This window comes from Ascaphus truei, chromosome 2 (assembly GCF_040206685.1).
Source record: "Ascaphus truei isolate aAscTru1 chromosome 2, aAscTru1.hap1, whole genome shotgun sequence".
Lineage (NCBI taxonomy): Eukaryota > Metazoa > Chordata > Amphibia > Anura > Ascaphidae > Ascaphus > Ascaphus truei.
In genome coordinates this window covers 468048761-468192939 of record NC_134484.1, presented here as the reverse complement: position 1 = coordinate 468192939, position 144179 = coordinate 468048761, and the positions used below count along the sequence as shown (strand labels likewise).

At 43.4% G+C, this 144179-nt stretch overlaps 1 protein-coding gene across 2 annotated transcripts; it reads left to right on the top strand.

Moving 5' to 3' along the window:
* The first annotated feature begins 60815 nt into the window (after nucleotides 1–60815).
* LOC142487971 (uncharacterized) lies at nucleotides 60816–120838 on the top strand. Of its 2 annotated transcripts, none has more exons than XM_075588201.1 (5): nucleotides 60816–61065; nucleotides 100309–100429; nucleotides 112600–112725; nucleotides 113472–113963; nucleotides 116855–120838. In XM_075588201.1, the coding sequence occupies exons 1-5, from the start codon at nucleotides 61045–61047 to the stop codon at nucleotides 119734–119736; spliced, it is 3642 nt and encodes a 1213-aa protein (XP_075444316.1). In that variant the 5' UTR covers nucleotides 60816–61044; the 3' UTR covers nucleotides 119737–120838. The 2 variants fall into 2 exon arrangements, with proteins under 2 accessions (XP_075444316.1, XP_075444315.1); XM_075588200.1 differs by lacking the exon at nucleotides 60816–61065 and adding an exon at nucleotides 98193–98364.
* Nucleotides 120839–144179: the final 23341 nt, after the last annotated feature.

Below are 144179 nucleotides of genomic sequence, written 5' to 3'. Positions count from 1 at the left end.
GGGATACGGCTAGGCGCTCCGCCGAGTCCCCTGGCGCACTGTGGATCAGCCGTGCGAGTCCCGGAGAAAGGGGACTGGAGTCGACCAAGTCGGCTGGGTCAGCAGCAACGAGACGGTGGGGTCACTCCCCGACCACGCAGAGAAAAGACTTTCGCCACGCTCGGTGACCCCGAGATCAGGGAAGGGAGATTACTCCGACGAGGATCTCCGCGAGCTAACGGTGGCGAAATCGGGACCAAAGAAGGAACAAGGACGGACGACACCCCGTGGGGTGAGTGGCAGTCTGGAGAACAGGGCGTCCCCCGCAGATCGGCGAGCCGAGAGACGGAGTCCCGCCATCCCAGGACCTGGCGGCGACGGGAGAGAGACGCCTACGCCCCTGCGGACTGGTAAGAGAAGCAGCCCCATCACTTACCTTGTCCCGGCAGACAGCGCAGCGGAGGAAGGGCCATGCCAGGCCCAAGGCGCACGTGGGGAGACGGCATCACTTCCGGTAAAGGCGGCGGTGGAGCTTCCAGATGTCGTCATCAAGGAAGAGATCCCGCATGGGGGTCCAACCCAAGATGGCGACGCTTCCGGTTCCGGGGAGGACATCACTTCCGGTGGCGACGGCGGAACCACTGGAGGGGAAGCAGCGATGCTCCGGCGATCGGGGGAAGGTCCCCGATCACCTCAAGGGCCCAAGAGCTGGATGGGTGATCCGAGGACTGAGGAGGGTGAGATATCCTCATTGGACCAGTCTACGGACAGCCGAGAACGGGTCGTAACCCCGTGGGGTCCAATCGCTTGCCCTTATGTCCCCTTCCACGCCCTAGATAAAACCCCTGCCCCTGTCACCTGTTCCACGGGATCCCCGCCTAGCTTAGAATCGGTGGACATACCCTCGGAAGAGGAGGTGAAACGGACTGGGGAGAGACAGCGCAGTTGTGCTATGGAAGGCATTTCTCGGGGAGGGGGAGAGTTGGGTAAGGCCGCGGTAGGCCGGTGGCTGCCCCCTGTGGCTCCCGCCCCAGTGAAAAAGGCGGTCTGTACCGCGATCGGCACGGACATCGGGGGTATTTTCCCAGGGGGATGAAAGCGATTCAGGGGAGTCACACAAGTTCAAAGAGCACCGTTGGTGGGCCCCACTCTTTGAAGGGTATTCTGCATGGATGGACCGTACTCGGTTTCTCATCCGGAGGGAGGATGTGGTAGACTACTGGTGGGCAGTAGGAGAGTTCACCCCTGAGCAGAGGGACAGAGAGCTGCAGGATCAGTGGATTCAAATTGAGCATAGGGAGATAGAACCCATGGGTCCTGACATACTGTCAGATCCTGTGGATCCTGACGAGCCCCTGTCATGGGTGTTACCTGGGAGGGCAGGTAGAGCTGAACTGACCAGGATCAGCAGAGCGGAACGGGCGATAATAGCTCGTTACAAATCATCCCACGGGTTGGAGTACCCTTACGTCCCTGAGCCTCTCATGGATGAAATAGAGGAGAACAGAGGGAGGTGGCTCAGGGAGACCATTGAGATGTACTTGGTCAGTAAGGGAAGTGCAGTGACAGGAAAGAAGGCTGAGGATCGGATAGAACATTTGGTACGCATATGGGGCATAGGAAGGAACATCTACAAGCATAAGGTGACCTATAGGCCCGAGAGGGGACTGCCGAGACATTACTATGTTACGGTCCTGGATATGGGTGGTAGGGAGGTAAGAAAACCTGACCCCAGTCACTACTTTTAGGAGGTACTATGCATTACGCGGGCTCGTGGCTGCTGGTCGGGGCGGGCTTGGCAGAGTGTACTGTAGACATTTTTTTTGTGTGCATTATGAAAATTTGTAAGATGTTCTAATTATGTTTTGTGTTACAGTGCTTCCTGAAAAAGGGTATACAAATTTAGGTCCCAGCGAGGCCGATGGGATTCACCAGGGGGAGAATGTAGCGGTCATGTAAAATGGCTACAGTCATCTCTCCTGCTGAAAGTAAGGCCTTGTGAGTTGTGGGCATGCCAGCAGTAATCATGGAGGTTTGCCCTCACACCCTGGTGATGTGCCCTGTGTAAGGATGGGAGTGGTCACAGACTCTGACTCCCTGGTTGGTGATGTCAGAGTTGTGTCAGCCCCCAGAGTACATAAGGCACAGCACTGTGACTAAAAGTTAGTTCTGGCAGGAGTTCTGTCAAGTTCAAGTTCAAGTAGTTAAGACAGTTATGTTCTAATAGCTGCAGTAAGAGTCTGTGTCCAGGGACCTGGCGCAGAATAAAGATATCCCGGCTGGGATAGGGAATCCCTGATCAAGGCGAAATACCTTTTAAAGGGAAGTACGGGCACAATGACGGGCTAGAGATACCCCATTGTGGAGGGCAGCTAGCCCACCGTATCAATAAAAATGAAGCTGATCACAGAAACCCTCGTGTGTAAGAGTCAAGTGATTGCACAGGGGGCCGCACCACCGAGGAGTTCCTCACCAGGACCATCCCCAAGTGACCGAAGGGACCCTGATGAGGTGGAGGCGCTGCACTGGAACTAGGTAGGACTCAGCACACTACCTCAGCTGCCTGTCTGGACGGGTCCTCCCCACACACCATCATGCGGGAGACTCAGGAGTCCTGTAGCCAACAGGTGCACCACCAGACACAATCACACTGTAATGGGGACTGGTTAGACCACAGGGGCCAATATGAGATTGGGGGGGTCAGACCGGTTCAGAAATACCGTTACATATATATATATAACAAACAGAAAAAGAAAGCAGCGCCTCTGCTTATGGTTATTCCAGTGTGTATGTATGAACTGACTGAAAATCGTATTAATCTACACAATATAAACTAATAATAGTGAATAACTAAAATAATCAAATCTAGCACAAATCTATATAAAACCTGTAAACCATAAAGGAATAATGCGTTGAATAAATGACAACATATATAAAGAAAAGCAAAAAAGTGTGATAACCAGTCCTCAAAGATAAGTCCAATGATAATATGGGTGCTGGTGTAGAGGGTCTCCGGCTGCTCTCAATATGGACAAACCACATCCACAGGGAATCTAAAAGGAAAAAAGGAGGAGAGAGCGCACGCCCATAGCGTAAAAGTGTAAATTTAATGAGGGGAAGGGGAGGAGGGGGTAAAAAATGCACTTACAAAAGTACAATAAAATCAAGCATTGCGTGATTATAATCACCACCATCCGGTTAGTATTGCAACATCTTGGGGCAATCCCAGTCTTGCAGTATAAAGGATCGACGGCCCAGCAGGTATCCAGGGCAGGTGATGCTGTACAATGCTGTGTTAGAGTCCTGGAAAGTGGCTCCGTATGATTCAAGCCTCTGCAGCACTCGCGCATGGATCAATCTGCTCCAGCGCTCGGTGATGACGTCAGTGTCAATGCGTCCGACGTGATGACGCTCCCTGACGCGTTTCGGCACTCACGGGTAACTTTTTCAAAGGGAAGTGTGGAGAAGGGGAAGGTCCGGTATTTAAATGCACAACCTAATGATCTTAATTGGTTGGAACGTCCCCCCTCTCAGCTGAAAGGTGCTTTGTGCTAATAGAATATATCACCAATGCATTTAAAGTACATATTAAAACCTATAAGAATTGGAGGAGATAGAGTATAGGAGGTAAAGTAAAGCAGATAAAACCGCAGATGGTGAATCTAAGGGGAACATACATATCACATAATATCACATTCATTAAACAAATAGATATTAAACTCATCATGAAACCATAATAAAATTCTAAAAACAAATTAAGCAGCTATTTAGTTATCTAGAAATATATGGGTCAGTGAAAAAACCCTTTTGTGGTATACAATCATAATAACACAGTTCCCAAATATATCAGAGCTATAAGAATATGTGAAACATACATGTATAGCAAATAAGTATATTTTCCATATACAATAGACTTTAAATACTCGCAAGAGCAGTCAAAACCGTAAATTACCAGATAGTTAACCCTTTATGATGGATAGTTTCCATGCTAGCCTATGTCCTGCGAATATACAGACATAATAGGATAATTAAAGAACATTAATGTTAGGAGTCTATAAGCCACGAACAAAGCAAGGTATCAGGAAGGAAATTAATACTAATGTGAATAAACATAATATGTGTAATAAATGAGTATTTATGAATCAGTGTACAGGTGCAAATAGGTGAACTCATACATATTATATTATTCTCAATTACTAGTGAAGATAATATTATTTTTATACTACCATTTATAAACATGTACATCATTGTGATGGAGCTAGCTCCAAGTGCTTGATGAGTGTGACTAAGGTGTGCTTAAATATGTGATTATTATTATATATAATATTAAATATTAAATATTCTAACCCAATAAACCCATATGAATGTCTAATACAAAATATATAAATTGAAATGTCTTTAAATTAAATATAACCCAAACTCCGGACTGGGAGGAGGGGTAGGGGGAAGGGGGGCGGGAGGGGGGGAAAAGGGGGGAGGGGGGGAGCGTACGACAAACCCCGAGGAGAGATCCAGACAAAAGATGGCAGAGGGCAGAGGAAGTTTAACAGGAAGAGACGTCCAAGGAACCATTATACAAATGTACTCACATCCAGGCATTCATTAAGTCCACCCGGGCTTAAAGTGCCCAATTGGTGGATCCAGAAAGTTTCCCGCCTGCACAGGGCCTTAAACCGGTCACCACCAAGAGTACATGGTGAGATGGTCTCAATTCCCATTATTTTCATGGTTTTAGGATCTTGTTGATGGAATGATTTAAAATGTCGAGATAAACTATGGTTGTTGAGACCTTTAATTGCATTTCTCCTGTGTTCCAGGAAACGCGTTCCAAGAGTCCTAGTGGTGCGTCCAACATATTTTATACTGCACCCACACTGGATTAAGTACACAACATACGTGCTAAGACAGTTGATGGAACTATTAATGGCATGTGTAGTACCTCTAATTGAAGAACAGACATGAGTCTGATTCAGGAGATGCCTGCAAGTAATGCATCGACTACGACCACATAGGTGATTGCCCAGTGGACCCTTGTGAAGCTTGGCATTAGTAGAAGTGGAGGAGGACTTGAGTCTAGTGGGAGCTAGCATACTCTTAATACTTCTAGCCTTCCTGTATACCACAGTAGCTCTATCGGGCAAAGTGGGTCCTACAGTAGATGAGGGTCACATTTGAGGACAGACCAATGATCATTTAGAATTTTGTTTATGGATTTAAATGACTGGTTATAGTTGGTTATAAACCTTAATGTGGATGCCTCCATCTCTGAGTGAACTGCTGGGGTATCATAACCTAAGCGGATCCCCTTATTTTGTTTATTTTTAGACTTATTCAGTAAGGCTGATCTGTCAAATGAGCTCACCTTGTCGAAAGAATCGGAAATCAAAACCGGATCATATCCTTTGGAAAGAAACTTTTTTCCAAGTATTGCATACTGGCTCTTGAAATCAACATCCCTTGTGCAGTTCCTACGTATTCTGTGGAACTGCCCCAAGGGAATATTGTTGAGCCATTGCTTGTGATGATTGCTGGATGCATGAACATAGCTATTCACAGACACAGACTTGAAATGTGTGGTGGTGATAATGTTCAGGTCTGTGTCTGTACTGAGAGCCAGATCCAGAAAGACAGTGGACAAATTGCTAATTTCAAATGTGAATCTAAGTCCTAACAGATTGTCATTGAAGGAACTCAAAATGCCAGATAACACCGACTCTTCTCCATCCCAAATCATAATGATATCATCTATGAAGCGGCCATAGTACACGAGACCCGCCCCAAGCAAGGTGTTCTGCCACACAAAGGACTCCTCCCAGTGCCCCATAAAGAGGTTGGCATAGCTTGGAGCGAATCGCGTGCCCATGGCCGTTCCACAGATTTGTAGGTGAAAATTCTCTTCAAATAAAAAATAATTATGCGTGAGGATAAAGTGAATGCATTGTAAAATAAAGTGCTTGTGCTTTTCCGGAAATAGTGGATCCCTGTCCAACCAATATTTAATTGATTCTAACCCCCTGGCATGTTCAATGCAGGTATAAAGTGATGTGACATCACATGTCGCCCATAGATAGGTGGGTTTCCACCTGTCAGAAATGGAGTCGATGACATGGAGCATATCCCTAACATGGGACCTGAGCGTGGCTACATAGGGATGGAGAAAATAATCAACATATTGGGATAGGCTCGATGTCATCGACTCCACGCCCGATACTATGGGTCTGCCAGGGGGATTGGACAGGGATTTGTGCACTTTGGGTAAGTGATAGAAGATAGGAGTGCGGGGATGTGAGGAATACAAAAATTTGAATTCAGACTTGGAAATTATCCCATCACCCAGTGCAGTGGTAAGGAGTTCCTTCAATAACAACTGATAGGAGTCCACTGGATCGGACTCTAACAAGGTATAGGAGGCCAAGTCACCCAGGAGTCTACGTGCCTCTAAGAGATACGCTGGTATGTCCTGGATGACTATGCCTCCCCCCTTGTCGGCCTGTCTAATGACTATATCATGGTTGGCCTTTAGCTTGTTCAATGCGTCCAGCTCACCTCTGAACAAATTATGGTTGAGTTTAGTTGGTTTCGCACACAATAGCTCAAAATCACGTAGGACCAGGTTATAGAACGTGTCCACAAATCCCCCCTTAGATTGGTAAGGGAAGAAGACTGACCTAGGTTTGAAAGGTGAATGTATAATATTACAATCCTCATCAAAGTCGACTTCCACAGACCTGGTAGGATGAATGGACCGTTCAAAATTGTCAATAAGTGCTGGTGATCCAGATAATGAGTCCGATTCTGTCAGCAACGAGGTGAGCGCATCAATACAGACTTTATCCTGTGTATCAAAAACAATTGTAGAATCATTACATTTGATATTCGTCTCCTGAATCTTAAAGTGTCTATTCAATGTCATTTTTCTAATAAAACTATTCAAATCAATGAACAGCTGAAATAAATTGGGGCCCGTGTTAGGGGCAAAAGAAAGACCCTTCTCTAATAATGACTATTCACAATCTGTCAATACAGTGGTTGAGAGGTTAAATATATTACTACTCTCTATAGCTGTAGCTACTCTTCTTCTGTTTTCCTTCTTCCTCTGGACGACTCTGCCTGCCCTAACTCCTCTGGTCCTCTTTTTCCCTGACCTGATGGCCTGTTTGGGGCCTCTCGGTCCCAAAGGGGATAGTGTTTGTCTGGATCTCTCCCTTTTGTCCTCCCCTCCTGCCTCGGAGTCCTGTCCAAAAAATGAGCTGACCTATGGGTTGTGGTGGGTTCCTTGGACCTGGCCCCTCTACCAGTATCAGCTGACACCCCATCCGCATCCCGCACACCAGGGCCACCAGACCTCCCCCCAGCGTCCCCAGGAAGAGGCTCGACCTCAAGGACCGTATAACCTCCACCAGTGTGGAACTGTGGGGGGCCACTGGAGAACCCCTGGGTACCCTGCTGAGCAGCATGACTAGAGGGGGCGTGGCTGGATGTGTCCCTGGATTGGTAGGAGCCACCTCTTCCAGACCTGGAACCTGACCTATACCTTCCTCCCTTCCTATAATTGTGATTCTGTGTCTGTTTCCAGACCCTCACTTTGTTCGTGGCATAATCCTCCTTATCACGATTGAGTTTAATATCTTTCCTATCAATAACCTCTTTTTCAAAGGTAATCACTCTCCTACTGGTTTTCTCATCATATTCCTTAAACTCTTCAGTATCACAGTGCGGTTTTAATATAACCTGAATTTTCTCAATCTCCAACTCCAACTCTTTAACTTTCGTGTCTCTAAAATCAATTAAAAGTTTCATTAATGAAAATGAACACCTGTCTAGTGTCTCATTCCATTCCCTGGTAAAATCTATATTTGTTTCAAATGTAGGGGATTTAGTCACCCTTAGACCTCTGGGGATGATCTTACGATCTATATAATCTTGTAAGGAACATGCGTCCCACCAGTGCCTCATCTCTTCCTTCATTAATGTTTCTAATGTAAAAAAGTTTCCTTTGATATCTATTTTATTTTCAATATCCATATTGGTCTCTGTAATTAATGAGGGAATTAATCCACTCCTTCTGGAGTACCTCTCCTTAGCTGATTGCATCATATTTGCAAAAAATGAAAAACTCTGAAATAGAGGCTGCTGCTTATAGGTTAAATACAGGACAAACAGAAAAAGAAAGCAGCGCCTCTGCTTATGGTTATTCCAGTGTGTATGTATGAACTGACTGAAAATCGTATTAATCTACACAATATAAACTAATAATAGTGAATAACTAAAATAATCAAATCTAGCACAAATCTATATAAAACCTGTAAACCATAAAGGAATAATGCATTGAATAAATGACAACATATATAAAGAAAAGCAAAAAAGTGTGATAACCAGTCCTCAAAGATAAGTCCAATGATAATGTGGGTTCTGGTGTAGAGGGTCTCCGGCTGCTCTCAATATGGACAAACCACGTCCACAGGGAATCTAAAAGGAAAAAAGGAGGAGAGAGCGCACGCCCATAGCGTAAAAGTGTAAATTTAATGAGGGGAAGGGGAGGAGGGGGTAAAAAATGCACTTACAAAAGTACAATAAAATCAAGCATTGCGTGATATAATCACCACCATACAGGCATACCCCGCATTAACGTACGCAATGGGACCGGAGCATGTATGTAAAGTGAAAATGTACTTAAAGTGAAGCACTCCCTTTTTCCCACTTATCGATGCATGTACTGTACTGCAATTGTCATATACGTGCATAACTGATGTAAATAACGCATGTGTAACAGGCTCTATAGTCTCCCTGTTTGTGCACAGCTTCGGTACAGGTAGGGAGCCAGTATTGCTGTTCAGGACGTGCTGACAGGCGCATGCGTGAGCTGCTGTTTGCCTATTGAGAAAAATGTACTTACTCGCGAGTGTACTTAAAGTGAGTGTCCTTAAAGCGGGGTATACCTGTACTTATTTGCTATACATGTATGTTTCACATATTGTTATAGCTCTGATATATTTGGGAACTGTGTTATCATGATTGTATACCACAAAGGGGTTTTGGAATATATATATATATATATATATATAGAGCGTGCGCTCTCTCCTCCTTTTTTCCTTATATATGTATATATATGTATATAAGGAAAAAAGGAGGAGAGAGCGCACGCTCTATATATATATATATATATATATATATATATATTCCAAAATCCCTTGCTGCAGTGGAAGTGCTGTGTGCTGGGGGACAATGGTGAAAGGCGGGGTTGCAGACCTGTCTAAGACATGCAAATGAGCATACAGTAATATAACACAATCATCTGCAAAAAGGGACATAAAAAAGGGGAAGAAAAAATGAAAAAACATGATTAAAATACAGCAAGATTAAAATTAGATTACTGTGATTACTATCTCATGAATGAGTAATTAACATATGACATATGTATTATATAATAGGAGAAAAACTCCAAAAGATATAAAATGGATTGTTGTATTGCTCAATGGACATATGTAGATGAAAATAAAAATATAAATAAAACTGAACCCTTCACTCGTGAGTATATAGTCATATTATATGGGACCCAAACTCCTAATAGAGAGCCCAAACGTCCAGGTCCTCATTTAACCCCTTAGGGGCCATGCAATCCAATTTATGGATCCAAAAGGATTCCTCAGCAGATAAAGTTTTAAGTCTATCCCCCCCTCTCCTATTAGTTGGTATGTGTTTAATGCCTATAAAGGTTAGGGAGGAGGGATCTTTCTTATGGTGAACCAAAAAATTTCTCGAAACACTATGCTTTTCATAGCCATTCTTAATATTTCGGACATGTTCCTGTATTCGGACCTTCAAATTGCGTCTAGTCCTCCCCACATAGTGCAGCCCACAGCCACACTCAAGTAGGTACACTATGTAGGTTGAATCACAAGTGATGAAATCATCCACCTGAAAAATCTCTTGCGTTTTCTTTGAAGTGAAGGTCTTACGATTAGAGTGCATATGTTTACAGGCGGAGTACCTAGCACAGTTAAAATTTCCCTTTGGTTTAGTCCCAAGCCAGTTTATGTTGTTATTCACACTTTTTGATTGACCGATATCACTAGGGGCTAATGTGTTTTTTTTAAATTTGAGGCCTTCCTGTAAATGAATCTCGTTTTTTTAGTCCGATGTTCACACAGAACCGGGTCATGACTAAGGATGTCCCAATGTTTTTTGAACACCTTCTCAATACTCCTGTGTGCTGAATTATAATTGGTTATAAACGCCACATCTGCTTTTTTTTACCTCCATATTACCTGTTTTTTTGGATTTTTTATGTTGCTGAACCAGCAGGTCATCACGATCTATAACTCTGACCCTTTCAAGTTCTCTTGCAAGATGTTCCGAATTGTATCCTCTCTCAATAAAACGACTATACAATTTCTCTGCTTGTGCGTTAAAGCTGTCATTACTGCTACAATTTCTTTTAAGTCTAGTGAATTGGCCCCCTGGGATATTTTTAATCCAGGTATCCTTGTGATTGCTTGTTGCCATTAAAATATTATGTGTGTCGACTTCCTTAAAGAATGTTTCAGTTGACACTATCCCTTCACATGTGCATGTCAGTTTAAGGTCTAGATAATTAGTCACCTTTTCATCGGTCTGATGAGTAAAGACCAGATTATAGTCATTTCTGTTGATAAAAGTCAGAAATTGATTAACTGACTCCAGGTCCCCATCCCATACCACCAGGACATCATCTATGTAGCATCGCCACATGATGATATTCCTGGTGAATGGGTTGTCAGTCCAAATGTAATGGTCTTCCCAGTCTCCTACATACAGGTTTGCGAAGCTAGGGGCAAAACGAGTACCCATAGCTGTACCGCAAACCTGTATGTAGAACTGAGTGAGAAACATAAAATAATTATGCTTCAGTATGAAATCTATCAGTTTCAGAATGAACTCCCTATTTAGGGGATGTAATAGAGGATCCTGTGTCATGCAAAATTCGATGGTCTCAAGACCTTTAGTGTGAGGAATATGGGTATACAAAGCCTTAATATCACAAGTCAGCCACCTATAGCTATCTTTCCACTCAAAAGATTGAAACAAGATTAGAACCGCAGTAGAATCTTTAATATAGGATGGTTATTTAGCTACATAGGACTGCAGAAAAAAGTCGACGTACTGGGACGCATTTGCGGTCAGAGACTGAATCCCGGAAACGATAGGTCTCCCTGGGGGATTAACAGTACACTTGTGAACCTTTGGTAAATGGTAAAATATGGGTATTCTCAGGAAGGCAGGGTAAAGAAAATAAAATTAAACATTGGAAATAACTGACTGTGTTAGGGCTTGATACAAGAAAGTTTTAAACAGAACCTGAAACTCTAAGGTAGGGTCTTTGTTCAATGTTAAATAGAAGGCAGTATCGCTTAGTAATCTAAGGGCTTCGCTTTCATAATCCTTGCGATTTTGCACAACTACCCCCCCCCCTCCCTTATCCGCTTGCCTGATAATGATTTCTTTATTATCCCTTAGCATTTTTAAGGCAAAGTTCTCTTTTGCATTAAGGTTCTGTCTAATTTTGCCCATATCGAACTCCTGTGTCAAAGTATGTAGTTCGTTATTCACCACTGTAAAGAATGTATCGATGTGGTGTCCCTTTGATTGTGCTGGGTAAAATTTAGACAGACTTTTGAAAGGCGTGTGTCTAATAACAGGAACTAAATTCTGGGTTTGCTGACTAGTTTGTATATTCTGTGCTGGTTCTATAGCAAGGGGACCGGACTCCATTTCACTCTTCAGAAAATGTCTTTTAAGTGTTAAATTCCGAGTGAACTTATGGAGGTCCTTGAATAGTTGGAATGAATTAGGACCACAAGTACGTGAAAAAGTCAATCCCCTGCTCAGCACTCTGATCTGATCTTGTGTCAGAATGCTGGTAGAGAGATTGAATATACCATTAACTACTGGGGGGAGCCTTCTTGATAGCTCTCTTTTCTTTTGGATGTTGGCACCTCCTCTAGTGCCTCGCCTGACAGGGATCTTTTTCTCTGTCTGGCTGGCGGAGGATCTAATACAATTTCTTTTTTCTTTGTTTCTTTCCCTAGTGGGGGTGCCAATCTTGTTTTCACCATTTCTAAAAAAGAGGGAGATGAATGACTCGGGGAACGTGAGTATATATTACGTTTGGGTATCACTTTAGGAGAGTGTGTATAGGACTCAGTCCTTGTTGGAATATACTCCTTATTACTCTTATGTTGATGTTGATAAGGGTTTGGTCTATAATTAGGTTTAAAATCTCTTATATAATTTTTACCCCTATAATTGGGGTTACGGACATGATTATCATATTGGTGATGGGGGTGTTCACTTGTAACATTATTACCACCTCCATTCCCATGAAAATTCCCACGTGATTGATCATGAGACCTATAATTCTGATCATGGGGATCTCTCTGTCTGGAGCGGGAGGAGTTGGACTTATCCCTTGTATTAGGTACATATGTTTGACCAACCACCCTTCCTCGCTCCTCTTTTTTAGCCCAATCTCTTTGTCTGTTGTTAATATAATCTCCTTTATCACGTAGGAATGTATCATGTTTCACCTTTAGGAGCTCCTCTTCCTCATTCTCAAGTTTACTCTTGAGATCATGTTCTAATTCCGAACAATCATTATCAATAACCAAAGGTTCAAGTATGGCTATGATCTCAAGAATATCCTTTTCAAGGTTTTTAATCGTACGGCTCCTTTCAAAAATAATCAGTCTCATTAAGTCCATTGAGCAGGCATCTAAAATACGGTTCCATTCTTGCATAAAATGTGCATTTTCTTTCCCAAAAGTTGTTTTTTTGAGGACTCGCAGACCTCTCGGAACCCTTTTGCAATCCATATAGCTTTGTATGGTCCTTTTTTCAAGCCATAACTTATTCTCTTCTAATAGCAATTTTTCTAAAGTTTTAAAATGATCTTAAACAGATGTTGAAACAATTGACTCAGATGACACATTAACAACCTCTTCAGAAAAGAGGAGATTGAAATGCTCCTCTCGTTTAGCTCTGCAATTGGCTAAACTCCACACCATATTGCAAGAGAGTAAACCGTGCTCAGCCCTAAAAGTAACTACAGTAAGTGAAATAAAGTGCAGCACAAATAAAGAGCAAGTGAACAGTTAAACAGAAGAAAAGTGCGCAACCCAAACGACACTTAATCGTTATAAAGACAATGTCTAAATCATACACCATATAATCAGGCCTTGGTAATAAATTTATCTAAATGCAAGGCTCAACCTCACTGTGGAAGTGACAAAAACTTATAGTAAATCCATACAAAACCGTTGGATGTGGCGTTTGCTGCTAAATTAAAGAGTGGCTCAAACACTCCCACGAACTATGAGATAAAAACACAAAAAAAGCGCAAGACGCAAATGGTGAAGTATATCAAAGTATTCAATATTAGTATTAAAAGGGTAAGTAATCTGCGTACATCAATGTTGTAAAATTAGCGCATTTACGTGTTAATAACACAAAATTACCACACGGCAAGCATCAGATGAAATGGTCTGGTGGATACAGCTCTGGTCAATCTGCTCCTGCAGTCTGGAACTGCTGCCTGCGTTTCCCACTGTCTCTCACAGTTACAACAACATGTGATTAGCAATCACTGTCACGCCCTCTAATTTGAGCGATTCTATCTGATTGGCCCTGGTCCAATTGTTTGACCAATTACCTACTAGCCATATGTATTTAAGCTCAGAGTCAGTGACAGTGAATTTATCCCTGATGAAGAAGCTTTTGTTCAGCTTCGAAACGCGTAGGATTATTTTTTGTAATGTTTGCGGTACCTTTTAAACCCCTCGCCATTATCTTGTGTATTTTTGAGCATTTTATTGTGCTAAACTTCTGCCCGCATTGATCTAACACGGCCGGTGTGCAGCTTCGTGCTGCGCGTGTGACGTCATCTCAGTGCGCGCCTACCGACGGGACTCCACCGTTGAATGCCAGCTGCTGAGACCGCAGTAGAGATATATCTGGACACTGTCACGATACCGGCTGAAGGAGACTCTCACTATATGTGTACAGTGCCTAATATGGGACAGATGACATGGTGATCGAGCGATCTTGCTGGATGCTGTGGATGCTAATCACATGTTGCTGTGACTGTGAGAGACCGTGGGAAACGCAGGCAGCAGTTCCAGACTGCAGGAGCAGATTGACCAGAGCTGTATCCACCAGACCATTCCATCTGATGCTTGCCGTGTGGTAATTTCTTATTATTAACACGTAAATGCGCTAATTTTCCAACATTGATGTACGCAGATTACTTACCCTTTTAATACTAATATTGAATACTTTGATATACTTCACCATTTGCGTCTTGCGCTATTTTTGTGTTTTTACTGTCTGAATACATAGCTTATTCATTGTCTGTTATCAAAAAAAAACTTGAATTTCTCTAGCAACTAAGTTATATGAAACTGCCTCTCTAAGAGAACCAGTCTATTGTTTATTAAAACAGCAGGAAGCTGACAACATAAAAAGTATCTTAGCAAGATCCTGAGCAGGGAGGAAATTGTAATTTTGGCATCAGCTGAATACATGAGAAATTATATTTCAGCAAAAGGCTGACTACAGAATCTTAACTGGTTATTACAGACAAAATGGATGGTTTACACAAGTGCAGATTCTGGCCTGACCGACTGGTCCTAACAATTCCCTCCTTTTTGTTCTCTAAAGAACAAATACCCTTACTTGGTACTCTTCTCTATGACTAGAGCCTTGTAGTGACCAATAGTGTCATATATATATATATTTATATATATATATATATTTTTCTAATCTGTAGAAATGTTTAATGTTATATATATATATATAACATTAAACATTTCTACAGATTAAAAAAATGGCTTACGTCTCAATAAGTCTCAATACGTCTCAATACGTCACATAATTTAAGCTATTTGTGAGAATTGGTGGGGGCTAATTTCTGCTAAGAGCGACTGCACAAGCATCCTTCTTGCACGCATCTTTCATACTGCATGTACTCAGAATGGCAAAACGGACAAAATGGCTGCTATAGTCAAAATGACTGACTTGTGATCCTTTCCTTGTGGTTGACTCATGGCCCTTGGTGACCTCCCACCTTCCTCATATCCTCATATCCAGTCTTCTCAGTCCCCCCATATCCTTAAGAGACAGTCTATTTAAAGAACAGAACAGTTAACCATTTCATAGTCCTGCTGACCAAGATGTCCAAGTTGTGCATAACTTCATTCCTTTCCTTTCCGGCCATTATATCAGCCCAGTTGATTTCTTCTTCGGTCTCTTCTTCTGGGGGACTGGCGACATCATCACCGCAAAGAGGCATAGCGTTGGTGGGGGTTGAAACGCACTTCTGGATCAGAGTTTTGCTGTACTTAACACATACATAGAGAGTAATGAGTAGGACAGATACACATACAAAAGCATTCGCTAGCTTCGCTCAAAGCAAATCAATCCAACCACCAAGACCCAATCGTTCCTGAATCCTGAATAAATACACAACATTGCGCTTTAACTGGGGCGCATACATACCCCTCCCTTTGAGGCTAAAATATAGTCTAGATCTTTTCCATTCTGTAGGGCCATTAGTCTAAACTAAACCTATTCTTGGTTAAATGAGTAAATGGTTGTGGTTGTATGATTGAGGATATCTAACCTGTCATACAGTAACCCAACTCCTACATTTGAGAATAAGTTCCCCAAAACTTGTTCTTCCCATAGACTACTTTTTTAGCACTTGTGTATTGGGTGTCTCTCTTCTGTTTCCAACTCTACCTGTGAGCAATTAACATAACCGTGTGTTTGACTGATAAAACATCCTCCCACTGGGATATCATTCTGCAGGGAGTTTTTATTCATCTATAAATCCAAACAAAATAAACAGAGTTAAACAAATAATACCTTAGACTATTTTTGTCATCCTTATGGGACGCCATTTACACAAACCCAATGGAGCATACATTGTAACTGAAAAATAATAAAAACCTGTAAAAATAAAAAGTTCAAAGTTCGTGTGTTGAGGCCTGGACTTTTGCCTGTGACCTTTCTCCCTTGATGATTAGTGGTCAGGGAGTATAATGCCCATCAAAACACTAATTTGCAGGTGCTTTGTCTTTGTCTTTATTAGTTGTTTGTGCCGAGGCTGGCACTATTTTGACGTGTATCCATGATGATAAGCAAACTTTTACTGCAATGCTAGTGATGGGTAGTTTTTAAATGGCCTTTTCATCAGGGATGAAGAGCGTGCTTGCGTAGAAAATGCTTGACCATTAACCCGTCTCGCGTAGGTGCACTTTCAACTTTGACCTGTGCCTAGAGAGACTCAAAAATATATTAGTTGCATGCAATACTTATTAATTGTTTTATTACCAATAACATGGTCCTTAATTAGTTCCTTTGAACTACTGATAGTCATAAGTCATCCCATAAGTGTCTCATAGGGAGATAATTTATACCTAGAAATAAATTATTGTGTTAATATGGTTACTACTGTATTAGCATCCGCAAAAACAGAGGTATCCCCTATTAACGCTCCTCAAATTTCAAACTAAGCAACCAATGTGGACTCGACTTCGCTACAATCCAAGTTCCTAAAACTTGGTACCTCAGCCTGTGCCAAACCAATTGCTTCCATAATCAACTCTATCCTGTATGCAGGCCATATCCCTAAGAAATGGAAAAATGCCAGAGTTGTCCCAATCTTCAAAAAATGGGGACAAAAACACTGTCTCAAACTACAGATCAATCTCTCTTCTCCCAATACACACTTGCTCTCATTCATACCTAACTGCCATCTGCTATCTCCTCTGATGCAAATGGTGTCAACCTTTTAGTCATTTAATACTAACTAACCTTAAAACTCACCCCACAAATCACACATCCCAACAGCCTGCACTCATGGCTATTGTCCCACACCCACAGTCACTCCTTGCTTTCACCTCAAACACTCCACTGTAACTATTCTGCTAAAAATGTGAAATGCCTTGTATATAATGTATAGCCTGCTCACTTATGCAACTGCACTTGAAACAATGCATCACCTGTCCTTTAACTCTATGTCCAGGACACACCCAAAAATGAATAAATGGTTACAAAATTATAAAGTTGGCAGATATGATATATCCCTCAACATAGGGACGGCTTGCTACCTGATTTGCTGTAACATCTGCAAAGGTATTTTCTTAATGACAGCCTGTCAGCCCTGTTAATATGGCAGCAACCTTTATTACTGCAAGAGCCCTTGGAGTTAACATTGCTTCAAATAAATTCCAAACCTGTTGTGCATTGTGTATTGTCAACAAACATATCAAGTTCTGGACCCTCTATAGGAATCTCAAAGAGTCCTTCAATAACCTATGTATCTTCCCTCCTTTGTTCATATATTATCTATATTCTATGTGAACAAAGATATAAACACTAATTTTTTGTAACTCTTTGCGAAGTGCCGAGCACACGGCCAGATTTTACTTTTAAAGACATTCCTTATTATTCATTTGACTTAAAAAAAAAGCTTTGAATTTTTTTTTTTATTCTCGGCAAACAGCCAGCTTGTTCCAGGCATTTCGCCAAAAACCTTGAGCAGTACAGATAACATACCAGCTTCTCCGTAAACTAATTATTAATCACTGGATTGGAATATTAATGTTGAGTTAAAAAAATAAATGGAGCTTACTTCACAGCCCTAAAAACTACATTTTGTATGGCCTTTCAAAAATAAAATAATGGAACTTTTATATAGACGAGGTTAGATGACTTTTAAACACCAAATCTATGCCAACAAGAGCATGCTACATTCTTCCACTCATTCCTCTGAATGCCTTCTGAAAGAAATCTCATACTCTTGCAAACTTCCTTCACTACAAATTTATGCTATGTTTCAACTCTGCCCTCTCTTAAACTAAACAAAATCTCTTCAAACATGCAACAGTTATACCATGACTCACAAACAGCAAGCTTGACCATACCTGTCTTGTATGGCTTCTACACTGCTTATTTAACGGAGACAATTCTCAATAAAATAACTGATGACCTCCATGCTGCTAAAGACAGATGTCATTACACTCTGCTCATATTATTCAACCTCTCTGCAGCATTTGCCACCATGGACCACCTTCCACACCACTGTCGGAAGCACCATCATTCACCCAGTAGCTCAAGCACGCTGCTTAGGGGTCACACTTGACTCCTCTCACATTAATGTTACTTTTATGTCTGGATCACTTATTCCATGACCTATTACCTTTACCATTTGCTACCTATATTATTTTGTGGATGAAATGTAATGTTAAAACTAACATTTTGTGGATGAAATGTAGCATCTCCCACTCTCAGGGGAACTTGCTTGCGTGCAGTATGATTGTGACAAATCTAATACAGAGTGCTTTTCCTGGTAATGTACAGGTTAATAAAAGCTTCAATCAGACTTAGAACTATGCAACAAATTTTGACAGATTTATTATAAATCATTCTTCCTGGTAATGCACAGGTTATTAAGAATTTATATTAGTGTTAGGGACCCTTGAGATGTGGTCTGCCGTGTAGTGGCTCAGGGGCTTACAACACTTTGGCCAAAATGTTAAACTAAAAGACCATTTTAATTAATAGATATCTATACATATATATCTAATCACTGTACCGTGTATAAGTTTCACTGGATGTGCACTGAGCTCTATCTGTGTTTCATGTTCTGTCTCTGGTTTTAAATATATATTGCCATGCTCAGTAGCACTCCTCTGTGACACTTATATGCTTATATATGTTGTGGTTATTTTGGGGGTTCAATATGAGCTGGTAGGTGTCCTGTATGTTTTACAAATCCTGTTCAGCTGGTCTTAGCTGATTGGAGGGTGGCTACCTCCTACCTAATTAAAGCTCACCCCCTCCCACATTTAAATGGTTAAAAGCTCACTCCATAGCATCTCCCACTCTCAGGGGAACTTGCTTGCGTGCAGTATGATTGTGACAAATCTAATACAGAGTGCTTTTCCTGGTAATGTACAGGTTAATAAAAGCTTCAATCAGACTTAGAACTATGCAACTAATTTTGACAGATTTATTATAAATCATTCTTCCTGGTAATGCACAGGTTATTAAGAATTTATATTAGTGTTAGGGACCCTTGAGATGTGGTCTGCCGTGTAGTAGCTCAGGGGCTTACAACACTTTGGCCAAAATGTTAAACTAAAAGGCCATTTTAATTAATAGATATCTATACATATATATTTAGGCACTGTACCGTGTATAAGTTTCACTGGATGTGCACTGAGCTCTATCTGTGTTTCATGTTCTGTCTCTGGTTTTAAATACCTATATGATTACCAAGTGCACCACTCCTGTGAAGCGCAATACACAGTAATGGTGATATATATATATATATATATATATATATATATATATATATATATATATATATTAATATATATATATATATATATATATATATATATATATATATATAATATATCATTCAAACAGTGCTTGTGAGCTTTTACCAGCATTTTTAAACAAAAACATTCCCAAACATATCCTAATCCTGTAGAAATAAAATTGAAATGTGTTATCTTACTGGTTACACACAATACAGGACACACAACACAATAACGTGTCTCATACACAGCCAACCAACTTTACAGAAATAACAAACAGACGAGAAAACAGTTCTACATTACCTTGTTCTCATAAATAAACTGCTTAAGCACAGAGCTAGTTAATTTTAATGTGAATGCTGCACATTCTTTAAACTGGAAGGGAGATGCTCTGCCCCTCCTTTCGTTAATATAGAAATATAGCAAACGGAAAGAATGTGTCAGGTTTAAAAAGTATTTGCCAGGCCAGGACGAATAAACCTTTCAAACTATCACCAGGGACAGAGCTGAATATACTCGTTCCTTTCCGCTGTGATGTATTTCTATAACTGGTGTATACCTTTTAAAATTTAGATTTCATCATGAGCAACTAATTAAATATCTGCAAATTCATATATGGCGACCTATACACATATGATAATCAGCATGACCCACAGTATCTTTCACAAAATAAATCATTCAGGAAAAATTCATCAGGGTTTCAAACAAACTCTTTTACATAAGGTAGCGTGTTTTTTTTTTTTTACAGAGACTTGCACTCTGAGCTCCCACGGGCAAAGCAGCAGTTCCCTGCTTCTGACTCTGATAGTGGCACTCTCTCTGCCAATGACCAGAATTACCACAGTTAAAACAGGCACCATTATTCTGGGCTCTTCTTCCTGATTCATTTCTGTGACCAGCATAAACCATTAGTAGCTTATCGAAAAAAACAGCTAAATTATGACAAATAATTGCAGATAAGTAATAATAGAATACTTATACTTACACAATATACAATGGTCGTTTACCCAGATAAGAGATGACAGTCCAGTCGTGCACAAGATTATCTGGACTTTAACCAGCAAAATCTTGTCAAGGGACTCAAACCCAATTTACAGTCACAATTTAGGTTACTGAATTCCCAGAAGGGGGTGGGACAATGTAAAAATCAATCACATTTACTCACTGCCTTTGTGAATTTCCACTTTTGGCACCAGATGTAAATATATAATTATTTTATGCCTGTCCGCGACTCAGACGTTCGGTCCGGGGGCATAACCAGTGATTTATTATCACTCACAACTAAATTTAGGGGTCTCGTTCTGGATCGGGTGACACTGGTAAGATAATACGGATAAAATGTATATCTCGTACTTACCCCAGTGATACCCGATCCCACTTCTTGACACCAGAACTGAAGGAAACTTTTTTTCTGCCAATGAGCTGGAGGCTTCTGTGACTGGATATACACACTTTGCACCCTGCAGCAGACTCCCCGGGAAGCTTTATCCCACACTAGCACTGTTATCTCCAATCTGATAAGCGTACGGGCCCGGGAAAATGAAAGAACCAACACACAGACAGTGTTTCAATCCTTCCGCCTCAGTTTATTAAGCATAGGGTAAAGATTTTTATACAGAAAAGAAAAAGGTTTGGTTAGAGGCGTAACGTAGGTGTAACCTGGGTGTGGCTTGAGTTAGAGGCGTGATTTAGGGGCAGGACATATTAGTGGCATAATTTTGGGAGGTAGTTCTCCCAATACAGGCACTGTCTAAATACATAGCTTATTCATTGTCTGTTATCAAAAAAAACCTTGAATTTCTCTAGCAACTAAGTTATATGAATCTGCAACATTCATATGACACAGCTATACTTAGGCATTGTTATTAAGGTACAGCAGACCTATACAATGAGTCTATTTGTATACTAGTAAAACAACGCATATTTTCATGCATCTATATACAATGTATTCTACTCACAAGTTATAGTGTTTCCGGCTGCACACCTTGGAGTTGTATCTGTTTGCATGACAGAGTCACACGCTGTGCTAGCGCGCTTTTTTATCTGTGTTCACGTTCATATCTTATATAATTAATAATAAAATGTATTTATTTTTCTATTAGTAGAGTTTAGTGTGCGTCCTCGTAGGGTTCTTTCTCTCTGTCGTGTAATCCATTACTATAAGGCAGCCCATCTTCGCCAATTGATTCAGTGGCACTCGTATCCGGGTCTCAAAAGATGGATCTCAATAGAAAACTAAGTAAGCCATCCAGTGGACTTAAATCGTCTAATCTGTCTCCCATGTTAAAACAGAGATAGATTTGATTATATTTTACCCACAATGCGTAACTTGCTAAAGATCTGGGACGCTACAAAATATAAATTCACTCTAACATCCAAGAACTCACTAATGACCCCTATTCTCAATCGTTATCCCTGGCCTAAAATATAATGATTTTACCCTGTGGTCCCAGGCAGGCATCTCAAGACTAAGGGATCTAGGCCCAGGTGGGAGTATCAAATCATTTGAACAAATTAGAGCAGCAAAGGATATTCCCAACTCGGATTTTTTTTTCGGTATCTTCAATTAAGGGCATTTTACAGCAAATCCCACCCTTCAGGCCCCTTAACAAAGTTTGAGAAACTACTGTATGTTAGGCAGACACAAGCACCCAAGGCCTTATATCCCAGATATACAAAGAATTAACTTTTATAGCAGAAGAAGATGCAAAAAAAAAAAAAAAGTTTATGATCCAGTGGGAAGAAGACGTGGGGGAGGTGTACGAGGAAGAAACATGGTATCAAATATTCCTGACAGCTGCTAAAAGCTCAATATGTATGACTCTAAAAGAGAATGCATATAAGGTACTTCCAAGATGGTTGTATAGAAAAAAAGTGAATGCGCTCCAAACTAATTGTATAACTAACCCCAAAAACCTCAGAATACTAGGGCTGTTTAGGGATTAATGGACAGAAAATGATGGCTCGCAGCATCAAGATAAAGTGCAAGAAATCAATTAGTGCTTCTCACATCTCATAGGTAAATTACTGAACAAACTTACTGTCAGCATCAGCTGTAGTTAAAACAGAGTGGATCTAGCATGATCCCACCTCCTTGAGAAACTAAACATTACATCATTATATAAAATCTTAAAATCCTAACTATACAATACTAAACTCAAACAATTATAATAGCTTGAGGCAGAAAGAAATTCCTCAAAAATAACATGAAAGCCAAAAGAAAATATAATTTCATACTATAGTCACAAAGTTCACTCAAAAAGTCTCTCCCTATTAACCCCTTAAATACATTGTCCTTAACGTCCCAAAAAGGGAAGATATAAAGGAGAAAGTTAAATGAATGAGATAATGTCCTCATTTAACCCCTTTTGGCGTCATAGTGTCAAGTTGGAAAATCCAATAACTCTCCTTTTTGGAGAGTGTTCTGACCCTATCTCCACCTCTCCTATCAATTGGTATATGTTGGATGCCCTTGTATCTCAAAGATACCGGATCTTGTGAATGATAATTTTTAAAGTGTCTGGAGACACTATGGGTCTCCAGACCAATTCTAATATTGTGAACATGTTCGAGTATGCGTCTCCTCAAATGCCTCTTAGTCCTACCTATATAAAGGAGACCACAGGGACATTCGAGGAGATACACTAGATGAGTTGTAGTACAAGTAATGCACTCCTTAATAGCATATTGTTTACTGGAATCAGAAGCCTTAAAAAAACTTCCTATCATGATGCATATACTTGCATGCCAGACATTTTCCGCATATAAAGTTTCCCAAAGGTCTGAGTGATAACCATGAATTAGTGCTACCCTGACTGTTCACTTTATTATCACTAGGTGCCAGTGAGTTTTTTTTATTAATTAGTTGATTTACAAAAGATTACATGTGGCTTTGTTGATAACCTAGATCCTAGGACTGGATCATTAACCAAAATATTCAAAATTTTCCAGATAATATGTTTAATAGCTGTACTTTTACAATTGTAAGTGGTCACAAAGGGAACAATTAGTTTAGCTACATCTGAATCTCCAAAATGGGTCATAGATTTATTTTTAACTAACAATAGCTGTTCTCTTGGTATTGAACGAGCACAATGTCGTGCTTTTTTATTTAGTTCATGATCATATCCTCAAATTTCTTACATAAATCACTGGCTTGTTTATCATAGTCTACATCTCTACTACAATTCCGTCTTAGTCTAGTGAACTGTCTCAGAGGTATATTCCTAATCCATTGCCTATGATGACCAAAAAACTATTTGTATCAACTTCATTAAAGTGTGTACTGGTTACAACTGACCCATCAACCATAGTCTCTAAATGTATATATAGAAAATCGATTTCAACAGGATGGTCAATAAAAGTAAAGACTAAATTCCTATCATTAGAGTTGATATAGAGAAGAAATGCTTTAAGGGTATCATCATCACCCCTCCACACCAAGAGCACATCATCAATAAAACGCTTCCAAATAATAATATTGTCTGAAAAAGGATTATTGTGCCAGATACAGCGATGTTCCCATGCCCCTGTATATAAATTAGCGTAACTAGGGTCAAAGCGTGTGCCCATCGCTGTACCGCAAACCTGTAAATAAAACTGATTGTTGAACGGAAAATAGTTATGTGATAAAATAAATTGAATACAATTAATAATGAATTTGATAGTTAAAAAATGGAGAGTACCATCCTGATTAAGGAATAGTTCCACCGATTCTGTGTCCTTGGTGTAGGGGATACTGGTGTAAAGCGACTGGACATCGCATGTTACCCAGCTATATCCAGATTCCCATTTGAAATCTTTGAAGATATTAAGTATCGAAGCAGAATTTTTATAAATGGGTGCAGGGTAGTCACATGTTTCTGCAAAAAATAGTCAACATATTGCGAAGTATTAGAAGTTAAAGAGCCAATCCCAGATATAATTGGGCATCCTGGCGGATTATCAAGTGACTTATGTATCTTCAGTAAATAATAAATAATCGGTATTCGTGGATTAGTCAAATAGAAAACCGAATTCCTTTCTAATCAAAACCCCATTGGTGACAGCCTCTTCTTGAAATTTTTTAAAGATGATAACATATTCCTTTGTAGGATCTTTAGTGAGAGTACAATATGAAACAGAATCTGAAAGTAACCGTAATGTTTCTTTTTCATAATCAGATCTGTTTAATATCACAACACTCCCCACCCCCCTTATCGGCTTCTCGTATTATTATTTCTTTATTATCTTGTAAAGATTTGAGAGCCTTGTTTTCAAGTTTGGATAGGTTACATTTTTTTTGGTTTATTATTATTTTTAACTAGATCCATAAAATCTTTATTCACCATATGAAAGAAGGTTTTTATAAAGTTACCCTTTGAATGAACTGGATAGAAATTAGAGGGTGGTTTAAATGGAGCGTGCTGTGTATTATTCAAAACTACACCCTGAGGTTCAATTACCAATGGTGTGTCTTGTATCTCTGTGTTACTAATAGCATCCAAGTCTACACCAAACCGATGAAGACTGATTTGACTGATTGGTCATGGATTCCAACTTGACAAAATGCCTTTTTAAAGTCAAATTTCGCATTATAGGGGCGTCCCTGGGCGGTGCGCTTGTGCATACGTTTGGACGTCATGACATCACTACATTTTTGGCCGTGAAATGGAGAGCTCAACTGTGAATCAAAAGGACTGCACGATGCAAGTGTTTTTTTACTCCTTGATAAAGTACTAAGGTACAAAACGCATAGGAGGCTTTCCTTCTATGCTATTGTCTATCCAATAAGTTGCATTATTGGACTTCTCTCCTCGTTATTTGGCTGGGGATACTTTTCATCTTATCTGTGGACTTCCACTCCGCAGTTGCAAGTCTTTTCCAGCTACAGGAAGTGGATTATATTCTATATTCCTTTCATCAAAGAGACTGTGAGTACCTATTGCTTTCTATTGATTTGGACACTCCCAATGAAACAGGGGGTTTGTAATTTTTTTCACTCATCCCTTTTTTCAGAGAATACTTGTCATTTTACATTTCATGGACATATACTCAACCCCTATATGGTTAAAGCCTTACCCACTGTTCCACAATACCTGGATTGTTTATCAGCATTGGCCCTGTATTAGAGCGCCCGTACCACTTTCCGCATCTACATTGAAATCTGGGTATGGCATGAGAAACAGGGGGGCGAAGGGAGAGTTCCTCCAAATATCTTCCTCTCTCCTGCTGCTGTGGGCCTATATGAAAATAGAGACCCATGCTGGCTCTCACCATTCCTGTTATGTCACTCGCCATTTAGGCCATGCACGCCTAAATCAGGTACATTTTTCCTTCCATTGTGACTGGTCTTTCCCGTCTCTGCTCCAAATGCGGTGTCAGGGCTCGATCAATGACAGGTCTGGTCACAGGTCTTCATGCGTCTTGTATAGGGGTTCATAATTGTACATTCAAATTCACTCCACATTTCCAAGCTGCATCTGAACAAGTCTCCAGTTGCAGCTAGGCTGGAACTCAGTACTTTGGTGAGGGTGGTCCAAGTTCCTCTGAGCTGTGTCCGAGTAGGGCTGAGGTAGGTCTGGGGAAAGGTGAGCAGGGTCAAAGTTGGACTAAGCTAGGTCTGAGGTGAGGTGAGCAGGGAACAATAAAGATTGGGGTACAGGTACCTGGTGCAGAAGCAGGTTTCTGGGTACACGAATAGCAAGGGTTCTGACCATCTTCTTTCTCACCATCGGGCCAGGATTCACCTTTGGAGTTTTGGGTGCTGCTTTGTTTTCTTTTCTCACTTTAGTCTTTGTTTTTGGGGGTCACAGGTAGACTTGGGTCTCCAAGCATCCTTCACTTTCCTTACTGGTACAGCAAGGTGAAGGAATAGGAGATAGAACTCCTATGCAATGCTCACAGGGAACATCCATGTATCAATGCAAACAGTAATGTTGTTCCATATACACACAGCTTTGTAGTTGAATAAGTATATCTATATCAATAATAACCTTTGAAGCCACTCTTTGTGGACTCCCACTAACCTCTGTAAGGGGTATATTTTGTATGGGTGTCACAGGCCATGGGTACAGTGAAAGAAGGAAAAAAAGAACTCACAAGTCTCTGGAAATCCAGGTGCTGTGGGGCGTGCTCCTACCGAAGTGGTATGCAATGCAGAAGATTCTTGGATGGCGGTGCAGCTGCCTTGGAAAAAAATTGTGGGACCAAACTTGCAAGGAACTGGGTACAACAAAGTTTTAATGGCACATAAAAACAGCAACAGACAAACTCTGACGCGTTTCAGCCGCATCGGGCCTTTGTTGTTCCCAGTTCCTTGCAAGTTTGGTCCCACTAATTTTTTCCAAGGCAGCTGCACCGCCATCCAAGAATCTTCTGCATTACTGGTACAGCAGTAAGCATATTCTGGAGTCCGTAGAAGATGAATTGATCCATCGGTCAAGCACAAAAGATCTGAGAGAACAAGAGTTAGTACAAGAGCTAGTTGTGATAGAGATCAGTGAGTGTGGCAATACAATTTCAGGGAGAATTTATGTCAGTACCATTGATGTCACACGGGGAGCATTCGGCACTAGGTGTTAATGGTGGGCGGGATTAAGTTGGTGATTGGCTCTCTACTGTTGCAAGATGTCAAAAGTAGAAGTGTACATGTACCTGTCCCTTTACCTGTACAATACAACAAAATAACGAAGCAATATACATTGAATACACATTCATTAGTAGTTCAGTACATTCTGAATACCAGCTATGACCAAAATAATTAACAAACAAACTAGCATTGCAATAATGCAGATGTACAAGAAGGGATTCACAACAAGGGACAGCCAATGGTGGCTACTGCAAGGGGGCATGTACAGTATGTGACACTACTCTATGTTCTGTACCATGCCCGAGGGAAGACAAAGATTTGTAGGATGGTATGCATAGCCAGAACAGAGTAAGTATAGTACTTTATACACTTTTGCCTCTAACGTTTTATTTATTTATTTAAATTGAACAGTAATGTATTGTTTTAATGTCTATGTGCCTACTTCGATTAATATAGTAAAATTACAGCTATCATTTTAAAATATATTTTGTTGCAGTTTTTCTTTAAGTGAAATTCTTAATTTAAACTTTTATTTAAATAAAACATTAATGCAGTGTTTCAATGTCTATTTTATATGTACAGTATAAAAGTATAATAATGTATTGTTTGGGGAGCAACAGACACGTTTTGAACACTGATGGGGTGTGGGGATATCTTGAGCATATTTGACCATTGGTTAACAAAAGGCTGGTTGATCAGTGAGATGATCATTCTGGCTTTTAACAATGTATGCAATCAGTGTTGAGCAGAAATTCTGTTGCCTATGTCACACCCAATTTAGCCCTATTCACAGACACTCGGGGTTAGGAGCACATGAATGATTCACGCATAATGTGAGGTATTAGGCAATTATTTTAATAATGTAGGCATTTAGTAAGGTATTGTATTAAGCAGAAATCCTGTTGCCTACGTTACACCCAGTTTAGCCCTAATCACAGACACTCAGGGGGAGGAGCGGATGAATGATTCATGCATAATGTGAGGTATTACGCAATTAGTTTAATAATATACGCATGAAATGAAACTGTCATAGTATAAAAGTATAATAATGTATATATCTATATGCCTATACTTGAATACTTGCATTTGGAATCTTAGCCACCGGTGTTTCACTCCAGGCATTTTTGTTTGATCATAGGAACAGTCATGGTCTAGACTTTAGAAGCAGGGAGTGGGGGAGGGAGGGTTCTGTGTGCAGGCTTTGTCTATGCAGTAGAGTGTAGGCAAGTTGTGTGCGTATTGTGGCCAAACCCCACATTACTAATGTCAGCAATCAATACATGTAAATATAACACAAGAAACAGCCCATTGCAGTTACAATGTTTTCATTTAGTTTTGTCTTTCACAGTGAAACGATTCCGTTAATGGATGAGATCAGCCTACAAAATGATGAGTGGTCTACTGCAGAGGTTCAGGATATTCTGAAGCAGAAGCATGACATTCCAGTGTCTGAGTCCAGCATCAGACTAATGAGATGTTATTTGGGCTGAAACTTTGGATGTGTGAGGTAAAGTGCTGTACTGTACATAAGTCTAAATCTGCATTGCCCCAAAGGCAGATGCCTGATGGGGTTCCCCAAGAGCTGCTCCCTTCTGCACAAAATCAGCGTGCTAAGGGTTAATCTCTGTGTTTGCTTACTGCTGTGTTTCGTCAGCCCCACCCTCTGGAATGCTAATGCTATGGAGGACAAAAGGAATCTGAAATCACAGCTGCAGTTAATCTGAACCCTATCAGTCAGCATCTGCATCGCCCCAAAGGCACACAGCCGAAGGGCAGCCAAAGGGTGTGAGCCATTTGCTGCCATTCACTGATGTTTGTTGGTATTAAAATTTCTGTATTTCAATCTGAAACTCACGAACCCTTTTATCCTCTGCACCCAATTTTCCAGATCTAACTGTCCATGAAATGTCTGGGAATTGACTGTATAACCCTGTTCATTTAATGTAACCATGTATTGTTATAACTCTGTGCCCAGGACATTCTTGAAATTAGAGGTAACTCTCAATGTATTACTTCCTGGTAAAACATTTTTATAAATAAATAAAGTACAAATAACGTTTAATGTCTGTTTACCTAAGCTTTAGCATGTTTATTATGTAGAAAAGTTTCAATATTACACTGCGGTACTATATGGCTTATTCCATTGAAGTACTGTACTGCAGTATAGGAGGTGGACAAGGGAGGATTGTCTGCAAAGGAATGTCTTTGTTTTCTTAAAACCACATTTCTGGGTTTTCTGTATTTGTCTATAGTAGCCAAATCCCCAAATAAATAATGTCAGCAGTCACTACATGTAAATACACCGCATGGAAAAAAAGTATAATTTATTAAACCCATTATTTTTTTATCATTGCAGTGTGTTTCCCCATAAAGGATGTTACATATTTACATAGTTATATAGTAGATGAGATTGAAAAAAGGCATGTTATATTTAGACAACAGATACTTACCTTATATTTGTATTTACAATATTTTGATAGAGGATGGCAAACAAAAAAATCCCCAGTGAAACATTATTCAATCATGTCTCATAAGGGGACCTATGACCTATGACGAAACACGTTGGAAGGCGCGTTCCAGTGTCACTCTGATTGTTATTCTCTATGGACATTGAAGTCTATGCAAGAGGCTGAAACCCCTCACGGACAGTATCCATCTAGTCCTTTTCCGGTCACATCTGCGACGGAACTCTGGTGACGTCATCAGTGGGCGGCTGTATACCGGAACTACACATCCAACGAGGAAGGGAGCGCTCTGAGACTGAAGCCAACACCTTACCTGCAGACCGCGACTTCCCACACTGGCTGAGAAGAAATCGTGTGAGAGAGAAGGATCCACTCCCTCGATCGATCGGATGGTCGTGTGCTGTTGTGGTAGCAGTTTGGTAACATGTCCATAACATGCCATGCTTATAAATCTTTGAATTGATGTACGTGAGATACTCACCTGCTGCTCAATAATATATACAAATATTTTTAATACTACACTATGAGGTTTTGCGCTGTTTCTTTTCTTTTTGTTTTCACAATATGATTGTCTGAAATAACATGTGACTGTGGCCATGTCATATTAAAGGGAAAGGAAGCACAGCCTTTCTGATTGTCTGGCTTCCCTCACTTTACATGACGTCACAGTCTAAAAAAAAATTGTAACATGGTTATCCCAGCCAATCAGATGGCATGGGAACCATTTGCCACTCAAATGTGACATCACACGCCGTATAAAAGCCTGTGCAGCCTCATTTGACACCAAGAAGCTGGAGAGTGAGGACCACCCCAATAGGATTACAATGGCATTACAGATGAAGATGGTTGAAGATGAAGATACAGAAGAAGAAGAAAGAAGACACCCAAATGGATTACAATTAACAGATGAAGATAAAGAAAGAAGAAAAGGACTTTGTACTTTACCTGAGGCCCACTGTTGTTTTGGATTATGGATTTGTTCAAGAGCTTGCTAAGACCCCGGGAATCGGAGGGTGAAGACATCTAAAGGTAAGAAAAAACATTGAATGTATGTTATTTTTCAGGTTTTTTCATTGTATTATTTTTGTTATTGTAATTTTTTTTATTGCCTCTGTATTTATGTATGCCCCCTTAGGGCTATATATACATACAGTGACAAACAATGCTTTTTTTTTTTTTTTTTTTTTACAAATGCTTGCTTGTATTTCTTTTAAATGAATTTTTGTTTTTTGCTTTAAAATATTTCTGCTATTTATTTTGTGTTTTGATTTTTAATGATGGGAATTTTTGTGGTGTTTTCAATTGTTTATTTCTGTTACTTTATTGTTGTTTGCTTTTTAATTGTGGTTTATTTTTAGTATTTTGCTTTTAATGATGGTGTTTATTTGGAGCTTCTTTTATTTATTTATTTATGGGTTTTGTTTTGGTGTTTTAATTGTTTATTCTGGCATTTATTTAATTTAGTATATGGACATGATGTACCCACTGTACCAATCAATAGGTTTATTGGCATATGTAATGAGTTTATTTTTCTATGTAATGTGTTTTATTTTGGCCCTGTTCTTTTTTTTTTTTTTTTTTTGCTTCACCATTTATTGCTAGAGTGGCAAATCATGCCCATGATGAGCATGATGTACCTACTGTACCAATGAATGGGTGGAGGCTGGGGGTAGTTGCCTGGGGAATGTGGTTAGGCTTCCTGGGTGTGTAGTGGGAGAGGGTGGGTTAACCCCTTGATTACTATAGCAGTTACTAACCACTAAGGTGATTAAGGGGTTAGAGGCCATTAGATTGTATTTTTTTATTGGATTGCTTCTGGCAACGGAGGACATGGATGGTGATGAAGATGAGGACGGCCTTCATCGTGGCAGGCTGGCAGGGGTGAGTGCAAGTTTTATTTACTTTATTTCTGCGGGTTAATGTTTTATTTTAAATGGGTAAATGCACTATTTTCCATATCTGGATAATAGTAATTTTGCCCATTACTGTACTGTATGTATTGGGTGGGAGGGTTTTTTTTATTTGAATGTATGCATATATTTTTTTTTTAGGCACAGGATTGATACCGTAGGCCAGCGTGGACCCCCGGACACCCGCATGGACCACCGAGGACCCCTGGGAACCACCCGAGGACCACCAGTGGGACCCCTGACATCGGTGGGGACCAACTTATGGCCCACGGAAACCTGTGGGGTCCACCCAAGGGCCCTCATTCATCCACAGGGTCAACTCGAGGGCCCCCAGACACCTGCAGGGACCACCCGAGGGTCCCTGCCTACCTCTGGTATAATTCCTGTGCATAAAAACAAGAAATTGCTTTAATGTGTGTTAGGGGGGTATAGGGGTTGTTGGGGGCACAGGGGGTGGGTGGGTTGTGTACTTTAACTCAAGAAGGGGTCCCAGAGGCTGAAATCAATTCGGTTCATCTCAGGAGACCCCCTGCTCCTGCACACTATTAATAAAATTGTTATTGAAGCCGCTTCATTACCATAACAGATAGCCGCCACGGTAATGCATTTTCGTTTATTGTTATTGGGGTTTTGATACTAGTGTGCGGGAGCAAGGGGTTTCCTGAAGTGAACTGCATTGGATTCAGCCTCAGGGACCCCCTACTTCTTGAGATACAGTCCCCGTTATGGGGTGCCGGTTTCCCCCTGCAGGATTTAAATCCCACGGTCACGTGACGCGGGAGATTTAAACGCACAGGGGATACAGGCACCCCATACCGGGGCCTGTATCTCGGGAAGTAGGGGGTCCCGAGGCTGAAACCAATGCGGTTCAGCTCAGGAGACCCCCTGCACATGTACACAATTATCAAAAGCAATATTTTTACTGCACGATTGCCTGTAAGAGCCGTGCATGGAGACGCAGCTTCTCCATGCAGCTCTTACAGGCTGCATTTTTTCTATCAGCTGTCATGCTATAGAATGATAGCACTGATACAAAAAACAGGTCGCACAATAGTGCATTTTTTTATCGGACTTTAAAAAATGGCCTTCACTTCTTAGTGAAATCCGCTTTTGGCTTCATGTCTTTTAGCATGATTTAAAAAATGCATTGTCGGACGCAAAAGAACTGATTTTATCACTGCTTTGTGAATAGGCCCCAAAGTCTGTACAGATGGATAGGTAATACGCGTACATCAAGGTAAAAGGTTATAAGCAGGACATGTTATGGACATGTTACCACGGCAAGGACTTCCGTCTCCACACCAGTCACTCAATCTGCAGGCTGCAGCAAAACCAACGTCCTAGACCTAATTAGGCAGATGGTTCCTAGCGTGGTGTGAGTCTGTCCTCGATGGAAGCGCTCCTGTATTGCTAAAGCGCTACTGCAGGGATCTGCACGCCGACCGCGGTTGCCGATTACACTTGCCTCACTCGGCAGCTGATGATGACATCACTGGCTGAGGTGCTCAGAGGCGCAACTTTGCTTTGTTGGACAATCAAAAAACTTGTATTACTGTGATTAGAAGTGGGCTGAAACAGCGTGTCAAGTATCCACACAAGTATAAAGAGCTTGCACTCTAATGTCTTTCCTACGCGTTTCATAGCATAACTACTTCTTCAGGGAATAATCAATTCACTGCAAAATACATATGTGTTATGCGGGAGAGAGGAGAGGGGAGGGAGAGGGGGGTGTATTTATTTCAAAATATTGGACCATTTTTGGGGGAGGGTACAGGATTAATATTGCAGGCCAGCAGGGACCACCGTACACCTGCAGGGACCACCCGAGGGCCCGCAGACACCAGTGGGGAGCACCTGGGTACCCCTGTGGGGCCCCTAGACACCCGTGGGGATATCCTGGAGGCCCCCGGACACCCACAGGGACCACCTGAGGACTGACAGGCACCTGTGGGGACCACCCGAGGGCCCCCAGACACCTGAGGGCCCCTGCCGGCCTCTAGTATCATTCCTCTGCATAAAAAACAAAAAATGCTTTTATGTATGTGTAGCAGTCATGTAAAATGGCTACAGTCATCTCTCCTGCTGACAGTAAGGCCTGGTAAGTTGTGGGCATGCCTGCAGTAATTATGGAGGTTTGCCCTCACACCCTGGTGAGGTGCCCTGTGTAAGGATGGGAGTGGTCACAGACTCTGACTCCCTGGTTGGTGATGTCAGAGTTGTGTCAGCCCCAGAGGTTACATAAGGCACAGCACTGTGTCTAAAAGTTAGTTCTGCTAAGTGGAGGAGGAGTTCTGCTAGTTCTGGTTCAAGTGCAAGTCTAGTAATCTGGTTATGTTATAGTAGCTGTAAGGAGACTGTGTCCAGGGACCTGGCACAGGGTAAAGATATCCCGGCTGGGATAGGGAATCCCTATTAAAGGAGAATTACACCTTTCAAAGGGAAGCACTGACTGAAGATGAGTGGCTAGAGAATCTACTGCGAGGGGCAGCTAGCCCACCTCAAACAATAAAGATGCTCTTATTCAAACACCCTCTTGTGTACATGTGTGGAGTGAATGTACAGAGGGGAGCACCACAGAGGAGTTCCTCGTCAGGACCATCCCCAAGTGACCGAAGGGACCCTGATGAGGTGGAGGCGCTGCACTGGAACTAGGTGAGACTCAAGCCACTACCTCAGCTGCCTGTCTGGACGGGTTCTCCCCACACACCATCATGCGGGAGACTCAGGAGTCCTGTTGCCAACAGGTGCACCACCAGACATCACTACCATGTAATGGGGACCGGTTAGACCACAGGGGCCAATGTGAGATTGGGTGGGTCAGGCCGGGCCAGAAATACCGTTACATTTGGAGGCGAGCTGCTGAAATCAGATCTGTCATCAGGACAGGCTCTAGCCAGGCACACTGGGAAACAGGGAGAGTGTCTGCTGCCACTCTGTGCTGCGAAGGGACGGACCTAGGGGTGGTCAGGGGCTGACAGGATATTGTCAGTTCGCAGGGACGACCTAGGGGCCTGAAAGGAGTGAGGGGTTTGGAGCCGGGCTATAGCTGACCGAGTCACTTTGAGGTAGTGCTAGTTGGTAGGACGCCAGAAGGGATAGCCTGTTAACGAGGTCAGGAATCCTGGAGAGGGTCTGCGCTAGGCTAACCAAGACCGGTAGATGCCCCAAGTACTGCATGGCAGAGCCAGAGTACCTAGCCCATTCCAAACACTTACCATAGGGAGCACAGACTGGGAGGAAGGAGTTACAACAGACACTGAGAGAGTGAGCCTAGCCTGAGGTAGTGCAACATGAGTCCAGCCTAGATCAGGTACACATGTGGTGGTGCATCTGAGCAACTCTTTATTGTACTGGTGTGGTGGCTGCCCCGCAGAGCGGAGCCCCATAATTGGTACGAGAACGTGGCAACCCAAGAAATGGAGGATCCGCGTGGTGCGGAGAGTCCAAAATGGCGATCAGAGGCTGATGGGGAAGGCACCCGTGGCGTGCGCCCCACTGGAGAGCAAACTGTCGCTGAGTTGTCGCTAACTGATCTGCTCTGGAGTGGAGCGAAGGCGGTGGCTGCCCCATTTTTGTCCTGTCTGGGACACCGAGGTACCCCCCTTGAGGAGTGTGAGGACATTGTAATAACTGGGGTGAAGCACAGTGAATGCTACCTCATCTGGAAAAGCTATCCAAAATGGCGGCTCCCGCTTGCTAGGGAGACCGCGTGGGCCAGTCACAGAGAATGTGGCTGATGCAGAACTTGCAAAGAGCTGGCCGGGAATGGCGCGAATAGCAGAGCCCCGCCCTGATGGGGGGCATGGCGCGAAAGCTATGGCTGCGCCTACATGGACAGTGACTCACTCGGCCCCTGTGCTGAGTCAACCGCTTAGTCTATGGGACCCTCCCCTGATTTCAACCAGGGGGAGTGACTTTCAACTATGGCCTGTGGGAATGCACCCACTGGGCCCAGGGACTGATATCCAGATGGCGCCACTACAAGAAGTAGTTCCGGCCGCGGAAGTGATTTGCAAGAAAGAGGGATATTTTGCACGCAAAGCAGCTGCAAGGAGAAGGCGGGAACTAGCCGCGGGAAAAGAATCCAACTCTGATGAGGAAACTGGCGCGAAAACACAGACCGCGCCCACCAGGACTGAGAAAGGAGCGGTCTTAATTAAGGGGCATGATATTCCCCTGTGGGACCCGCCCATTATTGCAACCCCTGGGGGCGGGTTCCAGCTATGTCAGCGGAGGGAGGAGCCGAAGCAGGGAGTGGCTGGTCCAGCAACTTCTATCAGTCAGTTGCGAGGAACCACTGACCTGGAGAGACCGGTACAGAGAGTGGTCCCTAGCAAAAGAATGGTCTGCTCCTCCACTGTGGGCACTATGGTCTCCACCCAGCCCTACTCGGTACCCGGCGGGCTACTGGTGGTCAGGGTGGCCAACACCGAGACGGTGGTCGGGCTCTGCCTTCAATGCGGGCTGCCCGGAGGCACTGTCAACTCGGCGGCACATTGCCCACAATGCGGGACACTATATCTATGGCCAATGCCAACGTTTATACCGATACAATCGGCTGACCCCCCGGGGGACCTGGCTAGGCGAGCCACCGAGTCCCCTGGCGCACTGTGGATAGGGCGTGCGAGTCCCGGAGAAAGGGGACTGGAGCCGATCAAATCGGCTGGGTCAGCAGCAACCGAGACGGACGGGTCACCCCCTGACCGCACAGAGAAGGGAGACTACTCAGACGAGGACCTCCGTGAGCTAGCGGTGGTAAAGTCGGGGCATAGGAGAGAACCGGGGAGGACGACACCCCGTGGCGTGAGTAGCTGTCAGGAGAACAGGACGTCCCTGGCAGATCGGCGAGCCGAGAGACGGAGTCCCTCCGCCCCAGAATATGGCGGCGACGGGCGAGAGACACCTGCACCCCTGCGGACTGGTAAGAGAAGTCCCCTCACTTACCCTGTCCCGGCAGATGGTGTAGCAGTAGAGAGGCCATGCCAGGCCCAAGACGCACGTGCGGAGACGGCATCACTTCCGGTACGGACGACGGAGGAGCTTCCGGATGTCGTCATCGAGGAAGAGATCCCGCATGGGGGTCCTACCCAAGATGGCGGCGTTTCCGGTTCCGGGGAGGACATCACTTCCGGTGGCGACGGCGGAACCGCTGAGAAGGACGCAGCGACGCTTCGGCGATCGGGGGAAGGTCCCCGATCACCTCAAGGGCCCAGGAGCTGGAAGGGCAATTCAAGGACTGAGGAGGGTGAGCTATCCTCATTGGACCAGTCTACGGACAGCCGGGAACGGGTCGTAACCTCGTGGGGTTCAATCGCTTGCCCCTACGCCCAATCCCATGCCCTAGATAAAACCCCTGCCCCAATCACACGGTCCCCGGGTTCCCTGCCTAGTCTGGAATCTGTGGACATACCATTGGGGGAGGAGGGGAAACGGACTGGGGAAAGACAGCGCAGTTGCGCTACGGAAGGCATCTCCCGGGGAGGGGGAGAGTTGGGTAAGGCCGCGGTAGGCCGGTGGTTGCCTCCTGCGATCAATGAACCTGAGAAAAAGACCCTGGGATCATCACGGTGGTCTGTACCACTGTCGGCACGGATATCGGGGGTGTTTTCTTGGGGAGACATGGGCAAAAGTGACTCAGGGGATTCACACAAATTTAAAGAGCACCGTTGGTGGGCTCCACTCTTTGAAGGATATGTGGCATGGATGGACCGTACTCGGTTTCTCATCCATAGGGAGGATGTAGTGGACTACTGGTGGGCTGTAGGAGAGTTCACCCCTGAACAGAGAGATAGGGCACTACAGGAGAGGTGGTTTCAGATAGAGCGTATGGAAATAGAGCCCATGGGTCCCGACACACTGTCAGATCCTGTGGATCCTGATGAACCCCTATCATGGGTGCTACCTGGGAGGGCAGGTAATGCTGATCTGACCAGGGTCAGTAGAGCAGAGAGGGCTATAATAGCCAAGTACAAGTCATCCCACGGGTTGGAGTACCCCTATGTCCCTGAACCCCTCATGGATGAAATAGAGGATAATAGGGACAGGTGGCTCAGGGAGACCATTGAGATGTACCTGGTCAATAGGGGGAGCGCAATTGTAGGAAAGAAGGCCGAGGATAGGATAGATCACCTGATGCGAGTGTGGAGCATAGGGAGGAACATACACAAACATAAGGTGACCTATAGGCCTGAGAGGGGACTGCCTAGACATTACCATGTCACGGTCCTGGATATGGGTAATAGGGAGGTTAGGAAACCTGACCCGAGTCACTATTTTTAGGAGGTACATATGCATTACGCGGGTTCGTGGCTGCTGGTCGGGGCGGGCTTGGCGGAATGTACTGTAGACATTTTGTTATTGATAGGAAAATTTGTGTATGATGTTAATAATTATGTTATGTGTTACAGTGCTTCCTGGAAGAAGGCGTACAAATTTAGGTCCCTGCGAGGACGATGGGATTCACCAGGGGGAGAATGTAGCGGCCATGTAAAATGGCTACAGTCATCTCTCCTGCTGACAGTAAGGCCTGGTAAGTTGTGGGCATGCCAGCAGTAATTATGGAGGTTTGCCCTCACACCCTGGTGAGGTGCCCTGTGTAAGGATGGGAGTGGTCACAGACTCTGACTCCCTGGTTGGTGATGTCAGAGTTGTGTCAGCCCCAGAGGTTACATAAGGCACAGCACTGTGTCTAAAAGTTAGTTCTGCTAAGTGGAGGAGGAGTTCTGCTAGTTCTGGTTCAAGTGCAAGTCTAGTAATCTGGTTATGTTATAGTAGCTGTAAGGAGACTGTGTCCAGGGACCTGGCACAGGGTAAAGATATCCCGGCTGGGATAGGGAATCCCTATTAAAGGAGAATTACACCTTTCAAAGGGAAGCACTGACTGAAGATGAGTGGCTAGAGAATCTACTGCGAGGGGCAGCTAGCCCACCTCAAACAATAAAGATGCTCTTATTCAAACACCCTCTCGTGTACATGTGTGGAGTGAATGTACAGAGGGGAGCACCACAGAGGAGTTCCTCGTCAGGACCATCCCCAAGTGACCGAAGGGACCCTGATGAGGTGGTGGCGCTGCACTGGAACTAGGTGAGACTCAAGCCACTACCTCAGCTGCCTGTCTGGACGGGTTCTCCCCACACACCATCATGCGGGAGACTCAGGAGTCCTGTTGCCAACAGGTGCACCACCAGACATCACTACCATGTAATGGGGACCGGTTAGACCACAGGGGCCAATGTGAGATTGGGTGGGTCAGGCCGGGCCAGAAATACTGTTACATATGTTAAGAGGATCTAGGTGTTGTTGGGGGCACAGGGGGTGGGTGAGTAGTACATATTGCAATGTTTATTGGAGGCAATTGCCCCCAATAAACCTGCTATTGGGCCTTAACCCCTTCATTACCTTAGTGGATAGCCGCTATGGTAATGAAGCTGCTTTAATGTATTTTTTTTTAAATAGTGTGCGAGAGCAGGGGGTTTTCTGAGCTGAAGCGCTTTGATTTCTGGCTCAGGGACCCCCTGCTTCCCGAGTTACAGGCCCTGGTATGGGGCATCGGGTGCCAGTATCACCGCCATTTTTAAATCGTCCACGTCACGTGACCGGGGGATTTAAATAATGAAGAAGATACCGGCACCCCATATCTGGGCCGGTAACTCGGGAAGCAGGGGGTCCCCGAGGCTGTAATCAATGCGGTTCATCTCCCGCACACTATTAATAAAAATTACATTAAAACAGCTTCATTACCATAGCGGATAGCCGCTACGGTAATTAATTATTTTGTATTGTTATTGGTGTTTTGATACTAGTGTACATGAGCAGGGGGTCTCCTGAGCTAAACCGCATTGGTTTCAGCCGCGGGGATCCCTTACTTGAGATGAGATACAGGCCCTGTTATGGGGTGCCGGTATCCCCCTGCAGCATTTAAATCCCATGGTCACGTGATGCGGGAGATTTAAAAGGACAGGGGAAACCGGCACCCCATAACGATAGCACTGATACAAAAAACAGCTCGCACGATAGTGCATTTTTTTATCGGCCTTTAAAAATGGCCTTCACTTCTTAGTGAATCCCGCTTTTGGCTTCATGTCTTACAGCGCGATAAAAAAAATGCATAGTCGCATGCAAAAGCACTGATTTTATCACTGCTTTGTGAATCGGCCCACAGTCTTAGGAAATATGTGAAGCTGGCAAACAAAGAAATTGAGAAGGGAATCCTATATATCTAAGTGAGTATCTAAGTGTCAAAAGTTACAATAATTACATAAATCATATAAATAATGTGTTAGCGGTTGTTTCTGAATGATTTGGAATGGCTATAGTTATGTGATTATAGTACAAAAATGAATTCTATATAAACAAAACAATTTTCCTTTATATGTTTTGGACTCTTCCGTACCAGCTGACAAGTATCAACCACTGATGCGGTGTGAACATCTTGATCATATTTGACAATTAGTTAACAGAAGGTGAGATAATCGTTCTCGCATTTAACAATCTATGCAATCACTGATGCATTAGTGTTGAGCAGAAATCCTGTTGACCGTATCACACCCACCTTAGACCTAATCACAGACACTCATAGGAAGGAGCACATGAATGTTTCATGCATAGCTTAGTGTATAGCTATGGATAGCAATAGCTAGCTTATTAGAGTATTAGTATTGAAACTATCATAGCAATTTGTATTTAACAATGTACTGTATGCAATTAGTGCATTGTTTAAATTAAACATGTAATGTATTGTTTTAATGTGTCTATGTACCTACTCCAATTAATATACTGTAGTAAAAAAGCGGTTTTATTATTTTATATATTTTATTGCAGTTTTTATTTAAGTGAAACTCTTAATTTTATACTGATTTAAAATAAATAGTAATGTATTGTTTCAATGTCTCTATTTTATATGTATAAAAGTATAATAATGTATTGTTTTAAGTTTTGGGAGCAGCAGACAAGTATCCACCACTGATGGTGCGCAAACATCTTGCTTATATTTGACCATTGGTTAACAAAAGTTCGGTTGATCAGTGAGATAATCATTCTCCCTTTTAACAATGTATGCAATCAGTGAGGCATTAGTGTTGAGTGGAAATCCTGTTGCCTACGTCACGGCTAGTTTATCCCTAATCACAGATACCCAAGGGGAGGAGCACATTCATGCATAAGATTCATGCATAATATGGAGGTATTAGGCAATTATAACTCGCCCTAAGTGTCTGTGATTAGGGCTAAACTGGGTGTGACATAGGCAATTATTTTAACAATGTAGGCATTTTGTGAGGCGTTAGTGTTCAGCAGAAATCCTGTTGCCTACGTCACGCCCAGTTTAGATGTAAACCCCATTGTAGTTACAAAGTTTTTACTTAAGTGAAACTTGTCATTATACTTTTATACTATGTATATGTATGTATATGTAGAAAAAAAGAAGAAAGCGCCCGATCCTAGTGCATTAAGTCTAAAAAAATACATTTAATAATTCCAAAGCTTCACAAATTCAAACTCACAAACAACAAAAGTAATAAAGCGTTGTATGAGATTAATACTCATGCCCCAGTCTTGTCACTAGAACTCTGCTCCTCCGCTCTGCTCATCCGGACTGTTCCCTCTGAGCAACCGTCCAGCAGGAACTCAGTGCAAAACAGCCATTGGAGAAGGCTGCCAGAAGTTCAGTGCATTCTACAAATTGGGAACCTTTACAAGTGGACTCAAAAAACATATGGTTTTACTGGACTTTTTATCATATCACCATGTATACCCACAGTTGAGAGTTATTGACTTTTTGGTGTTCACCCATCCAAATTTATACATATATATATATAAAGCAACTGTAAATATTACTGTATGTTCATTTGCATGTCTCAGACAGGTCTGCAACCCTGTCTTTCCCCATTATTGCCCTGCATACAGCGCTTCCACTGCAGCAAGGGATTCTGGGAAATGACATGCAAATGAGCACTCAGTGCCACCTTTTGTCTCAAGCTCGTATTACACATGGTACTGGATGGGTATCAATGGCGCTATACACATGAAATAAGGTGAATAATTAAAGTAAATAATTGAATATACAACCAGATGTGATGGAGAGAAGATCTCAGCCGGCGTGAATCAAACATGAAAAAAGAAAAAGAAATACATAGTGTGATACTGTTAAGACACTAATAAACAAACATATAAACAAACAAACAAACAAAAAATGGCAATGTTGCTGAACCACACACTAAACTAAAAAGGTATATTTAATATATTATAAAAACATACAGTACAATTATGCACAAATAGACAAAGTGTAGGGCCCAATCGATATCTAGCCGAATTGCCCGCTTACCGAAGCCAAGATGTAAAACCGCAGTGGATATATTAGAGAGTATCCCCTCTCACAGTGGCTGGCACAGCTCCCAGATGTATAACCGGTAGGCGCCGCGTGTAGATGTTTGTAATGGAGGACGCATTCATCCACGCTGTAGCAGGGGCAGGAAAACACTGTCTGATGTTGAAGCAGTACGGGCATGCGCAGAGGCGCCCGACACAGTGTAGATGGTGTCTCCAAATCCCCTGCTTCTTGCGGTCGCGTGTGCTCCAAAGGCGGCAAATTCAAAAGATGCTTTCGGTCACAAAGCCTCACGGCAGGGCTGGCAATGGGTAACGGCAGCTGATGGCAACGCAGGGATAACGGGGACCACCCAACGCGTTTCGGAAGCTGCTGCCTCCTTCCTCAGGGGTAAATTGAATAAAGAAGTCCCTGTGTGTCCGTTTTTTTATAGGAGAAATTTAAAGGTACAAGTACCATAATAGAGTCCCGGTCATGCGCAGTAGTACAAAATCAATACTGCCGCATATATCAGCAACATCACAAAAATTGTATAAAGACAATTGTATAAAAACAATTGGTTAGCAGACAAACAGTTAAACACATTAAAAACATATAAACATATAATCCAAGATCATTGTGATGATTCAATTTATCAATATGGATATTAACTTTAAAGGTTTAAAGATTTTAAGATTCTTAAGATAGACAGCATGCAATATGTGATGTTAATTAAACATTAACACTAGCCCAATTGATGGTCAGTGGTGAAACTAGGTGTTAGAGGCAACATGTATTGGATGAGATGCACTGTCTAGGTAATAAATATTATATCGTATTACACAAGCAAATCCTCAAGCCAATGCATGCTGTTTAAAACACCGCTTTTAGACAGAGGCTGGGATGAGATGCAAAGCCACTAAACCCACTCACAGAAAGGGGAAAGACAGGGTTGCAGACCTGTCTAAGACATGCAAATGAACATACAGTAATATTTACAGTTGCTTTATGCTTTACTGTGGAGGGTTTTTGTCACTTTTTTTACCCACCATAACCTTAATAATTGTGGTGATTTTATATATATATATATATATATATATATATATATATATATATATATATATATATAAATTAAAAAAAACATATTACCATCCTTGCATCAGGCAAAAAGAGGCAGCACTCACATCCAGGGAATAAAAATTGCGTATTCAGGCATATGTAGACAGACAACCAATCCCGACGTTTCGGTTCCGGAATGGAACCTTTCTCAAAGGGGGTTCCATTCCGGAACTGAAACGTCGGGATTGGTTGTCTGTCTACATATGCCTGAATACACAATTTTTATTCCCTGGATGTGAGTGCTGCCTCTTTTTGCCTGACGCAAGGATGGTAATATGTTTTGTTTATTTTTTATGGGACTAGCACCACCACTGTATTGCATTATATAGCGTGCCAGCTGCTTGTTTTTGTTTATATATATATATATATATATATATATATATATATATATATATATTATATATATATATATATATATATATATATATATATACATATATATATATATATATATATATATATATATATATATATATATATATATATATATATATATATATATATATCAATAGTTTTTAGTTTGGTATATTTAGAATTTATTTTTAGCATTTTTTTTAATGATAATGGGGGGAGGGTGTGTGTGTGTGTGTGTGTGTGTGTGTGTGTGTGTGTGTGTGTGTGTGTGTGTGTGTGTGTGTGTGTGTGTGTGTGTGTGTGTGTGTTTTTAAGTTATGGTGGGTAAAAATAAGTGACAAAACCCCTCCACAGCAAAGCTTATATGAAATGGAAATATTACTGTATGCTCATTTGCATGTCTTAGACAGGTCTGCAACCCCACCTTTCACCATTATCACCCAGCACACAGCACTTCCACTGCAGCTAGGGATTCTGGGAAATGACATGCAAATTAGCACACAGTGCCACCTTTTGCTTCAAAACCATTTAACATGGTTCCCCTATAGGCTTAAGCTTGCTGCATTTCCCAGCTTTGAGCACATCCAGGGTTAAGATGCAGAGCCAGTAAACACACCCACAGACAGCCTGTTTCAACCTTAATGGGTCTGTTCAGTGTGGGGTTGGTTATACTGGCTATGCAAAAAATGAAGCAAGGGATAGGTTTTATTCCAAATTGGTTCTGAGAAAATACTGCGCAATTGGTGTGTCCTCTTGTTTTTGTATTTTCTCAGAACTAATTTTGAGTCATTCCATAAGGACACCCTTACCTGTCTGGAACTTCCTTGATTCTCCATCTACCCATCCAGATATGTCTTTCATCTAAAGACTGTCAATTGGACTACGGTATCTTGGACATTTACTCACTAGCGCTGGGGACGCATATTTTGTATTCTTATTTTGTTTAACAGGTTTGGAACTATCTGTTTATGAAGTTCCCCTTGGCAGCTTTTTATTGATCACTTCACATTTGTGTATAGAATTATCACTTTCATTTGCACATCACTTCTATTGGTTTAGGTTAGCGCTTGTAGTGAGTTTAGTTAGATTGTTTGTTTGTTCAAGGGATAGGTTTTACCATACTAAGTTATGGTGGGTAAAAAAAAGTGACAAAACCCCTCCACAGCAAAGCCTATAGCAAATGGAAATATTACTGTATGCTCATTTGCATGTTGTATTTTTAATTTGGATTCTGATATTATATTTTACACTTCCGTTTTTTTGTATACTGTGATAAAGTGAATATAATGTGATGTATCTATAACTGTGTACAGTATACAAAAAAACGGAAGTGTAAAATATAATATCAGAATCCAAATTAGAAATACAAACGCTTCTCTTAAGCTTCTGGGGTGCTGCTTCAGCAAAGAGACCTTCCAAGTGGTCTTACAGGAATTTTTGAAGTGGAGTTAGAGTGCAACTCCCAGGAAGCATATGTAGGATAACAACACAGAAGACATATTGCAGTATTTAGCTGATACTTGAAAATATTACAGATTGGGTGAGTAATTATTACACTCACAAAGTGAATGCCTAAATCAGGCTCACTAAGGATCACTCAGCGCTTTCTCGGATTCGCCAACTACTACAGAAGGTTCATTAAAAACTTCTCCAAAGTGGTGGGTCCCATTATGGTTCTTACGAAACAGGGGGAGAATCCCAAGAAGTGGAACACCTGAAGCAGTACAGGCTTTCGAGAGACTGAAGTTTGCTTTCTCGTCCGCCCCGGTCCTGGTTCATCCCGATCCCTCTAAACCTTTCGAAGTGGAAGTGGATGCATTCGATGTGGAAGCCGGGGCCATCTTATCCCAACAGCAGAAGATGCAAGAGAGACTACACCCCTGCGCCTTCTTTTCTAAGAAGTTCCCTCCGCCGAAATTATGATGTTGGGAACCGGGAATTACTTGCCACAAGAATAGCTCTTCAAGAGTGGCGACATTTTCTGGAAGGTTCCACACAGCCCATCACTATATTAACGGATCACAAGAATTTGGCGTACATTGAAGGTGCAAAGAGACTCGAGACTCGACAGGCGAGGTTGGCTCTCTTTTTTTACACGCTTCAATTTCATTATCTCCTTTCGACCAAGATCCAAAAATGTGAAAGCAGATGCACAGTCTTGACAATTCTCTTCAGAAGACTCTGACGAGAGGGATCATGGGCTCATCATTTCACCGTCTCAGATTATTACGGCAGTTTCTTCCGCTCTACTACAACGGATTTCGCAAGCACAGGCTGAGGATCCCAGGCCTATGTCCTCGCGTAAATCCAAGTTTTTTGTACCCCCCAGTTTCGTAGTGAGGTGTTGCAGTTGGGTCATCAATCCAAGGTGGCTGGTCATCCGGGAGTTAGGAAGACCTCGTATTTCATAGAATGACTCTTCTGGTGGCCAGATATTCACAAAGACGTTAAAGACTTTGTAGCTGCTTGTTCTGTCTGCGCTCAAATAAAAGTACCACGGGCTCTGCCTTGTGGGTTGCTTCATTCTCTGCCGATGCCTACCAGACCATGGACGCCCCCTATCCATGGACTTTAACGTAGAGTTACCACCATCTAAGGATATGATGACCATTCTAGTAGTGGTCGATCGCATCACAAGACAGGCTCATTTTGTACCACTCAGGAAGTTATCCACTGCCTTCGAACTTTCTGAAATTTTCACCAAGGAGATATTTTGCTTTCATGGATTTCTGACTGAGATAGTCTCCAACCATGGCTCCCAGTTTATTGCCAAATTTTGGAGAGAATTCTGCAAATCAATGGGGATCTCATTCCACTTCTCGTCGCCATACCACCCTCAGTCCAATGGCATCACGGAGAGGACCAGTCAATCATTGGAGCAATTTCTACGTTGCTTCATCGCTGAAAGTCAGGATAAATGGGTAGATCTTCTTCCTTGTGCCGAATTTGCACGTAACTCGTTGAGACACGACTCTACACAAGAGTCCCCGTTTTTCTGTGCCTACGGGTACCATCCTTCTGCCCTCCCATTGTCTCTCTCCTGTTCTGGAGTTCCTGTGGCAATGTCCAGGATCTACAGTCTCTGTGGAAGCGTATCCATGCCAACCTAACAAAAGCCTCCCTTCAGGAGAAGGATCATGCGGATAAGCGTTGGCGGCCAGGTCTGCAGTTCCAGGTTGGAGACCACATCTGGCTATCTGCCAGGAACATCCATCTGAAGATTCCTTCCCTGAACCTCGGGCCAGGTTTATAGGTCCCTACAAGTTACGAAACAAGTAAATCCGGTCACGTTTAAATTGGAGCTATCGGGGACCTTCAGGATTCCTCTGCTGCTCCCACCCTTCCAGGACCAGGTCTGGTGGATGGTCAAGAGGAGTATGTAAGTCACCAGATTCTGGTTTCCTGTAAATCTCGAGGTAATCTCCAGTTCCTAGTATCTTGAAATCTTGGAAGGGATATGGTCCAGAGGAGACTACCTGGGTGAAGGGTCGTGATGTCCACGCATCCTCCTTGATCCAAGGTTTCCACCGGAGGTTCCCCGAAAAGCCCATCTAAATCGTCCGCCGATCAATTCGGGGGGGAAGTACTATGAGGTTTGGCAAAATGTAATTCGCCGGATTCTGGATTCCCGTAAATCTCGAGGTAATCTCCAGTACCTAGTATCTTGGAAGGGATACGGTCCAGAAGAGAATTCCTGGGTGAAGGCTGGTGATGTCCACGCTTCCTCCTTGATTCGAGGTTTCCACCGGAGGTTCCCCGACAGGCCTGTCTAAATGATCCGGAGATCGAATCTGGAGGGGCGGGGGTTCCTATGAGGTTTGGCAAAATCCTTTCTTGGTTTTCAGATTCCGGTTTGGGATTTTGCTCTTGCTTGCCTTCTGTGGACGAATCGTTCATCTTTGTCTCTGGCAAATTCCTTTAAAAGGACTGCCCTCTGAGCAGGAATTTGGCAAGCAAAGTTCCAGTTCCTGCTGAGTTCATGCAACGCGCTTTTATCTATTGTCTTCCACGTTACCAGACCCGGCTCACATACCTCGACTATCCTTGATTTCAGCCTGCCTTGACCTCTGCATCCACACCGACTGCGCAACTCTGCTACTAGCCCTGACCTTAGGCCTACGACGCACAACTCTATCAGGACTCTGTCCCAAGGCTCAGGTCGGTTCTTTCACCTTCCTACCTCAGCCCTGCAGGCCCGCTTCCTGCTTGAGACGAACATCATTTCAATGGGCGCATAAGTGTCTAGTAAATTAAAAATATAGAAGTGAAGATATACACCAAAAATATACATAATAAGTGCATAAACAGATATAAAATAAACACCAATAAACCAATCCCATAATGCCACATGTACAGTAGCTTGCTCTTCCTGGATGAAATCCCAGCAGGTGGAAGGGGTCACGGTTGCATCCAATGGGATGAACCACATCCGATAAGGAACCTAAAAGAAAAGAAAGCGCATGCCCCACAGCGTAAAAACGTACAACCCTTTAATAAAATTAAGGGGGAGGGAAACAAGAGCACTCACAAGGGAAGGGATTTTAAAATCAGTGTGTGAAATATCACCAGCCAGCGATCCCATCAGGTTAGAACCTCAGTCCTGCAATCCTCTCGTAAGAGATGTTTAGAGGAGGTCCGCCGGGGACTCGATCCGGCAAAAGTCCAGACTGAAAGGGGAGTCCTTGATGTTAGGGAGATTCAAAATCTCACGGCCAAAAGTACACGGAGCAGGACCCAGCCTCGTCAAACTCCTTCCGTGATGATGTAGTGCTGCGTTTCGTCACACAAGATAGCGTCTTTTTCAGAGGATTATGAACAGACGTTTTAAATAGCCTGTTGCTGCCTTGCAACTGGAATGTCAAGCCATATTATGGAGATATACCCGTAGAATGCTAAATTCCCAGCATTAATCTAGTCCAGAACAACTAACACCAAATAAAAAACACACGGCAAGATAACCCTAATGCACTGAACTACCAGGAATAGGTTGGCAGATCTAAAATAGCTATATGTATTGTTACATAGTCCCAGGATAGAAGCTTCCTGTCTGATAATGTTACGCTGTGCTCACCACGGACAAGGAGGGACCCCGAAACTGAGGTGAGATGGGTAACAACTGCACCCACAGCTACGGGGACACGCCTGGAAAGTGGAAAATATGCGTCTGGAACCGTCTGGGAGTATAAGATAAAGTAAGATACTCGCCAGACGAGAAGGGAGGTTCCAGAAAATAGCTGGTACCGAGAGCCTGGGGTTCAGAGCCGGGGGATTGATCCGAATCCGCAAGCCGAGGTAAAGGGTCGGAGAGTTCAGGAGGTCAGGGTATAAGCCAAGGGTCGAAGTCCAGAGCAGGTCCACAGCCAAGCCGGTTCGGTACACAAGGGATCACTAAGGAAGACAAAGAGACAAGGAACTGAGGCAGGCACGACCGTGGGTAACACAGGTCACACAAAGCTATGCTCAGCCAAAGAAGGAATGGCTGAGCAAGGTATAAAGAGGAGGAAGGACCAATAGGAAGAGGGGGAGTGACAAGAGAGCGGCCCCAGGTAAGATAGGAATTGGTGGGGAGATGATTGCCACAGCTGCGCTTGATGCGAGGCTTGTGAGTGGTGCATGCGCATCAGGCACGTGCGCCGCGCGGGAGAGATACTCGCGGCCTGAGCTGGGGGCGAGAACTCCTCCTGAGGGAGGACGTAAAAGTCCTCGATCGTGCGCGCGCATGCGCGCTTTCAGAAGCCACCGCGGGAAGTGGAGCGGAAGGAGGATCCTGCCCGCGGCGGTGAGGGAGCAGGACCGGAGCGTGGGTAGGTAAAGCCGCGGGGGGAACCCCCTTAGAGAGAGGTGTTCCCCCGGACCTTACAGATTTATAACAGAAAGTGCAGATATAGTGTGGATGTGATCCACCCCACAGATTCACAGTCACTAAGGCTGGTAGATAGGAAATCCATACCAGACTTTACAAGGGTTCTGGTTTCCCTCACCTGCTCTCCTTATTGAGGAACAGGAATATATTGCAGTTAGTTTGGCTGCTTCACTGTCTCTCTCTCTTAGAGCCTGGAGGCTGGGAGGAAACTGCTGCTCCCCAGTATCCAGTTCGGGGTAGACGGCCTCCCCCCACATGTTGCAGCATCTGAGGACCTATTGGGATGTTTTCCCCATCTGACAGTTAAGGACTCAATATTATCTCATTGCAGATAGGGATATGCATGTGACGTAGACTCCTGACAGGAGTAGATGTTTCCTTTTATGATTTCCTTTGTTTCTTAAAGTGATGGTGTTTAAAATGTTTAGTGTCACTAATGGAAAAATAAACAGCTGAAGGTTGAGGGTTGATTGCCCCTTGTGTGTATACACGTGTTTATCCCCTTTCTACAAATTAAACCTTAGAAGCCTGTTTCGACTATATATCAAAGTATCTGTTCTGATAAACAGGGAAAATGAACACTTAATTTAAAATTGTATTAAATATTCTGGTGTTATTTGTGCCAGTTTAGCAGTACAGGTAGTCTTCAAGATATGTACAGAAACCCCATAAAGGGATCTGGCTGGTAGGACTTTAGCCAATTTGGGAGATAAGAATATGTCAGGACATTTAAAAAACATGATTTTGTGCCCGGCAGCACTGCTCGCTGTTGTGAGCTCTCAGAGTCAGACGGCTGTGTTCTGGCTTTTGCTTCCTGGTCGTGCTTGCCTGCGAAAGCGTGAGCGACCAACAGCTGTCGGATGCTGCGGCACTGCAATACTGTGTGAGCGATGGGGACTGGGCCCCTACATTTCTCACTTTGAGCCTACAAAAACCTAATGCCGCCCCTGCCACTCTCCCGCCCGCTTCTTCGCTCAGCCACTCCCATTCCATCCCGCAATCAACTTCCCTACTCTCCCTCCCGCTCTTTCACACAACGTCCCCCCCCCTCTCCAACAAGCTCTTCTACTCAACCGCCCGCTCCCTCCTTCGCTCAACTGTACTATGCTTCCTTCCCTTCACTTAACGGTTGACATATCTGAAATACATGTAGGGCCCTAAGTGTGACGGGGGACTTTGAAAGGTACGGTCAACGTTGGAAAAACATCCGTGGCGGAGATGTATTTAATGGTGCCAAATCGGGGAACACTTTAAATAAAATGAGTCACACAATTATACGAGGCATATGAGGACACTTACTACTGTGATTGTGCTTTGTAATTATATTACATTATAATTAGGGTGGAGAACACCAGGCACGCAGTAACCTCCCTCCCTCAGAGTCTCGGCAATAAACAAAAACTTCCAAACGTATACATGTGCAGAACGTCTAGGGTTCCCATGTGTCTATATGTTAGTGTATGTCCGTGTTTCTGAATGTACAGTACTGTATGTATGTCTACATATACATGTGTGTATTTATATCTAGTGCATGTGTAGCAGTGTACCCTCCCTTGTCTTCTGCCTGGCAGTGGTGCACTGTGAACCAGCTACCCGAGGCTCCCCAAGCGCGGAGGCTCCGGCCTCTTGTAATCCGAACAGGTTAGCACCATAACCCCCGTATCAGCCAAATCTCCCGTTGGAGGAGGGAAGGGGTGTTACATGTTTTATTTTTGTCTCCTAGCAAATTGAAGGTTAAACCCAATGACCGTTATTGGGGACTGTAACGGCAGTGGCAGTATGGCGCCCACAATAAAGGTTAAGCCTGCATTCTGCCTCTGCCGCTCAACAGGACAAGCCTGATTCATGGGTTAACTTGCCACTCTGGGGTTGCAAAGTGGCCTAGCCCTGGTTAATGCATTACTTGTAAATCAGTGTGTTGGTGTAATTGTGTATGGGTTTCTGTATGACTCATTGTATGCCTGGGGCAGGGACAATGTATCACAAATACAGTGAGTCATGGGCTGGTTATTATGTGGGCAAACTGTCATAGTTCAGGGACAATGGGAGAGTGGGGTAGGAAACGCCCGTCTGTTGGGAGAGTACATACACCAAGCCCGGAGTATTGTTCTCTCTCCGACAGCATGGCGTTCAACCCTGTGGGGTGCCGGGAACTGCTCTCGGGAACAGGCATTAGGGTCCTAGCCCCGTCAGCATGGTTCCTATTGGTCAGTTTAAATTTATGCTCCCAGACCCCGCCCCCTGAGCCGTTCTTCAGCTCTCGGCTCCACCTCCTCAACAGATTGGCTCGCTACTGACGCGCCCCCTCGCTCGGAATTGGTTGGGCGGTTAAAGGGACACCGCTGATTGGTCGACCCCCGGTCCTCCGCGATTCTGAATGGAGGCCGGGATTCTTTACAAGCCGACGCCGGTCCGAGCTGCAGGAGTTTTGTAGGTTGGTCTCGGTGATTAGAGACCATCTTGTTTGCGGAATTACAGACCCCGGAGGGGCCCCCTCTTGTTACTTGTAACCCAGACACTATTGGAGGTAGGCAGTTGGCGGTCCTTCACACAGAGCCCTTAAGGTTAAGGACTTTATCTGCGGCATCCATTGTAAGCTCGCTTCAGCATCACTCTGACACTGAGGTAGGAGCCCTATAAGTCTTCCTGTATTGGGGGTGTTGTTGTTTTATATCCACTGTTAGCTTTGGTTAAATAAACGCACGTTTGTTAATCTGTGTTCTGCCTGGTAACGGCGATCCAAATACGGTCTGATCAACTCCATTCATAACATGGGCTATATATCAAAGTATCCGTTCTGATAAACTGGGGAAATTAACACTCGATTTAAAATTGTATTAGATATTGTGGTGCTGTTTGTGCTAGTTTAGCAGTACAGATAGTCTTCAAGATATATAACCCCACAAAGGGATCTGGTTGGTAGGACTTTTGCCAATTTGGGAGATGAAATATGTCAAGCCATTTAAAAACAATGATTTCGTGCCCTGGAGCACTGATCGCTGCTGTGAGCTCTCAGAGTCAGATGTCCGTGTTCCGGCTTTTGCCTCCTGGTCTTGCTCGCCTGCGAAAGCGTGAGCGACTGTCACGAATGACACCTAGCTAGCACGTGACCTGCATACGGGACAAGGGTTAATACTGACTCCCGCAAGCGCTACCACTTTTCACCTCCGCAAAGGTCCGTCAAATGGACAAGATCTCCTCTACAGGATCAAGGATCAATACACAACCCGCAAGCTGCCTCACTCCACCCCCACAAAAGGTCCCTCAAATGAGTTGTATCTCTCCTCAATCCGTCCCAATATACCACCGCCATGAACAGCACACAAGTGAGCACGTGACTTAGACATGCAACCAGGGTTAATACACACGGCTACTCTAGCCACCCCACCTTTCTCCTCCGCAAGGTACCAGTGAGTTAATATTGACCCCTACTCAATTGCAAATCATATCTATCCACTGCCACCACCTGCGGATATGCAAATATGATAAAAGATACAGTATCAGACTCATATTTGCCAGGGCCCTCAGATCCCTGTTTATTATAGAAAAAAACTATGCGCTTTAACACACCAAAATCATTGGTAGCGTAAATTACACTCTCCAGAGCGTGCACAAGTTCATTCAGAGCCCAAAGCATTACTTATTAAATGTTTTAATATATACATATAAAAATACAGTGCTTAGGTTACAGAAAAGGTATTACAAAAAATATGAAGTTACAATACAAGGCAGAACAGCTTCTTAAAATAATGTGATGAACATAAAAGAAAACCTATACTTTACCAAATGCCATAGATTTCCCCCCAGAGAGGTCACTGGTAAGAGACAATGAAATATCCTGTATCTGGTGCCAAATACTCCTCTGTGGACATCTGGTTTTCATAATACTTGCCCAGACTTAAATACAATTCTTTCCCATTGAACACAACCTAAACCCAGCCCCTGTCGTAAATCAGTGGTGAGATTGAGTAAAACACCTCCCCCCCCAAAGGACGTTTAAAACTCCTTTTCCATATCTAAATGTACTCATAACTTCACTTCTGTAATACAGGCATACCCCGGTTTAAGGACACTCACTTTAAGTACACTCGCGAGTAAGGACATATCGCCCAATAGGCAAACAGCAGCTCGCGCATGCGCCTGTCAGCAATACCGGCTCTCTACCTGTACCGAAGCTGTGCGCAAGCGGGGAGACTATAGAGCCTGTTACACATGCGTTATTTACATCAGTTATGCACGTATATGACGATTGCAGTACAGTACATGCATCGATAAGTGGGGAAAAGGTAGTGCTTCACTTTAAGTACATTTTCGCTTTACATGCATGCTCTGGACCCATTGCGTACGTTAATGCGGGGTATGCCTGTACTTACTCACACGTGAGCCACATCAATACATTCAGACACTCATGGCGGACACAATGAGACTAAATATGAACATTTAAATCTTAACTTTAAGAGAAATATTAATATCTGTCTCCTAGTACCTACTAGACCTAATGTGTCTGTAATCATTATCTGTGACTCGGTTCCACGGAAACACACATGTAATTTGTAGCATGTTCAGCAGAGGACGTCACATGATATTCTCATATTTAATAATAATTCACTTTTTGTTTGATTCCTTCTGTAGCCACGCCCCTGCCGAGAAATGCTTTGAAGCTCGGTCTCCTGTGTACAGACAGTTGTCACACGGGCTATATTTTACACCCAAGTCTCCAGACATTGCCCTTATCTGGACTCTACCAGCCATATACACTAGGCCTGCAAAAAGGTGTTAACATGCAATAAACCCACTCTTTGTACTTTTCACACCCAACTTCAATCAAGCCCTTTTGAAGCCTCAACAGATTTCTGAACAGACAGACCACAAATTTTGTATTTTAAACTCAAACTGTAGCTCATTAACCCCTTAAGCACCAGAGGGATTAAAATAACTAATACCTCGTGACATTGTCATGACAGCGACCAATAGCTGTCAGATGCTGCGACACTGCTCAGCGGGATGGTCTACAATACTGTGTGAGCGATGGGGACAGTGTCCCCCCAAAAACCTAAAGCCGGCTCTGCGCACTCTCCCTCCCGCTTCTTCGCTCAACCTCCCCCACTCTCTCCCGCTCACTCAATCAGCTACCCCACTCTCACTCCCGCCCATTCGCTCAACTGCCTCCCTCTCCCTCTTGCCCTTTCACTCAACCGCCCAGTTCCCTCCCCCTCCTTTGCTCATCCGCTCCACTCTCCCTTTCACTCCTTCGCTCAACTGTTCTGTGCTTCCTTCCCTTCGCTCAACGGATGGCATATCTGGAATACATATAGGGCCTAGGGTTGCCAGGTGCCTCCTACACGTGCTGACTCGTCCTCTTGGCCCCACCCCCAGGCTCCTGACACCTCCTGCTGATCAGCATTACCCAGCAGCAACCAATCAGGATGGTGGAAGCTGCCCATCCCCCTAGCAACAGCCCTGCTTGGAAGACTCATCAGCCCCAAGCCGGTCAGGTCACTATGTCCAGAGAGGTAATACCGGTATGCACATACACACCTAGAGAGGTAATACCGGTATTCACATACACCCCCAGAGAGGTAATACCGGTATACACATACACGCCCAGAGAGGTAATACCGTTATACACATACACGCACAGAGAGGTAATACCGGTATACACACACACCCAGAGAGGTAATACTGGTATACACACACGCCCAGAGAGGTATTACCGGTATACACGTGTAGCCCCGGACCCCCATTAACTCCGTTGCCAGGGGTGATGGCGAGTGCCGCTGGAGCCAAGCGGCAGACCCGCCAGCATGTCAGAAGGGTGGGGGCTAAGCAGGGAGCGCTCCGGTACTCTGCGCCGGCCCGACAGTGCAGGGCGTCGCCATCTTGAAGGGCTTGCACATGCACAGAGCGGCGGTGGCCATTAGATGTCGTGCATGCGCAGTTATAGCGCGCAAACCCCCCACCAATGAGAAGAGGCTATGGGCAGGGACCACATGTCCCATGAGCCTCAGGAGTGCCCCACATGACGCCAGGGAGCCAATAGGGCTGCAGCAATCCCCTGCTGCCAGGAATTTATACTTTTCGCGCTCTGAGACCACGCTAGGCAGTCAGGACCAGGAAGAGCTAGGGGTAGGAGGTGAGTGCAGGGGTCTGTGACCTACTGCATTAGGCCAGCAGCCCCTGAGGCCACAGTTAGGTCCTGAGCCATATATAGTTTGTTGTGCTTCAGGGACAGGCCCTAGATCAGGGACCCTGCCCCTTAGTAACATATATTGTCAGTGAGGGACAAAGCGGACGCTGCGCTTCCCGTGGAGAAGAGGCTTGGGATCAGGCCTACTCTACAGAGAGAGAGCAGGACTATATTCAGGGTGGCTTCGTCCCTGACGGACCACCGCGCTGACCAGAACGAGACCCGGGTGAGACCAGGACGTCGCGCAGGAGGTCAACGGATCCTTTTTGAAGATCTTTTAAAGCCCAGGTGGCGTTGCACTGGGCAGGTATCCTTATATAAGGGCACCAACAGAGTACACACACATAGTGGCAGCGCTGACCATGGGACAAGGGTTATACTGTGGACACGGTGTGGGGGTACGCGGCGGTGGGCACGGAATATATACTCCTAAGTGGGAGCGAATGACATTGGGGACTGTGGACACGGTGTGGGGTTATCATCCCTGGGAAGTAGTGTTACAGGGTGACACTGAGGTTGATGCATGTGTATTGTGTGATGTTATCTGCATATAGTAAACCTGTGTTATATATACCTTTGGTGTATGTGGTTAATATATGTGGGTCCTGCGTGGGGTACATTCTACACTCCTACCTACATAGGTGGAGGCGCTGACCGACGAGAGAATATTGCAGAGAAGCACCCCAGGTTCCCATCAGCGGAGGCTCCTGTGAACCTGCAGGTATACGCACCACACCGGTAACATATAGATTCCCCCTCACATGCACTCTCTCTGCGATTGGGTGGGGGAAAACCCGTTACACACATACACGCCCAGAGAGGTAATACCGGTATACACATACACACCCAGAGAGTTAATACTGGTATACACATACACGTCCAGAGAGGTAATACCGGTATACACATACACGCCCAGAGAGGTAATACCGGTATACACATACACGCCCAGAGAGGTAATACCGGTATACAGGTACACGTCCAGAGAGGTAATACCGGTATACACATACACGTCCAGAGAGGTAATACCGGTATACGCATACACGTCCAGAGAGGTAATACCGGTATACACATACACGTCCAGAGAGGTAATACCGGTATACACATACACGCCCAGAGAGGTAATACCGGTATACACATACACGTCCAGAGAGGTAATACCGGTATACACATACACGTCCAGAGAGGTAATACCGGTATACGCATACACGTCCAGAGAGGTAATACCGGTATACGCATACACGTCCAGAGAGGTAATACCGGTATACACATACACGCCCAGAGAGCTAATACCGCTATACACATGTCCAGTATTATCTCTAATGTATTACTGGACAGTATGTCCAAATACAGGACAGTCTGGTTCAATACTGGACACCTGGTAGCCCTAGACTAGGGCCCTATGTGTGACGGGGGACATTGAAAGGTACAGTCCACCTTGGACGAAAATCAGTGGCAGAGATGTATTTAATGGTGTCAAATCGGGTGACACTTTAAATGAAATGAGTCACACAATTATACGAGGCATATGAGGACACTTACTACTGTGATTATGCTTTGTAATTAGATTACATGATAATTAGGGTGGAGAACACCAGGCACACAGTAACCTCCCTCCCTCAGAGACTGTGCAATAAACAAAAACTTCCAAACGTATAAATGTGCAGAACGTCTAGGGTTCCCAGGTATCAAGGCCGAAGTGGTGCAATACTGGGGCAAAACAATTGCACCAGGTATGTCAAAGAAAAAATCCAATTGATGTCAATGGGATTTGCATTTTGTCTTGATACATTGGTCCAGATTTACTACATGGTGCTAAGCTTTAATGCGTCCTAACTTCAATTCAAACACATGGAATTTAAGGTCAAATTTGAGTGAATCTGGGACATAAACTCCTTTAACGTGTCTGATTTGTTTCAACCATCAATCAAATAATATTTAAAATCAGGGGTGGCCGACTCCAGTCCTCAAGGCACGCCAACAAGTCAGGCTTTCAGGATATCCATGCTTCAGCACAGGTGGCTCAGTCAAAGACTGCATCACCCTGTGCTGAAGCAGGGATATCCCTAATACCTGACCTGTTGGGAGCCCTTGAGCACTGGAGTTGGACACCCCTGATTTAAAGCATCAATTAGCTCGAAGTGGGGCTGCTTGATTCAAGCATTTTTTAAAAATTATTTATTGGATTGTGTCACCATTTACTTGAACGTTTCGCTCTAGCCCCAAATGGTATTATTAATAATAATAATCAGTGGTCAACGGATAACGGTAACAGGGCAGACCTGTCAACTGTCACCGATTCTCTGAATTGCATTGATTTGGGGACAGTCTCGCTGATGTTAAGCACCAGCTTCTCAAAGACTTGAGTGAGCAAATTACCTTTAGAATACCATTGTGTGGGCTCCAGACCAGATCGAGACATGCAAATGCACAAGTAGGGTTGCCAGGTGGACACAATGGTGAAAGGTGTGACGCACGCACACACACACCCTCTCACCTCTCCATGCTGTTTCCTCCTCTCCTTTGCCCCACCCCAGGCTCCTGATTCGCTGCATTACCCAGCCACTTAGGATGGAGAAAGCTGCCCAGCAACATACCAACAGCCCTGCTCCCTCCCTGCTCAGGGAAATCCCGCGGCCCCCTCAAGCCACTGTCCAAAGAGGTAATACCAGGCACATACATGTCCAGTATTAAGTCTAATTTTGTACTGGACAGAGTGTCCAAATATTGGTCTGTCCACACGTGGTTTTTATTTATTGTTTTGGGCGAAATCTTAATATTTTGGTTCTGGAAACCGGGATAAAACAACTTTTTTTTTTCTTCATGTTCACATCCAATCTTTTCATGGGGTGGTGGGAAAATAATTTCATCTTTAATAGCACTAACACTTATAGACACAATATTATTTTTTATAAACGTTTCATAGACGACCTTATCTTTATTTGGCACGGGAGCACAGATAGTTTATTAGCATTTTTTGATTATGTAAATAATAACACTTTAGACATTCACTTTACTATGAATTATCATGCACATCACATAAGCTACCTGGACATTCTGTTTTATATTGATCTTGAAAAAAATATACAAACAGATGTTTACAAAAAAATCAATTCAAGAAACTCATTTTTGAGGGCGGACAGCTGTCACCCCAGGTCTGTCATTAGGGGCATACCTAAGGGTCAGTACCTCAGACTGAGGAGGAATTGCTCCACAATGAGTGATTTCTTGACTCAGTCTGAGGCACTGACTAATAGATTTGTTGAAAGAGGTTATGACAGGGAGACCCTCCAATCAACTCTCCAAGAAGTAGTTGAGATTGAAAGAGAAACATTATTACCCCAAAACTCCAGGGTGAGGAATACCAGGAAAATAAAAAAGGATCTTCATGGGATTGAGAAAGTGTGTCCCATGTTCATATCACAATATAACAAATCTAGTAGTCAAGTCAAAAACATTATAAACAAACATTGGAACCTATTACAAATGGATCCTATTTTATGTGAATACACTAAGCAAGGTCCAAAGTGTGTATATAGGCGCGCCAAAACATTGGCTGCATTTATCTCACCAAGTGTTATTTCCACCCCATTGGGTAATCCTGACCGTTTCCCGACCAGAGGGTCTTTTAGGTGCAATCAGTGCAACATGTGCGAATTTATGAGACCATCCAGACATGTCTTTTCCCACAATCCACACAAGCAGTATAATATCAATAGCTTTATCAACTGTAACACGAATATGGTGGTCTATCTGATCAGCTGTGGTTGTGGGAAGAGATATGTCGGTCGGACCACAAGAGCCTTGAAGACAAGGATGCAGGAGTACTGCAGATTAATACGGAAGAAAGACCTAGAGCAAGCACCCTGTATCAAAGCACTTTACAGAATGTGATAAGGGGGGCATTAGAAACTTCTCGTTTTTGGGTATTGAGAAAATTACAAAAAAGGAGAGAGGGGGAGACATTGTGAACACTTTGAACTGTAGAGAGTCCTTTTGGATATTCACGCTGAGAACGAGATATCCCGATGTCGTTAACAAAAAAACTGATTATCTCGAAAAGCCGTTTTACGGCTTGAATAAAAAAAACAGTTTTTTTTTCTTTCTAAAACACTGTCCAAAGATCTGCTCTTCCAATTACAAAATGTAGATTATTTAGCATTATCATTAATACCACTACTTATCATAAACCAGGGCAGTTTCTAAAGCATTAGTCTATAGCAGTGTTTTTTAACCAGGGTTGCTAGGGCATCCTTAAAGGGTTCCCTGCAACATTCTGGTCATTTTAAAATTGTATCAAATACAGAAAAATGAACAATGCATCTGATCTCAGACGCGCTATTAGAGAGGGTTGGGGTTCCTTACAATGCATCTGATATCAGACATGCTATTAGAGAGGGTTGGGGTTCCTTACAATGCTTGTGATCACAGAGTTGCTATTAGAGAGGGTTGGGGTTCCTTACAATGCATCTGATCTCAGACGCGCTATTAGAGAGGGTTGGGGTTCCTTACAATGCATCTGATCTCAGACGCGCTATTAGAGAGGGTTGGGGTTCCTTACAATGCATCTGATCTCAGACGCGCTATTAGAGAGGGTTAGGGTTCCTTACAATGCATCTGATCTCGGGCGTGCTATTAGAGAGGGTTGGGGTTCCTTACAATGCATCTGATCTCAGACACGCTATTAGAGAGGGTTGGGGTTCCTTACAATGCTTCTGATCACAGACGCGCTATTAGAGAGGGTTGGGGTTCCTTACAATGCATCTGATCTCTGACAAGCTATTAGAGAGGGTTGGGGTTCCTTACAATGCATCTGATCTCTGACACGCTATTAAAGAGGGTTGGGGTTCCTTCCAATGCATCTGATCTCGGGCACGCTATTAGAGAGGGTTAGGGTTCCTTACATTGCATCTGATCTTGGGCGCGCTATTAGAGAGGGTTGGTGTTCCCTACAATGCATCTAATCTCAGACGTGTTATTAGAGAGGGTTGGGGTTCCTTACAATACATCTGATCTCAGACGCGCTATTAGAGAGGGTTGGTGTTCCTTACAATGTATCTGATCACAGACGTGTTATTAGAGAGGGTTGGGGTTCCTTACAATGCATCTGATCTCAGACGTGTTATTAGAGAGGGTTGGGGTTCCTTACAATGCATCTGATCTCAGACGTGTTATTAGAGAGGGTTGGGGTTCCTTACAATACATCTGATCTCAGACGCACTATAAGGCTGTGTCCCCGCTGGCGCTGACCGCGCTCATGCTTGCGAGCGGTGACGTCACCAACTCTCTAAGCATAAGCGCCGGGTGTCCTGTCTATTTTGCAAGCACGCGCGTGGGAGCATGTTGAGCGCGCTTCAAACACACTTTTCTTTCTTCGTCTCCTCAAGCGCCGGGCTTGGGAGAGCGTGCGTACCCGCGCGGGGACATCAACATAAAGAGTACAAGAAGTAAAAGCGTTGAGCGCACAGCATGGTCAGCGTCAGCGCGGGGGGGGACGCAGCCTTAGACATAATTGGGGGTTTCTCAGCATTTCCCTTAGGGTTCCTTAACAAGAAAAAAAAGAATGAAAAGCACGGGTCTGCAGTGACTTCTCTCTGTCATTGTGCTGTGAGTTTTCTCTCGGTGTAACTTCTCTTGCTGTGCCAGAGCACAGGCTCCTCCTCAGAGCATTTGGCATCAGCGAGTATGTTCCCTCCTCCTGCTGCTCCTCCTCCCTCTTCCCTTCTCTCATTCCCTTCTTCCAATCCTCAGCTCCAACATACACAGCAGCCACCCAGGGTGAAGGGAGCCAAGCTGGGTGCAACCTCAGAAGCAGGGAGACAAGCGAGGGGAGCAGATGCAAAGCAGCAGCGGCAGGAGGGGGGAGAGAGCTGTGTGTGCAAGAGAAGAGTGTGCAAGACCCAGCCAGGCCCTGTGCACACTCAGGACTCAAGATGTCTGAAGGGGATTGTCAGGTAGTAAAGTTGTTGATGGCATGCTTTGTGCCTGGCTGTGTTGCTTTGTGTGTGTTGCAGGCTGGGGTCAGGCTTCCTGTCTCTGGTTACAGAGGAAGGGGGAGGTTTTTTTTTTTTAGGAGGGTGGGCTAGCTTGCTCGTGTGTGTATAGATATCATGATTATATATATATATATTATACACCCACGATAGATATATATATCTATGTATGTATGTATGTGTGTGTCTGTGTGTGTGTGTATAGCTAGCTCTCGTGTGTATGTGTGTGTGTGTGTATATATCTCGTGTATATATATATATATATATATATATATATATATATATATATATATCTATCGGGGTTTGCTACCTTTTTCTTGTGTAATGATATATAATCTCACTACACGAGCAAGCTTGCAAACCCCCCATTTTTTTAATATAAAATATATATATATATATATATATATATATATATATATATATATATATATATAATGTTATATTTAAAAAAAATGGGGGATTTGCTAGCTTGCTCTTGTGTAGTGAGATTTAATAATAATAATAATAATAATTAATAATTATATATATATATATAAAAAAATTTTGGGGTGGCTTGGCTAGCTTGCTCTGGTGTAGTGAGATTTAATTATATATATATATATATATATATATATATATATATATATATTGGGTTGGCTTGGCTAGCTTGCTCTGGTGTAGTGATATAACAAATCACTACACAAGAGCAAGCCCCCCTCCCCCCAACAGAAATATTGTGTGTATATATATTTGCAGCTATCTTGCTTGTGTGTGCATGTGTTATATAATCAGTGGCTAGATTGCTCTTGTGGTGTTTTTTGCAGGTTAAATGTGCCAGATCTCTAATGCCTCTGATATCTAAACTACAATAAAAATAAGATGTGATAGCCAATGTGTTTATCTATTGCCACTTAACTCTGTCCTCCCACAAAAAGCCCTGCTCCTGTATATCTTATCTTGTATAGTGTGTGTGCTGTATGTATGAGTTCTCAACCAATGGATTCACTAATAAGAGAAATGTCATTTATTTTCAAGAGGCAGATCCCGCTGAGGTTTAGATGGGGTAAAAGCTACTGCAACAGGGAGATCCTTATGTCCAAAAAGGAGACCCAGTATAGGGGAGTTGTGTCGGGAATGAGGGATCCCTTCTCACAATGGGGGAGTAAGGGGCGTGTGATAAATGCATAACTAATCAGATCCCTGTCATGGGGAAAAAATAGTTTCTAGCTACACAGCATCCACGGATTGTTCTTATACGCTTCAGTGTCAGAATAAGCTGTTATTGCGCCATATATTCTTTATCCCCTGTACCCAATTTTCCAACTTTATCTGTCCATGAAATGTCTATGAATTACCTGTATAACCCTGTTCTTTTATCGTAACCATGTATTTTTTATAACTCTGTGCCCAGGACATACTTGAAAACGAGCGGTATCTCTCAATGTATTACTTCCTGGTAAAACATTTTTATAAATAAAATAAATAAATAAATATTCCTAGAAGCACTAATGCCTAAATAGTTTAATATAAGAGCATTGAACTAGTAAGTGCTAAAGAAACATAGAAACAGAGGCCTACGTACCAAACGTCGCCAATGGCATTTTTTTCTGGACGCATCAAAATCACAAATTATATTGCGCTTCTATGGGCCGGGGTGTGTGTGTGTGTGTGTGTGTGTGTGTGTGTGTGTGTGTGTGTGTATATATATATATATATATATATATATATATATATATATATATATATATATATATATATTTTTATTTTTTATAATGTGTGCCTTCCGCGTTTTTAGTGCGCTGAAATGGAAGGCGTTGGGCGCACAGATGTCAGTTGCATGTACTAAACAAATGGCATCTGTGCACCCAAAGAAATTGAATTGAAAAGTTGAATCTGCGTCAAAGCCGTCCACCATGTTCAACCTAGCGTCACCCCCAGAAATGTTTGTATTGCAGAATTAAGATGCTCTGTGTTTGACGCAGGCCTAGCACGGATGGTTAATAAGATGTGTTCTTTTCACCGCGTGGCTACTATAAATATTACACTAATTTTTATATTTGCTAACACTAGTAGTAAACAAACGTGCTCCTTATTCTGCTTTTAATATAAACAGAATGTTTTTAAATTGGTTTCTTTTACATTGTATGCGATGCATTAAAATTCATACATATGACTTATAGTTCTGCGTTTTTAAAAGGAAGTCAAAGACCCTTATGCGTACGACGCACGTTTTTACGAAGGTCTCTACAACTTTTTAGCACTAAAACTTTGAAACTAATTTTTTTTTTTAAATATAATTTTCGTACGGAATCCCAAGATTTTACGCTCTAAGGCTGAGTGCAAACAGAATGCGACGCTCACGTTTGCCACTCTTGCGCTTTGGTGGGTGTGAGCTTTCAAACAGAAAACGACTCGCGGCGGCGAAGTACAGCTTTGACGCCGCTGCAATTGAAGGAGACAACTGAAGTTGTTATTTCAAGCGGCAGCCGCGTCGTGTACTTCGCCAGCCAATCACAAACACACACTCTTTGTTTCTTTTTTAAATGTAATGGCTGAGTAGTCCCACCTCCAAGTCGGTTCATTCTGTCTGCTGGGGATGAGCACACATCGGCCGGCAGACAGAGGCGTGAACGTGTAGTAGCCTGTCTGAACTCGGCCTAAGGCCTCGGTGAGGGTGGCGCTGAGCGGGCGCGCTCACGCTGGCAGCGATGAACCACATTGCGGCAATGTGTGTGAGCAAGCGCCTGAGCATGCGCGGCGCTTACCTGCTTGCCAAGCAAGCAAATTTGAATTTGCCGCTCGCGCGTCACGTGAGCGGTTCGCCCATTGAGGGCGAACCAGCTCCGTGACATCTGGGCTGCGCCCCCAGAAACGCGCGCACCTAGCCAGCCACGAATCGCCCGGCAGAGCACCTGCTTCCTGCCTGTGCGTCCCCACTGCCGCTGAGCGCACTCATGCTTGAGAGCGGTGACGTCACCAGCTCTCCAAGCGTGAGCGATCGCTGTGCTGCATAATTTTGCAAGCGCGGGGAGTGGATCGTGTGTGTGTGTGTTTGTGTGTGTGGCGGCGCTGTGTGCATTAACTGCTGCTGAGCGCGCTTCAAAATCAGTTTGATCTGTATCACCAAGCGCCAAGCTTGGGAGAGCGTACGTACCTTTGAGCGTGTCCGTGCAGATTGACATTCACTGAAGTAAAAGCGCCCAGCGTCAGCATGGATGCAGCCTAAGGCTGAGTCCCCGCTGAGCTCGCTATGCGCTTAGCGCGCTTACCTCTGTGAATGGGAATCCTCCCGTTCTCTCTCATGCTGTGCTCGCGCGCTCATGCGCGTGCCCGCACGCTCTCCCAAGCTTTGTGCTTGAGGAGACACTGCAGAGATACTTTCAGGATCAGAGCAGGGTCACATGACACTGCTCTGACCAATAGGAAGAGAGAGGGCGTGTTCTAATGCCCTCTCTACTGCAAACACAAACATGGGATTTCTAGCCGAGAGGGGTGGGTGAGGGGCAAAACGGACTGCTGTGGGGTGGGTGAGGGGCAAAACAGACTGCTGTGGGGTGGGTGAGGGGCAAAACGGACTGCTGGGGTGTGTGGGGGGGGGTGTGTGTGGGGCAAAACGGACTGCTGTTGGGTGTGTGGGAGGGGGGAGAGGGATACACAGACAACCCCTATACAGCCAATAACACGCCCCCCACTCCTGCTCTAAAAATTTTGCAGGACAGCGAAGGCTCATGCTTGGTGAACTGGTGACATCACCACTCTCCAAGCATGAGCGAGCTCAGCGGCAGCGGGGCCGCAGCCTAAGGCCCGGGTCATAGAGGGATGAGGAGTTCCGAGCCGCGCTGACGCTGAGGCTCGCCTGCTGAAATCTGCGCGATTTCATGCCCATGCAGGCGAGCCAGCGGGCGCGATCGGAGGCGGGGGGAGACTGAGGGAGGCGGGGCAGTGACGTAGCTGGGCCAATCACCCGCGACGCACTGACGTCGACGTCACGGCGCCGACGTCACGGCGCCGTGACGTTGACGCAGCTCCGCGCACATTGGATGTTTTCAGCCGACAGCGCGCTGAAAAACAGCTTGGCGCTCGGCTGAAAACTCCAGCGCCTCCGCACGCCTGCGGACGCTCGCGTGAGCCCCCTCTAAAGACATCCTCATTGAGGATGCAGGGGCTCAGCGCGGAGCGTCCGCACGGCTCAGCACGGCCTGTCCTTCTATGGACTCGGCCTTAGGTTAAGGCCCCTCTCCCTCAGTCAGCACGGCAGACAGGCGTGGCGCTGACAGACACAGACCGCGATATGCGGTCTGTAGGGAGCCAGAGTGGGAGGGAGTGGGAGGGGGGCGGGATCTGATCGGTGGTGACACACACACACACATACACTTTAACCCGCAGCTCCTTCCCTGCTCCCGCCCAAGGCGCCTCCCATCTAGCTCCTTTCCTCCCCATTGGCTGACTCGCGTACCACGTGACAGGTCAGCGCCAAAAATCACTAGGATCTTGCAGCATCGGCCGGCTGACGCGTCACAGTACGTAGTCAGCCCTGTCGGAAGGAGGCAGCGGGGGCAGGGACCATTCGGGCCGTGCTGAGGACAGGCCGTGCTGAGCCGTGCGGACGCTCCGCGCTGAGCCCCTGCATCCTCAATGAGGATGCCTTGAGAGGGGGCTCACGCGAGCGTCCGCAGGCGTGCTGAGGCGCTGGATTTTTCAGCCGACAGCCAAGCTGTTTTTCAGCGCGCTGTCGGCTGAAAACATACAATCAGCGCGGAGCAGCGTCAACGTCACGAGGCCGTGACGTCGGCGACATGACGTTGACGTTGGTGCGTCGCGGGCGATTGGCCCAGCGACGTCACTGCCCCGCCTCACTCAGTCTCCCGCCTCCGATCGCGCACGCTGGCTCGCCTGCATGGGGATGAAATCGCGCAGATTTCAGAAGGCGAGCCTGAGCGTCAGCGCGCCTCAGCCCTGCTACCCCCTCTATGGCCCCAGCCTAAGGCTGCGCTTATAGTGGCTTGCGACGGTGACGCAACTTCGCTCCAAAACAAATCAATTGACTCTGTCGCCAGCGCTTTATAGTAAGCGCGACGTTGCGTCTGAAAATTTGGTAGTCGGGTCTATTTGATTTTTTTTAGAGACAGTCGCCACATGTCTCTAAGGCCTGGGACATAGTGAGTTTAAACGTTGCTGAACCGGGCTGAGCAGATGCACAAAGCCCCTGCATCTGTCATCAGCGCGGCTATAGTTTCCCCCTCCGCATGCGCGCTGATGTGTGCGGAGGCTGAGAAGCTTTGCCGAGACAGGCATGTTTGAAATTTGCCGCTCGGGGAAGCAGAGGAGCGGTCACGTGACCGTTCCCATCCAATGGGAGCGGGGGACTAGCCCCGCCTCCCGCTCCGCCTCCGCCCCCCGAGCGCGCTCACTGCCTCGCCTGCAAGGACAGGAAAAAGTTCAATTTTCAGCAGGCGAGGCAGAGCAGGAGCGCGCCTCAGCGAGCTTCAAGTCCACTATGTCCCAGGCCTTAACCAATCAGAGACCGCGGCCCGCCCCCTTTGGGGACATCGCTGGCGACAGTCGCTTCAAATCAAATTACATCTTTCGCTGGTGGTGACGTCGCCATCGCCACCACTAACGGTGTCGCGTCAAAACAATTGCATTGTCGCCGCACGCTTATAGTAAGCGTGGAGCGACAGCTTGGTCGCGATCGCTGAAAGTAATCTCAATTTAATTTTTAAAGTAACGGCAGCCTGACGTCACCGTCGCGTCGCCGTCGCTATAAGCGCGGCCTAAGGAGCATATTGGAAGACACGGATACGATAGTTTCATGTAAAAAAGCTTGGGTATAAAGTCTGGTCTCTCATGCATACAGTACTCTAAACAGCTACAGGACGTTGTATGGGAAGGGGTTAACGGACGTAAGGGAAGGGGTTAACGTACGTTGTATGGGAAGGGGTTAACGGGGATGGAATATAACACTTTGCAACATGCAATGGAAATATTCAAGGTGCGAGGGGAAAATAATGCAAGGCGTGTGCAAGTTACTGTTCCCAGGAACTTGCAATCTAGTGGGAGAATTTCTGCCCCATGATCAGGGGCTTTTTGGGTAAAAAAATAATTTTATATATGCACTGAGAACCAAGGGGAAAAAAAATAGCTAGCTTCCGACGTTACCATGGCAACCTTTTAGACTGCGCTGGCCTTTGTGGGGAAACTCAATTTTAAACTCCCGTACACATAATATTTCTAACTTTTATATTTGCCTGAACGGATCAGATTAAAATCCCGCGCTGGAAAGGACAAGAAGGAAAAAAAACGTGGTCTCTTGCCTTAATATCGGCTGTTTTATTTGGTGGATTTACATATCTGCTCTGGGACTATTCATGTGAGACACTATTACTCCTTTTCACAAGTGTTTTACTTTACTACACTAAGGCCGCGATTATACAGCGCGCTCGCCAGCCCGATGGCGCGATGGCCCGAGCTCGTTTTGAAAAGGCAATTTTTTTTTTTGTCTTTTTCAAGCGAAGGCCGAGTCACGTGGGCGGTTCAGCCGATCACTGCGAACCAGCCTCGTGCCGCATCCGCCCCTCCCCCCCCTCCTCCCTAATCGCTTCCCTCACAATCACACATGACTCGGGCGACAGGCTCTCGCGATGAGCGCGGCCTGTATAATCGCAGCCTAATAAGGGGATATGCATCACTTCCTGTGGGTGTTTGGGTGTAGCAGTGCGTTTGGACCACACTCCGTCCTGCAATGAGCAGCCACTTGACCTTTTTGTTCCAACATTGCCCCTTATTCCCTCTAGATCAGGTCTGGCCAACTCCAGTCCTCATGGGCCACCAACAGGTCAGGTTTTAAGGAGATGCCTGCTTCAGCACAGGTGGCTCAGTTGACGGCTGAGCCACACTGTCACCTGTCCTGAACCCTTGCTCTAGAGACTGTAACCTCCCACCAGCGGGACCCTCATTACCTCTTCGTATGCGCGTGTTTGCCCTTATTTGGTATGTCATTCTGTTTGTGTAATTTTCATATAACACTGTACCACGCTGGGGAATATGTTGGCGCTTGACATATAAATGATGATCATTACTAATTTGCGTGCATTACAGCCCGGCTTTTCTGGCCTGTTTGTGATGGCCGCACAGATTCATTGTATTACATTGGATGGGGACAGGCTGCCATGCTTTGTGTATGCTATCTTCATTGGATGCTTTGGTGACCTGCAGTATACCCGGATGTGCTTTTTATGTGACACGCAATATCAATAGGATGTTTCTTGCGTAATATAACTTTAACGTGACTGCTAATTAAATAATTTTAATGAGTTCTCTATGTAAACTTCCTTGGCTCACCATATATATCTATTGGCGTGTTGGGTGCACCTCTCTGGGTGTTTAATGTTAACTAAATGGCTCCTTTTTGATATATCTACATCGTTTGTAGAACAGGGGTGGCCAACTCCAGTCCTCAAGGGCCACCAACAGGTCATGTTTTAAGGCTATCCCAGCTTCAGCACAGGTGGTTCAGTCTTTGACTTGAGCCACTGATTGAGCCCGCTGTGCTGAAGCTGAGATGTCCTGAGAACCTGACCTATTTATTGGTGGCCGTTGAGGACTGGAGTTGGACTGCTCCTGGTGTAGAGCTTAGAACTTGCGGAATTTTAATTAGTAAATTACAGGTGTTCAGGGACCAATACCTCAGAGCTCATTAAAAAAATGTAAATAAAAACATTTTGGCAATGTAATTGGCTCTATTAAAGCTGCAGTTCAGGCTCCCGTTTTTTTTTTTTAACTTCACTAGTTTCATGTGGGCAATCTCTACTTACCTAAAAAGAACTGCATAGCTGCCGGTCAATTCGTTCTCCGTCTTTTGATCTGCAAAGTTTGGCGACATCTTTAAATATGGGGAATGTAAATCGTTGCTATAGGAACAAGCATGCTTGTTAAAATAGAATACAAGAAAATTGGTCTTTCAAAGTTGTTTTTTTTTTTAAAACAGAAAATGCTAAAAAGTATTTTTTCTTACTACAGAACTGATTTATTAAAAAAAACACACATGCAGGATATTGCCTGAACTGCAGCTTTAACTACATTTCTATATGCCTAAAGCAAATATTCATCTCTTTTTTTGGGGGTGAGGGGGAGACATTAGAGGGAAAGTGCAGTGGATCGATACCTCAGGCCAAAAATAAGATCTCGTCTTTATATTTTCTCTAGATGTCAGTGTGACATTTGTCAACTTCTGATAACGCCAGATTTCCCGGAGCGTCATGGCGAAAGTCGGTTTCATGTTTGCGTTTTTTTTAATGAGGTTGAATATCTTTGCATCCCCCTCACTTTTTATTTTTTTTCCCAGCAGTGAACGGCATTAATTCGCAGCGAACGCAAATGTGCACAAATATTTCACACGTCTTTAACCTTTGCCCTCCTTGTTCTTATCACATGGCCAATTAAAGGTGCCCGCCCAGGTGTGACGTTAGGGGCAGCCTGACATCGTACATTTAAAGGTTATGTCTTCTAGTTGCCCCTACCCATCAAGATGGTGATCAAATGTATTTATTTACAAAAATGTTTTACCAGAGAGTAATACATTGAGAGTTACCTCTCGTTTTCATGATTGGCCTGGGCCTCAGTAGCTATCTTAAGCCACAAGATGGATGCCGGCCTAAGTATAACGTGTAACCTGAGTTTAGCCACCTGTTGCTGTGTTACATTTGCCTTTGTAATTAGGTATATGTAAGTGGTGTGTATTTCTATGGGATTTAATTGTGTGCCGGGCCTGTCATTAGTTAAGCATGGCCAGCCCACATTGAAACCAACTGCCATCTTTTGTCAGGAGCCAGGTGCTGTGCTTAGAGAACAATGGTGAGCTGGGGAAAGGCCTGCCCACCTGCTGGTAGGACATTCACTTCACAAGTGGAGGTGTTGCTTCGTCCCAGACAGCATGGAGCCTATCCCAGCGGGAGGTCTGGAGCTGGAATGAGGAATCAGGGCCTGGGTCCTAGCCCCGTTAGTCTGATTGTCATTGGTAAGATCCAATTTCCCGCACTCCCTAGTGTAGACTAAAACTTCAGGCTTTGCTATAGCAATGTATTGTGGGTAAAACCAGGTGTTTGCAGAAAAATGCTTATGTTCTACTTTAGCTTAACCACAGACCTTGTTTTTTAACTGTTTTTCTTAGAATATGTGAACAGGGAGAGATATGCAAATGTAACCCATCTCTCCCCCCCCCTCCCCCGCTCGCAGATCGGACCCCTAGAGTGTACTGAGGGCTGGCTACATGTGTATGAGTGTTACCTGCTGGTAACAGGAGGGCCTGAGTCTCCCGCGATGGTATGGGGGACAACAGGGACAGGCTTCTGGGGTTATTGCCTTCATCTTCTAGTGGTGCAGCGCCTCCATCTCTGGCGAGCCCTATCAGGGTAGGGTGAAATCCTCCCAGAAAAACCCCTCCCAGGGGTGAGAGATTTCAGTCTCAGTCTCTTTGTAAAAGTAGCAAGTCTCTTTATTAGCACAACAGCTCACAGCAGCAATAGCAGATCATGTACAGTGGTCTCTTCCTCCTCCTCCTTCTCCAGACTGTACCCCTTCAGGATGGCTGTCTGGGGCTCTCACTGCTCCCTGCCTCCACCCCAAGGTACAGACACTCAGGGTTGGGCTAGCTCTTCCCTCACCCCTTAGGCAGGGTGAGGGGCATTGGTCCACCAAAGTTCTATCAACTCTACTCAGTCTGGCCTGAGCTTCTCCAACTGTGACACCGCATTCTCCTGGAACACACTCCTCTCTGATCCCAGGACAGAACTCAACTTCCACTGTCTCTCACAGGAACAGGTAACTAACTTTAGACAGCCCCACCCATCATGATGTCAGCAGGCCCCTCCCCTGTGTCTCTTGCCTTCCACACAGAGTCAGGGGTCTATCTCCACCAATCAGGGCAGGGCTTGAAGCGGGGGAAACCCATGATAACTACTGGCAGCCTGCCCTTAGCAGGGCTTACACCAGTAGGAGGATAGACATATAGCCCAATTTCTTACCAGGGCTACACAAAGTTAAACAGGAAACCACAAGTCAAATTTCACCCTTGAATGGGCTGTTCTAGAGTATGGTCACCTCCCCCAGCCCTGATTTGGTCTGTCCCGGGCGTGTCCTCAAGCTATGATTGGTGTCACAAAGACCATCTTTTTATTGATTGGTAGGCACCCAGACTACCATGTTTCAGGATGGAAGCTGGGGGGCCCTACAGGACGGATAGTTTAGGAACATTCAGGGTATCACCTTGCTTAGGCAGCTCCATACTCTTAGTTAGCTAGGAGTTCCCCCATATTCCCTGTGTTTCGGCGAGTTATACAGATGCAGCCACCAGTATTAGAACTCCTTTCCTGGAAAATTCTGGGGCAGTCTCACAGTAAATGCCTCAACTTTCTGTGAGATTCTTAATGGCCCATCGGATTAACACAGCAGGGGTCCCTGCAGTCCCATTCACTGTGTTAATCCGATGGGCCATTAAGAATCTCACAGAAAGTTGGGGCATTTACTGTGAGACTGCCCCAGAATTTCCCAGGTAAGTGTTCTAATACTGGTGGCTGCATCTGTACCTGCATTCTGTGAATGTGCTTCTACCTTTTTGTCTTTGGCTGATTTATACTCCGGTTTATGAAATCCTTATTCTGCCTGGTTCTTTGCGATCCCTGGTAGTTTGGTCGACCCTGATAGTGACATCTGGTATCTGACACAAAATATTTAACAATGTAATATACTTTCTTGCACCCACACGTATAGCCCCAGTACTGGGATCTGTTTTTTTATTTTTTTTTTATAAACACACCTTGCCTAAACCAGAGGGTCATGTAGCGCTCATGCATTTCTTAGCACTTGGGCTGGAATTTCTGTATAATGGGGACAAAATAAAATAAAATTATTATAAAGTATTATAATACACAGGATCTGCCGTAAAAATAAATAAAAAAAGAATACGATTTGTTTAGGTATATACAGTAGTATGAATATTATCATTGTGGCATTAATATTGCTCGCAGCAAAAAACACACATTTCATCAGCACCCAAGGGTATAAACACACTCAACGGGGTTAAATGGGCAGACCCTCCTAGGCCCAAAGTATGCTAATGCCAGTGACCTTACCAAAATCCGGATGACCAAGAAGTATTTTAAAATATTTTGAGTTTGTTTATGATTCTTGTGAGGCGGGGACTTGGGAGGGGTATGATCTCCTCTGGCTGCTCCCTTTGTGTCTGATATCGTTGTGTGTGCGCAGGCAAACCCCGCTCCTCCTACACGCCTTCCTAGTCTTTATTTGCTCCCTGGCAAAGGTGAGATTGATTTAAAGTAAAAGCAAATACTTGATTGACAAACACTCCCCGGTATTTCCTGTGTGCACAGGTATATGTGTTTGTGGGGGTGTAATATTTACTTTGTCACCTTGTTGGCCTGGTAGGGGGAATTTTACGATCCCTTTGATGGTGGGGTTCTGGCATAAAGGCTATTTCTGTGTATACACGTCTTGACAACTGTTGTCTTGAGTAATGACTTAATCACCCCACAATCACTGATTTGAATTGGATAACAGCTTCTCTTGGATAACCCCCTCCAGGAACTAATATCTAAACATGTTTATTGTTTTATCACTTCATTGACCAGGGCTAGTTTTAAGACCTGGTTTCATAGTTTTTTAATCCCAGTAGTTTTAATCTTCATAGTTTTAATCCTAGTTTTAATCCCACTTGGCTTCATAGATAAGGCAAATGTAAAACTCAAATTAACACCCCCCCCCCCTCTTTTTTATTTTATTTTGCTGATTATTAAAATACTGAATATTGTAATGGTATTGTGACGACAATAAGAATATTTATATTTAAGTGTGCCAATGAGATAAAGTCCGAGACGCGCTGCGAGAATGTCATTCAAGTCCATCCTTTCCCTGAGAGCTTACTATCTAAGTGGGTGTTTATCTAGTTTATAAAAATAACATTCCACATTTTAATTTATTAACCCCGTTTCTCCCATTGGTATGATTTTGGTCCTAGGTGAGGCTGTACTTGGGCATAGAGTTCCCCATACAATATGGTGAAAGGTGTGTTTCCCTTGACATGAATGGGAGGTTATTGATCACTGTGTCACTACGTTTCTCTCCAGAGCTCAGCGTTTTAGTAGTCAGCCTCCTTGGCCCTATGTTTTATTTCTGTGCACTTCTGGAGCTGGGGGGACGCAAGATTTTTCAGGGGGTGGGGGGTACGCGGCGTTTGCAGAGGCCTGTGCTCTTCCCCAAGGCATTTAAATGAATGCCGGGGGATCGTGTGAGGCCTCTGCAACATACCTTTCCTTGTCTTCGACGAGGCCGCGGGGGCATCATTTGACGCCGAGGGAGGGGCGTGCGAGCAGGGGGGTGCAGTGGGGTATCTTTGCGCTCCCCTGTTCTGGAATCTGACCATCACATGACCACAATGTAGAAGATTGGGTTAGGAGAGACATCTGCCCAACCAGCAATAATGCTATACAAAAAAAGGCTTTGATCAGGGCCTTGACAAGGGTAGTAAACCAGCTGCATTACTTGTAATATAGTCTAGCAATATGAGTGCGTATGTAACACGGAGCATGACCTACAAGTTGATCTTGGATGCAAGGCGGTAAATGTGGCTGAGTTAGTCGAGGAATACCTGTGTTTTGCAAGAATGTCTGAAAGCAGCAGTCTCTTCCCCCACCCCCAAATGTAATTGTAGTTTTTTTTTTTTACATTATACGAACTTGGGGGATCTCCAGCACTAAAAGCTCCAAGGAACACCCCTCCCCTGCAGCTTTCTATATATATATAATGTTTTACTTCTGTGAGTACTTGCAAGGAAACACAAAGATGGCTGCAGGGTCACCCGATCAGAAGCTCCAATGACCTTTCACAATGATGTCACAGCTTTCTATTGCTTGCCAAGGTGAGGCTGCTCCAGCGGCCATATTGTTTCTCCTGGACAAGAATGTAAGGGGGTTTCAAAATGTAATATCTGAAGATCTGGGAGGTCCCCATCACTTAGTGCTGTGGTTCAGCTTAGCGGGACACCTTGTTTCTGAAGAAGGTAAAAAAGCCCCCACTCTTTTGTAGGATGTTTATTTATTAACTATATGGAAAATAGCTGAAGCGCTCAAATGCAGGTATATCTCAAAATGATAAGCCAGACCACTGTACCAGGGTACTAACAATTGATATAGTACCTATTGTGTCATATAATGGGTACTATCCTCCTGAAGACAGGTGGTGTGTGGTGCAACCCACTCACCATCAGTCTCATTGGCAGGTTCTCCTGAAAAATATACAAGTACTCACATCCTGGTAGGGCAGGCAGGCTATGCAGCTACTCAATGCAATACAGGGAAAAGGGAGACCAAAAAGCGCACCAGCACAAACGGAGCAGGAAGAACCCAGGACAAAAAATTATTAAAAGGGCACTTGCTACATATGCTGTGGGGTTGCACCAAGGTGGCCCCGATCTGGGATGACATCAGAAGCTGGCTGCAGACTTTGCTTGGCCGCGAGGTCCCTTTGGACCCCTGGCTGCTCCTGTTGGGACGGCGCACCAGGGGCCTAAACAGATCTGACCATAAATTGATTGCACATTTTGCCATGGCCCTGCGGTGCGAGATCGCAGCACTATGGAAGCAACCAGAAGTACCCAACATCCCAAAAATTCGGAACCGAATCTGGTACGTTTGCCGGATGGAACAGCTGACGAGCATGGTAAATGACACCGGCACAAACTTCCTCAAAGTGTGGGCGCCCTGGCTTGCCCACACAGATATCCCAGGGATAGATGCCACTACTATACTGCTTTGATAATGAGAAATGCATTCTCCTTGGATGGATCAGAACTGACAATAAGTAGCACAAGACCGGTAGGGCCGACTACAAATGGGCCACAGCATGGGCTAAGGAAGCAAATACACACCCGCGCAGATCCCCCATAAGTAGGACCAGTGATATCGACTCCTCGAAAGCGATTCTCCAGACTGCAACCCCCCCCTGTTCCCTCCCCCCCTCTCGTGTTGTAAGTCGGTATGTCTGTACGTCTCCCCAGTTTGTACAGTTCTTAGTGATGTTACCAAAAATCAAGTGCTGTGGATACTGATTTCCCAGACAATGGGTTGAAAGATTATTGTATACATGTATCAAGTGCTTAATAAAAACCTGTGTTGAAAAAAAAAGGGCACTTTAATGTGATAAAAGACCCATCCAACGCGTTTCGAACGTCACAGCTGGGGATTCCTTTATGTAAATCACTTCACCAAATGTCGGCAATTCTCACTTTGCTCACAGACTGGAGACCCGGGAGCCAGCATCTTCGTCTGTCTCAGCAAATGTAACTTTTCCCTATTAGAGACATGAATGCAAAAGCTGATTAGTACAAAACGAAACAAAAAAAACAGGTATTTTAACTATCCAATCGCTGTACTTATATTCTATAAGTATTAGTATTATAGATGCACACATTTTCGCTCAGGCTGCGACTATACTAGGCGCACATGACATTGCGCGTGGCTGCCGCAGAGGCGATTTGTGTCCTAGGTGACGCGACGGGGAAGGTTGGCCGTGACATCACAGAGCTAGTTGGCCCTCATTGGCTGAAATTGCGACAAAATCAAATTGTATTTGTCTGCTCGGCGGTCGCACTTCATGGCGCGCTCTGTGGCCTGCTTCTTGGAGGCACCGCCTTTTGTTCACGTCACACCAAGTATAGACGAGGCCTTAGAATTGGGCTCCTAATTTATATGCCAGTGATAATTGCACATATCTTCTGTGTGTCCATTTTGTAGTATGACCAGTGGACAGCATTGTAATTGTGATTTGCATTGCAATATGTTTGGGGTGGTATTTGATGGGGTCAGGTTGCTTAACCTTTGACTGCGCGTATAGTACAGGCGACGGCGACCTCGTGACGTCAACGTTGCAATAGCGATTCCTGCTTATAGTGCAGGAGAGGAGGGCGGCCGCGGGGCGTGGCAGAGGCGTGGCCGTGAGCGGTTCACCCTCATTATCTGAGCCGCTCACGTACCGCTGACATCATGCGATGGTCGCCGAAAAAATCTAAATACTTTGACTTCCAGCGACCGCTCCATTGCTCTGCAGCGCGGTTGCGCCCACTATGGGCACCCGCGACGGGCTGTATATACTTGCTGCGACATCGCCCTAGCCAGCACTATAAGCGCAGGCTTAGGTGTTCATTCTCCAAATTCTAATTTGGGGTTTAAGCCCACTTGTACGTAAGATTGGGACAAGATGGTGTTGACATTTTTATTATATGCAATGTGCTAGGATGTTTAAAAGGTAGGAGATTTTAAACTCGGAAGGGAGGGGGTGGTACAAGAAACAGATGAACTGTACACAATAGGTAGGAATGGGAAAATAGCTAAGGGTCATGAAGGGAAAGTGTGAGTTTGGCGAGCAGGGAGGCACATATTAAATACAGCTAATACTAGTAAACGTCTAAAGACTAATTCCAATTGGAGTAGAAAGGCAGGAGCGGATATGATAACCGTACCACAGACTGGAAAAAACCTTAGTGCATGCTTGCTAATGCAAAAAGCCTGGCATAAACTGAGGGAGCTTGAATTAATAGCTACAAGGGGAGCGGTATGATATGATATAGGCATTACTGAAACATGGGGGTATGAAACTCCATGACTGGGCAGTTCATTTAGAGGGTTATTCCCTTTTTTGGGGGGATGGATCAAGCAAATAGAAGAGAGGTGGTGGAGTACAGGTAGTCCTCGTTATCCAACGTTTCACTTTACAACGAATGGCATATCCAACGCTTTACAATGCAACCCTATGGGCCGTTTTTCAATGCCGGAATGCGTTATCCGACGCCTGAATGCCGTTATCCAACGCTCACCGCCACTGATTAACATGGGACTCACATTATACCGGTTTCACTATCCAACGCTACTTCCAGAACGGATTCCGTTGGATAACCGAGGGCTGTCTGTATGTTTATGTGAAACCGGATTTAAATCACATAAGGGGAGATGTTTGTGAAGAGAATGATGAAAATGTAGAGACCTTGTGGATTGAAATTAGCAGCGGAGGTAAAAGTATAAAGAGAATGTTAGTAGGGATATGCTATAAACCACCAAATATCTGTGAGATTGAGGAAGCCAAAATTCTATTGCAAATGGAGAAGGCATCAAAACTGGGACATGTTTGCATAATGGGTGATTTTAATTATCCAGACATTGACTGGGGCATTACAACAAAAGGGAACAGGTTTTTTGGGGTGCTTAAGACTATTACATGACCCAATTTATCGAGGAACCAACCAGGAGAGGGGCAATGGTGGATTTGAGAATATCAAACCATGTAGCAGTAATAAATATTCAAGTGAGGGAATATTTGGGTAACAGTGATCATAAGCTGGTCTCATTTAAAATAAATGATCAAAAAACCATATTGTCACGGGAATTCAGGACTATCACACCAGGGATCAATTCGCCAGACAGAACAACAGTTAAAATGAATTTATTGGAAAAAGAATTATCCACAACTGTCGGTACATAAAACACACACTCCCGCCTGGGGTAACTGGGAACACCCTATAGAGCTAGGTGCGGGGACCCCCGTGAGGATGTTTTCCCCGTTCTGCTCCCATGCAGTGTTTTGCAAGCACCGATTTCAGAGGCCCCCAACTGCCTCACAGCTGCTCAGAACTCTCAGACCTGTAACTGCCACTGGCTGGCTCAGGCTGGGACCGGCTGGAACTGGCTGGAACCAGCTCTGGCTGGCATTCCCCCTGGAACTCTGACTGGAATTCTCTTAGCCATAGGACTTACAGGGCCTCCCTCCCCCACCTTTTTATACCTCATGACACAACATGGAAACATTAAAGCTGCAGTTCAAGCTGTCGTTTAAAAAATAAATAAATAATTCAATAAGTGCAATGTACACATTAGCTAAATTGCTTATCGATCCGTTCTCCTGTAATCGATCGCTGGAATTCGGCTCAGGGTTCACTAAATCCATCTTGAGTAAACTTTTGCTTCGCTGACAGCAGAAATTCTGTGAGGAAGATCATGTGACTAGGCAGGCACTAGATTCAATCGGTTCACTGCTAGAGAGGGCAGGGCTCAAAAAGGTGATGTAAGAAAGGGAAGGGGATGTGACTTTGTAAATGGTTGCTATAGGAACAAAAATGCCTGTTGCATTAAAATACATACAATATCTTTAATATTAATTGATTAATATATATATTAAAAAAAAATTGTTAAATGTAAGACCTTCAGTAACAAAAAGATTTAGAAAAGAGAATATCGGACGCTTTCAAGTGTATGATGGGCAGGCACATTTTTGGAGATAAGGAAAAGGCGGAGGTATTAAATAAATGCATTTACCTCTGTATTTACCAGAGATGTCTATTGCAATAGGAGGAAGCCTAGGGTTGCAACATACTGTAGTGCCGACGAGTATTCTAAAACAAATCTGGGGCAATCACCAACAAGACCCAGGTACATGCTGGGTACATGCTTCAACATTTCAGTGACATTTCTGCAGACAGACTAATGGCCCATCGGATTAACAGCGGGGGTCCCTGGCAGTCCAATTCAAGGTTGGGCTAAAGTCGTGAGTGGAGTACCTCAGGGTTCGGTACTGGGACCCCTGCTTTTTAACTTGTTTATTAATGACCTTGAGGTTGGGATCGAGAGCAAAGTCTCCATCTTTGCTGATGATACTAAATTGTGTAAGGTAATAGAATCAGAGCAGGATGTAATTTCTCTTCAGAATGACTTGGAGAGACTGGAAACGTGGGCAGGTAAATGGCAAATGAGGTTTAATACAGATAAATGCAAGGTTATGCATTTGGGATGCAAGAATAAAAAGGCGACTTACAAATTAAATGGAGATATATTGGGGGAGAAGGATTTAGGAGTGCTTGTAGACTGCAGGCTTAGCAATAGTGCCCAATGTCATGCAGTAGCTGCAAAGGCAAACAAGATCTTATCTTGCATCAAACGGGCAATGTATGTAAACATAATTATGCCCCTTTACAAAGCACTAGTAAGACCACACCTTGAATATGGAGTACAATTTTGGGCACCAATCCTAAGAAAAGACATTATGGAACTAGAGAGTGCAGAGAAGAGCCACCAAATTAATAAAGGGTATGGACAATCTAACTTATGAGGAGAGGCTAGCTAAATTAGATTTATTTACATTAGAAAAGAGGCGTCTAAGAGGGGATATGATAACTATATACAAATATATTCGGGGACAATACAAGGAGCTTTCAAAAGAACTATTCATCCCACGGGCAGTACTAAGGACTCGGGCCATCCCTTAAGGTTGGAGGAAAGGAAATTTCACCAGCAACCAAGGAAAGGGCTCTTTACAGTAAGGGCAGTTAAAATGTGGAATTCATTACCCATGGAGACTGTGATGGCAGATACAATAGATTTGTTCAAGAAAAGGTTGGACGTCTTTTTAGATGGGAAAGGTATACAGGGATATACCAAATAAGTATACATGGGAAGGATGTTGATCCAGGGATTAATCCGATTGCCAATTCTTGGAGTCAGGAAGGAATTAATTTTTCCCCTTAATGGAATTTTTTGTTTGCCTTCCTCTGGATCAATAAGTAAGTATAGATATAGGATAAAGTATCTGTTGTCTAAATTTAGCATACAGTAGGTTGGACTTGATGCTTTGTCTATGAACTATGTCTTTTTTTCAACCTCATCTACTATGTAACTATGTAACTATGAATGGTATCTCCTGCTTCACCGCTATATGATTTTTTTTCATCTCTGCTCATGACTGTTCGGGGAAAGACGTGCATTGGGTAACGCCTCCAGGCGTGGGTGTCATGGTATTGTGAGATGACCAGGCAGCGTCCTAACTTTTATTATTTTAATTTAATTAAGGGACAGCTATTGGAAAAGGTAACTATTACACCCAAGTAGAAACCTACATGATGTTTTTATGACTGATTTCATTACAGTAATATTAAATTCAGGCATTTCACATCAAGGTGCTAAAATATGGGACAAATATGCGCCCCGACAGAGCTTTCCAGACAAGTCAATGAAATAAGTCACAATCCTGTGTGTGTGTGTCATAGCTATCGCTCGCACATCACACTTGATAAAATGAAGGTAAATAAAGCACCTGGCCCCCATGCACCGTAGAGTTCGTTCTTAAGGAGCTAAGTTCAGCAATAGCCAAACCATTACATGTAATATTTAAGGACTCCATTTATACTGGCTCAGTACTAAACGATTAGTATAAAGCAGACGTGGTGCCTATATTTAAAAGGGAGCTGAATCACAACCGGGAAATTACAGACCTGTTCGCCTAACATCAATAGTGGGGAAACTACTTGAAGGTTTATATGGGATAATATTCAAGAATGCCTATAAGGTATAATGGGTAAAAGGCAGGAACTACAATATTTTTTATTTATTTACAAAAATGTTTTACCAGGAAGTAATACATTGAGAGTTATCTCTTGTTTTCAAGTATGTCCTGGGCACATAGTTATAAAAAAATACATGGTTACATTAAAAGAACAGGGTTAAACAGTCAATTCACAGACATTTCATGGACAGATAGTGATTCATCGTGAATTTGGATACCACTTTAGCACAGAAGTGAGGAACTGTCCTCATCACAATTTTCTCTTGATGAATTTGGAAGTATGGTTCTTTGCTTGATGAGGCTGACAATTCTCCAACTGCGTGCTGTAGTATCAACCAAAACACATCTCTAGCGCTCAAAGATAGGCTTTCTTACAGTATTGCAATTATATTAAATACGATACCACTTCGTTAGAAAGTCCAGTGTCCTGCAGCCCTGAAGACTTGAAGGACTGTTCAAAAGTCCTTCTTGATTTAATGTACCCAAAGATAGTCCTCTGTGGCGCTGGAGTCCTGGTACTTTTATCTTCTTATCTCTCTGATGAATATGTTGGAAAAAATGTAACAATAGAATATGCTTCAATACATAGTACAATACTGTATTCCTATTGTCACCTTATTGTGAAATCCCACTCAGTGCAATTACTGGATCCCCACAACTTGTGATCCCTGGGATACCTTAAAATAATAAATGAAAGGTGTGCCTGGAAAAAAAGATGATTCACTCCTTATTAGACCTTAAACCCTTTTTGCATTGAGTGGTGGTGGTTGGACAAATTGGACCTGAATGATGAAACTTAACTTCTAGCTAATTGTTGTCTTCCGTGCAGTTCACACTGCATGTAGAGATGCCTTGTGTTCCACATAAAAAATAAAATGGATACCAAACATAGTGCAATAATGTTACAAAAATTACTTTTCTAAAAACTTAAAACAAAAACAATTGGAATCACACTCACGAATTCCCTCTTAAAATCTCGCAGGTTACCGTTCAGGCCGTCACAGCCCCTTTGCTGCTGTTCCTCATGCAGAGTTTGTGTTCCCGGTAGATGAAAGTTGTATCTGTCTTGCCTTGAGGTGTCCCTGTGCCCACGTGTGTCCTCTGCTTCTGCGTTCGTCTTCCTGTGACGTCAGCGGTCTCCATGGCACTCCCTTAGTGTATGGGAGCCTTCTAGGGAAAAAACCATCTTGTGTATGGCACTAGGTAGAACAGAACACTCTCCGCCACACTCTTCTCTGCTCACTGGGTGCCTCTGACGAAGCAAACAGCAGTTTGAGAAACGCGTAAGGCAGAGCTGCGCATGCGCAGCATGGACCAGAGCCGATCGCAGTTTCCAGTACGCTAAAACTAAGACATTTTCGATGAGCTTGGCAAATTGGTATATGAAAATACGCATCTCTTGGGTCGATGCCAAATAATCACCTTGCTGCACCGCTGCCATGACCACCTTCAAGGATTCCATCTTGAAATGACGGATGTTTTAAGTATCTGACCTGCTTGAGGTCTAATGCTGCTCTCTCCTCTTGCTGCCTTGGGGACCAGGAAGAGTATTGAGTAGAACCCTTGACCGTGCTGCTCAAGAGATGCCTCTTGAATGGCTATGGTGATCCAGAGATCTTGAATAGCCTGATTCAGTTCACTGGCATTCAATGGATCTTTGGGTAGTCGGGGTTTCTGAAAGTCACCTGGGCCTACGTATAGTGCTAAGGTATAACAGTCTATTATAATTTGGAGGACACGAGTCTGCCATCGTCTTCTCCGACTGGTATAAAGTTTCTCGCTGGTGTCCTTAAAACGTAAGGAGTTCCGCTTTTTTGGTCTTCCCCCAGGAGGACACTGAGGCTGTTGAGGTCGCACGTCCGAGTTTGTATTGAAAGGCATGTCTGGTCTCTAGTCTCTGGCCTCTTGATTGCGTCTTGTTTTTTTTGGGACATGAGGACTGCAATTTTGTCTCGTGTGGCAGGAACTGTGGCCCGGGCAGCCCCAAGTTAAGTGCCTATGGGCGGTGGATTTTTAAATCCACCACTGGGCGTCTTCCTCTATAACTTTAGTAATACAAGCAGCGCACAGTCTTTTGGGGTGAGATGCTGGTATATTAACTTCACAGATGGCACAATACCTGGACTTTGCAGTTGTTTTCCTAGATTTTACAGCTGGGGAGTCCTTGTGCTCTGCTGTTTGTCATAGAAACAGGCATGATTAATGAGCGGATGCCTGGTTCCTACTTGTAAGCAACTATACTAAGTAAGGTCCAAATTGAGTAACACCAACAAACCACTTGTGGGTAGGCAGGTTGCAATCTTCAAAGTTGAAGTGTTTGTGTGTGTGACTTAGCTGCTTAATAGCAGACTTGCAGGGTTGCTATAGTATAGCAGAGCCAGCACACCACATTGTGCGGCACGCAGGCTGCTGATTGCATGTAATTGTTTTCATATGTTTTGCAAGAGCAGAAGTCTTTAACTTTTTGAGAGCAAAATTATCAGGCACACTATATTATCACCGGACAAGCAAACCACGTTGTGGGGTAGATTGGCTGTGCTGCATGGAGTAACTGCATGGAGAGTCGGAATCCCAGAGGCAGTTACTGTTTGCACAAAACGCTGATCTAGCAAATTGAGCAAAGAGCCTTGCTGGAACCTAGTGCAGTTGGCAAACGGTTACCTTTTTAGATACCTGGCTGAACCTGCATTTGCCCTTTTCCGGCGTCCCATGAGACCCGAAGTGACATCATCTGCTTCGCACATCACCGGAAGTGACACTCTCGGTCCTCGAGGCTGTAGGAACAGGAGCCGCGGTCCTCCCAGACAGACTCTATAGTACAAGTCTGAAGTACCATGCGTTCGCCTACTTTGCCCCCTGAGATGCTATCACCACCACCGTGGGAGCTGCGGGAGATGGAAGCATGCGTCCCCAGACCCCCTGTGGAGTAGCCCTGTACCTGACTCCAATATGTGAACACATACCTAAACCTGGTAGTGAGGTGGTCCTTCACTCATAGATCCGCTTAAGAGCAGCCAACCTTTGGAGAATAACAGACAGCCCGCCTCAATGCCATAAGCTACACTGGCGACACACTTTATTCGAGCTCGGCTAGTCCCACGAATTCGGGTATACCCGGGTGTATTGAGGTTTTTGACTGTTTTCTGCCCGAGTGCATTGGGTTATTTTCCAGGCAGGGATTGAAGCATTTTATTCCCGCTGGCTGCAATACTGCACAGTATATATATATATATATACTGCATTACAATTCATGAATTTATGCCATCTGGTAGACACGCGAAGCATTGCAGCCTATTAAATCCTAATCATTATAATTTAACAGATCAGCCGCCCGTCAGCCAGGCATGAACCCAGGCTGGGAAGGCAAACGCAACGGGGCTTGTTAGAGGTGAGGAGCGGCGCATTCCAGGTATCTGCCAGGTACATACTGGGTATTTGCTCGAATAAAGTGTGTCGGTGCAGTAAGCCGTCTTTATGAAATTGTAAAATAAATAAATGCCCAGATGTTTGTAAAATGTGACGGGAGGGATGAACACATCCTTCCCCAGCTTGGTAGGACAAAAATAATAGACATGGGACGAGGAGACACCACCTTTTTATACCTGTGTCAGAACTTTGTCCTACCCCAGCTAAGAGGGGGGGCTATATCCCATTAGTTATGACGGCCATGGAGAATATAGAAAAAAAGACATTATGGAACTAGAGAGAGTGCAGAGCCACCAAATTAATAAAGGGGGAGGAAAATCCGACTTATGGGGAGAGGCTAGCTATATTTGATTTGTTTAGATCCCTTAAGGTTGGAAGAAAAGAGATTTCACCAGCAACAAAGGAAAGGATTCTTTACGGTAAGGGCAGTTAAAATGTGGAATTAGTTACCCATGGAGACTGATGGCAGACACAATAGAGATCTTCACAAAGAAGTTGGACATCTTTTTAGAAATTAAAGGTATACAGGGATATACCAAATAAGTAAACACAGGAAGGATGTTGATCCAAGGAGTAATCTGATTGCCATTACTGGAGTCGGGAAGGAAATATTGTTTTCCTTTTATGAGACCTCGTTGGATAATGTTTCACTGGAGTTTTTTTGTTGGTCTTCCTCTGGGTCAATATGCTGTAAGTACATATATAAGAAAAGTATCTGTCATCTAAATGTAACATAAGTTGAAATTGATGGACTTGTCTTTTAATTATTTATTTATTTATTTTCAACTTCCGCTAGGTAATTATTTAATCTGTGAATTTTGTCATTTCCTATTGCATAATGGTTGGTTATTGTGCCAGAAATATTTTACTCTCACAAACAAAATCCAGTGCCAACAAATTAAGATGGCCTACTGATGAAAGGTACTTCTATAACTATATATAAAATATAATATTGAGAAGGGTGCTTTAGAAATAAACACACGAACATGTAATTGCCTGGTTAATTTAGACATAAAATGGGGAATATAGCTTTTGGTTGTTCTCCCCATAGCCTACGCGTTCTTCCTAGTATATATCTTCAGCTGCGTGTTCTGTGGGATAGAGCAGGATTCTGAGCAGGTGCTCGTGTCACTTCGGGTCTGCTCATATGCCAGTGCAGGAACTTTGCTATGTTCACGCGAGTTATTGTGTGTAAGTACAGCTTTCTTCTCATACTTGCAGTATGTCTGGTAAACGTGTGAAGAGATATATATTTTTTCCGTCAATTTTTTTTTTAATGCATCTTTCGCGGCGCGCACTAAATATGTTCCTCGTGTTTAAAAATAAATAAATAAATAAATTGTACAAGATTGCATAATGTATTATTACTGTGCAAAACACAAGGAAATTACAAGTCATACCTTGGACACACGAGCTACCTTGTTTAGTCAGCCCCACCCTTTGCAGTGTATAAAGGAATTTCAAAGCACCGCTAAATTCATTCTGAACCCCTTCAGCCTACATCTGCGTCGCCCCAAAGACGGGCAGCCGAAGGGTGTCAGACGTTTGCTGCTCTTGCAGCTGCTTGTTTACTGATGGGTTGAGTAAAGTCTTCTAACACAGGGGAGCGCAATCTTTTTCCCCTGCGCCCCCCTGCCGGCTGTCCTGCTCTCCGCGCTCCTCCTTACCGTAGTTCCCGGCGTCATGACGTCACGTTGCCATAGCAACGCAATGTCGCATGACCCCGCGGCGTCAAATGACGCGTCTCCAGATGCCTCCTGAACCACAGTAAGTGCAGTTTAGAGGCCTTCGCCGCTTCCCCGGCACTTAAATTAAGTGCATTCGGGAAGTGTGCGGGGCCTCTGTAAACCCCGCGCCCCCCGCAGTTAATCTGTCCCCCAGTTTGCGCACCGCTGTTCTATCAAAGCACGTTGCAGGCCTAGCCTACTACTTCTAACACAATTTTAACCTGGGGTGTAACTGTTACATGTGCCCATAATCATATATTATTTCTAAATATTTTGAAACGTCTATAAATTGAAGGTATTACCACTGTTAGTTTAAGGCAACCATTTATCGTCGTAACTCTGTGCCCAGGACATACTTGAAAACGAAAGGCAAAGCGTTTTTATATATAATAGCCAATATGTTCCGCTCTACATTAACCAGAAATGGTAAATTCCCGGTTACCTAAAATTCTCCCTCCCCTATCCTTGGCCCATATGCTGTGCACAGTGATAACTGACCTGATTGACTGGTCAAGTGCCCGCTGCTCAGTGAGGAGAGCAGGAGGCAGAGGTGGGGGCGGGGCTAGTAGGAGCTGAGATGTCGTCATGTCACAGACGGAACGCCCTTCACCCAACCCGAGTACCTAACAAAGCGCTGGCTCCTAAAAATTGTTCCTGGCTCCTACGTATTTTATATCTTCAGCCACCCCTGACTCGAACATTTTTAGAATACTGTTAGAAGTGGTCCAGAAACACCCCCCACCCCCTTTTTTTTTTTTTAAACTTCTTACAGTGGCATGTTAAAAAGAGAAGCCAGAGTACACCATTTGTTGATGAACACGTGTATCATTACATGTTAGAGATGAATTAAGTGACAGAAGGCAACAGGCTGAATGCTTTAGAGAAAACATATGCCTTTTTCCGGCCAACCTGAAGCAGGAATCCAGTCCATTACAGGCAGTCCTCGGTTATCCAACGGAATCTGTTCTGGAAGTAGCGTTGGATAGTGAAACCGTTGTAAAGTGAGTCCCATGTTAATCAGTGGCGGTGAGCGTCGGATAACGAATTCCGGCGTCGAAAAATGGCACCAAGGGGTTGGATATGCCATTCGTTGTGAAGTGAAACGTTGGATAGCGAGGACTATCTGTATTTTGAGGCCAATGCCTAAGCCACAGCACTTATTTTGCCTCCACTGAAATGTGTTGGTGCAAGTTGTTGTTGTGATTTTTTTGTTTTGTTTTTTTTATAACTCAATCCTCCGCCAGAATATTTTTGAAAGTCGCTTATTCAGTTTAACCTATTGGGTGCTGGAAGTTTGGCAGCACCAAAGTAAAACTGAAACTCAACCACGTGTTTGTTTCTGTAGTGACTAGGTAATCACGGGCAGACCCGCTGATCATGCGAACGGAAGTATAACGTCACCCTCCTGAACTCCCCCCAGAAACTACCTGAAATAGCATGACATTCCCTCAACATCATAAGGGTCACTGGTGTGACGGCCCTTGGGTCATTTGGGGGCTGTCATAAGGGTAGCTAAAATATGACCACAGTTTTCTTGACATTCAAGTCATGGCTAGTATAGGGTTGTTGGCTGCTTGGTGTCAAATCTTTTCAATACCTCAATCATGGAGATCAAATGGTTTATAGTTGGTTCATTTTGCAATTTGGAAACTAGAGCAACAGCAGTAAAATGCACATCCATCGCCTTGTCATTATTATTTTGTAAGCGGTATTTTTGTTTAATCTATCCTAAAGCTACAAAGTTGCCAACCAAAAAATCTTTTTGCAAATAATGTAACAATATTTTTGACTTAAATTAATTCAATCTCGCTAAAAACAAATGTTTTCGCTCTTCTAACGCTCTCCTTTCCACACTGCGGTTTGGATTACGTCCTAACCACTCCACAAAGACTGCCCTAACAAGTCACTAATTATCTGCTCGAGGACATGTCTCCTTATTCTTTTGGACCTTTCTGCTGCTTTGTTATACTGTTGATCATACCCTCATTCGGCACAGCATCCATTCTATTGGCCTCCATGACACTGCCCTCTCCTGGTTTACATTTTACCTATTTAACAGCACTTTTCGTGTTTCCGTTGCTGGCACATCACCCTTCTCCCTCCCACTCATAGTTGGTGTACCACAGGGCTCTGTCATAGGACCTCTACTCTTGTCCATTTTATCCTTCCTCCATTTGGGAAAACAGAATGACTATTCGATACCAAAATCTACCTCTCCCCATCTCCCTTTCTCTCCAGTCTCATGTCACTAACTTTCTGTTATCTCCTCGTGTATGTCCAATCTCAATCTTAACTTTACATGCCAAAAATTGAATTTATACACTCTCTCCCCCCCCCCCCACACCCTCCCAACTACACCTATACTGTATTTTTCACTTGCAATAAATGACTCCACTCTAATCCTGATACCTCAAGTAAGATGATTAAGAGACATTCTTGACTCCTCCCTAACCTTAATCGCGTTCATTTTAGTGCCTCTCCAAATCATGTCATTCCCACCTCTGCAATATTGCTAAAACACGCCCCTTCCTCACAGAACAATCCACCATAATTCTTTACTCGTGCACTCAATATATCCCGACTGGACTGCTGCAACCTTCTTCTAGTTGCTCTCCTCTGCCATCTATCTCCTCTCCAGTTCATTATAAATGCTGCTGTCAGACTCCTTTGTCTCACTAATTGCTTTCTCTCTGCTGCACCATTATGCAAGTCACACCATTGGTTAACCATGCCCTGCAGAAATTCAAGGCACTTGTACTTTCCTACATGCTGTCTACATTCAGCTCTTTGTCTGTCTTTCCACCTCCCCTATTACTCCAGCCTCCGAGACTTTTCACGTGCCGCACCTCAACTCTGGAATTCTCTACCACGCTCAATCAGACTCTTCCCCTATGATACATACAATTAAACGTTTCTTAAATGCAAACTTTTTTTTCAAGGGCTCTATCCAACACTATCCTGACTTCAGTCTTTTACTTCCATCTTGGAACCGCATACACCAGAATCCTTATGTTGATGGCCAAACCTTTGCTAAGAAACTCACACACACATTCTTGTGCCTTCGCTCCCCTCCTAGCTTGTAAGCTCCTTGGGATAGGGGCCTACTTCTTATTGTCGTAGCCTGTCCCAACATATATCTACTCGTTCCTCGTACAATGTTATTGTCCTTCCTCCCACATTGTAAAGTCTCAAATTCGGAATCAAATTACAGCCACACAACTGTCCGTTAACAAATCTGATATTTCCACAATCGAACCGACTAAAACTTAGTTGGAGAATCTTCCAATCTTTCTCTATGGACGAGCTCCTTATCACGATCAGAAGGGTCAAACCATCTAGCTGACCAGGGACCTTTTGTCCGGCCTGGCTATTAAAGGAAGCGGTGTTGGATCTGGCCCCTTTCATTCTTGAAATGACAAACTTCAGTCTTTTTACCAACCTCGCTAAAGGAAGCATTTATTCCACCTCTAATCAAGGAAACCCTCCCTCAAGCCATTGAGCGCGGATAACTACATACCGGTTTCTAATGTTCTATTTTCAGCTAAAATCATTGAAAAACTAGCTCTAAAACCGTTTTAAACCACCTAACCCGATTTTTATTATGTTTGACTCCCACCAATCTGGATTTAGAAAAAATGTCAGCACTGAGACGACCCTGATGATAGGTGTCACTGACTTCCTGCTTCGCATCACAGACAAAGTGGGGGCCGCTGCTGTGATCCTTCTAGACCTGAGTGGCTTTCGACACAATTGATCACACACTTTTGCTGACCAGCCTTAAATCAGAAGTTGGGTTAAAAGGTAAAGTGCTGGACTGGTTCCAGTCCTTTCTTAGTAACCATTGTCAAAGTCACCCTCAGAGAATTGTTTTTAAACACAATTTCGCTGATTTGTAGCGTCCCTCAGGGATCTGCCGTCTCCCCGGTTCTATTCCATATATATTAAAGCCCAAGGGGACATTTATTTGTCAAAAACAAATTCAGTTCCATCAGTACGCGGACGATATCCAATCATCACAGTGAGCAGTGAATAATTGCCTTAGTGACATCTCTAATTGGATGGCATTGAATTGGCTACAACTTAATGCGTCTAAATCCGAGCTGCTCCTAATAGGCCCTAAAGCAGAAACAGATGCCATGAGTAATGCCTTCAACGGTCTAAAAATCAATAACTCTGCCATCCCAAGTAGAGAGAAGGTGAAACGCCTTGGAGCTATTATTGACGAAAACATCATTGATCAGCCTCAAATTGCATCTATTGTGAAAAACTCTTGCTTCCAAATCCATCGGGCGAGACGAATTTTAAAGTGTTTCTCTCAATCTACAGATGGTAGCACAGTTCCTCTCCAGACTAGATTTTTCAAATTCTCTGCACATTCTCTCCAAAAACATATCCAAAACCCTGCAGTTTGTGCAAAATGCCACTACCTGTCTCTTAGCGGATATGGAGAGACTACATCTCACCAGCATTGGAAGATCTGCAACTGGCTCTTCGTGGAGCAAAGGGTCTGGGATGCGTGTCCTCCCTGTTCCTACATGCGTCCTAGTACCGAGTTTCTTGGTGAGTAACGCATTAGAAAAAATTCTAAATTAATACATTTTTGCTGGGCTGAGGAATACGTTGGCACCATACCATATAAAATAATTTAGCTTTAGTACCTTTTGGAAATGTATTTCATATTGCGTTCCTTCGGGGCTGCTGAGTGGGGGGAGTGTTTGTCAACCAGGTGCTGACTTCACCTTTTCACCCTGACTTTGAGTGAGCCAACAAAGGTATGGGGTGAGAGTTGGGGGGGGGGGGGGGGTAATCTGGCAAACAAGCACTCGCTGAACTAAGTGAGCAGACAAGATAAGGCTTTCTCTCCTCTCTCCCCCCCCCCCTCAACCCCACCCCCCCCAAAAAAAAATTCTTGGTTCTCTAACCCTCCCCCACTTCCAAATAGCCTACCATGTTTAAAAACTAGCAAGATGGCACTTATAGATTTTCGAATTTGTTGACGAAATGCATAAATCGCCCAGATTTTACTCAAACGTGGTTGAGCAGCAGAGTGAGGGTGTTGGCACATTGTGGAGCATAGGGGGGATGGGTGGGCATCCTACCAAGTGTCCTGCGGCCCAGTGCATGGATCAACAGGACCTCCCTTCTCCGCCACTCTCCTCCCGTTTAATTCCGCAAATTGATTTTCTTTTTCAGTCTCCAGTCAAATAGATTGATTTATTTTTTTGATTTTTTTTTTTTTTTTTACAGCTGTCACTGTCCTGAGGTTTTATTAGCAGCTGTGTGTATTTGTATTGTGTTTTTTTTATTTTTTTTTAACAGTTGTATTTGTCATGATGAACAGACAGAGACAAAAAGGGAGCAGCCATGGGAAATCAAACCCCTCCCAAGCCTCCCGCTCAGTGTTTACAATACAGTAATAACTTCACAAATTGCACAAATAATTCTAGATGCTCGGGCTCTGGTAAAAGGAAAAGCATCAATCACCCCCGACAGAGGTGCAATTCCTTTCTCAAAGGAAGTAATTGGCTTCCACAAACTAATCTAACCGTGCGAACGCTTTGTCTGCTTTCATTTATTTGGAAATTAAGTACAAGTTGACTTTTTCTTCTGGACCTTTTTTTGAATAGGGAACGGGTTTGTTACTCGAGTGTTTTCTTGAGCTTTCTCCCACCCTGTCCTTATCGGAGAGCTAATAAGGGGCAGCGCAGTGCTGGGGGGGGGGGGGCGGGGAGCTTTGCCTTTGCAAACTCTTGTTGAACACACTGTGGTATCAGATATAAGGGAGCAGCCAAAGGAAATCAAACCAACTGAAAAAATAATAATAATAATAATACTTGGCAAAATGATGTCAGCTATAATCCATTAAAGCAGCAAAACATTTGAAATCATTTTTTTTTTAAATCAGTTCTGTAGTATTAGTGATTTTTTTTTTTTTAATTCAACGGTTATTGACATTTTTAATCAGTTTTAAAGCATCCTTTGATCTCTATAGCAGGGATTAGCCCCACTCCCCAGCAGTGCAAGATCTTTGCAACACTTTCCTATTTTGTGATAATTTGTTGCCAATATTCCCAGCAGTCGTGAGATGCACACTGCAACAGTAGATAATGTTACCTTGGTAACATAAGGATACATTGAAGCTGCTGAGTTTCACGGACTGAAGCAGCCATTATGTTAGTCACACAATCAGGATTGTTACAGATTTGTAACCGGAGCACCAAATGATTTGCCAGCATTGGTAAGAATGTAGAATTATACATTGTCACGTTTTACAAAAATAAGGAAAAGAAAGAAAGAGGAGAATGTAGTATTGCTGCTATAAATGCTGTTTACTTTGGTGCTAGCAGAGATTGGCCCTGCAAAGCAGCATGTCTGGCGGCACTTAAAAAAAAAATATACACTGCCGACACGTTTAAATCGAGCAGGGCTAGTTCCGCAAGCCGGGGGATGCCCCGGCTTGCTAGCCCCACTCCCTCGGCGTGCCGCGCGTCACCGATGCGCGGTCACGCGTCATCGGGTGTCAGCGCCCCCTGCACGCGCGTCCAGGGCTCCCCGAGGGAGCCCTGGTGTCCCGCGATCGCGGGACGGCGGCAGGGGGTTCCGGGGGACCCGGCGGACCTGGCAGCGGTAGGGAGAGCGCCCCGATCGGAGGGCGCTCTTCCGCTGCTTCGGCGCGCGCCCGGCACCCTCCGGCGCGCGCCAGGTTACTGCTGCGGCAGAGAACGGGCAAATGCTCGAATAAACTCTGCCGCAGCAGTATATATATATATATATATATATACAAGTTGCTATTTAATGTAAACTAATTACCTAAGCTGGCTATCAATATGTTCTCCCGTAATGGCCGTCTTTCAGTTACAATCAATGCTTCCGGCTGAGTCCCCGGTGGTAATGGCGACGTGCGCGCCCCACAGCACAGCCCACTATGAGGCAGGCCCCAGTGGCTGTGAGTGCGCGCAAAACGCTGTGACGCGTACGCTAGCAGGGAATACAAGAATTGTATTTTCCCGTGCCATGACGCGGTCACGTGGTCGGCGCGCAACCAATGGCAGGGCAGAAATGCCCTAGCATGGCCGCGCCCCCTCCCCCCCCCCCGTCATGCCCTGCTCCCCTACAGACCGCCGATCGCAGCTGTAGTCTCTGCACGCGCCGCATGGAGGACTGGGGCCGGAGCCTTAGGCTAAGGTCCTTCTGGAGGCTGCTGCACGCGTGCCTGGTGTCCAGGCGGCGCGTGCACAGCTGACAACTGCGATCTGCGTTCTGTTGGCAGCGATCGGCGGTGCGGGGGCGTGGCCTAAGTGTGGCAGGTGGGCGCGGCCATGAATTTGCTAGGCTGCCATTGGTTCTAGGATCCCAGCTGCTCTGTGATTATATCAGCCGGAGGATCCTACTCTCAAATCTGCACTGGACTTGTTTTGTTCTTGTAAACCTTTGAACCGTGCAATGTCACACCCTCTTAGAGTTTAACTGGTATGTAATTTGGAATGATATGGGGCTTTTAATGTTGTTTTGAAAATGTAAAATAAAAACAAAACTACAATTTCTGAACGTTTCTGACCTTGCCATGTGTTCAAGGTAACTGAACAGTGATAATCCATGCATAGTTTCTTAAAAACCACTTTTTGGTTTTAAAAAAATGGAAAAATCAATACATCTCATTTAATTTAAGACTTGCAAGATGGACCAATTAATCATCCCAAAAACCAGCAAACCGAGCTCAAGCAGCAGACAGAAGATATAAAACACACAACGGCCAAACCCTCATGGACCATTTGGATCGTGCGCTAATAATCACTAACTGCTACCCCCAGATTCATCACGCTCCATTGTGCAAACAGCTGTGGAGGCCAACGCAACTTGGAAGGGATTTGGCTCCGGCGATCTCCCCTCTTGATTGGCTCACAGCGCAGTGGGACAACAAGCAAGGAGACAGCAGGGAAATATAGAAAGGAGTAGAGGGACTGGTGAGGGGACCTAGCCCAAGTCAGTGTAACGCAGCAGCTACAATGTATCCTTATATTACCACGGGTAACGTTTGTCTATTGTTACAATTTGCAGCTCAGCACAGTCTCCTGCTGGCAACGTTGCAACACTTTCCCGTTTCTGATCATTTGTTGCCAAACCCCTTACACCACTCGGGAGGTGTGTTAAAACCAAAGGATTCTCATTACAGTATATTTAAACTTGTTAAAAATGGCATCGATTTTTTTTTTTTTTTTTTTTTAAATGCAGTATGAGCTAATACTTCAGAACACGTAGGATACTGAATGGTTAGATTTCTTTAAGGAACCTGCTTGAATTGTTCTATACACACAAAAAAATGGTGGCAGGGATTGTACTTCTAACTGGTTCTTCCTCTGACTTATTTTTTATAGTGTGATCTTTGTATACACTCCTCATTGTAAATATTTTGCTTTGCTGGTTCATTATTTTGCACTAATTGTTTTTGTATCCGGTTAATTGAATTGCACATACACGAGGGCTGTGTTAATTGGTGTTTTAATCATGCACTGTGGATGTATTTAGGCAGCTGACAGCTTTGTAAGTATTGCACCCAGAGGAATTAAGTGAGATCACAAAGCACGTGACAGCTTTGCTAGAGTTTCACACCTTGCTTGGCTTTCTCAGAGATAATGAAGTTCTGATATCCTGCCTGAATGTTCCAGTTTTCTTTAGAACAATGGTATCCAACTCTAGTCCTCAAGACCCTACTCCCTCCCAACATGTCAGGTGTTCAGAATATCCCTGCTTCAGCACAGGTGACTCAATCAGTCCTTGCTTCAGACTGAGCCAACTGTGCTGAATCAGGGTTTGCATGAAAACCTGATCTGTGGGTGGGTGGGGGTCTTGCGGGTTGGAGTTGCCTACTCCTGCCTTAGATCTTTAGCACTGAAGTGCAAATGTTTGAAATTACACCGAAGGGCTAGTTTACCTAACATCGTGAGGAGGAGAACAAATGCCTTTTATATATATTTTTATTTCAGCAAAGAAAAATCCCACTTGTGAGCAGTCATCTGTCTCAGCCCTACCATTCCCCATTATCTCCCAGCATACAGTGCTTCCACTGCAGCCAGGGATTCTGGGTAATGACATGCAAGTGAGCACTCCCCTTTTACTGCCAATGGGGACAACATTTTTGGTTTTGCACAGTTTGCCACCACAAGGCTTACAATCTAATTTGAATGCTTGAGGCACCAGGAGATGAAGCGTCTTGCCCAAGGTCACAAGGAGCGGGCTAAGTTCCTCCTTGAGCCCTAGTACTCTGTAGCACTTGGACATCCTCATATGGCCATTTCACCTAAACCATACCCCATGTATGTTTTACAGAGGTTTGTGTGTGCGGTTTTGCAGTTTTCAAAATATCTTGGCGCCTGCGCCTACAACTCCCTCCCTGGCACCCGTGCTCTGCGCAGTGATAACTGACCTGTCAATCACTGATGCACGGAGGGATCCCAGCTACATCAAAGCTGGATCTGGCGTGCTGGTACCACAACAGATACTTTATCCATTGTCTGCACTTCCAGTGTATTGAGCCAGAGGAAGGGAAACAAACCCCAGTGACCTATTATTCAATGATATCTCATAAGGGGAAATATAAATTCCTTCCTGACTCCAAGAATTGGCAATCGGATTACTCCCTGGATCAACATCCTTCCCATGTATACTTATTTGGTATATCCGTTGTTACCTTTCCTTTCTAAAAAGATGTCCAACTTTTTTTTTTTTAACAAATCTATTGTATCTGCCATCACAGTCTCCATGGGTAATGAATTCCACACTGTAACTGCCTTACTGTAAAGAACCCTTTCATTTGTTGCTGGTGAAATCTCCTTTCCTCCAACCTTAAGGGATGACCCTGTGCCGTTTGTACTACCCTGAATGTAAGTTCTTTTGAAAACTCCTTGTATTGTCCCTGAATATATTTGTTTATAGAACAAAAATAGATGAGAATAAAAGCTACTCCAAAAAAGAAGAAAAATAGGGAAACTCGCCAGCAAAAGGAGTTTAAAAACAATTTATTAAACCTACTTAAAAAACATGGACCGACGGTGAAAAACAATTCTCCTCCCTCGCGTTTCACGCCCCCTGTGGCGCTTTTTCAAGGCGTAACTACAGTATTGGGAGGAGGTGAATGATCTTTATAACTCCCACCGCGAGTGAAAGACAGCTGATGTCAATTGTTGATGATGCAAACAAGAAGTGAAGGTAGAAAATCATGGAAAGAAAACCTTTTCTTTTCTTCGATTCTTTTTTTTTTTTCATTGGTTTTCACCCTCTGCACCCGTCCTCCACCCACAAAACACACACTGCAGCCCCCCCCCCTCTGCACCTACAAAACACACACTGCAGATACACACACAAATCAACAAAACAGACTCTGCAACCTCTACATCCTCAAAACACACACCAGCAGCCCCCTCCCTACACCCACTGCAGCCCCCTATAAACCCACACACTGCAGACACACACCAACAAAACACTCTCTCCCCTTCCTCCACCCACAACAGACACTCAACAACAAGACTCTGCTGCCCCCTCTACACCCACAAAACACACACCAACAGAAGACACACACACTAATAAAACACTCTGCTGCCCCATTTACACACGCACACACACACACAAACCTTTCCCCTCACGCTCCTGTGCGGAGCTCTCTTCAGGGTGGGTGGGGGAGGAGTCAGTGCCTTGCTGATGCCTTCTGTCCAATCACCTCCCCTGTCTAAGAGCAAATTTCACTCTTTGTGAATGAAAACTGAAAGCTGATTGGCTGAAAAACTTGGCAGGGTGCCAAAAATTCTGGGCCATTACTGATTGGTTAAAATTCCGGGCATTATACAATCAGAGAGCAGGGATTTCAATAATGCCTGGAATTTACCAGCTTTAGCCTATAATAGAGGTAAAAGTTACTCCACACCGGGTCTCCCGGGGATGTAGGGATTTTTTGGCTCTTATATTACAGCTTATGTGGTCCCCTCCGGCTCCCTAATATCCCTATATCTATATATAGCTTCACAGGATACTCTGTCTTTACCCGACACGTGCTCTGTCTATTTACAACTAATTGCCACTGTTGGAATACAGCTAGGCCGCCTTGAGCTCCATACACAATTATCCTTCTATTATATTTGTTTATAGTTATTATATCTCTTCTTGTAACCCCCACGGCTGCCTAACAAAAACGCTGGCTCGTGTGTGTGTATAGATTTATTACTTTGGGAATCAGAAATTAAATTGTGTATTAAGTCCTCTTTTTGTAAATATTTTTTCTGTAAATAAATTTCCTAATCACATGGAGTGATCCAGCTGAAATCTTATCCAGTCTTAAACACTGAATTTGTTTTGTCACGCATGTATTTTATTATGATTGTAATTATATTGCTTGGTTATATTATAGGGTGTAACCATGTCAAGCTATATATTTTATTAATGGTATTCCCATGTGTCATACTGTTGGGATGGGCACCTGTAGCGGAAAGTACCACTCATTAGCTGAAGTATGCCGTAACATGTGCTTTGGGTAAGCAGAACTCTGTCACGTGTTTGCTACCATATATAGAGTTGTTTACTACAAAGGAAGTGTGACTGTATGGGAAAGTATCACTCATCAGCTTAAGTGTGCCATGACGTGCTTTGAGTTAGCAGAGCGCTCTGTCTCTGTCACATGTTTACCATATATATAGAGTTGTTTACTGCAAAGGAAGTGTGACTTATCAGTTTAAGTATGCATCTTGCTACAACACTTAGACTTCCTCCAATGAGTGCTAACACAAAATGCTATAAATAAGAGTCTAGGCTGGGGATAGTGCCAGAAGCTTCTCCACGGACCGTGCAGGTGCCCTGGCCAAGAATTCCCCTCGCTCTCTCGGGATCAGACTGTCACTAGACTGATTGGGGCTTCCCTAGGTGTTTGGAGCGTTTTTTCTGTTGTATGCTGTTAAACTGTGCAAGCTGTAACTGAGAACATAACCGAAGCGAAGTGAAATCCCTTTTTGATTTCCTCTGTTTACTGACTGTGTGTGCAAGTTATTGGCTGAATCCAGAATCCTTGCATTACAGCACTACAGCAGGAACTACTGTTTTGGGTGGGGGTGCTGTACATATGAAATCGGTAACATACAAACATACATTGCGATAATGTAAACATATGTAGACCCAGGGGGAGCCTGGAGTACTCGTAGTTTCAGACCCCATGGTTGTACAGCAACTTACCGTGAATCCTGTCTGTTTCCAATTGCATCTGTCTGCACATCTCAAGGACTTGATGATGGGTTTCACATACAGGTAAATAACCATTCTGTTTTCATTACAGAATCGTTGGCAGGTGTCATTATGGAAAATATGAACACCTGCCCTGACAGATAATGATGATTAGAATTAGAATGGTTTCTAATGGTAATAGTTGCAGTTAGGAGTCTCCGCAGAACACCGCAGTCTAAGGCCTCGTCCCCAGTGTTGGCTGCTGCGTGCGCGGCGGGAACAAGATCCGCCCTTCTATGGTACCGGGCCCAGTAGCTGCCTGCACGCGCATGTAGAGATCGCGATGCGCGACCACATTTTGTAAAGACAAGGATATTGTTTTTTCTTGTGGCGACAGAGCGCTGGCCACGTCATGGCGGTTCAACCAATGAGGGCGGACCGGGCGCGTGATGTCATTGCCGTGCCCACCCCTCCATCGCGGGTTGCCTGGAGTCTGCCAGGTCGCGCTGACTTGAGTAACGAGCACTGCCAGGTGCCCCGTGCGAGCACGCAGTGGCCCATAGCCTGAAGTGAAGAGATGTATCAAGGCAATTTCTGCAAAACGTGTGGCAGAGGAATTTTCATGTTGCCCAACTTGCTGCAATGAATTAAAGCAGAATTCTACGCGGATCTTTTTTTTTTTTTCCCTCTTATTTTAACTTGCCCTTTCCAAAGCGCTTATTTTTTTAAAAATCTTGGTACTTAATTTAAGAGATATGTATATATATATTTTTTTTTTAAATGTCCGGGGGTTTAAAATGGAGCTCTCCACAGAGCTCACTGTAAAGGTTACTATGATAACCTGAGACCAGCATTAAGCAGAAAATTAATTCAATGGAAGTGTGTGTGTTAGTGTCCCGAGCGGCACTATCACAGTTTATTGAATCATCCACAAGGTATTTTGCCGCTTCCCTGTGCTGCATTAAAGTTATAACGTGATTGGTAGGTTGATTTCTCATTGTCGGGTGTCGCTTGAGAAACCTCTTTGTGATTGGTTGCTAGGCGTTATAGGGAGTGTATAGAGCTTCTGTTTTGATTTGGATTTACACCTTTTTGTTAATTACATAGTTCTACTTGAATTTCTTCTTTGGTGACTCATTTGGAAAAGATGTACTTGTCACGTTCGGGGTTGACCAGACTATCTTGGGAATGTAATCACCAGGGAGGACAAGGATTAACGAACAGTGAAGTTTATTAGCACAAGCTAACAATGGCAACGCCTACAGTAACACAGACCATATCCCAATACAAGGGGGTAATTTCCAGGATCCTAGGTGCAGGGCGCTGCCAAAGCGAGAGTACCCTAGATGTCCATAGTCCCAGAAATAGTCCTTAGTCAAGGATGGAGAGGGGACATCTCCATGCTCTGTAAATCCACACAACATGGGGGTCTCGACATGAGACCAACCCTCACAACTCTGGACATACAGGTTGGCGCCGACTTGTATAGCTTTCCGTCTGCATACAAAAGAATGGAAGTCGTGCCAACCAATCAGGATGGTTCCTTGTATCGGCTACACCAATCGGGGACACAGTGGGTCGCCGGAACGGGCCAATCTGAGAAGGGGGTGGAGTTATATGCCAAGGACGACCCCAGGGGGCGGGCACTCCTTTCAAAACAAATGGATAGAGTGATGGGGCTAGAACCCACCCTCTTGCGCCCCAATACCAGTTACAGGCGCCGTGCAGACTGACGCCCTGCTGCCGGGGGAAGATTAATACTCCGTCTTTGGAGTAAGTGCTTTCTCAGCAGGCAGGCATGTCCCTCCCATCTCTCCCATTGTCTGTGGTGCACAGACCTGGTGCCCACAACCCTGGTTTTTCAGTGTATGCTTGATACATTGTTCCTGGCCCAGGCGTAGATTGAGTCCCACACAAACCTGTTAAACGTCACCGCATACTATACACATAATTAACGCAATACCTAAACCTTGGCTTGGCTACGGAGTGAGTGATAAGTTAATCCTTGCAGCAGGGTAGCCCTTTTGACTGACAGACAGCATGCCGGTTTAACCTTCATTGTGGGTGCCATGCTGCTGTTACAGGACCCGTTTCCTATCATTATGACAAATGTAAAAATAACATTTTCGTTTGGCTTTGTATTTTTGGGGTTACTTGCTATATCCTTCCCCCTATAAATGACCCATCTTAAAAATTAGCTCAATGTGATGCTGGCTGATATAGATATATGTATAGGTACATATAATTTTGATATATTTTGTATTTATGAATGGCAAAAATCCCGCAGTAGTGTCCGCCTGGCGACCTCTGCTGTTTTTTGTATTAACTTGCTCCTCCGCCGCAGCAGGAAGCACAAACTTCAGCGGCTGATCAGAGAAGCTGTCCTATGCCGAGCTGCTTTGCCACACCGTGGCATTCCTGCCCCACCCAGGGATATATACTTCTCCCCCTGACCTGTTTTTTGTGTTTCCTTCAGATAACCTTTGATGATGCCGCCATCTACTTCTCGGAGGAGCAATGGAAAAATTTGGAGGAGAATCAGAAACAAGTCTACAAGGACCTCATAAAGGAAATATACGAAACCATGGTCGCTTTAGGTAAGTCTTCCCTGTGCTTTGGATTGCTTTTATATTAAGGGTAGCCTTATGTCTGTCCCATGCATTTTTTTTCCATTCCCTTATCGCACCTCTTGGGAGGCAACTCCACCAATCCACCGGCGTTCCCATGACGTTCTCTCTCGCCTTTCCCCAGGTCCAGCTTCCGAGCGTGACCTCTTGCTTTAGCACTTCTCCTCTTCTTCTGAAATACCTTTCCCTCCTGCACCTCGATGAAATTGAAATCCTTTTATATATTTGAAATGTTAAAATCCTAGCCCCCCTCTCCCTTCTCTCCTCCAAGCTCTGAGGTCCTTTTAGTCTTTCCTGATGGTTTTTAAAAATATTTTTTATGATGTAGCCCTTTGCACAATCTCTAATTAATTCATGTCCCGGAGATCTCCAGGACTGAACACAGTATGTATTCGAGGTGAGGTCTTGCCAGCTTGTGCAATCATTGGTATCACTTACCTCTCTGCTGCTAATACCTCTCTGTTAAAGCTGCAGAACAAGCAATATCCTACATGTGTTTTTTTTTTTTTAATAAATCAGTTCTGTACTATGAGAAAATACTTGTAGCATTTAAAAAAAAAAAAAAATTGTTTCTATAGCAACCATTTACAAAGTCACATCCCCTTCCTCTTCTGAAACAGGCTCTGGCACACACATTTTTGAGCCCTGCTCCTTCTCTAGCAGTGCACCAATTGTATCTAGTGACTGCCTGGTCACATGATCTTCCCCACAGAACTTTGCATCTTTGGTCCTCTTCTGCTGCACTGACAGCTGTGACGGGAGCTTTGTGACAGGCTATGAATAATACACCACCAAATATATAACTGGGTTGAACCGAACGAGACTTAGATATGATCAAATATAATTTATTCCTTGAAAAAGGTGAGCACACGAGATTATACAAATAACAGACAAAATATGGACACTCACTTAAGATGGAATGATGAAACAGTCATATCTGGACTGGCAGTTCATACAGCAATCTTCATAATCATCAAGACACGAAAGACATGAAGGACAATAGCCATAGGCTGAGCCTTGTTCTTATACTATTATTTCCCATTGAACACAACCTAAACCCAGCCCATCTCATAAATCAGTGGTGAGGTTGACAGTTTTCCTCAGAGTAAAACTCCTCCCACCCAAGGACGTTTAAAAACTGCTTTTCCTATCTAAATAACTTCATAACTTCAGTTCAGTAGTACTTACTGGCACGCGAGACATATTAATACATTCCGGCACGCATGACGCTCCCAATAAGACTAAATATTACCGTGTAATACTAAAATTAAGAGAGATATTAATATCTGTCTCTTAGTACCGGCGAGACATCATGTGTCTGTAATCATTATTTGCGGCTCGATCCCCCGGTTACACATATGTAACTCTTAGCATGTTCAGCCGAGGACATCTCATAATATTCTTATATTTAATAAGGTCACTCATTCTGATATCTCCTTGGGTAACCGCACCCCTGGCCCCATCAAAAAATCCTTTGAAGCAGGCTGTGGGTAGTGAACATTTGTCACCGGTGCTATATTTCACACCCAATGCCCCAGACCTCCTGTCCTAGCTGTTTCCCAGCAATATACCCTTGGCCTGCAAATAAGGTATTAACATACAGTACACTAAAAAAACCCTCTGTACTTTTCACACCCAACTTCAATCAAGCCTTTTGAAGCCCAGATATTTCTTAAAAGACACCACGCATCCTAATGTATTTTCCTAAACTGCAGCTCATTAACCCCTTAAGCCCCAGTGTGTGTGTGGTGCAGACACTGGCCCAGAAACAATACATTTATACAGTGGAATAAACCGTTGGATGGCTGAAGCAAGGCAAAAACACATTACTGGACCCCAGTCCAGTTAACCCCTTGCTTCCCAGGTGAGAGTAGAGGGTGGCCAAATGGGGTGTAACCCCTTTAATCCCGGGCCAAATCCCCTCTCTCTTGACAACAGCCATTTAGTGAACCCCCAAGCCAAATCTTCACCTATCGATCGGCAACTTAGCTAATTACTTATCATTGTATGGATTGTATTGACGCACATATCAAAAGGGTATTTCTTTTTGCTCTTTTGTCTTGTACATAATGGGAATATACTCTTCAAACACAAAAGTAAACATTTGGAAAATACTTTGGCTAATACAGCTCCCTGTATATGCACACCTCGCATCCCTCTGGCGTTCCCCATCACTTCTGGATTTGTAAAGCATTTGATGCTGGCTTTCTTTTTTCAGCAGTGTTTCCATTAAGTTCCTCGCTATTGCCTTCAGTCTCTCCAGCCCATGGTTGGCAGCTGGCTTCCTCTCTTGGGAAGTGTGTAAAAAGGTGAGGCTGGCACGGGGGTGTGTTCAAAGAGTAGAAATCGCTTATGATGAGCACAGCATCAATACGAGTGACATAGCCAGCGCTGTCCTTTGCGTGCAGGACAAAGCAATCAAGAGTCCTCTTCTCTGATCAGGACAGCGGGATCTTATTCAGGGCTTATACTTATATCTTAGAAGAGCTGTCGCACTAATCATTCTTATTTCTAGCAGTCTCTCTGCTCATGCCCCAAATACCTCCCTTCTTCCATAACTGTATCTCCTTTGTTACGTGCTATCTGTTGCTGGCCCTGGCTGTGTGGGATACTGTCTTGTCATCAATTCCAAGGTTGGCCTCCTTCATGTTGCCGTGGCTCTTTGAGACATTAACTCATTCCTTGCTGGATCCCACTGGCCAAGTCTTAAACAGTCTCCCTTCTTATGAACAGTCAGTCTCTCTTGTTACCCAGAATCCTCTGAGCATTAAGTCCGGTGGTGTTTCAGGTCCAATAGATTGGGACTACGTTTGCGCTTCTCCAGTCACCTGGTACTATACCTGGTAATAGTGGCCGGTTAAATCAGGGGTGGCCAACTACAGTCTTCAAGGACCACCAACTGGTCAGGTTTTCAGGACATCCCTGCTTCAGCACAGGTGGGGCTCATTCAGTAGCTCGGTCAACGATTGGGCCACCTGTGCTGAAGAAGGAATATACTTGAAACCTGACCCGTTGGTGGCCCTTGAAGACGAGAGTTGGTCTCCCCTGGGTTAAATAGTTATGTTAATGGTTTGCCAGCCCTCCATTTTCCTTCCCAACCCTCCCTCACCCCAGCACCACTTACACTCTCTTAGTATCCTTGAATGTTTCTCATCAAGCCCCATTTTAGTTTTGAAAGTTCTATTGGAGACCTCCTCTGTGAATGCACTTTCTGTTTATACTAGTGGTCCCTTCAAAGCATTAGTAAGACCACACCTTGAATATTAAAAGACATTATGTAACGAGAGAGAGAGTGCAGAGAAAAGTCACCAAATTAATAAAGAGGATGGATAATCCGTCTTATGAGGAGAGGCTAGCTAATTTTGATTTGTTTACATTAGAAAAGAGGCACCTAAGAAGGGATATGATAACTATATACAAATATATTCGGGACAGTACAAGGAGTTTTCAAAATAATCATTCGTCCTAAGGACAGAACAAATGACACGGGGTCATCCCTTAAGTTTGGAGGAAAGGCGATTTTCACCAGTGTGACATACAGCATGCCAGTGAGTACGTAACCTGCCTACAGGACAAGGGTTAATACACAGCTTGTAAGCTGTCCCACTTTTCACCTTTGCAAAGGTCCCTCAAATGAACAATATCTCCCCTCAGTCTGTCCCCATATACCATCTGTCATGAACAGCATGCAAGTGAGCATGTGACTTAGATATGCAACCAGGGTTAATACACACGGCTACTCTAGCCAACTCACCTTTGTCCTCCGCAAAGGTACTTACAATTAGTTAATGTTAACCCCTTGCTCAATTGCAATCATCTCTCCGCTGCCACCACCCAATAAGTATGCAAAATATGTAATGTATATCTGCCAAGGTCTCGGGTTTATAGAAAAAACTATGCACGTAACACACCTGTTGTAGCAAAATGTCTGAACATGTAAATACTCTCTCCAAAGTGTGCAACAGTTCATTCAGAGCCCCAAAGCATTACTGCATAAATGCATTAAGAATGTTTTAATAAAATACAGTGTTCTGTTTATATCCTTTTTCTGTAATCTAAGCAAAGATAAAATAAGTGCAGAACAGTTTCTTAAGATAACAGGATAAAACAAACGATATGTCATCGGTTACCCCCCCCCCCCCCCCCCCCCCCAGAGAAGTCACTGGCATAGAAATATGAAAATTCATGTGTTTGGTCCCAAACGCACCTCTGTTGAATTGTAATTTAGAATGAAAAATTAGGGCTTAACACCATAGGCCCACCCCTGCCGTAAATCAGCTGCTAGGTTGACGTATTTATAACAGAAAAAACTCTTAAAGGCGGTTAAATGCCTGCCTTAATATATAAACGCACTCGTAACTTCTTTTCTCTAATACTTAGACGCCATCTTCATTGTTGCGTTCGTGCTCTTCACGCGCATGCTTGCACCTAAAATGTGACAGCTAAATGTATATTGTCGCAGGAGAAACTGTTATCTGTCCTTGGCCCCACTTCCCCATGCAGTGTGGTATGGTTTGATTTTGTCTTTTTGCCACGATGCTGAATATGTACCTCTTAAAGATGACGTCATATGATATTCTCATTTTTAATAAAGTTCCTCAACTAAGGTTGGAACTGTCACCCCTCTCTGTGATGCACAAGGGGTATCGCAGGAATGTTGGTCTCCTTTTGAGGCTGACACGCCCGGGGCGACTGCATTGTGCCCACTGTTGACTGCTTACGTGTGGTGGTGTCACCTGGCGTCTCCCGGTCTTCTCTGTCTTGATCATTAAAATCATGTTTTTCTCCTGCAGCACTATACAAAATGGCCGTGCAGCGTCATATGATGCTGTGTTGCCATGGTAACGAGACGGCAGTGTCCTGTTGCCGTGGCGTCATGATGCCGCACGGCCATTTGAATAGTGCTGCAGGAGAAAAACATGATTTTAAAGGCGACAAGACGGCGAAGGCCGGGAGACGCCATTAGGACCCCATAACCGGAATCCGGCACAGGTAAGTGTCTTGGGGGCTGGGGGGGGGGTGTTATCGACTGTAATCAAACTGTAGCTACATAACCCCTGAGGTACCAGATTGTTTTAAAACATGTAATATCATATTTTCATGACCAGCAACAAAGGAAAGGATTCTTTATAGCAAGGGCAGTACGAATGTGGAATTAATTACCCATGGAGACTGTGATGGCACATACAACAGACCTCTTTTTAGAAAGGAAAGGTATGCAAGGATATACCAAATAAGTAAACATGAGAGGGATGTGGATCCAAGGAGTAATCTGATTTACCAATATTTGGAGTCAGGATGGAATGTATTTTTTCCCTTATGAGAGATCATTAGACGGTATTTCACGGGGGCGTTTTGTTTGCCTTCATCTGGATCAATACAATGTAAATACAAATATAGGATAAGTATTTGTCGTCTAAATTTAGCATAGGTTGAACTTGATGGACTTGTGTCTTTTTTTTCCCAACACCCTCTACTATGTAACGATGTAACAGTCTGCTGTGTAGTCTGGGGGGGGGGGGGGGCGCAAGTTAAAAACTTAGCGCACCCCTGCCCTAGTGGATGCATGGAATCTGTCGCTCTATTCACTTATCAACACAGCTCTTTGAATGTTCCGCTGAACCAAAGTTCTTAAGTTATTTGTATTTAATTGGGCAAATAGATGGTAATAGATGTAACCTTTTGGGCCTTCTTTATGATGGTCCCTGAATGGGATGGCCTTTATGACATTCATTGGAGCATTAAGCGTTATAAGAACTTCCCTTTTGTGTCTTTAGGAGGAAGACCACGACTAAATTGTTTTTCAATAACTGAAAATGTCTCCTTACTTTCAGATTTCTGAATGGGGGAATGATTTGTTAATTTTGTTGAAAAAAGATGACTAAAAATAAAAAAAAACCACACAGCCGTACGTATTTCAAATTCTTTGGGGAGGCGTAACAAAAAAAAACACACACACAATCAAGTGATAATATAAATGTTATATTGATGGTAATAGCAAGCTTGATCACTACACATAGTACAGAAAATATATATCATATAGATATATAGTCTCTCATGTCCACATAATAACCAGGCATAGAAAAATAATATATATGGAAGAAAACCTTACATAAATATTAAAACAAACACAAGCATTCGAGAATAAACATTAAATCACGAGACTGACCGTATAGTTACTCATACACGGCAGAAGGCCTGACGGTATAGTAGGGCCGCTCTATTCCTTCTGGCCTTTTTCTGGGATGTTTCTCCTGCGCTTCTTTAGTATTCACCCAATCTTCTTCTGCAGTCCTCTGTATCTTCTACCAGGTCTCCTCTCCCAGGGCTCCAACTTCCAAAGGCTTATTTATAGGGCTTCCCCACTGCCATGGATTGGGCGTTACGGTCTTCTGCTGTTTCGGCCTGATTTGGTGAAATTGGTTTAGTATACGAGAATCAACTGCCCCAAGTTGTTTTTCTTATCCCACCTGTGCATGGACTTCTAGGAGGTTGTAAATAACTGGGCAGACATATGTAAATCGATTTTTATTAGTTATTTTCTAGGATAATTTTAGGTCTTCCGGGAGGTTTTAAATGATTGGACAAGCTTATGTCAATTGACCCCTCTCTGAGTAAGGATACCTTCTTCTCTTTCTCCCCCCCCCCCCCCCTTTTGTCTGTCTCTGTCTGTCTGTGTCTATGTGTGTCGGTGTCTCTGAGTCTCTCGGTGTGTCTGTTTTTGTGTATCTCGGTGTGTCTGTTTGTGTGTCTGGCAAACTGGGCAAACCGGGCACTCTCTGAATTGGTTCAATATGTGGCATAATTAGTGTCCAAATCTTGTTGGGCTACCATTTCCAAGCCCCTCCTTTAACCCCAAAACAAGAAAAAACACAAAAGCGCACCAAGATGAGAGATAGATATTGTATTAGCAACAAATAATAAAATTAGTAACTTACATATAAAATTTCTTTAATAATCCCCGATTCTGGTGTCTATCACAGGAGTAGGGCATCACATAGGAAGTATGAAGGGTAATCTCAGTTCTGAGAGATCAGACCCGCGCGCTGGGGCTGTCTCTGTTCACTCTCCTGTCCTCCACGTGTGGTAGCGTGGTGCGGAGTGTAGCGCGCATGTGCAGGAACCGGGGCCTTCAATAGGTGTCCTTAGGATGCCTGTCCGTTTTTGATAGCATAGAAACGATCGGAAATAAGCAGGAACGGTACACTTGAGTGTGTACTGGTGGTGGGTAGTAAAACCGCCAGCCACAACAGTCGCAACGCGTTTCGTTTAACAAAGTAAACTTCTTCAGGCAAGACTGCCTGAAGAAGTTTACTTTGTTAAACGAAACGCGTTGCGACTGTTGTGGCTGGCGGTTTTACTACCCACCACCAGTACACACTCAAGTGTACCGTTCCTGCTTATTTCCGATCGTTTCTATGCTATCAAAAACGGACAGGCATCCTAAGGACACCTATTGAAGGCCCCGGTTCCTGCACATGCGCGCTACACTCCGCACCACGCTACCACACGTGGAGGACAGGAGAGTGAACAGAGACAGCCCCAGCGCGCGGGTCTGATCTCTCAGAACTGAGATTACCCTTCATACTTCCTATGTGATGCCCTACTCCTGTGATAGACACCAGAATCGGGGATTATTAAAGAAATTTTATATGTAAGTTACTAATTTTATTATTTGTTGCTAATACAATATCTATCTCTCATCTTGGTGCGCTTTTGTGTTTTTCTTGTTTTGCTGATATTGGTATCACCATCGGGGTTCCGGTGGAGACCACATTTGGAGGTGGGGGAGACACCTCATAAACACAGAAGCAGCAAGAGAACTGAGAGGGACCAACACTCCAAGTTTAAAGAGCTAGAGCGCGGACTGAACTTTTCATCCCTCCTTTAACCCGTTATGATTTCCAACTGTGACCTTAATTACCATATTTACCATATAGCTACATTTTGCTACATGCTACACTACTACCATTTATGTTTTTCTTGATCTTCCATATCCAGTTCTACTGGATCCGTGTCCCTGGATGCCGCTTTTAACTTGACACATTATTTTGGTTGTGTTATTCTTCACTGGTATCACTGTATTTTCTATGTAATGGCCTAATTCGCATATTTTTATAGAAGGGGTTAGAAGCGTTTACTACGTTTTCTTGAGAGAGGCTCTATTGGAAGCCGAAATGTCGAAACCAAATAAATTCGACTTTGATTCATCATGTGTGTGTTATGTGTGGACCATCGCTGTCCTTTTCCTACTAGACAGAGCTAGAGGCCGTAAAGCCCAAATGTAACTTCAGGATGCCCTGCTTACAGGGATCAGGATAAACATGGCATCATTATTTAAAGTTTATACTTGTATGATTTTTGGTGAATAAACTGATCTATTTATTTTTTGGTTTGTTTTTTAATATGTAGTCTTATTCCTAAAAGTGTAACTACAGAAAGCAAAATAACAGATATGACAGAATATTCCCAGTGATTTGATATAGCACCACAGTTTATTACTGAGATTATTATACATGACATAATGCAGGTAAAAATAAACCAAATAAGGTGCACAATACGTAATGGTAAATAGGAAGTTTTTAAACTAAAATGAAACGGACCAGAAGGATTATTGATCAGTGGGTTGAAACCCATGTGGTGATCCCTTTTAGATTTTAAGAATGATTTGCTCTGCATGTCGGGTCACTCGGAGCCTATTGTGTTGACTCCTTGGTCTTATCAAAATTGTCATAAGCTTCTGGTGGATCCTACCCCCCGCCACCTCCCAGGTGCCCACCCTACCTTTACCCTTCCCCCTTCTATTTGTGTTCTTTTTGTTTGTTTTTGTATTTGTTTTTGCCTTCTCATGTGCTAGTTTCTATTGAATTTTCATATTGTAAAACAAGTGTAAAAAATATATATATTTATATACAATATATACATACACACGCCCCTCTTTTTAGGGACTAGAGAAATATTTTGTGACAGTGGCCAAGCTTCAACAACCCTGTGCACGAAGCACCTCCTTAATGTCCGAGTGTTGTCTATTTACAATGGGAACTTGGAAATCCCGTAACTATTAGTCCCCCGTCCTCCATACTTTCCCAACATTCTTCTGTTATTTGAGTTTTCAAAGTAGTCCCGCCAGATTTGTGTACAGTTTATTTGTTACCGGTTGGGTGCATGGGTGTCCTGGAGCTGAGCCACATTATTTTCACTACGGGGACCCTCCTGGTTCCTGAGATACTTGGTATTGTTACTGATGTTTTTTGATGGGGATTTTCAATTGCCATCCAATAGAAAGCTTCAGCAGCTTCCCTTTGGCCCATGGGACACTGCAAAATTTGGCATTCCAATTGAATTTACCTCTAGGGAGCAAGAACATAATAATCTGTGAGTATCTCAGTACCTGGGGGGTCACCGGGCCAAGAATACTGCGGTTGAGCTCCTATAAATGTAAAAAATGGCCAGATAGGACTGCTGCTTTAAGTTGGCAGAACATTGCTTCCTATTAAATTGAGTCCCCTACCACCACAACACAATCTATTGCCATGACCACATGTACCGAACAGTTGGTTGTCTCCCAGGGGCTTGAGTTCAGCACATTGCGGATCGAGTAGACAGGTTGTTGGGAAGGGCTGGGACTGACCCGGCGGTCTTGGTACATGTTGGCACCCACGTTGGCACCAATGACAGAGAAAGGTGGCGGGTCCTAAAAAATTATTTCGGGGATCTAGGCCGTAAGCTTAAGGCAAGGACCTCCAAGGTAGTATTATCTGAAATACTTCCAGTGCCTAGCGCTACCCCAGGGAGACGGTCGGAGATTAGGGAGGTTAATGCCTGGCTAAGGAAGTGGTGTAAGGAGGAGGGTTTTGGTAGGGTGGAAGGTGGGATTCCTTTTAGAAGAGGTGTTATCTTTACGGTACGTGCGCTTTGGGTAATAGTGTAATATGATATGATAAAGATATTAATGTAATAATATTGCTTTGGCCCCTAGTCCGTTGGAGAACTCATGTGCAAATCTATGTATTGGAAATGTACTTTAAGAACTTCACCCCAGAAGTGGGTGCATGAAGGCAGTTGATGGTATTATTGTACAACATTTGAAAGCCAAGATTTCATTTGAAAGCCAAGATTTAATAACGTGTGTCTTTTTTTATTTTTGGCTTCATGCCTTGTGACAGAACCATGTTGGGGAGTCAACCCATACTGTCAATTTTTAAGTTTGGATGACTTCCCACTTTTCAATAAAAGGTGCTGTTCCTACAGGCCCCTCTCAAATATCGTGGACCTTCCCAAATAGGAAACATTCCCCTAGAAATCACCTGCTGCATGGGATGGAACAAGAATGCAGATGGAATCAGAACTCCAGTGTGGTGATGCCACTACCCTCACTTGTGTAGAATAAAAAACTTCAGGCCTCACTTTAGTATAGCAATGTATTATGGGCAAAAAAGCTTGCTCTGCTATAGAAAGTTACCAAAATAATGTAGTTTAACCGCTCATCCTTTTATGAAAAATAGATAGTTCGATATTTTCGTAATAGGGTATATGAGGATGATATAGGAGCACACAAAAAAATATCCAAGAAGGATAAGAAAGATTCCTCTTATTGCACTCTATTATATCGTCCTAGCAAAACAAATGTGCTTTTTTTTTTTTTGCCATATAGGCTCTTAAATCGGTACAGACTATTAAAACCAAAAATAAAAAAGTTTTTTATTACATCAAAAAATCTTAATAAGTGACTCTGTGATTTATATACAGTGATAAAGGTTTAAAAGGTCCTCTCACACAGGGGTAGAGTGGTAAGAGACTAATATATATATATATATATATATATATATATATATATATATATATATATATATATATATATATATATATATTAATCAGACTATAAAACACGTTAATGTGTGTCTGTTTATTTAAACCCACTCTTGACAGCTCAGTATAATAACAAATAATATATACTAATATCTAACGACTCTGTATACTGTGAATATTGTTAACACTTGGTTTAATACACATCTAGCTAATTTGTATGAAATCACATAGTGGAGAGGTATATATGTGAGTAACATATGAGATCCTTTTTAATCTATATATATACATACATGCATGCATACATACATACATACATAGTCTCTTACCACTCTACCCCCGTGTGAGAGGACCTTTTAAACCTTTATCACTGTATATAAATCACAGAGTCACTTATTAAGATTTTTTGATGTAATAAAACTTAAAAATGTATTTTCGGTTTTTATAGTCTGTACCAATTTAAGAGCCTACATGGCAAAAAAAAGCACTTTTTTTTTCTAGGACGATATAATAGAGAGTGCAATAAGAGGAATCTTTCTTATCCTTCTTGGATATTTTTTTGTGTTCTGCTATAGAAAGGCAGTGTGGGTAAGTGCAGGTTTTTAAGAGAGGTGCAGGAGTTTGTATGCCCTACTTTAGCTTAAACCATCGTCTTCTGTTTTAATGGTTTACTTTGAATATGTGAGCGGGGAGATATAAGCGACAGTTGAACAGGAAACCAAGAGTCCTTGTCCTTGAAATGGGGTAAAATGTATTTTTGTTGTGTCCGTGTTGTCTTCTTTGCAAGAACATATGCTGATTTTTGTATCAAGTAACTGTGTAACTGCCGGAAACCGCAAGTACCCACCCAGTGACACGACACAGTGTAATATTGATCACGCCTCGCTCTTCTTTTGGTATAAAATAGACTGTTTAGGATTAAGATTTTCAGTGCTTATGGTAATCAGACTCATGTCTGATCATATGTACTGTCACTCTTGCTACTGCTGAGCAATATGCATAAAAGTCTCAGACTTGTTTCCCTAAAGTCAGAGTTGACTTTGTTTCTTCCACACTTGGTAGAGAGAGCCAGTAAATAGTGAGGATGGAATTCTGGGAAATGGCTAGCACTACTGTGGTCATCCTTAAGATAGAACTGTTTCCATTGTTTGGAAGTAATCAGGATAGCGCTTGGACCTGGACACTATTTCTAACGATGTGTCCATGTGGGACCATCATGTGCTGCGCATCGTTTCGCTACTACGTCTTCTCTTGCCAATGGGTAGAGGTATGGCTTGGTTGGAGAGCCGCTGTCTTCTCATTGAACTAATTCACAAATGTATTCCTTTGCACAGGATATCAAATTCCAAAGCCGGAAATTGTGTGTCTGATCGAACGAGGCGAGGATCCTTGTCCTCTCTATTCCAAGAAGAGAAAACTCCAGGGATCCCAACCAGCGGGTTTACTAGTCGGCGGCAAAGGTAAAACTGGCACTTTGTATTTCTCTTTGTATTTGTAATAGTTTGTTACTACATTCTGCGACGGAAGGTGACAGGCGCAGACTCTGGAATGCTGAAATATTTGTTACCATATATTGAGGCAAAAGGTTATAGAAATATATTATAACTTCTATAATGTGTGGTTGAAACCTGTGGCAGCTTCAGATTGCAAAGCCAGTATAACCAGCGTCGCATTGATGATACCCAAAAGATCGAGACACCTGTCTGTGAGTAGGGTTACTGGTTCTGCACTTCTTTAGCCCAGGCTGGGCTGAAAAGCCTCATAATGCGGCAGGCATATGCTTGTAGGGTGTCCATGTTAAAATGAACATGAAGTAAAAGTTGACACTGCTCATTTGCATGTCATTACCCAGAATCCCTGGAAGCACTGTATGCTAAGAGATAATGGGGAAGGGCAGGGTTGCAGACCTGTCTGAGACGTGCGAATGTGCTCACACGTGGTATAGAAATATATTCGAGAATGTTCATTAAACTCTGAACACTTGAACAAGTTGGTACTCTGTCCAATTAGAAATGGGCTTTGCATTTGGAAATAGTGAATATTTAAATGCATGAAGAAAGGCAGCCAATTATGCAAACCATTTTTTTTTTAAATCACACACTCAACCAGTTCTGGTATCTCTCTGTGACAAGAAAATATAAATAAATGTGTAGGCATAATTACCTGTATACGCGTGTGCTTCACAATATCTGGTATTGCCTTGCAGATCCTGAGCCCGTGATAAAGACGGAGCCTGGGCAGGTTACGTATGAACCTTTCAACCCTCTGCGTCCAGGGGATATCTCATCAACCCAGGAAAGGAGCAGCAACGGATTGCAATGCCAAGCTTGCGGAACATACTGTAACAACCAGTGCCAGATGAGCTTTCATTGGGAGACACAGAGACTGTATCATTTATCTCCTACGGAAGGGAGCCAGGGAAAACAATACGTGTCCACTCCTCCACAGTACTACAGTGGGAATGTAGCACCGCCTCGCTATGCCAACGGGAGTGCGGGAATCCGACAGGCAACACCCCCAGTTGCCAGCTACGGGCATGTAGGAGGGGGGCCGTTGACGCCCCATTCTGCTGGCTATAGAAGTTCTGGAGATCCCAATTCACCATTTACGATGCCTGAGAGGTCGGGGAATTCAATGTCCAACAGTTTTGAAAATAAACAGTCAGCCGCTCCGGGCCCTGTTGGGAGCAACACGGGCAGTAAGTATGCAGTTCTTGGACTCAGTCTGTCTGGGATTCCCCCCTAACTCTCTGTGTGCCTCTAGAGCAGGAGTGGCCAGCTCCAGTCCTCAAGCGCCACCAACAGCTCAGGTTTTAAGGATACCCCTGCTTCTGCACTGGTGGCTGTCAGACTATCCCTAATACCTGGCCTACTGGTGGCCCTTGAGGACTGGAGTTGGTGATCCCTGCTCTAGATCCTGTGTGCCCTCTAGAAACCTCTGTATGCCCTGTCATGCTGTGTCTCCGAAAGCCCTTGTAAAAAATTGTATGTCCATTGCATCTTCTTCCCAGATATGAAATTTCAGCCTTCGAGTTTGGCACATAAAAAAAAAAACGTTTTCACAGATTGAAGTATACAAATCAAGTTCTTGCATGTATTCTCAAAGATGGCAAACGGTGGTCCTTTTCTTTCTGCTGGTTTCGCCCCGTTCTGATATTATCCTTCTCCTTCCTGGTGTCGTCCTGTGTTCCTCTTCCTAACTGGTTTGCAGTTCTGCCCAGTTTTTATGCAGAGAAATACTCTACTGTATACGCAGCTCTTCCTATTCCAAGTTCTCTCTGAATATGGTCTTTACGTGTTTGGTCTACATGGCATAATACAGAAAAAGGTGATGTAGAATAGCGCTAATGGAAGTAACACAATAAACCCTAATATGAGGGTTAACCCTAGTGGCAAGCTAGGCAGCCTGGAGGAAATCTGATGGTACAATCAGAACAGATACATAAAACAAAGAGGGATACTGGCGCCTAATGAGTCCAATTAGGTGGAGTCCTGGATGTCCAGTAGAGATAATTCAAGTCCCAGGGTGATCAGCAATCTCTAGATCTTGAGATGGCCTGATGGGACTTCATTCATGGGGTATTGAACATGAAACGAAAGAAAGAGATATTTAGTGCAACACAGCTATGATAATTCATACAGACATAAACTCACAGGACATACTAACAAGACTAACAAACACAGAAGCAAAGCTGAAATAAAAGGTAAGTTTAATATAACTAGATTTATAAAATGCTGGACAATGTCTGGAACACCAATCCGGTTGAGTAAAACCTGAGTGACACTCACAGGACGACAGAAGGTAAAAGGCAATAAGACTGTTGAGATCTTGTTTCCATGTGGCGAGAGTTCACAGAGGGCCTGGAGCGCCGTGTATTCCTCCGTGTGTCCTTATCAGGAACCGGAAGTGACGTCTCGGAATGGATCGTAAACCGGAACCGGTAGTGACATCCCCGGACGATGCGTCATAGCCTGACAGCCCTTCCAACGGAGTTGGAAAAGAAACGGCGATCTCCTCTCCTCCTTATCTCACACCGAACCATAACACTCAATAAACAACCTGCCTGTCCCTCAGATCCAAGGTCCAAAGTCCAACAGTGTAAAAAAGATAGCCCTACGCGAAACGCTTATTCATATTATATGCCACGCTATTCATATTATATGCCACGTAGACTAAACCTGTTAAGGCCTAATACAGATAATACACGTAAGAATCGGAAACGCCCAATATGTAATATATGGTGTCCAAGAATACAAGAGGATATTGAAGGTTAGAGGAGAGGAGAACATCCGGTCTAGGAAGGGATACATCATGAAAAAAATAGTCAATCAAATCTGCTAAGCTTTATTGGCATGACGAAAGAACATTTCAGTATTGCCAAAGCATAAATAATAGGGGGTAGGTTACAATGATTACACCGTACATGGGTAACAGTTGTGGGGGGGGGGAGGGCGGGGGGTAGTTGCTGTCTCTCAGCCTGTGACAGGTGCTGATATAGTGTGCAGCCAGTTCTGCTGTTACAAGTTGCCATCTTGAGAACACATGAAAGAACTTGATTTGTATACCACATACTGTATATCTGTGCGTACTATGAGAAACTACAAACAAACACAAACAGAGCCCAGTGCTACATCCAATGGCAAAAATACACAGTTAAATACCTAACATATCTCTTGAATAAAAGGGTAATTTAGTTTAAGACTTTGGCCAAAGTATTGTACGCCTGTGAGCCCCTCCAAAGCATGACCATAATTCACAGGTCCTAACACTGATTAAAATTCTTAATAACCTGTACAATACTAGGAAGAATGATCATAATTGATCTGTCATAATCAACTGCATGGTTCTAGATCTGATTGAAATTCTTATTAACCTGGACAATACCAGGAAGAATGCGCTGTATTAGATCTGTCACAATCAGCTGCATGCAAAGACCTGTGCAGCTGATTAGGACAGATCAATTATGATCATTCCTAGTATTGTACAGGTTATTAAGAATTTTAATCAGTGTTAGGACCTGTGAATTACAATACTTTGGCCAAAGTCTTAAACTAAATGACCCTTTTATAATATATACAGCATATATATAATGATTTTTTTTCCATTGTGTATTTTTGCCATTGGATGTAGCACTGGGCTCTGTTTGTTTCTAGTTTATATTGCCATGCCCAGTAGCACTCCTTTTTGACATTTGTATACATATATATATTTAGTGGTTTATTTTGGGGCTTATATGAGCTTACTGGGTATGTGTGTGTTTGAGTACTATGAGAAATAAACGTTTGTTTATTTGCCAAAAACTTGAATGCTGGAATTTATAATCTTGGAAGAAGATAATCATAAATTACTTTTTAACACTTTTTTTTGGTTAGAATTTTAAGTACAAATGGAAACCATCACCAATACCATGATAGTATTTCCCTGATACCATGCATTTCTGTCACAAATAACAATTGGAGTGCAGAAAGATAAAGGAGTAAATGGCTTGGTCATTCCCTTCAAGCAAACATCTCTCGTCTGGTAGGATATTTGCACGATACAGAGTTTCCACACGGGACATCCTCATGATTTCTGCCTCATTTTTTTCAGGTGCTGAGCCCGGAAACCAGAGTAGAAGGGAACAGTACCCCTGTGGTAACTCTCAGCCTCAACGTACAAGTGACACGTCATTCCAAGATAGAAGAAACATTGGTGTCCCGTGTCAGGCCTGTGGAACTTTCTGCAACAACCAATGCAGGATGAGCTGTCAGTGGGATCAACAGAGACTACATCATGCAGCTCCTGGTGCTATTGAGGGGAACCAAAGGAACAGCTATACCTCTCCTCCAAACCCGTACTTCAATGGTAGTGTAACCTCACCTCATCATTCTAATGGGAGACAAGGGATAAGACCTACAACTTCTCCAGTGAGTCCTCATGGGAACTTGGGAATGGGACAGTTATCTCCGCTCTATGCTGGATATCGTAGACCCTCCGATCCAAATTTACCTAACACAATGAATGGAAGGTCTGATAATACAGCAGGCAATGCCATCATTGGAAGTAATGCAGGTTATTCATCTACACATTGTGCAAATCAAGTCAATAAATCTGGAACACTCCCAGTTACTAACAGTGGGAATCAAAGGATGAGACAAACAATGCCTCCATTGGCTGCCTTGGAGACCATGCCAATGTTCACAGCTAATGGAAGCCCTAGTTCTGTTAATGACCAGAGGATTAGACACTCGGCTCCAATTGTCACTAGCAGTGACGGCTACAGAGATAAGAGTGGCATGCACCCAAACAATATTAAAAGACAAGATGCTTGGCATTATTCAAACCAAGGAAATGGCAGGGTGGCCAGAGGTTTACAGCCTTTTTCACAACCGCAAGCTATTATCGGTCAAACTGGGCATCAGAAGAGTTGGGAAACCATAAATGACAAAAGCCCCTCTACTACAGTAACCATTCAAAATGGTCATATAGTCAAACATGCAATGTCATCAGGAGCAGCTGTGAGTGGTCAGGAAGCCTGGCGTGCGGGAACATCAGCAAATTTTAGTAATAACTATGTAGTTAAACGTGCCACTCCCCCCATCACTCAAAATAGCAACCAAGCTGTTAAACAAGCCAGTCCTCCAGTAAACATTGTTGAGCATCGAGGAGAAAAACGTGCCTCACCTTCATCTAACACAGGTAACGGCCAATTCACTGCACGTGCTACACCTCCCACAGCCAGGGAAGGAAGACTTGATACGCCCCCAGTTACTGTCAGTGGTGTTGGCTTTCCAACAAGTCGTAGCCAAAGCATAGGGCGAGCTACACCTCCTGATGCTAAAAGCGGGAATCAAACTAGACGTACCACACCTCCAGTTACTATTAGCAGCATCCAAGTAGCTGGGCTTTCTGTACCCCCAGATGTCAAAGTTGTGAATCGGGAAAGTAAACATCCATCGTCTCCAATAATTATTATCGATGATAAAGAAAACAAACAAAGTAATCCTCCCAGTTTATCAACCCCAGTCGCCAACATCAAGAGTAATGGATCTACTCCTGCTGCTCCCTCACTTAGGAACATTCAAGGTCAAGGTGTGCCACCTGGTGGTCCTGTTCTGGTTAATAAACTTCAAATGCAGCAATCTTCCCCAATTATTGTGACTGGGAATCCAGGCCTTGGAGGTGCATCTCTTCCTGTTGCAGTTAATGGGAATCAAAGCTTTATGCTGACATTTCCCGTTACAGTTGGGAGCTCAGGAATTATGCTTGCCACTCCTATGAATATTGCAGAAAGCCCAGTCACAGGAGTTAATCAAGCTAAAAACCTGCTGTTAAGCAAGAACCCAAGACTTTTACAAACCAATACAGTTCCCACTGGCACAAAACCAGGAAATGGCAATGCCAAGATTGCCTCTGTGACTATGACATCGATAATTGGTCAAACCAATTCTATCCCCATGACCATACAGTCTGGACAAGCAAACCCGGTCACTGTTAATGTTAATCAAACAGCCCGTATTGCCGGGAGCCTCAATGTGAATAATACTAATCTTGGAAAGGTTAACAGTAGTGCTATAAAAGCAGTTCCAGTGACTAGTGGAAGTCAAACAATGCAACAGACTATTTTCGTAGATGCCAATTCGAGATTTTTTCTCACTACACCTTCTATTGCTTCCAAGGACAATGTCCCTTCCGGCCGAGTTGGAATGGGGAATGCTACAGTTGTCACTGTTAATGGAGGCGTAGTCACTGGGAATGGTGCTCCTGTTGCACTCAGTAGGAATTTGCAATTTCGCAATATCGCTCCTGTTAACGTAAACCGAGGTCTGGCAATTGGTCATCCTGTTCCTATCAACGGGGGCTTGAGAAATGGGAATACAACTATTTTTACCATTGATGGAGCTTTCAGTATGGGAAAGGGCACTCCTGTTACACTCGCAGGGAATGCCACAGCCCACGGTGGCAAAGGGGCGTTGGGTATTAACAATTCTGCAATTGTTGCATGTGAATCGTTGAATGGGAATGGTGGCTTGGGGATTGTAAATGCTGGACCAGTTACTGCACCTGTATGGAAAATCCCTTCTGCTGATGTTAATGGACACACGCATGTTGGACAGACTTGTTGTACCAATATTCGAAGTCTTCCTGATCATCAGAGTGCTGGTGTTGTTGTCAGAAAGGCCAGTGAGCCCAGCGCTTTGTGTAAAATCCAGCAGACATTATCCAACACTGCCAAGTCAACCCTTACAGTAGAGCGACTATTTAAATGCAGTCAGTGTGCGGAAAGCTTTAGCAGCCCTGAAAGCTTAAGTTCCCACCAGAGAATTCACGAAGCTGTAAAATCCTCAGCAGAAAACAACGGTTGTGATCTGCGAGGCAAAGAACCTTCTGAAACAGAAGACCTTTCTGGGGCAACAGATGGGGACTCTCCAACTATTCTATATACTACCCAAGGTGATGATGGCAGCACTGTGTATGTAGTCACAGTGTAGTTTGGACAGTTCACAAGGCAACAGATGTTTCTTTTTACTTTAATGGACTGGCCAAAGTATTAAAGCTCCCACTTTATTTTTTTCTAAATGCCCCTTTTTATTTTATTTTTGATGACTCCTCGATTTATGTAAGTGTTTGTGAATTTATTTTATTTGTGTGAGAAATACTGGAAGTTAAAGGTCTCTTGAAAATTCAATGCTCCTGTTTGTTTGGCAAATATCTCCTTGAAAATCGTATTTATCTTATCTGAATTACCGATGTCTCGGGCTCCCCCCACCCTCCCCTCCTCTCCTCTCGAAACCACCTCTCGGTTTTTGAATCCACAAGCGTAGGGTGAAACAGGAGTCCACCGGGCAAATTGGAGATCCAATATGGCAGCCAGGGTTACGGATTGCTATGGTGGACAAATAGGGGTGACGTCATGGCTTTATGTTGGTGGCCATGTTTGTAGTGTATACACAACCATCCAGAACCAGTGGATCCCCGTATGTTGGGGGAGCATGGATCGGTACCAGAGGGTCACATGGTTCATGTTTTTCTTTTCCTTTTTTTTCCCTTTACGTTCCTGGACAGAATTGTATTTTTTTTTTATTTACCTTTTCCATTACAATAGAAGCATTTTCACAGTTTTGTTGTTGTTTGCAAAAACAGATTAATTGAATGCTACTGTCAAACTTTTAAGGAAAAGCAGTATGGATTACGAAAATGAAGGTGTTTGAAATAATAATAATGTACAGTCCATTTTATATAATAAAATTATGAATTTCCAGCTTTCGAAAGTGAAAACTATTCTTAATAAAGCACACGATGTAAGCATGTGAATAAGTGAGACCGCATTCCCAAGATAGTACGAGCTACCGCAATGAGTTATTCATGAGGTTTTAATGCTCTGTTTATACTGTTTGTTAATAGAAATTGCTGCCAATATTTGAAATTGTAAATATTTTTCTATTTCCATGTTTTACAGTAACCAGTATAGTATTAGTTACCTGATCTATCACTCCTACCTCAGAGACACAAGGGTGAGGTGGTAATGTTTTTTTGTTTTTTTTTTAACAACTCAAATACTTTTTACTCAATAAAAATTTTACAGCTCTAAAAGGTTCTTACTTTTTTTGTAAGTTTCTGAATTTGAACAGGGCGAAGACCTTTAAGTGAGTGTGATATGAAAGAATCCGGACAGAAGTTACACCCAGGCTGCGGTTTAACCGCGTTTAAAATAAAATCGTGGGCCTGATTTAAGGGGCTAATTCTAGACCTGTCAAAGCAGGAGTAGCCAACGCTTGCCACCAAGGGCTACCCAACAGGTTGGGTTTTAAGGACATTTCTGCTTCAGTACAGGTAGCTCAATCAGTGGCTCAGTCAACGACTGATCTACTGATTTAAGCCACCTGTGCTGAAACAGAGGTATCCTTACAACCTGACCTGTTGGTGGCCCTTGAGTATTGGAGCTTACCACTTATGCGCCAATGCGACCGATAGTGCTGAAATTCGTAATTGACTTCAATGTTAAATTTTGTCCGAAAATGGCCTAATCTGCATCAAAGTATATAAAAAAAAAACTAGTAGCAAATGCGGTTAGTATGGTTACATGTTAATACAGAGGCATAACGGCCACTCCTCTCTGCTTTCCTTCCATCCTACAAATGACTTCATCTTCATAGGCCCCGAGCCACAAAAATGTGGTAAACCTTATAAGCAAAAGAACAAAGCTATGCCAGAAATGTTAATGTCTTTTTGTGCCATTCCCTACATTTTAATTTATTTTTCTTGCCACTGACCTTTTGTCCGAGGTTGGGCTGCCCCTTGACTAACTCTGACCAAGTAATTTTGTTACCATCCATTTGAACCATGGATTCCAAATCTTGTCATTTCTATTTTTTGTCAATAGTGTGGAGGTTAATCGCTCTATTTAGGCAACAAGACAAATGTGAGAAATTACTTGTAATTGGGCGGGTGGGGGGGAGGGGGGAATGAGAGTGTGATGATTCCTCCCCCCTCTACCCCCCCAGACAGTTGTTGCAGCACATGTACCTACTTACGTCAGATGGAAGAGTATAATAATAATAATTGGGAATTCCTGGGAAAGCTTTGCTGTGGAGAACATGAGGCTGTGAATGTTCTGAATCTGGAAGATGATACCACAGATTGCATTCCAGAAGGCCTTTCTGAGGGCAGGACCACAAATGTAACAGCCTATCTGACCGCAATGGAGGAGGACATTTGCCAAAAAATAGTGACAATACTCAGCGGTGAAATGTCATCTATACCTAATCTTATAACCATTTTCTTTTATTATTCACAGACACAAACCTAAACATTTCAATCTCTCCTACGGCGTCATTGAAGACTTATAGTTATATCGTGTATTCTATGAAGAATGGGTTTGATATGCGTTCATTATCAATGATATTCCTATAGAAGTTTCGATCTTCTGATCTTTTGTGATACAAAAACGTATGGCAACACATCTGGCTCAACGCATTTTGATAATGTGGGCAAATTGTAATATTGGCTCCCAAAATTTAGACACAATTAAAATGGCATAACCAGGAAGAAGAAGAAAAAGGGAGACTTTTTAAGAAGTCTAGTAATGGCATGCAAGTTGTAGAAACTGATTTTCTTCAGGCACGATATTGATTGTTGGATATATAACAAATAAAACATGCAATGCAGTTATATATAATACAATACGTGGGTTTCAAGGTTATGTTATGAACCCACAAATTTCTTTACAATCGGGAAAATAAGGGACCACAAATCTTCTGTGCAGCTCTCGAACATAGTCACAAATAGTAGATGAGGTTTAAAAAAAAAACATGTCAAGCAAGTAAAACATTATGCTAACTTTAGACGACAGATATAGGATAATGTATTTGTAGTATATTGATCCAGAGGAAGACTAACAAAAAACCCCAGTGAAATATCAAATGTCTCGTAAGGGGGAAAAATTAATTCCTTCCTGACGCCAAATATTGGCAATCATATTTCTCCCTGGATCAACATCCTTCTCATGTTACTTATTGGGTATATATAAAGATGTGCAACCTTTTTTTTTTTTTTGATCTTTATTGTATCTGCCATCACAGTCTCCATGGGTAATGAATTCCACATTTTAACTACCCTTACTGTAAAGAACCCTTTCCATTGTTGATGCTGAAATCTTCTTTTCACCAATCTTAAAGGATAACCCCGTGTCGATTAGTTATCATATCCCCTCTTAGACACCTCCTTTTTTTTAATGTAAACAAGTCTAATTTAGCTAGCCTCTCCTCATTCGTCAGATTACCCATCCCCTTTATTAATTTGGTGGCTCTTCTATGCATTTTATTTTAGTTCCATAATGTCTTTTATATGGAGTGGTACTCAAAACTGTACTGTATATTCTCAATCACACACCCTCTCTTCAATCAGATCTCGTTTGCCTTTTCAGCTACTGCATAACTTAAGGCAGGGGAGTGCAACTTTTTTTCCTTGCGCCCCCCCCCCCCCCCTCCTTATCTTGCTTCAGGCGTCATGATGTCACCTGACACCGGTGATGCCATGTTGCCCGCTGTGGCAGACGATGCAGGGACGAGAGCCCTCCCCTCAATGGCGCCGGGCCCGCTGCGAGGGGGGGCTGCAGTGCTGTGGCGCGAGTTGCTCCTGCTCTCAATAGAATTGAGAGCAGGACTCACTACGGGGCACTAAGCCACGCCCCCGGCTGTTCAGCCAATGAGGGTGAACCTGCCGGGTGACGTCATGGCCGTGCCCCCGTCACTCCCTTGCCATGCCCCAACCCTCTCCCCTCCCCGGTCTTTTGGTCTGCAGCTCCCTGCAGACCAGAGAATCGGCTGCATGCGCCGCCAGTGTCGCGGGCGCGTGGGCAGCGGAGGTACTGGGGCCTCAGCCTAATAAGGTTAGTTTGGCATGATCTATCCTTCATAAATCCATGATGACTATTACTAATAGTTTTGTTTACTTTTTTGTAACTTATTTTTTATTTTGAGTTTTTTGAAAAACAAAGTTAATGGATACAGAAAAGAGAAAAGGTGTGTGTGTGGGGGGGAGGGGGGTAGGTACCACCAATTTAACACCGGTATCATAAAAGATGCAAAAATCCGCCATACAGTCCCAGCTCCAGCTATCACATCAAGTAAATAACTCTGAAAGAGGAAAAATATAGCTCTCCCTCCACAGTGAATAAACCGTTCACCTGTTCCCCCTAGAGTTCCAGGGTTCCCAGACCTTTTGGAATTTTCTTGAATTATGCCTAACATAAGCTGTCAATCTTTTTCCATCGATTGCACTTCATTTATTCTTGAAATAATCTCTCCTGGAGGGGGGTAGGGGCTTTTTCCAGGCCCCCGCTATTGCGCGTCTAGCCGCGGTCAGGATATGTGACAATAGTTTAGATTTATTTTCGTATAAATTATCTAGCGGCTTACCCAACACCATTGTAATCAGATCTAGGGGGATCCTTATCCCAAAAGTCTCTCGCACTAAATTCTGCATTACTCCCGAGAACCTCTGTATTTTGTGGCAGAACCACCAAATATGGGCCATATCACCAACCCTCCCACAACCCCACCAATAGAGATTTGTGTAAATCTGCCTCAACCTCTGGGGCGTCAAATACCACCTAAAAATAACTTTATAAATATTTTCTTTAAATATTGTGCATAATGATGTGTTCATTGCATTGATCCAGGTAGTTTGCCAGTCCTCCCAAGGAATCTCTATTTTAAAATCCTTGGCCCATTGATCAATATACCTATAGTATGTGTGCAAGGGGCTCTAAATTCACGGGAGCAAAGAAATTGGTAAATAATTGAGATAAAACCCCACTGATATTTTCTGCATAATTCCTCAAATACCGTACACTCTGGGAAAAAAAACACCTGGGGACAACTGCCTAACTGTGACAACTGCCTAAGATAGTGGGAAGCTTGGAAAAATCTAAATAACTCTGCTCCCGAGAGAGTACTTCTGACAAAAATCATTCAAACTTAATAGTTTACCTCTCTGAAGTATATCTCCCACATTTCAAATATAGTTAACCTTCCATACATCAAAGTCCAGGTTCTCAAAAAAAGGGGTACATCTCGAAGGAGCTGAGGCTAATCGGTAATTGGATTTGGCCTTATACCAAATCTTAATAGAAAATTTCAATACAGCCGAGTCAAAAAGGTCTGGTTTGGGACCCTTTGTTGGTTTGTTATTCCATAAAGAGCCGGGAGTGCCCTGGAATTGATGAATCCCTTTTCCAAATCTACCCATCGGCATTGACCCTCTTTGGAGTGCCAGCAAACCATCTGTTTCAAGTGGACGGCTAGATAATATTTCCTGATGTCAGGAACCGCCAGACCCCCTCTCTCTCTGAGATCAAGATAACTGATCTCGGCACTCTTGGTCTTTTGTTACCCCAAATAAATTGCATAATTTTATTCTGTATATCCCTCAAATCTTTTATCGGCCTATCCATGAAATTTGGTGGCCGTTCCAGAGTAGGAGATCCCGTTTTAATTTAGTGAGCAGCTCTCGGTAATTATTTTTAACATGGGGATTGATAGTTTTTTGTGAGGAAATTCCCTACAGTATATATTTCAAACTCACCTTGTTCCAGTGGTAATTGAAAATTAATTTGATTATTTTAACCTCGAAGTCTGGCAAAGTTAAATTTAAAACCTCTGATTTAGCCGAACTAATTTTATAACCTGAGAACTGACTGAACCTAGAGAGCTCCTCTTGTAAATTGGGGAGAGAGGTCAGGGGGTTGGAAATTATAAGGATAATATCATCAGCAAAAAGGGATAGTTTGAAATTCTCCTGGCCAATCCTAATAACGTGAATATTGGGGCTTTTCCTAATTTTAATTGCGAGCGGCTCAATTGTTAGCGCGAACAGCAGGGGGGATAATGGGCAACCCTGCTTGGTACCATTGCTAATCTTCATTTATTTTAGTTTCACACCCCCCCCCTGGCGTTTTTAGAGAAACTAGGGGCGTCATATAGGGCTTGGACCCCTTGTAGAAAAGTACTGGAAAAAACAAACCCCAGCATAGTTCTATCTAAAAAAAATCCCAATAAATTCTGTCAAATGCTTTTTCAGCATTTAAGCTCAACAACATTGCCTTGGGTTTAAAAGACTGAACGTACTCAATTATATTGATAATCTTGCGTGTATTGACTGATGCTTGCTTATAAAACCTACTTGATCGTTGTGTATTAGGCGGAGTAAAATTGGGTTTAGTCTGTTCGCTAGAATTTTGCTATATATCTTTACATCTGTATTAGGTAGCGAGATTGGTCTATAACGCGCAACTTATTGGATCTTTTCCATCCTTAGGTATTACTGCTAAATTTACTTTTTCCATTTGTGAAGGAATTTGGGACCCCGATAGAAAACTATTAAATATATCTAAAATATATGGAGCCAGTATTCCCAAATATTTTTTTATAGTAGAGATTTGAGAAGCGGTCTGGACCTGGAGCTTTCGAGGGATTCAGAGATTTAACAACCTCTTAATTCTGTAAAACTAATTTTAGCATTGAGTCGTTCTAATTCTTCTGCGGAGAGTTTTGGGAGTTCACATGCCTGTAGATAGCTGTCTAATTGTTCACTGTAGGATTTATTACATTTGAGATCTAATTAATCCAGATTATATAAATTATTGTAAAATTTACAGAATTCCTCGGCAATTTGGAAAGGATTATATGGTAATTTCCCTGTTACCTCGCCTTATGGCTGAAACTTGCGATTTCGCTTTAACACCTCTCAGCTTGCTGGCGAGAAGCTTATCTGCTTTATTACCTTTTATCGTAATAAGTCTGACGGGTCCATTGTAATGCTTTCTCTGTGTCCTCCAATCTTAATTTATGTAATTCCTCTGTAGTCTGGCAAAGAAGCTTGTAAATCCTCGTGCAAGGGTGTGATTTATGTTCCTGTTCCAATTCAATTATTTTAGCTGTAAGTTTTTACTTTGTTTATTTTTTTTAGCTTTTTTCCTGACCTCATCTGGAGGCTTTATGAGCCTCCCAGAGGGTAGCTGGGCTTTCGACTGATCCTTTATTCAGTCTAAAATAGTCTACCAAAATATTCCCAATCTGTTCCTGGTGAAGGGGTAAGCAGGCTCGCTAATAAAGGTCAACCCCACTTGGTTGCCCCTGATCCATGTCTTGGGGTCCTAGAGTGGTTGCTCTTGGGCCTGACTGTCGTGTATGTAATACTGTGCTTTTGTGTAAAAAATGTGACAAAGAATTTTGATGTTTTTACCTTTCCAGGAGTGCCAGCAAGCAGAGATTGCTAAACTATGAGGTTCAGGGTGGGTTTTGCTGAGAAACTCTTTACAGATTGTGGCTATGTAGCGGGGGTTCCAGAGTTGCTGGTTACCCTAAAAATGTAGCCGGGAATAAGGTAGGATTCTTGGATACATTGCAGCACAATGCTCCGGTCAAAATCCTACCCTGAAAACATTCTTACACCTCACCGCCAGGAGTCCCTGCTTCAGCACAGCCCAGAAAGGTAAAAGGGGCATTGGGGATCTAGGTAATCCCAGAACAGTACAGGGATCCCTAGTATAAAGGGGGGTGCCCAGTTCATGCCTAAGTCACCCTGAACCTGGTAAAGGGTTTCAAGGGATGCTCCAGCTATCTGATAAAGCTGTGAAGTTTACTTTGTGTAAAAATGTAAAGTCAGGTTTTTGCAGTGTGGCAGGGATATGGCTGGTGAGAATAGAGCGTCTACATTCTTATTCTATCCCTGACACCAAAGAAAGACTTAGACACTTTTTTAACTAGACACAGTATAAAAGTATAGTTTATTAAACTGTGTTTTAAGACATATGCTTTGTGCACAGGACATCTGGGGATGAAAGGCCCACAGGATGTTCAAGGTGTGATTCAATTATCCACATCCTCAGATCAAAGGGATACAATGTGCTTGTCCATTTGGTCTACCCAGACGGGCTGGAGTCTCTCACCGTGGAGGCAGAGAGGCCATATTTTCACCTGCCCCTGGCTTCAGTCAGATGTTTTAGAAACCCCGTTTTTGTTACTGGTTTGTCACATTGGTTGCTAGGGAAATTCCTCATGCTCCTGATAGAGAGAATTCTGGGAAAGGAACTGAGAGGTCTTACAAACCCTTACACAGCTCAGATTTGGCAGTTCTCTAAGTTTCTCAAGATTTTAAAGTTTTCCAGATTCCAAGCAGCAAGTGAATCTCAGCCCTGTGGAGAGATAGGGGGGCTGTGGTGGTTGGAACTGCATGGTGGTTTCAGTTCTAACACTTTTTAGGGGAAGCTTAGTGATTATCCCCTACACCAGGCCTGCACAACTTGTACAGTGAGAAGGGCCGAACTGCTCAAAGGAAAAAAGTTTGGGGCCGCACGGGTAAAATCATCATCATCATCATCCTCATATCTACCCCAGCACCCTTGATCATCATCCTCATATCTCCCCCAAAAACCCTCATCAACCTTTGCGAGACTCCCCATCGATCTCTCATACCCCCATCTCTCCCCCTCACCCATACACATAACCCCCTGCACACCACACATATCCCACCCCCTGCACCTCACATCTCTCCCCCTCACCCATACACATAATACCCCCCTGCACACCACACATATCCCACCACCCTGCACCTCACATCTCTCTCCCCCCCTGCACCTCACATCTCTATCCCCCCCTGCACCTCACATCTCTCTCCCCCCCTGCACCTCACATCTCTCTCCCCCCCTGCACCTCACATCTCTCTCCCCCCCTGCACCTCACATCTCTCTCCCCCCCTGCACCTCACATCTCTCTCCCCCCCTGCACCTCACATCTCTCTCCCCCTTGCACCTCACATCTCTCTCCCTCCTTGCACCTCACAACTCTCTCCCCCCTTGCACCTCCCATCTCTCCCCCCTGCACCTCACATCTCTCCCCCCTTGCACCTCACATCTCTCTCCCCCTTGCACCTCACATCTCTCTCTCCCCCCTTGCACCTCACATCTCTCTCTCCCCCCTTGCACCTCACATCTCTCTCTCCCCCTTGCACCTCACATCTCTCTCTCCCCCCTTGCACCTCACATCTCTCTCTCCCCCCTTGCACCTCGCATCTCTCCCCCCTTGCACCTCGCATCTCTCTCCCCCCAAACCATTTTAGCAGCCCCCCCAAACATTTCAGCAGCCCCCCAGCCCATTTCAGCAGCCCCCCAACCCCTCATGGATGAACTACCCCCCCCATGTTACCTGATGGTGGCGGCAGCAGCAGAGATGGCGACAGGGAGAAGCGGGAGGGATGCGCGCTCTAGCAGCAGACCCCGGAAGTTCCGGGTCGCGATACTGCTGGAGCTCCTTCCTTCCCTACCAGGGAAGGGGGGTGAAGTGGGGGGGGGGGGGTTGGAGGGTGCTGTCACGGGCCGCATAGGGTGTTCCGGCGGGCCGCATGTTGTGCAGGCCTGCCCTACACCTAGGAAAGTATAGTTTTTTTCAATCCCATTTCCCCAAGTAAGTGTGTCTTTTTACTGTAAATTGTGTAACATTGTGTGTTTGCCTATTTTAAGTGAATAAATTACAATTTAATTATCTTGTTTTGCTCAGTGAAATGATCCTGGTATAAAGGTGTAATTGCCTGGTCTCCCGTGACATTCCTCAATCCCCATCTGATTCAGAAGCTACTCATTTAGGCGCCACTGGAATACATTAGGTCTAGTGAAAGGGGGTTTCAGGACCATTTCCACCGGAGCGTGATCAGACCACGATATTGGGCCTATACCTGTCTGAGCAACCCGCTCCAAGAGGCTCGATGAGACAAATATATAGTCAACTCTGGTGTATATATCGTGTTTGGGGGGGAATAAAATGTATAGTCCCTTTGTTATTTGTTCTTCATACGCCAAGCGTCTTCTAGTGTAAAATCTTTTCTCACTTTCTTAAAATGTTTTGCTTTGCTGAAAATCTTAAATCGTGGAGATGAGGATCTATCCAAATCGGGGTTCAAGGTCATATTGAAATCGCCCCCAAGTATCATATCCTCCGTTGGGGATCCCCCAATTTCTTCTAGAATTGATTTGCGGAAATTAATTTGTTCATCGTTCAGAGCATATATGTATATTAAATAGGGTTAATCTAACCTCAGACAGAAGACCCTTCACCAAAATAAATCTCCCTTCCTTATCCCTTTTAATTTCTTCAATTTGGAATGAGATGTCATGTTTTAACAAAATAGCTACTCCTTTTTTCTTTTTGGAAAACGAAAAATAGTAAGCCGGGTATGTGCCCCGAAAAGCGTTAGGAGGGCCTTGGGTATCAAAATGTGTTTCCTGGAGAAATAGAATATCCGCCTGCATTTTCTTAAGTTCTCTCAGAGCTAATCTCTTTTTATTTGAATTTAGTCCCTTTACGTTTAAAGAGAGTACTTTTAATGGGGAGTTGGGCAGTCATGGTTTACCAATTAAAACTCGCTCTGCGGATATCGTGAGATGTAAAATAGTGTGGGTGCAGAGATATCGTTACCTGAACTTGAGAACTTACTACGACCCATTTCGTTGGAGGGAAGACACCTTGGGGAGGGGAGAAAAATTAGGGAAACAGACAGAAAAACAACCACACAGAGTATATGGGGCGGGATGGATCTAATAACCATCCTAAAACCTGTTAACTGATGGTCCTTGTGTGTACCAAAATAAAGGGCTAAAAATGCCCGAGGGGGAGGGGGAGGGGGGGGGCACAAGCTTCGAGAATTCTGGGGTACTCCGAACTCCGCTGAGGACTCCTGATGATCATTACCTCCAAACCTCTTAACCTCTAAACTCTGGAAATAACTAGGAGTATAACATAAAACCTAAAATCGGAACATTTCAAGCCACAGTAGTTTTAGCAAAAACAACAATAAACCTGCGAGGAACTCATTTGTTTCTTAAATTTCTTCATCTCCTCTTAAGTCTAGCGGGGCCCAGAGGGGTCCTCGTGAATGTCAAACCTCACCGGGGAGAAAAGTTGACCCGGGTCGTATATTCTCAACCGCCAACCTCCTCCACCTGTCGATTCGGGCAGCCAGAGGAAAGAACGAAACCATTAACCCAGTCACGTCGGGGGAGCGGAGTCAGGGGTTTCTGGATGGGCTTCGCTTTCACCCTGCTGAGAAGCTTCCAGAGGTCTCTTGTGCTTCGGGCAATGTTGCGATTTCGACGGCTGCTGACCTTGTACACCCAGGGTTCTAGGAAATTCTCCGTCTCTTCTGGGAATCTTAACGAGAATTGCTTCCCATCTCTGTTGATGACTAGAGGAAATGGGAAGGCCCATCTGTAGCGGATCTCGTTATATCTAGGAACCGCTGTGACTGTGCGAAGGCCTCTCCTTCTTGAGATTGTTGATCTAGATAGGTCTTAGAAGATCTGGATCTTGGCACCTTCAAATTGCACACATTCTTGGTTCCGACAGCCTCTCGTTATTTTCTCTTGGTGGTGTAATAGTGAAATTTAACTATTACGTCCCTGCATCTCCGAGGATCCGCGAATTTTGGGCCCAAGGCTCGGTGTGCTTTGTCCATATGAAGGTCACTTGATAAAAGCGATGAGTCTATTTGGGTAAACAAGTTCGTCAAGTAGCGTTGTAGGTCACCTGGTTCCACTGTTTCGGGGATGTTTCTGACTCTGAGATTCTGCCTCCTTTCCCGGTTTTCCAGATCATCAACGGTATCATGCAGATTCCGGATCTCGTTGTCAAGTCGGAACAATTCTTTCTCCATTGAGCCCTGACTCTGCAGGGATTCTTCAAGTTTGGTTTCCAACTGTAATGTTCGTTCTGTCACCGCAGTCAAACCTGCTTTAAATTTGGCCACAGCCTTGTCCAATGCCACTTGAAACACCCCTTGCATCTCTTTAAATAGAGCTTTTAAGGCTTTTGGGATGATTTGGCATTTTCTTCAGTTTCTTGTTCTTTATCTGTGTCTTTGAGAATTCCTGTGAGCGCGCGTGCACGGATGCCATCTTGAGTCAGGAGCCGGAGAGGCAACCTTCTGAAGGTACTGGGAGACCGTCTGGGTCACTGGCCTGTGATCTCTCTTAGGCAGAGGTATCCTCTGGGTTTCTGGTGCCAAGGGAGGTTATTTTAAAAGTTTTTGCGGCGGTTTGGAGGGTTAATAGCACGTCTCATCGGGGGTTTAGAGAGCTCCCATCCTCCTTGACGCTGCGTGTGCGCCCCCCCCCCCCCCCCACTCTCAATAATTTTGTTTTCTATTGGGTATTCCAGAATATTATCACATATTAAACATGCACATAGCTTCCCTCACTATTGATATCAGGCTTACAGGTCTGTAATTCCCCAGTTGTGATCTAGCTCCCTTTATAAATATAGGCACCATGTCTGCTTTATTCTATTGTATTGTATGTCTTTATTTATATAGCGCCATTAATGTACATAGTGCTTCACAGTAGTAATACATGTGGTAATCAAATAAATAACAGATAATATAAATAACAGATCATGGGAGTAAGTGCTTTAGACATAAAAGTAACATTAAGGAAGAGGAGTCCCTGCCCCGAGGAGCTTACAGTCTAATTGGTAGGTAGGGAGAACGTACAGAGACAGTAGGAGGGAATTCTGGTAAGTGCGTCTGCAGGGGGCCAAGCTTTATGTATCATGTGTTCAGAATATCCAAAGTGCTATTCATATGCTTCTTTAAGCAAGTGTGTCTTAAGGTGGGTCTTAAAGGTGGATAGAGAGGGTGCTAGTCGGGTACTGAGGGGAAGGGCATTCCAGAGGTGTGGGGCAGTCGGTGAAAAAGGTTTTAGGCGGGAGAGGGCTTTAGATACAAGGGGGGTAGAAAGAAGACATCCTTGAGAAGAACGCAAGAGTCTGGATGGTGCATAACGAGAAATTAGGGCTGAGATGTAAGGAGGGGCAAAAGAGTGTAAAGCTTTAAAAGTGAGGAGAAGAATGGAGTGTGAGATGCAGGATTTGATCGGAAGCCAGGAGAGGGATTTCATGAGGGGAGATGCTGAGACAGATCTAGGAAAAGAGTAGAGTGATTCTGGCAGTAGCGTTTAGGATAGATTGTAGGGTAGACAGGTGAGAGGCAGGAAGGCCGGACAGCAGGAGGTTACAGTAATCAAGACGGGAGAGATTGAGGGCCTGAGTCTGAGTTTTAGCAGTCGAGCAACAGAGGAAAGGGCGTATCTTTGTTATATTGCGGAGGAAAAAGCGACAAGTTTAAGAAATGTTTTGAATGTGAGGGGCGAATGTGAGAGGAGTAGAGTGTGACCCCTAGGCAGTGTGCTTGGGCTACTGGGTGAATGATCGTAGTTCCAACCGTAATGTGGAAGGAGGTTGTAGGGCCAGGTTTGGGAGGAAGTATGAGGAGCTCTGTTTTAGCCATGTTGAGTTTAAGGCGGCGGAGGGCCATCCAGGATGATATAGCAGAGAGACATTCAGAAACTTTGGTTTGTACAGCAGGTGTAAGGTCGGGTGTTGAAAAGTATCTTTGTGTGTCGTCAGCATAGAGGTGATATTTAAACCCAAAAGATGTTATTAGGTCACGTAGAGAGAGTGTATACAGAGAAAAGAGAAGAGGTCCCAGGACAGCCCTGGGGTACCCCCACAGAGAGATCAATAGATGAGGAGGAGGTGTTAGCAGAAGAGACACTGAAAGTACGATAGGAGAGGTAGGATGAGATCAAGGATAGAGCTTTGTTCCGAATACCAAGAGTATGGAGAATGTGAAGAAGAGGGTGGTCCACGGTGTCAAATGCTGCAGAGAGGTCGAGTAATATGAGCAGAGTGTAATGACCTCGGTCTTTGGCAGCATGGAGGTCGTCAGTTATTTTAGTGAGGGCTGTTTCCGTGGAGTGAGCAGTGCGGAAGCCAGATTGTAGAGGGTCTAGGAGAGAATAGGTGTTGAGAACAGGGAGCAAGCGAGAGAATACAAGACGTTCAAGGAGTTCAGAGGCAAAAGGCAGGAGGGAGATAGGTTGATAGTTAGAAAGACATGTAGGGTCAAGCTTGCTGTTTTTGAGTAATGGTATGACTGTTGCATGTTTGAAGGAGGATGGAAAGGTTCCAGAGCAGAGGGAGGAGTTAAAAATGTGTGTGAGCGTAGGGATTATAGTAGGAGCAAGAGGTTTTAGGAGATGGGAGGGAATGGCGTCAAGAGGGCAAGTGGTAGAGGGAGAAGAGGCGATCAACAGCGACACATCCTCGTCTGAGACAGTGGAAAAAGAGTCAAGGAAGGCAGGAGGAGAGTTAGGAAGAAGTGTAGGTTGGGAGGAAGAAACAGAGGGGATGTTCTGACGTATGGATTCCACCTTTTCCTTAAAATAGTCAGCAAAGTCCTGAGTGGAGAAGGAGGAAGTAGAGGCAGCTGAGGGTGGTTTGAGTAGAGTATCAAAGACAGAGAACAGTCGGCGTGGGTTAGACTTGTGTATGTTGATTAGTGAAGAAAAGAAGGCTTGTTTAGCTTGCAAGAGGGCAGAGTTGAAACAGGATAGTTTATACTAGGAGAGTTTATACTAATCCTGTGGTACTGAGCCTGTGGAAATGGAGTCCTTGAATATTAAATGTAATGGTTTGGCTATTCCTGAACTTAACTCCTTAAGAACTCTTGGATGTATGCCATCGGGGCAAGGTGCCTTATTTACTTACATTTTATCGAGCCACCTATGAACATCTTCCTCAGTTAACCAATTGTTTGTTAATTATAGAGGTTGTGGCTTCCTCCTGGGGCACTACTATTGCAATTGATTCTTCCCTGGTAAATACAGAGGCAAAGAAATTGTTTCATTACTTCTGCTTTTTTCCTTCTCTCCAATAATTGTCCTTCCCATCTCACACTGAAAGGGTCTTCTAATTTTTTTTTATTAAAGTACTTAAAGAACTTTTTAGGGTTAATTATACTTTCTATTGCTATCATTTTTTTTAATTTTAATTTTTGCTAATTTGATTGCCCTTTTGCAACTTTTTGTACATTCCTTATCATTCTGATATGATGCCTCTGACCCTTCTGACTTTAAGAATCTAAATGCCTGCCTCTTTTATTCCATTTACTCCCTTCCCTGTTTATTTGGTCACATTGGTTTAGACTTGTTTCTTTTATATTTATTACCCAAGGGTATACCCTGATAAGTGTCATTTACTTAAAATGTTATGATCATTGTTTTCCAAATGTTCCCGGACTTGTATATTTGTTATTACTTCTACATTGTTTGATATTACCAAATCCAGTATTGCCCCTCTCCTGGTTCCACAATAATTTATGTCATTTAATTTTCTTTAAGGAACCCCTCCCCCCCCCCCCCAAACAGTTTCCTTTTGTTGTAATGCTAATCGCATTGGCCCAATCTGTCTGAATAATTAAAATCACCCATTATGCAAACATGACCTAGTTTTGATGCCTTCTCCATTTGCATAAGTATTTTAGCTTCCTCAACCTCACCGATATTTGGTGGTTTATAGCATATCCCTACAAAGGTTTCTTTGTACTTTTACCTCCACTGGTCATTTCTATTTAACAAGGTCTCTACATTTTATTAATTCCCTTCATAAACATCATCCGCTATACATGCATACCCCGGTTTAAGGACACTCACTTTAAGTACACTCGCGAGTAAGGACATATCGCCCAATAGGCAAACGACAGCTCACGCATGCGCCTGTCAGCACGTCCTGAACAGCAATACTGGCTCCCTACCTGTACCGAAGCTGTGTGCAAGCGTGGAGACTATAGAACCTGTTACAAATGCGTTATTTACATCAGTTATGCACGTATATGACGATTGCAGTACAGTACATTCATCGATAAGTGGGGAAAAGGGAGTGCTTCACTTTAAGTACATTTTCGCTTTACATACATGCTCTGGTCCCATTGCGTACGTTAATGCGGGTATGCCTATAACATATAAAGATACTCAATCGCCTCTTCTATTTGCTTAATCATTCTGAAAAAGGGAATAACCATCTAAATTAACTACACAGTCAGTAGTTTCATCCCACCATGTTTCAGTAATGCCTATCATACTGCTCCCTTGTAGCTATTACTTCAAGCTCACCCATTTTATCTGTTGGGCTTCTTGCATTAGCAAGCATGCATTTAAGGATTTTTCTGTACTATTATGTTATCTGGTCCTGCCTTTCTACTCCTTCTGGATTTAGTCTTTAAACGTTTTCTAGTATTATCTGTATTTAATATGGATGTCTCCCTGCTCGCCAAACTCCCACTTGCCCCCCTTCCACCTCCATCACCCCTTGCTATTTCCCCATCCCGATATATTCTATTTAGTTCATTATCTGTTTCTTGTCCCGCCCTTGTAGTTTAACATCTCCAACCTTTTTAACATTCTCCCCTCTAGCACAGAAGATTCCTCTTCATTGAGGTGCAATCCATCCCTACCATAAAGATAGCACCTCTAAGAAAAGGAGTCCCAGTGCTTTAAAAACTCCAAACCCTCCTTCCTCCAACACTTTCTTAGCCATGCGTTAACTCCCTAATCTCCAACTGTCTCCCTGTGGTAGCGCATGGCACTGGTAGTATTTCAGATAATACTACCTTGGAAGTCCTTGAGACAGGGGGTGCCCAATGCTACATCCAATTGACAAAACATATATGATGAAAAGTATAAAGAAAATACTGTAATAATAATAATATTAAATACTTGGTTATTTAGTTAACCCTTTGGCCAAAGGCGTCATAAGCCTGCATACCAACGTCAAGGTATAACCAAAATAATGCAGGTCCTACACTACACTGTGAACACTTCCTTTTACCTCTGTAAGAGGGGAAGAACCATTATTGGTCTTGTTCCTGCAGCAAGTGAAATGACCTCCCAAGTTAAAAAGGTGAAGGAGGAGGAGTGAGCTCTGGGGGGAGGTGCCACAGCCTCCAAACGACTGCTACCAGTCAGACATAGATTAACACACATTCCCAGCTAGCTCAAACTCCCACACCCACCACATGATGAATATATATTTATGTCAACCAGAGAGCTACTGAGCGTGGCAATGGTATACAACAAGAGACAGGGGGTGCCCAATGCTACATAAAATTGACAAAACATATATGATGAAAAGTATAAAGTAAAATACTTCAATAATAATAATAATAATAATAATATGGTAGCTGTCAATTGGAGGCTGTGGCACCTCCCCCCAGAGCTCACTCCTCCTTCACCTTTTTAACTTGGAAGTCCTTGCCCTAAGCTTGCAGACTAGATCCCTGAAAATCATTTTTTAAGACCCTCCATCTTTCTCTAACTTTGTCATTAGTGCCAACATGTACCAAGCCCGCCGAGTCAGTCCCAGCCCCTCCCAACCATTAGTCCTAATTGTCCTAACTGAACTCCTTTTAAAGATTGTCAATGTCGCCCATATATTAAAAGTGTCCTTATGCTCTAGTCCTGTCCACACAAAGCAGGTCTTTGAAGATCAAGTGCCCAAATAAATGGAGAAAGTGCAAGAGAATAGATGTCATTAAATGTTAACAACTAGTTGTTGTCAACAATATCCTCATATGTAAGGTGAGTTACTTGGAGTCTGAATGGTCAATGCACACGCACTGAGGATCCACTGTAAAACATTACGTTTGAGCATCACATGAAGTCTAGAATAGTCTATTGCACATCAACATTCTAAAACAAGTCGGGATTCATATGTTGGTACATGACTTTACATTACCATTGTGAAAGTCCCATCTGAGAAGTAAATGCATCTACGGTGGGGCTAGAGTGAGAAGGAGCCGTTATTGACACTGCATGCGGGGCCGACAGCCATTTTGTGCCTACATGCACTTTCTCAAGGTGGAAATGACATGCGCATTACTCATCCAGGTTATAAAAATAATAATAATTTGTGTGAGACGTCCCTTAATCCCTCCCCATTTATTAGAAACATTTCTGCCCATGCCAAAAAAAGTGGGGAGAATATACAGTATACAGTATATACAATGCTATACCGACAATATTCATCAAGCGTTCATATGAGTTGGTGCACTTGATCCAGTGGTAACTTCTATTTAATGAGGGGGTAACCCTGGAACAGGTGTACTGGGTGAATCTGCTCTTTAACCAGATATACAACAAAGGTGCTCTTGCAGTTAATGAAATCATACATTCTATATATCTTATGCTATGTTTAGGTATTTGCATAAAATGAACTATAGTCGCATTGGGCCTTCCTAATATAGTATGAGGCATCATGGCATAGTTATCTCGCTTTATCAAGAAGACCTGTGCAAAACAGTAGGCCCAACTGTCTGATGCTGTTTAAATATGTAATCACATGGTTAATAAATCAGAGCTCAAACAGTGAAAGGGGAAGGTTAACTTGATTTTTTTTATTTTTTTTTAAGTCATTGAATGTTTTTTTTTTTCAACCAAAAGTTTTTATTGAGTGCATGGTACAATAATCACATTTTCTTCCAACCCATTGTCGTATACAAATATATCCACAACAACTCATATTAAAAGTATATTCACGAAAGACATACTGGGGTAACGAACAGACCAACAAGACGTACTGACATACTACACCAGGGGGGGGGAGGGAGGGGGGGGGGGTTGCCACCGAATTGCCACCGAACTATTTCAGCTCATCCTGGCTCAACGTGGAGGTTGTAGTTCTCGCTGTCTTCTGGGCTTCCTGTGCTTAGAGGACATCCGATCCACGAGAACTCATGGTGTCTGCAATCGTAGCATTGGTTGCTGAGCTTTTTAATGTATCGTGGCCCTCGCTTGTGTTCTTCTCTACCCCAGTTATTTATTCCCTTACTTTGGTAAGAGTCTAAGTCGTTCTGTCCTCTACACTCCATCCAAGGAGAACGCGCCCATAACTATTAAAGCAGTATATTGGAGGCATTGACCCCTGGGATATCGTTCAGGCCGAGCCATGGTGACCAGACTTTGAGAAAGTTTGTGCCGGTGTCGTTAACCAGACTCGTTAACTGTTCCATCCGGCAAACATGCCAAATTCGATTTCTGATTTTTGGGATGTTTGGTATCTCTGGTTGCTTCCATGTTTTTTAGTAAGCTGGTTACATCAATCACCTTAAAGTAACTCTCTTACTCATTTCTATCTTGTGAGAAATGATTATGAATCGCTTCTTGTTGGGAACACTGTTACCAAGCAGAATAGCTATTTATGTCCATCTGTTTGACTAACGATGGTGCCATTAATTAATTTACGAGCAAAAGAATTAAGCCATGCCCGTAATGTTAATGAATATATAATGTCTTGTAGTGATGAGATCATTTGCCAAACATTGAAAAAACCCTTTTGTTAAGCACTGAAATGTATAACCTTTCAAAATTATTATAAAATATCTATACTTGTCTGATTTTTTTAAAAAAATTTTAAAGATGTCAATCTGCTACATTTAACTTGCTCACTTTTGTCCTAAATTGGACTTTTCACCAATGAAGTTGAACCATGGATTCCAAATCGGGTCAAATCTGTGTATTTTTTTGTTGTAACATGGATGTTCATCACTCAACAACAAGACAAATGTGAGAAATTAGAAAAAAAAACAGATCAACTAAGCTCCTAGTCTGTGCTCAAGAGTGTGCATAAAAAAGCTTCCTTATAACCATTCAGATAGTCATATGTAATGTTGTGTGAAACAGTATTTTGACAATGAGTACAGGCTTGTTTGAAGTATATAGTTGCTTATCTTGCTAGTCAGATGATGCTCCAATGAAAGGGAGGGACGGTAAAGTTTGAAAGCAATAAGATGGGATGACCACGTTGTCCACAAAAATAGGAACAACCGGACCCCTTTGGTAGGCTTATTAACACGTCAATCCCCTGGTGCTAGACTAAATATGTAGATTGATGATACAGCTGGCAACGACTCGAAATATAAAGTACTCACACGAAGTAGAGTGATATTCTGTAATCTGCGTGCAACCGCTCCGTTTGAATCAAGGAAGTGGTGTCCGGTGAGGGAGAATGCAAGCAGTGCACAGCTTGTTGAGGAGAAAGAAAATGACGGTGGCTGGATCAGGTACGCAGATAAAAAAGTTAACTTTATTGGGTCATCGGAAAACGAACACTCACACAGACTGAGAGAAACCGCTTACGCATTTCGGGCATAACCTGCCCTTTGTCAAAGAGTGTGGTTCCTCTTTGAAATGCCGGTATAAGTAGGAGGATCCCTGGCCGGATGCTCGGCCCCCGTGAAGTCACAAAAACATAGCCCTCCTAAGAGCGCTAAGTCTGGAAACCCCGAGCGGTGCAGCGGCAGAGGTCAATCCGACAGGGCACATAGAGTATAGCAATAAAAAAGTAAGAAAAATATAAGTTAAAAACATAGTATACAAATACTATCACAATTAAGCTAATGAATAACGTCAATAAAAATCATACGAGGTACTAGTCATATCTTGGATAACAGCAGCAATGATGAATGACATATCTGTATTAACAAGTTCTATTATATAACTGGACACCAAGATATGAAAACTAATAATAAAAGAATGCAGAAGCATAATTAAAATTATAAACAAAAAAAATCAACGTCTGTGTATAGATCAGTGATTCTCCTGCCCAGTAGAGATGGGCGAAGTTTCTGCCGAAATCCGAATTCGCTTCAGTTTGGCCAGTTCCTCTGAGCCACCGATTAGTTTTAAAAAGGCAGATTTGTGTTTTTTTTTACTACTACTACCAGTAAGTGCTATCGAAGCGGATTCTTTGGATTCTGCCATCCAAGGATGACGACTTCAATTTATCAGTATCTCCAATTGTATATCTATCTGCTCAAACCTCCGTTCAAATAAAATTAGGAAGAAATGCCTGTGATAAAAATGCACACCTGGGGGATATGCGCAGTATATTGAAATAACTCGCATTCCACACTTCCTAAAATGTTCCATAAGAACTATATTGTGATAAACCTAAGGCACCTAGTATCAGTAGATATCATTCTCATACAGTATATGCATATATATGTCCCGACCCTTCAGATGTTGCTACAAATATATGGCTCAAATACTATGAACTTAATTAGTTCCTCTGAGCACTGATTTAGGAACGTTTTGTTCCTGTTCTATATTTGTCTATTACTATCACGTGTCTCGAGTCATTACAAGTACAGTAGATGGGTAACAAAAATGCTGGATCGCACATTTAACCTTGCTCTATACTGATTTTTGCATGGTTAGTTACTGTATATATACAAAGAAAATTTGGCTTTGTCGGCAATTAATTTACCTGGAAATTACAGATAATAATACATTCATTTTTGTTTTTGCAAATATAACATGGAGAACTCAGATGAATTACTGTTGACAAATACAGACAGAATACATAAGAAAGACATGTATGCCTTTAATTGTACTGACAATACGGGGCAGAGACAAAAAGCAGCATATGTTTTTGAAGATTCCAACATTATTCCTCAAGATGACCAGATTGATTTATCTTTATACTTCTGTAAGCTTGAGACATTTCGAAGTAAAGATATCCGTCTCTGATGGACATTACCACTTGAGCCAATTATTTAAAAGTAAAAAGAATTCCCAGAGGTTTAAGGATAAAAAAAGATGTCTTCATTTGGTTTTAATTCAAAAGAATTTGAGGATAATTGTGTTAAGATCTTGGATGATTGTTCCACTAAACAAATACAATTAATTGTACAGTCCAAGCCAACAGAAAAAGTTGCCATCTACAATTACAATTAGATAAATTCCAGACTAAAGAAGATTTTATAAGTAATGATAAGAAATTGTCTCAACACATCAAATCCTTGGAGAAGGAAGTCATGGATAAGAAGTAAAAAAAAGTTTGAACGTGACAAATTCGACTATGATCACCATCACATTTGGCAGGTGTCTAATTTTTTCAACAGATCGGGGACAGATTTAAACGGAAACCGATGGACAAACACGAAGGCTCCCGTAACTGATCAATCCCATGGCGTTCCATTCTAAAGAAAGATAAATCGTCTGAGATGTCCAGCATATCCGATGCATCGGACAGGACAACAGGTCATATGCAGTCTCCTTCTCCAACAATGGAAATTCTGGAAGGCACGACAATTATAGAGGTCAAGAACAAGAACTTACTGGATATTAAGGTCGTAGAGAAAAATCCCATCCTCCATGTATGTTTGATCATTATGAGGCAAAATACGCCAGAGGACTAGAAGATCGCAGAGAAGAGGGGGTGGTACTAAAAAGAAAAAAGCCCTCTTAGATTCATCTGATACTAATATCATTAATATTTCAGGGACAGAACTCGCGAAAGGAGAGATTTCACTCCTTAACAAAGGCTTGAACTTTGCTCCCTATGAAAATGTTCATCTATTTGAAACAATTATAGACTTACAAAAATTTGTGAGGAAGCCAGTCCTGAAAAAATTATTTCATACAAAACCAGGGAGGGTGGTGATGACGCCCCCACTGATGGTAAATTGGTGGGATATTTCGAGCAACATTTGTCCCATATAATGAAGGAATTTTGAAATGTTTGGATGAAAGAGTGCTCCATGTGGCCTATATTTCTTATTGGACCATAGAGTTTCAGAAGGAATTTTTAATATCGACTCAATGTTTTGAGTCAAATGGCTCATGTCAAGAGGTGAGGTGGCAGAGCTGGGCGGCATAGCAGTATTTCATTAGAGAGGGGAACCCAAGCCTTGCTACCAATGTTTATCTAACTAGGATTGAGCCTTTGACTCCGGGTCCCTTTCCATTACAGAGAAAGTGGGTCATTTTTCTTTTGGGCCTCATCAAAATCTGACCACACCAGTGAAATAGGCAAGGTTTGAAAAAGATTCTTATCATAACAACCTTTCCACTCCAGGAGATGCAATAGAAAAAAAATAGAAAATAGAAATGGCAGCATACAACCAGGAATACCCAAAAAATAATTAGATGGCAGGTGCGTTATCCATATTAAGACTTAATGGTCAAAGATGGAAAAAATAGCAAGGCATTACCCTGCCAACATGTTTTGTGCTACACAGACCACTTTATCAATGCCTTGTGTAGCACGAAACATGTTGGCAGGGTAATGCCTTGATATATTTTCCATCTATGACCATTAAATCTTTTTATGGATAACGCACCTTTCTTCTAAAATTTTTTTGGATATTCCCGGTTGTGCTCTGCCATTTCTCTCTTCTATTGCATCTTTATCCACACGGATGGAGGCACACCCAGATTGCCTGGGGCCTGGATCAGCATGGACGCTGCAGCAGACCTGTGAGTTTTTGCTTGCTACATGTTTATTGTGATTATAAGGAATTTGGGTACTCAATTGGGGTGACATACAGCATCTGGGTTCTTGGATATATTGAGTGCCGCTTTTGCTGGTTTACCAACCAGGATACCACACCCAGTACCTTACCTCACTTCAACATACAGTATATATTCCAGGCATCACACAGAAACAACCTTAATCACCCATCTCAATGGTTCTGTTAGCAGTCTGTAGCACCACGCATGAATATATTCCACTCCAGGAGATGAAATATTTGTTCCATTACTCTAAATCTTAAAATAATTTTATATCATCCGAAATGTTTCACCCATCCTTAGTGTCCTTGTAAAAAGGAGAGCATACAAATGGCAGTAGATGATGGAATAAAAATGTTAATGGACATTGCTCAGTGAGGGATCCCAGCCTGGATAAAGTTGATCTCGCTAATGATCCTTTTCTATATTAAGTTATTTAAGTTATTACCATACATTTTCTTATCTATTTGTTTCATCTGTTGCTTAACAATCTTTACCCAAATCCTTGGGGGTAAACTCACTTTTAGGTTGAAATTCTTCTGATTTTGAAATTGATATGACTCTTATTACTTATTACTCCAGTGCTCTCTCTTATATAAAATGTTCCTAAACTATCAATTTTCCTACTGCTAGGCTGTTAAAAAAAACAAAACAAAAAAACTCCCTTAACCAAAAAAAACCCAGAATTTTAATTTCCTCAATAACCTCCTAATGAAAAAAATGAAAAGTTTTAATTAGTGAGAAATGAAGGCCTTTTCAAGTATGTATTTGTAATTCTTTCTGTTCCTCTCCAATCTCCTCACTGTTCCTTTGTTCCAACACGTTTCTTTCTTTAGTTTTTTTCCTTCCTCTTGATCTCCCCCTTCTATAGATCTTTTTCTTCTTTGATGTTTTCACATTTCTCTCTGTGAGGGGGCCCCCACGGGAGTTGATTCATTCCCTGATGTTGCCAGTTCAAATGAGGAGGTATTCTCGGATTCTGAAAGGAATCTCTATCGTAATTTTGTTCCATGCATCCATTTTTTTTTCAAAATTGATTTTTTTTTTCCTGTTCCTGTGCTTGGTCTCCGCTGATGAGGTCTTGCTCTGTTTTGTTACAGCCTCCTAGAAAAAAAATTAGATTATCAAAATCATCTATCCCTTAGGAAATAATTTTTTTCCCTATAATTAACATCCTTTTATTTCTCCATCCAAACTTTAATTTGTGATTGTGTCAAAAATGTTATTATGACAAATTCCGCTGTACATTTGCCTTTG

Excerpts from the sequence above, each read along its gene's own strand:
- LOC142487971 (XM_075588200.1), top strand. The coding sequence starts at position 98,245 with ATGGCGGTTCAACCAATGAGGGCGGACCGGGCGCGTGATGTCATTGCC. Across the intron at positions 98,365-100,308 it reads TGAGTAACGAGCACTGCCAG|ATAACCTTTGATGATGCCGC; the intron begins GTGCCCCGTGCG and ends TGTTTCCTTCAG. Across the intron at positions 113,964-116,854 it reads TGTTGGGAGCAACACGGGCA|GTGCTGAGCCCGGAAACCAG; the intron begins GTAAGTATGCAG and ends CATTTTTTTCAG.